Source organism: Pelobates fuscus, chromosome 6 (genome assembly GCF_036172605.1).
Source record: "Pelobates fuscus isolate aPelFus1 chromosome 6, aPelFus1.pri, whole genome shotgun sequence".
Classification (NCBI taxonomy): Eukaryota; Metazoa; Chordata; class Amphibia; order Anura; family Pelobatidae; genus Pelobates; species Pelobates fuscus.
The window spans coordinates 170,361,521-170,505,699 of NC_086322.1; the positions used below are offsets into that span (position 1 = coordinate 170,361,521).

The 144,179-nt window shown below is 42.7% G+C and overlaps 1 protein-coding gene across 2 annotated transcripts; it reads left to right on the plus strand.

Moving 5' to 3' along the window:
* The first annotated feature begins 51,756 nt into the window (after positions 1–51,756).
* On the plus strand, positions 51,757–109,593 carry SMAD1 (SMAD family member 1). Of its 2 annotated transcripts, none has more exons than XM_063458478.1 (7): positions 51,757–51,972; positions 78,547–79,078; positions 90,093–90,347; positions 95,899–96,012; positions 105,561–105,782; positions 106,960–107,216; positions 108,189–109,593. In XM_063458478.1, exons 2-7 carry the CDS (start codon positions 78,679–78,681, stop codon positions 108,330–108,332), a joined length of 1,392 nt encoding a protein of 463 aa, XP_063314548.1. In that variant the 5' UTR covers positions 51,757–51,972; positions 78,547–78,678; the 3' UTR covers positions 108,333–109,593. The 2 variants fall into 2 exon arrangements, with proteins under 2 accessions (XP_063314548.1, XP_063314547.1); XM_063458477.1 differs by having other exon boundaries at positions 51,759–51,972; positions 95,896–96,012.
* The last annotated feature ends 34,586 nt before the right edge of the window (positions 109,594–144,179 follow it).

Sequence of the window (144,179 nt, forward strand, 5' to 3'; positions counted from 1 at the left end):
TATATCTCGGATTAAGAGAGAGCGACAAGGAAAAACCTCCAAAACATACAGAAAACAACAATGTACATCCACATGTTGTATATCCTCTGGAAATTTTGATCAGTGCACCCATTCTGTGAAAATAGCGCTCGGGACCATTCTGAATTAACGGGAGCTCCAGGTCCTCGAGGCAGGGGAGCTCCATGATGGTTATAGGGAGTGAATGTCTGTCCTGAGGGGTAGTAACTTCCCTCAAAGAAGCGCGTTCCTAGGCAGTCGGGAAGTTGGAGAAAAAAAGGACGGGACAATAGTCCCAGAGCAAACCTGGGTAACTCCTGCTGATAGCGACTGGATATTCCAGCACTCTGACAGACACATGTAGACATTCAGTGACAATGACCAGATTTAGGCTAGATTGAAAATTCAGTCATTCCAATTGAATGAGAACTATTCGTGTTCAAGCCAGTTGGTGTCCAGTTTGAAATCTGTTATTCTGTGCAGGCAAATGTAAAATATAGGATTTGCATTTTTATCAAACACCATATACCAGAAATCAAACTGATTCTGACTGGAAACAGTCAAAATTTGTAACTACATTCATTGCCTTTTTTCTTTTAAGTAAATTATTGACATCCTGACTTATGCCCACTGACAGTGCTAGCAGCTAGCATGCAAATAGTTAAAGGGACATTTCACTGCCCAAATACAAAATAATACATTTTAAAAATAACATATATATATATATATATATACCCAATAATCAATTTAGTTATGCATTTTTTCATTAGGGACATGGCCGGTGTGTTCTATAGGCAACTAAGGAAGTCGCATAGGGCGCACTGATCCGGGGGGGTGCAAGTTTTGAGTGACCTGGAGGAGGAAAGCGCATAGCGCTCCCTCCTGCCAGTCACTCATTGTAGCGTGGCCGGGCGGTGCAGAGCTTCCTGTACCCAGCCGGACTGAAAGGAAGTGCTCTCTCAGTGAGCACTCCTGTCAGTCCGGACGGGTACAGGAAACAGAAGCTCCTGTACCACGGTATGCTACATGCTACACAGAGGTAGGAGGCACAACAGGGAATGGGTGGGGAATGGGTGGGAGATGGCACTAAGGGACACTGGGGGGGTGGGAGAGGAAGAGAGGCCACTAAAGGACACTGGAGGGGAGAGACGGGAGGAGAGACCACTAAAGGAAAGATGGGGGGGGGGAGAACACTAAGGGAAAGATGGGAGAGGGGGAGAGAGCACTATGGGAAGGGGGGGGCAGGGGAGAGCACTAAGGGACAAGGGACAGGTGAGAGCACTAAGGGACAGGAGGGGAGATCACTAAGGGACAGGGGGGCAGTGGAGAGCACTAAGGGACAGGGGGGCAGGGAAGAGTACTGGGGGGCAGAGGAGATCACTAAGGGACAGATGGGAGGGGAGATCACTAAAGGATGGGAGAGCACTAAGGGACTGGAGGGTATGGATGAGCACTAAAGGACAGGAGGGGAAGGGAGAGCACTAAGGGACAGGAGGGGATGGGAGATCACTAAGGGGATGGGAGTCCGCCAACAGGGATGCAGTGTCTGTACTGATTCTGGCGTGTGTATAGTGGATGTAGAATGTGTGTAGTGGATGCAGAGTTCGTGTGTTAAGTGGATGCGGTGTGTGTTTAACGGATGCAGTGTGTATAGTGGATACAGATTGTACATTTGTGTAATGTATGAGGTGTATATTAGATGCAGAGTGTGTGTTTGTGTAGTGGATGTAGTGTGTGTTTTTAGTGAATGCAGAGTATGTGTGTGTGTAGTGGATGTAGTGTTTGTGTGTATAGTGAATGCAGAGTGTGTGTGTGTGTGTAATGGATGTAGTGTGTGTAGTGAATGCAGAGTGTGTGTAGTGGATGTAGTGTCTATGTGTAGTCGATGTAGTGTGTATAGTGACTACAGTGTGTGTTTGTGTAAGTATTTAATGTGTGTATAGTGACTGCAGACTGTGTTTGTGTAGTGGATGTAGTGTGTGTAGTGACTGCAAAGTGTGTGTGTGTTTGTGTAAGTACTGCAGAGCGTGTGTTTGTGTTAGGAAGTAGTATGTGTAGTGACTGCAGAGTGTGTGTTTGTGTAAGGATGTAGTGTGTGTAGTGACTGCAGAGTGTGTGTTTGTGTAGTGGATGTAGTGTGTGTGTTTGTGTAGTGATTCCAGAGTGTGTCTTTCTGTAAGGATGTAGTGTGTGTACATTTTAGAGAATAGTGTGTGTATATGTTAGTGCATAGTGTGTGTAAATGTTAGTTTAGTTTGCGTGTAAATGTTAGTGTGTAGTGTGTGTAAATGTAAGTGAGTAGTGTGTGTAAATATTAGTGTGTACTGTGTGTAAATGTTAGTGTATAGTGTGTGTGTAAATGTTAGTGTATAGTGTGTGTAAATGTTATTGCATAGTGTGTGTGTAAATGTTATTGCATAGTGTGTGTAAATGTTATTGCATAGTGTGTGTAAATGTTATTGCATAGTGTGTGTAAATGTTAGTGTATCGTTTGTGTAAATGTTAGTGTATAGTGTGTGTAAATGTTAGTGAATAGTGTGTGTAAATGTTAGTGTATAGTGTGTGTAAATGTTAGTGTATAGTGTGTGTAAATGTTCGTGTATAGTATGTGTAAATGTTGTGTATAGTATGTGTAAATGTTAGTGTATAGTGTGTGTAAATGTTAGTGTATAGTGTGTGTAAATGTTAGTGTATAGTGTGTGTAAATGTTAGTGTATAGTGTGTGTAAATGTTGTGTATAGTATGTGTAAATGTTGTGTATAGTGTGTGTAAATGTTGTGTATAGTGTGTGTAAATGTTAGTGAATAGTGTGTGTGTAAATGTTAGTATATAGTATGTGTAAATGTTAGTGTATAGTGTGTGTAAATGTTAGTGAATAGTGTGTGTAAATGTTAGTGAATAGTGTGTGTAAATGTTAGTGTATAGTGTGTGTAAATGTTAGTGTATAGTGTGTCTAAATGGATGGGGCTGCAAAATGTGGGGGGAAAAGCCTACAGTTTTTCTTTTATTACATTAATAGTATTGTTTTATTCTCCCCTCCCTGTATCTCACCTGTGGCCATGGAGGGGGGAGATCAGAGCCCTGGAGCCAGAGTTCCTGAGGAATCGTGCAGCCCCGCTACCTGTATTCTGCTGGGGGCCCAGCACACTTGAAATATACTGCCCAGCTACTCTGCTCTGTAAAAGTCTTGCGAGCCGTGCGGAGCGTTGCCATGGCAACGCTCTGACGATCATGTCGCTCGTGAGACTTCAACAGAGCAGAGTAGCTGGGCAGTATATTTCAAGTGTGCTGGGCCCACAGCAGAATACAGGTAGCGGGGGGGGGGGGGGGCCGCAGTGCACACATATATAGCGTTAATATATGGGGCACTAAGGGACACTGGGAGGGGAAGGAGAGACCACTAAGTGACACTAGGGGGAGGAGAGACCACTAAGGGAAGTGGAAGAGATCATTAAGGGACGGGGGGTAGTGTAAGGCACACAGAAAGGGGTGAGGAAGGGGTGAAAGAGACGCAAAGAAGGGCTGGTAGGGGAGACAGAGACACACAGAGGGGCTCAGGAGAGAGACACACAGAGCTGCTTGTGAGGGAGATACACAGAGGAGCCTGAGGGGAAAAGAGACACACCAAGGAGCTTGGAAGTGTAAGACACAAAAGAGACATAAAAAGAGGGGGGATACGAGACACACAAGGGGCTTGTAAGAGATAGACTAAAGGGGAGTGTAAGGCACAAAACTTAAAGAAAAAATATACCAAATAAATTATATTACCAAAATAATTATAATAATAAACTAAAGAGCTGCTCCCCTCTCAGTCCGTATCCTACCCCACAAACCGTCTCTTTCACACTACACACATACACAATGCATCCTTACACATACACAGTATGCTTTCCCACTAACACACACACACTGAAACATACAATGCATCCTACACTCAACAGATACACACCATTCTTCCCTTACACACACAAAAACACACAATGCATCTATTACACACACACACACACAATACATCCCTTACACACACACACAATGCATACCTCACAAACACACACAATGCAGCCTTTGCACACATACACAGAAGCACACAATGCATCCCTTACACACACATACACACTGCTTCTCCTAAAGCATTTCTTACACACACTCAATGCACCCCTTACAGGCGCACACATTGTATTACATTACATACACAGAAACACACCTTGCATCCCTTACACATACAAATACAGATTAACACAATGCATTCCTTACACACACACACACATACACACACACATAATGCATTATTTACACACAAACACAAACCGCATCCCCTATACACTCCAACTACATCCCTTACACAAACTGGTATCCCTATACATTACATTCCATAAGAACACACACACATTACATCCTCTACAATAATACATAACACATCCCCTACACACATACACCCCACTCCCTGTGAGCAAACTCATAGGTGGGCCTTGTAGGCATCAGGCTTATGGGCAGGCCTTGTAGGCATACTCATGCTCAGGCCCTGGGGGCCCAAACCGTGATCTGTGTAAGGGGCCCCAAATATGGAGTTGCTTCCTGTTCTTTGTTTTTGTGAGCACTGCCTCCAGAGAGCCTGTTTTAACACCAGACCAGTGGAGCCAGACTGCAGCCTGAGCCCATTATCATCCTCTTGTCCTCATCTGGTGGTGAGTAGGCAATCCAATATATTATTAGTGACACTAATCCCTAATTTACCTCGCATTAAAGGGCCACTATAGTCACCAGAACCATCTACAGCTTGATGTAGTGGCTGTTAAATGTAAACACACTGCCTTTTAAGAGAAAAGACACTGTGTGCAGCACTGGAGTTTGCTCATATGGCAGATCATATGGGTGGGGCATTGTGATAAGAGGGGTGGGCTGTAAATTTTTGTTTGCCTACGGCAGCAAAAATCCTTGCACTGGCCCTTATTGCGGGTAAATCTAAAGCCAGCTTTTCAAATCTGCAGATGTATTGTCTAAAACCATTGCAATACCCCTTCTACCACAGCCAAGACCTTATGTGGCTGTCAAATCATAGACTTTCCAATGCAGCTCGATGAGGAACCATTGCAAAGCAGGTGTGTGAAGCAATTGCCTTCCTCTGAGTTTTTCTCCACTGAGCTCAACAACCAGGAAGTAACAGGACCGATGATTGGGGGTAACAATGTTAATTTCATAAAAGTGTCAATTTACACTGAAATCTGCACTTTTTGCATAATTAAAAAAAGAAAACACATTCTTCACACAAAAATCATTTCTGTAAAATGAAGTACTTTAGAGGTCTGGAGTATCCCTTTTAAAAGTAAGGTGGTCTTGTGTCACGACTACTAGTGTGGTCCAGCACGCAGAAACTATGTAAACATATACATAGGCAAGAAAAGGAAAATAAAAGGACAGAGCGTAAACTGGACCTTAGAATTGTGGTGGAATCTCGGTAAAAATAAATTTAGTAGGCCGAGATTACCACGTGGCATGTGTACGTGCATATGCTGACGTATCGATCAGTTGGTTGCACGAGGCAAGATACGATCAGTAGTGTACGGAGCATGTGCAAGAATACAGGATATAGTATTCCCCTCCTCCATTGTGCTGGACAGGCCATGCGGTCAAGCAGGAAGTTAATTCTTATTTGTATTGATTGGTCAAGAGAATGTGCGGGTGGAGCTTAATATGGGAGGAGTTATGTGCCTATATAAGGAGCCTGGACTATTGTCCGGGGCTCAGAACTTGCTGTATTTTGGTGACATTAGTCCCTCTGAGTCCCGATCGGTGATCCAATAAAGAATCTCTTCCTTCCTGAAGAAACCTGTGTCCATCTCTCTGTGCTTGGCTTCCGTCAGTTTCTCCGGTATCATTTGGTGCATTGGCCGGGAAGCTCATCGTTCAACGGTAGCTGAGAGGCAGAGGCGTGAGACGGTCTATCTTTGCCCACGTTCTCTACGGCTGCACCCCTGAACTTCTGCGTGGACCTCCCTTCGTCTCGGCGCCACTGGTCTGTTGTCCAGGAGATCATCGGCCTCTACGTAAGAAGTGCTGGGGTGTCCCCGTCGATGAGTGTGAACTCAGGTTCAGGAACGAGGAGGTAAGACAACTGCTGTTTTAGACGGCAGACCCACTACGGGTATACCGATTGTGCGGTAGGCCCAAAAGGGGTTTAAATCTGTGTATGGAATCTGCCCCCTCTGTCGGAGGGAAGGAGCGAAGGCGCACCGCTCAATCGAACGCTCTTTAGTAAGACCGTTTGATTTGGTTTGGAGTCAGGCGGGGTCCTGTGTAAATGGCCCTAGCCGGACACCGGTGTCTTGTCTAGACTAGCGTTCTAGGGTGTATATTTTGTTCGCTAGGTCGGAGGGACCGGGAGACTAAGCGGCGTCTGTGTAAATTCGGTTCGCTAGATCTCAACCTATCTTGGCTAAGTGGGAAGGCGTGTAAATTTGGAACCCACTAGATTTTTGATAGAGTAAATAGACTAAGAGGGTTCTGTTGTAAATTCCGCCCTCTAGTTCGCTATATGTGGTGCTTGGGCAGTGTGGCTAACCAAAACGGGTGTACATAGTTTTAGGTAGTCCATTCAAGGTACTGGCCAATAGTTTAGTTGGGATTGTAAATGTGTTAAAGATGGTTAGTAAAGTGTATATCTTGTTAGATAGCGCAAGCTCAGCTGTCTAGCGAGAGTGTTAATAGTGTGTTGCTGCATTATAGTGCACGGTACCATAACCCTGTATATTTACTGACACTGTATATAAGTACTAATCATTGTCGTCTATTGCATGTTTAACACCATAACCACAAATAATTGTATTGTGACCTTAAATTGTGCTTTGACCTATGCTAACCGTACTGTAACCGCTATTTGTAAAAGACGATGTTACTGGGGTGTGTTATAGACGGGTAATTCGTATATAGAGAATTATAGCGTGGGTGACTGTATAGTTTCGCCAAAGGGCATAATATTGATTATTTAGTGACTGGTGTAACAGCTGTGTGTGTACGGGAATTCCCTGAGTGTTTATTGTGTTGTTGTGTACGTTTCACTTGGTAACCGTACCACGTGGTGCTGTTGCCAGAGGAAACGGGTGTGACTGTTGAATAGAACGCGTGCATAGTATTCGTTGTCAACGACGTTCCATTGATAAGTATGGGTGCGTCGGAGTCAACGATTTTGGATCCCTTAGGTTGTATGGTAAAGCATTTTAAAAAGGGATTTAAAACATGTGATTTTGGGGTTAAAATGTCTCCTGTACGTTTGGTCACTTTGTGCACTAGGGAGTGGCCTATTTTGGTTGTGGCATGGCCGCCACGTGGTAGTTTGGATCCAACCCTGATACAGCGTGTACACGTGGCTGTGTCAGGTAGGCCTGAACTTTACGGACAGTTTCCATATATTGATTGTTGGAGACAGGCCGTAAACGACTCGCCAAAATGGATTCAGATATGCCACGAGGAGCAATGTCGCCTCATGGTGGCCAGGACTTGTTTGTCCACTAGGACTGTGGTTAGGCCCATTTTGGACACGCCCCCTGAGTCCAAGATCCCTTTGCCGCCCCCTTACTTCCCTACAGGAAGAGGTGACGCGAGTGCAGGAAGTTCTATACCCCTCCCCTCATTGCCCTCATCTACTTCCGCTTCCTCCTCCAGTACAGAATCCACCCCCCTTCGTATTAAACCTCCCCTTCCGGAACCAGAACCAACCTCCATTAGATCTGAATATCCTGATTTGGCGCCACTTCAAACTTCCGGTCAAGCTTCTTCTAGCTCGGCTGGGAGTATTCTATTTACTAGCTTTTCCCAAAATCAAGCTCCCACATCCTCATGCCTTATTTCCCCCCGACTGGAACCCATAACTGACGCCCCTCCACGTAGCCCTATACTAACCCGACAACTGACCGGTACCCAACAACTTAGACATTATCAGATGCCTCTTCATCTGAATCCTGGGTCAGCCTATCTCGATGCCGCAGGTCAAATGGCACATGCTGACCCAGTCTTCGTATATGTCCCGTTCACGACTACCGATCTCTTGAATTGGAAGACCCACAATTCCTCGTACACTGAGAAACCACAAGCTATGACCGATCTGTTCACCTCGATAGTTCAGACACATAATCCGACATGGGCTGATTGCCAGCAGTTATTAATGACATTGTTTAATAATGAGGAAAGGACAAGGATTAACCAAGCGGCCATTAAAGCGCTAGAGGATAGAGCCCGTGCTTTAAATCAAGCCAATCCGGCAGCATGGGCCGCAACACATTACCCTAATACCGATCCCGATTGGAATGTTAATGGCGCAGATATGGTTCAACTCAAAGCCTATAGAGGCGCTATAATTGCTGGCATGAAAGCCGGAGGGAAGAAAGCTATTAATATGTCGAAGACAGTTGAGGTGATTCAGAAAAGTGATGAAGCGCCCAGTGTCTTTTATGACCGATTATTGGAGGCATACCGCTTGTATACCCCCTTTAATCCGGAAGACGCAGATAATTCCCGAATGGTAAACTCCGCTTTTGTCAGCCAAGCTTACGGAGATATTAAGCGCAAGCTACAAAAGTTAGAAGGGTTTGCAGGAATGTCTATCACCCAACTAATGGAGGTAGCAAATAAAGTATATATGAACAGGGAAACAGAGACAAAGAAAGAGGAAGAGCGCAAGATGCGTAAAAAGGCTGATATGCTAGCGGTAGCGATCGCAGGCGTAGATAGACGGGGCCCAGATAGAGGCGATAGTAGATGGAATAGGGAGCCTTTGAGTAGGAATCAGTGCGCGTATTGCAAGGAAGAAGGGCATTGGAGAAACGAGTGTCCGCAAAGAGAGCAGTACGAGAGAGACCTACCCAGGGCAGGTTACGGAAACTTTAGAGGCAGAGCGAGAGGTAGAGGAGGCCCCGGAGGGAGCAATGGTAACAGAGGAAGTAATGGGAACAGAGGAAGTGTAAGGGAAGACAGGTACTATCCAGCAGCGCAAAGGTCCCGCGATAGAGAAGGTAGGGACTTTGTAGGATTGGCTGACACGGTCATGGAGGACTATTGATACCGACCGGGCTCCATCCCCCTTGGTCGAGCGGAGCCTATGGTCGATGTATCAATAGGGGGAAAAAGGAGTGCGTTCATGATCGACACTGGTGCTGAACATTCGGTGGTGACTGACCTAGTTGCTCCTCCATCTGGAAGAACTATTACTGTAATAGGAGCAACTGGAAGAAGTGCTGCAAAACCGGTTCTTAAAAGTCGACTCTGTACATTGGGAGGCCACGTAGTAAAACATCAATTCCTTTATATGCCTGAATGTCCAGTCCAATTGCTGAAACGTGATATGCTATCTAAGTTACAAGCGCAGATTACGTTCCTACCAAATGGAACAACATCCTTAAAGTTTAATGGACCTTCAGGTATTATGACATTATCCGTACCAAAGGAAGAAGAGTGGCGACTTTATACAGCGTTGACTAGCCAAAACCCTAGGAGTGATGAATCCTTATTCAACATACCAGGAGTTTGGGCAGAGAACAACCCACCAGGACTGGCCCGCAATATTCCACCTATTAAAATCGAACTAAAACTTGGGGTTTATCCAGTGAGCCAATTTATCCAGTTTATCCAGTGAGCCAAGACAATATCACATCCCGCAGAAGGCTAAGAAGAACATCCAATCTTATCTGGATAAGTTCATACGGTATGGTATCCTAAAATTCTGTACTTCCCCCTGGAACACCCCATTGCTGCCTGTTCAAAAGCCCGGTACAGATGAGTATCGACCTGTGCAGGACTTGAGAGCAGTCAATGATGCGGTTGTTAGTATACATCCAGTTGTACCCAATCCATATAACCTGCTTGCTTTAATTCCGGGCGGGGCTACTTACTTTACAGTCCTAGACCTCAAAGATGCCTTCTTTTGCCTCCGAATTGCCGCAGAAAGTCAATGTATCTTCGCTTTCCAATGGGAAAACGCTGTAACGGGCTCAAAACGCCAAATGACCTGGACAAGACTGCCCCAAGGGTTTAAAAATTCACCTACCCTATTTGGTTCAGCTCTAAGTCAAAATTTATTGGATTTCGAGTCCATCCGAGGAGAGTGTGTATTGTTACAATATGTAGATGACTTGTTGATAGCAGCAGTTACAAAGGAAATATGTCAGCAAGCAACGCACGATCTACTACACATTCTCTGGAAGGCAGGATACAAGGTGTCTAGAAAGAAGGCTCAGTTGTGTTTGCCAACTGTCAAATATCTGGGATTCCATATCTCTGAAGGTCAAAGAATTATGGGGCCAGAGAGAAAAGAAGCTGTGTGCCAAATACCGATACCCAAGAATAGAAGACAAGTGCGAGAATTCTTGGGGGCAGCAGGCTTCTGTAGGATATGGATTCCCAGCTACGCGATACTGGCAAAACCTCTGTATGCAGCTATCAAAGGTACAGAGCACGACCCCTTCTTATGGACTCAAGAACAGCAAACGGCATTTGAAGATGTGAAGAAGGCTTTGATGAGTGCCCCAGCATTAGGTCTACCTGATCACACACGACCATTCTACCTGTATGTACACGAGCAAAGAAGAATGGCTGTGGGAGTATTGACACAGTACTTGGGATCATGGCAAAGACCTGCTGCCTACATGTCTAAGCAACTGGATGCAGTGGCCAGCGGACTTCCACCTTGTCTAAGAGCCGTAGCTGCAGCCGCCCTGCTAGTAGCTGAAGCCGATAAACTCACTCTGGGTCAAGAACTTTATGTACGAGTCCCACATGCAGTACAGACGTTGTTGGATTACAAAGGAAATCATTGGTTTAGTAACAGCCGTATGACCAAGTATCAAGCAATGTTGTGTGAAAACCCAAGAGTGCATTTAGAGACTGTAAATACCTTAAATCCAGCTACCCTTTTGCCACAACCTACTGAAAGTCAACATGATTGTTTGGAAGTAATGGATGAAGTATTTTCAAGTAGACCAGATCTTCGTGATTTTCCCATCCAGAACCCCGATGTTCAATATTACACCGACGGCAGTAGTTATGTGAAAGAAGGGATCCGCTATGCAGGATATGCAGTAACAACAATAGACAAGGTGATAGAAGCTCGGCCACTGGCAAAAGGAACATCAGCACAAAAGGCAGAATTGATAGCACTGACACGAGCGTTACAATTGGCTGAAGGTTTAAGAGTGAACATCTACACGGACTCCAAGTATGCGTTTTTAACCACTCATGCCCACGGAGCTTTGTATAAAGAAAGAGGACTATTGAATTCAGAAGGCAAAGAAATCAAGTACGCAGCTGAAATCCTACAACTATTGGAAGCAGTGTGGGAGCCGAAAGAAGTCGGTATTATACATTGTCGAGCGCATCTGAGAGGAGATGGTGATGTAACCAAAGGAAATCGGATGGCAGATAGTGCAGCTAAGCGTGCCGCTGAATCGGGAAGACAAGAGTATGTGGGGCATATAGCTGCTCTTATACCAACTCCACTGTCTCAATGGACTCCAGTTTATACAGCTCAAGAAGAGGAGTGGTTAAAGACTGAACCTGGAAAGTATTTGGAGAACAAATGGTATCAGTTAGAAGATGGAAGAATAGTCATTCCAGCATCACTAGTGGTAGAAATTGTCCAAAACTATCACAACGGGACACATTCTGGGAGAGACAGCACAGAAGAATCTCTCAGAAAACATTTCTACATACCAAGATTGTCCAACTTGACTCAGGCCATTGTACGAAGATGTGTAACGTGTGCTAAAAATAATGCAAGGCAAGGACCAGTAAAGCCACCAGGAGTCCAGTTTATGGGGGGACTCCCCATGTCCGATTTACAAATTGACTATACAGTGATGCCTAAATCTGGTGGACATCGCTACCTGCTGGTAGTTGTGTGTACCTATTCAGGCTGGGTAGAAGCATGTCCTACTCGTACAGAGAAAGCAGGAGAAGTTGTGAGATTCCTGCTACGAGAAATAATACCCCGATATGGACTACCCTGCTCTATAGGATCGGACAATGGTCCAGCTTTTGTTCACCAGTGCCTACAACAACTGACTCATATGCTTCGTATAAAGTGGAGGCTTCATACGGCATATAGACCCCAGAGTTCTGGTAAGGTAGAGAGAATGAATAGAACTATTAAGAATCAGTTGGCTAAAATGTGTCAGGAAACCCAACTTAAGTGGAACGTTCTCTTGCCCATAGCTCTATTGCGAATCCGCAGTACACCTACCAGAAGGATGGGCCTCTCTCCTTTTGAAATCATGTATGGGCGACCACCTCCCGTACTTGGTAACTTAAGGGGGGATTTGAGTCAGTTGGGAGAAGGAATTACCCGGCAGCAGGTTGTAGAGTTGGGTAAGACTATGGAGGAGGTACAGAAATGGGTACAAGATAGATTACCTGTGAATATTTATCCCCCAGTTCATAGTTACCACCCAGGAGGCCAGCTCTGACGGCCGCGGGTCTCGCGAGATTTACACTGGGGAGCTGGACGAGCTGCTGGGAGGTGAGTAAACGCTTACTGCCCACCCCTCCTCCTCCCCCCCCCACAGCTAAGCCAATGCCACTGGACCCCCCTCCCTGGCAAGGCAACAAACAGGGAGGGGGGACAGCAAAAAATAAATATATAAAACATATAAAACAAATATTAATTTAATATAAAAATAAAAAAAAATTTATAAAAAATGCCCCCTCACACATACACTCTATTATTATACACATACACTACACAAACACACTGTGTATATAATGCAGTGTGTTTGAATAGTGTGTGTGTGTATATAATGCAGTGTGTGTATAATAATGCAGTGTGTGTGTGTGTATAATAATGCAGTGTGTGTGTGTGTATAATAATGCAGTGTGTGTGTGTATAATAATGCAGTGTGTGTGTGTATAGTGTGTGTATATAATGCAGTGTGTTTGTATAGTGTGTGTATATAATGTAGTGTGTGTGTATATAATGTAGTGTGTGTTTGTATAGTGTGTGTATATAATGCAGTGTGTTTGTATAGTGTGTGTGTATTTAATGCAGTGTGTTTGTATAGACACACACTATACAAACACACACACTGCATTATATACACACACACACTATACAAACACACACACTATACAAACACACTACATTATATACACACACTATACAAACACACTACATTATACAAACACACACTGCATTATATACACACACACTATACAGGGAGTGCAGAATTATTAGGCAAGTTGTATTTTTGAGGATTAATTTTATTATTGAACAACAACCATGTTCTCAATGAACCCAAAAAACTCATTAATATCAAAGCTGAATATTTTTGGAAGTAGTTTTTAGTTTGTTTTAGTTATAGCTATTTTAGGGGGATATCTGTGTGTGCAGGTGACTATTACTGTGCATAATTATTAGGCAACTTAACAAAAAACAAATATATACCCATTTCAATTATTTATTTTTTACCAGTGAAACCAATATAACATCTCAACATTCACAAATATAAATTTCTGACATTCAAAAACATAACAAAAACAAATCAGTGACCAATATAGCCACCTTTCTTTGCAAGGACACTCAAAAGCCTGCCATCCATGGATTCTGTCAGTGTTTTGATCTGTTCACCATCAACATTGCGTGCAGCAGCAACCACAGCCTCCCAGACACTGTTCAGAGAGGTGTACTGTTTTCCCTCCTTGTAAATCTCACATTTGATGATGGACCACAGGTTCTCAATGGGGTTCAGATCAGGTGAACAAGGAAGCCATGTCATTAGATTTTCTTCTTTTATACCCTTTCTTGCCAGCCACGCTGTGGAGTACTTGGACGCGTGTGATGGAGCATTGTCCTGCATGAAAATCATGTTTTTCTTGAAGGATGCAGACTTCTTCCTGTACCACTGCTTGAAGAAGGTGTCTTCCAGAAACTGGGAGTTGAGCTTGACTCCATCCTCAACCCGAAAAGGCCCCACAAGCTCATCTTTGATGATACCAGCCCAAACCAGTACTCCACCTCCACCTTGCTGGCATCTGAGTCAGACTGGAGCTCTCTGCCCTTTACCAATCCATCCATCTGGCCCATCAAGACTCACTCTCATTTCATCAGTCCATAAAAGCTTAGAAAAATCAGTCTTGAGATATTTCTTGGCCCAGTCTTGACGTTTCAGCTTGTGTGTCTTGTTCAGTGGTGGTCGTCTTTCAGCCTTTCTTACCTTGGCCATGTCTCTGAGTATTGCACACCTTGTGCTTTCGGGCACTCCAGTGATGTTGCAGCTCTGAAATATGGCCAGACTGGTGGCAAGTGGCATCTTGGCAGCTGCACGCTTGACTTTTCTCAGTTCATGGGCAGTTATTTTGCGCCTTGGTTTCTCCACACGCTTCTTGCGACCCTGTTGACTATTTTGAATGAAACGCTTGATTGTTCGATGATCACGCTTCAGAAGCTTTGCAATTTTAAGAGTGCTGCATCCCTCTGCAAGATATCTCACTATTTTTAACTTTTCTGAGCCTGTCAAGTCCTTCTTTTGACCCATTTTGCCAAAGGAAAGGAAGTTGCCTAATAATTATGCACACCTGATATAGGGTGTTGATGTCATTAGACCACACCCCTTCTCATTACAGAGATGCACATCACCTAATATGCTTAATTGGTAGTAGGCTTTCGAGCCTATACAGCTTGGAGTAAGACAACATGCATAAAGAGGATGATGTGGTCAAAATACTCATTTGCCTAATAATTCTGCACGCAGTGTACAAACACACACTGCATTATATATACACAAACACTATACAAACACACTGCATTATACACACACACTATACAAACACACACTGCATTATATATACACAAACACACTGCATTATACACACACTATACAAACACACTGCATTATATATATATATATATATATAAACACTACACAAACACACTGTATTATATAAACACTGCATTATATACACAGTGTGTTTGTGTAGTGTGTTTATATAATTCAGTGTGTGTTTGTGTAGTGTGTTTATATAATTCAGTGTGTGTTTGTGTAGTGTTTATATAATGCACACTACACGCACTCTGCATTATATACACACACTCTGTATTATATAAACACACTACATTCACTATACACACACTACACAAATACACACACTCTGCATTCCTTATATACACACACTACACAAACACACACACTTTGCATTTAGTATATACAGCATTCACTTTCCACACACACTGCATTCACTTTACACACACTACCCACACACTACAAACACTCTGCTTTCATTATATACACAATAGACAAATACACACTGCATCCACAACACAAACACACACTGCATCCACAACACTCACACTACACAAACACACACTGCATCCACTACACACACACTAAACAAACACTGCATCCCCTACACAAACATACACAGCTCCCCTGTCTGAACACACTGCATCCACTACACGTGGCATGTATATTTTGTGCATTTACCTTTAGAAATAGTTTTTATTTTCCAAAATGGTAAATGTACAGAATATCGGCAAATTATATCGGCTATCGGCCTGAAAGTTCACAGATATATATCGATCCCTAGCAGGAACCCAACAACGTTCCTCAGAGCCATACCCCTTCCAGTCAACAAGATAGGACAAGACAACTCCGGATAATTTGGAGTCCATTATAGAATGAACTTCTTACTCCTCCTGGTCACCCACTACCAAGGGCGGAGGAGGAGTGGACACTCTAGTGTATCGATTGCAAGTAAGAGGCTTGAGTAAAGATACATGAAACGAATTGGCAATCCTCATATGGGCAGGAAGTGCCAAGGAATAGGTCACTGGATTGATACGTCGGATGACTCGAAAAGGACCTATGTACCGAGGGGCAAATTTCATGGAAGGAACCTTAAGTTTGATGTGGCCTGTGGATAACCAGACCTTGTCACCCGGATGATAGACAGGATTGGCACCCCGTTTCTTGTCAGCTTGGACTTTCGCCCGTAACAAAGCCTCTTGCAGAGCTGAATGAACGGAATCCCAAGTATCATGAATAGATTCTAAACGGGTGTTTAAAGCAGGAATGTCCGTGTCTGAGAATTCAGAAGGGAAAACTGTGGGGTGATAACCCTGATTTACAAAAAATGGACTATGATTAGAAGATTCATGAGTCGCGTTGTTCCTGGCGAACTCAGCCATGGGTAAGAGCTCATACCAGTTAGACGGATTGGCATTGATAAAACAACGTAAACAGGATTCTAAAGACTTATTGGCCCTCTCTGCTGCTCCATTTGTTTGAGGATGATATGCTGACGAAAAGGAGAGTTCGATACCCAGTTGTTTACAAAAGGAACGCCAAAACCTAGAAATAAATTGGGTACCTCTATCAGACACTATGTTTTTGGGCACTCCGTGCAACCGAAAGATCTCTCTCAAGAATATCTGAACGAGATCTTGAGCAGATGGTAATTTTTTAAGCGGAATAAAATGTGCCATCTTTGAGAATCTATCGATGACCATAAGGATTGTATTAAACCCGTTTGAACTGGGTAGATCCACAATAAAATCCATGGCTAAATGGGTCCATGGAGCATTAGGTATGGGCAGTGGTTGTAACAGTCCAGGAGGTGATCTAGGAGGAACTCTAGAAACGGCACATATTTGACATGCCCCCACATAATCTTTGATATCGTTCCTAAGAGTAGACCACCAAAACCTCCTGGAGATAGCAGAGAGGGTTTTATGGACTCCAGGATGACCTGCTGTGAGATTATCATGGAATAAATCAAGTACCTTTTTTCTAAATGGAGGTGACACATACAGTTTATCCGGAGGTTTCCCCATGGGTGCCTGAGTTTGATCTGCTATTATGGCACAGAAGAGTGGAGAAGACACTTCGGAAACTGTGGTGGCAATGAGGCATTCTGGAGGTATGATAGGAAATACCTCCTGTTCAGGAACTTCATCTGTCTCAAACTGTCTAGAAAGTGCATCTGCCTTTGTGTTCTTGGTCCCAGGCCTATAAGTAATTACGAAGTTGAATCGGGAGAGGAACAATGACCATCTAGCCTGACGAGAGGACAATCTCTTAGCGTCCCCAAAATAAGCCAAATTCTTATGATCGGTAAAGATCAAAAGTTGCTTTTTGGAACCTTCCAAGAGTTCCCTATTCCCTATGTCAAAGTTCTTCTCTGCAGGTGTGAGTTTGCGAGAGAAAGATCCACAGGGATGTAAAGGCGTATCAGGACTTTCTCTCTGAGACAGAATGGCTCCAACTCCTGTTTCTGACGCATCCACTTCTAGAATAAATGGCTTGGTTGGATCAGGATGGGTCAGGACAGGTGCTGAGGAAAATAAAGATTTTAACTGTTCAAATGCCTCTCTTGCTTCTTTGGGCCATGATTTGCAATTTGCTCCTTTTTTGGTTAGGTTGGTTATAGGAGAAATTACAGAAGAAAACCCTTTAATAAATTTGCGGTAGTAATTCGCAAAACCTATAAAGCGTTGTGTAGCTTTAAGGCCCTTGGGCAACGGCCACTGTAAGACTGCCTCCAGCTTGCGGGGATCCATCTGGAAACCGGACGGAGATATAACATATCCAAGAAATTGTATCTCCGTTTGGTCAAACTGGCATTTCTCCAGCTTACAGTAGAGACCGTTCTTTAACAGGGTTTTGAGTACTATTCTCACATGTTCGTGATGTGTCTCTAGGTCTGGGGAATAGATGAGAAGGTCGTCTAGGTACACTAAAACGAACATGTGGAGGTACTCTCTTAGGACATCGTTAATAAAATCCTGGAATACCGCTGGAGCGTTGCATAATCCAAACGGCATAACCAGGTATTCGTAATGTCCCATTCTAGTATTAAATGCGGTCATCCACTCGTGACCGTCCTTAATCCTGACTAGGTTGTACGCACTTCTGAGATCGAGCTTAGTGAAGACTCGAGCTCCTTTCAACCTGTCGAATAACTCTGATATAAGGGGAATAGGATTTTTTTTTTTTTTTTATCGTAATCCTATTCAAACCCCTATAGTCTATACAGGGGCGTAGGTCTCCTTTTTTAGAGACAAAGAAGAACCCAGCCCCGGCGGGTGAGGAGGACCTACGGATATGACCCTTTCTGAGAGCATCCTTTATATACTCCACTAAACAAAGGTTTTCTTGGGGGGATAGAGCATACACTCCTCCATTTGGAGGCATAGTACCTGGTAATAAATTTATGGCACAGTCATAGGGTCTATGTGGTGGCAACCCCTCTGACTGGGCCTTGTTGAACACCTGCTTTAAGTCCAAATACTGCGGTGGTATCTGTGTGGTCAGGGGAGGTGCAATGGGAAGATTGATGGTACCAATTGGTTGTGGTATCTGCTTTAAGCAAACACCTCTGCATCTCTCACCCCAACTCACAATCTCTCCTTCAACCCAATCTAAACGTGGATTGCGTTTCTGGAGCCAAGGGAAACCGAGTATTATCGGACATGTAGGTGAAGATATGATTTGAAAAACCATCTCTTCAGAGTGAAGAATACCCACTGAGACAGTGATAGGCAGAGTTTTGTGTGTGATGAGAGGCTGGGTAAGAGGCCTTCCATCAATAGCCTCTACTGCTATAGGTCTCTCTTTCTGTCTTAAGGGCAGGAGATACTTTGCAGAGAATTCTTTGTCTAGGAAATTCTCTGATGCCCCAGAGTCAATCATAGCCTCACACTGTACAGCGGTTTTCTTAAAAGACAAGGTAACTCTGACAAGGAAACGGTTCTTAGTCAATTTAGGGGACATATACATCACACCTAAGGTCGGTCCCCGTACGTGCCTTAGGTGTGCAAGTTTTCCGGTCGAACTGGACATGAAAATGTTTGATGTCCCTTCTTGCCGCAATACATACATAACCCTTCATTACGTCTGTGTTGTCTCTCTGCCTCAGTGAGTTTAGCAATACCCAATTGCATGGGTTCAGGTTCTGGAGGTGCAGCCTGGCTAATCACCACTGGGTTAGAGAAACGAGGGGCTATGGACAAGTTAGGACGTCTATTACGTTGTTTGCTTTTCTCTCTTTCTCTGAGCCTGTTATCGATATCTATCATGTACGCAATAAACTCATTGAGATTAACCGGAAGGTCTCTAGCTGCGATCTCGTCCTGTATACTCTCAGCTAAACCTTCTGAGAAAGCAGCCACCAAACCACTATTGGTCCAGTCAACCTCGGACACCAGTGTTCTTAACTCTATGGCGTAATCGGCTACAGAGCGACTGCCTTGTTTTATCCTCATTAGGGCTTTGGCAGCGTTCTTTTCAAGCCTTTAGGTTCAAAAGTAGCCTTAAATGCTGTTAGGAAGACACTGTAATCACGGGCTACGGCGTTTCCACTCTCCCATAAGGGGTTAGCCCAGGTTAAAGCCTTTCCTGTTAATTGGTTCATCAGATAGCCAATTTTCGATCTATCTGTAGGGAATGAACCGGGGGAAGCTTCGAAGTGGTACTCAATTTGGTTAAAAAAAACCTCTTTAGATTCTTTAGAATCACCTCCATAACGAGGGGGAGGTGAAAGGGTTATGGACGGTGGTTTATGTGGCACGGGAGCCACTACAGGTGGCGGAACCACAGGTGGTACAGCAGGTGCCTCTAAATAGGCAGTTCTCTGGAGCAAGGTCTGAAATGCCTGAGCAAATTGATCTAACCTGTGATCCATATCCTCCACCCTATTCTCACAGGCAATCATATGTTTGCATAGTTCTGCAGGATCCATGACCCTGTCGTAATGTCACGACTACTAGTGTGGTCCAGCATGCAGAAACTATGTAAACATATACATAGGCAAGAAAAGGAAAATAAAAGGACAGAGCGTAAACCGGACCTTAGAATGGCCAGACTAATACGCTAGGGACAGAGAATGGTCAAAGGGAAAGTTGAGGTCAAGGAAGCCAGAAAATACACAATACCGTTTACACAAGCCAAGTCGGGGAAACCAGAATTCAGAATAACCAGGGAAAAGCCAAGATCAGGATACCAGGAAATCAGATTCACAAATATAAAGCACTCTCAGGAAACCAGGAACAGGAAACCACGACAGGGCAAGGTACTGAGGTGAGCTAAGGATTTAAATATCCCTCTCTAAGGTCTGATTGGTCAGAGGGTGACCTCTGACCCCAAAACGTGCGTGCGTGTTGACATCGTGACGTCACGCGCACGTCAGTATGAACTTCGGGGGCGGAGCTACGTCTAGGCGCAACCACGCGGTCAGCGCCATTTTGGACCGGGCGCGACGTCCGGAGGATGCAGGGAGGCGGTTGTCGGCTCGCCGACGAGCAGGTAAGCTCGTGCTGTTGGCGAGGCTGTGCCGGTCGGGCACAGCCCTGCCACGCGGCGGGCCGGCAACCGTGACATCTTGCTTGCTAGCTTATCGCCACTGTAATTTTTTTTATTTATTTTTTTAAACAACCCACTTTAACTAAAAGTAGGTTTATTTCTTCCTTTTTGTCTCCACCGCCATCCCACTGGTGGGGGCATAGCTATTAAACATATTGGTTTTATGAAAACATAGAATGTCAAACTAACTAAATAGAAGTATAGATCAGGGTGTTGCAGTGGATGTGTGTCACGGGTTCCAGGTTTTCTTAGTGTCCCGCTTCTCTAATCCTCCACTGCTCCTGGATTCAGCTACAGCATACAGTGATTCTAGCCCTCTGGAACTTTTTAAAATTCCCCAATATAGTGAACGCAACCAGTCGTATTGGGTAAAAGCAGCAATCTGATCTTAATTAGGCCACACTCTGCTTTTTATGCAGTGCCCCTCACATGGGGTTTCTAATACAAAATCACAGGGGTTTCCTTCCCACAAGCCATTGTGTTTGAGAGATAATTGAGCTCCAATTAAGCTAATCTAATTATCTCTCAAATAGGAAAACTTACATACAATTTTTATCTATCACAAAAACAGCATCGGAACCCAGCAAAAATGATATTCCCGAATAGCCCCGATCTGAGCTCACAACATATCCAAAAAGTGCTCAGATCGGTTCTGTAAAACGAAAGTTATGTTCGTGTATATATGAACAGACTGCCTGGTAGAGGTGGCATTGTCAATTTCAAAAGGGTTAATTTGATTGTATAGGAGGTCAGAGCTTACAACCTAAAGTCCTCTTTGAAGCTGGGACCCCAGCAGAGCTACTCTGTAAGGTGTGAGAAGTCACACATAAGTGGCCTGGAAGTCTGGTTTAAATATAAACTAACGCTCTAATTTGCCATATGTCTAGATTCCCTCTTAGATAGGGGGTCCTTTGATATTAATGGCCATTAGCCTTGTGTTATAGTATCATATCCAAAAGGATATGATACTAATACCCACTCACAGATTAATAATCAAGCCTCATTTCTATCACATTTAGAATGGGACAAGCACAATCTTCTAATCAAGCCTAAACATGATTTGCGAACAAAGAGGACCCCACAAACAACCCAAGTTTCTCCAAATAACGCTCAGATCCATGCAGTGTAGGGCAAATCCCACCGTTTTACAGTTCAGAAAAGCCGCACTGTGGTCCTATGCCCCAAATAGTAGCAGGGTGTTTGATGCTTTTGCTGGTCAACTTTCGGGAGCTCCTGTGGCCGCAATATGGGGTGTTACGCCTGGCTCTTAGGTAGCATTTGTTCCCCTTAGTCTCCCAGGGAAAGCTACTAATGGTGGCTGGGCAGGGAAACACCCAAACTGTGTCCCAGACCTGGACCAAAGTCGGTGGGCAGGAGGTCAGCTTCTACACTCCTCCAGCAGTCCGTGGCAAACGTACGTGGGAAGGAGCATTTGTCACAGTGATCTATTGGATTTTGCCAAGGTATTTGATAATGTTCCACACAATAGGTTAGTATTCAAACTAAAACAAATTGGTGCAGATTAAATTTCTTATTCTTGGGTAGAACATTGGCTTAAAGATAGAGTACAGAGAGTTGTCATTAATGGTAAATGACACTGTGGTAATGGTAAATGGACAAAAGTGGTTAAGTGATGCCCCTTGGGGCTCTGTTCTGGGACTGCTTCTATTTACCATGTAACGGATCACCTGGCACCCTGACTGGGTACCTCCGTTGAAGGATGCTCCTAGTGCTTCCTGAGGACTCCAAGCACTGCATCAGACACCACAACCACCGAACCGGAGAAGCATTCGAATGCTCTCAAGCAAATGAATGATGTAAACAGCTGAACAGGAAAAGCATACAATCAGCTTACACTCCTGGCAGTCAGCATACAATCCAATTTCCCCAATAACGAGACGACACTTCGTTTTGAGGTCAAGCAGAACTGACTGTACTGGCACATACAGCCTCTTTTATTCACAATCCACAAACATAACACTGCCCACAGGGTTTTGAAATACAACCAATCAATCCGTACAATACACACAGACACTCCCACACAAAATCCTCCCCTCTGCCTGTGATATGATTACTGAACACAGAACACCTCGGAACCGGGGGATCTGCGTGAACCACATATCCAAAATTTACCCAGATCCGTTCAGTAGTTTGGAAGATACAGTTTAATGCAGATTCCGCAGAACATATACAGGCTATATGAAAAATAATTACTGTATAATGTGTCCCCTGTTGTATAGTTTAAAACTACTGCACAATGTCTTTGTGCACCATGAAGAAAAGTCCAAACAGTGTCTGTACGTTAAAATGGCCGCCATCCATTGTTCTCACCATGTGCTTCATCCATTGTTCTCACCATGTGCCTCTGATACATGAAATGGTGGCCACCCAGTGAATCCACAGTATGTCCCCAGATGGTTCTTAAAGGGCCAGTAGCAGCATAATAAAATACAACATGCCCAAATCAGTTCCTAGAAGGGCAATACATCCCAGGGCCATAGTCGCAGGGCAAGGGGCTGGCAAGCAGTCCTCTCCAGGCACAAGTGGTGGGGCTGGTTCCACCACATACCATATTTATAAATTATATTAAATTGGCATTGAAAGTCATGTTTCAGTGTTTGTGTATTACACAAAACTCTGTAAAGTAATACAATGTGAGCAGGATATAATTTTGCTGCAGATGCATCTAGATAGATTGGGGGACTATAAAAACCAAAGAAATGAGTTACCTGCACACTATCCTAAATCCCTATTGGGGGACTAGGCACTCAGTTAGCAGATGAAATTATAAAAATGCAATGTTATGCACTTCGGGGTTAAGAATGCACAAGCAACTTACACCCTAAATGGTAGTGAATTAGGGATAACAAAGAAGAAGGATTTGAGAATTGTAATAGACCACAAATTAGGCAACAATGTGCAATGTCAATCAGCAGTTGCTAAGGCCAGTAAGGTATTGTTATGTATAGATAAGGCATTAATTCTCGTGATGAAAATATAATTTTGCCTCTTTATAAATCAATGGTAAGACCACACCTAGAATATGCTGTGCAATTTTGGGCACCTGTTCTAAAGAAGGATATTATGGAACTAGAAAAAGTGTAGAGTTGACTACAAAATTAATAAAAGGAACAGATAATTTAATCATCAAGAAAAGTTAACAAATTCAAAAGTGTTTAGTTAAGAAAAAACGAGCCTCAGAGGGGATATGTTAGCATTATACAAATATATTTGGGGTCAATACAAACCATTGTCTGGAAATCTGTTTATAAGCAGGATTATACATAGGATACAAGGTCACAAATTTAGACTGGAAAAAAGGAGATTTATTCTAAGGCAAAGGAAATGTTTTTTTACAGTAAGAACAATAAGGATGCGGAATTCTCTGCTGAAAAGTTGGTTTTATTAGAGTTTGGGTAAACAGCAACTGGATTAATACTGGCAAAAATAATATTCAGGGATATCATTTTTAATTTGTGGGGTAATAGCTTCTTAAACTAAAGAGGGGTCTGACTGCCATTTTGGGATCAAGAATGAATTTTTTTCCTAGTTTGTTGCAAAATTTTAAAGCGCTTCAAACTGTGTTTTTTGCCTTCTTTTGGATCAAAAGCAAAAACAGATGTGAGAAAGGCTGAACTTGATCTACCCATGTTTCTTGTTAGCTATGTAACTATGTTACTATGCACCTTTCACCTGCTCAAACATTCTGCCAGGGCCTCATGGGCGTGAAGCTAAATATTGTGATAGGCCCAATGACATGAGTATATTAACCCCTTAAGGACACATGACATGTGTGACATGTCATGATTCCCTTTTATTCCAGAAGTTTGGTCCTTAAGGGGTTAAAGGAGCATTTCAAGCACCATAACCATTACAGAACGCTATAGTGGTTATCGCCAGGAATGCCCTAGTGCCTCCCATTGTAAGTAATTAAATAGCCAGGCACTGCTCCCTGGTTCAACTACCTCAGCCAGAAGTTCTTGCTTAGGAGGAAGCTCCTGCTTAGGAGGAAGCTCCTGCTTAGGAGGAAGCTCCTGCTTAGGAGGAAGCTCCTGCTTAGGTGCTTTTATTAACTCTCCTGAGCTAAGCCCTGCATTCAGTTCAGCTACTCAGACCCTAAATTTGATATTCAATTTTGACCTCAAATTTGAAATAAAATTCAAATTAACCTTAAATTATCACTTTAGTGAATAACCCTGTAAATCTAGGGTGTTCTCAAGGGTGTTCTTGAGGCCCAAAATGTCCTCTGAAATAGGTATGGGAGGCCAAATGCCAAATTTATATAAACACACACGCAAAGAAGAAAAAAAAAACAGGCACAAAGAACAACTTCACATAATGTCATAAATGTAATTTATGATTTTTTTTCAACAATAAAAAAAGGTGTATTTCTGTGTAGTATTGGCAATTGAATACAGTTGTGTGCTTGTATGTACTGTTGCCATTTGAATGCAGTGGTGTATGTGTGTGCAGTTTTGGCGTTTGAATGTAGTTGTTTGCTTTTGCAGGGATGTGTATATGTGTAGTTGTTGTGTTTCAATGCACGGGTATGTTTGTGTGCATTGTTGGGGTTGGAATGCAGGGCTTTTTGTGTTTAGTGTTTGTGTATGAATGCAGGAGTGTATTTGAATGTTTGTTTTTTTGTAGTGCAGGATTGTGTTTTTGTGCATTGAATGCAGGGACATATCTGCATGCTATGTAGGAGTTTGAATACAGGGGCCTACAGTGAAGGGGGAAAGTATTTGATCCCCCGCTGATTTTGAACGTTTGCCCACCAACAAAGAAATTATCAGTCTATAATTTTAATGGTAGGTGTATTTTAACAGTAAGAGACAGAATAACAAACCAAAAAAAAATTAAAAATCCAGAAAAACATATATCAAAAAGTTATAAACTGGTTTGCATGTCAATGAGTAAAATAAGTATTTGACCCCTTCAACTTAGTACTTGGTGGCAAAACCCTTGATGGCAATCAGAGAGGTCAGATGTTTGTTGTAGTTGGCCATCAAGTTTGCAAAAATCTCAGGAGGGATTTTGTCCCACTCCTCTTTCCAAGTCATTAGGGTTTCGAGGCTGACGTTTGGCAACTCGAACCTTCAGCTCCCTCCACAGATTTTCTATGGGATCAAGGTCTGGAGACTGGCTAGTCCACTCCAGGACCTTAATGTGCTTCTTCTTGAGCCACTCCTTTGTTGCCTTGGCTGTGTGTTTTGGGTCATTGTCATGCTGGAATATCCATCCACGATCCATTTTTAATGCCTTGGCTGAGGGAACGAGGTTCTCACCCAAGATTTGATGGTACATGGCCCCATCCATCGTCCCTTTGATGCAGTGCAATTGTCCTGTCCCCTTAGCAGAAAAACACCCCCAAAGCATACTGTTTCCACCTCTATGTTTGACGAGGGGATGGTGTTCTTGTGGTCATAGGCAGCATTCCTCCTCCTTCAAACACGGCGAGTTGAGTTGATGCCAAAGAGCTCCATTTTGGTCTCATCTGACCATAACACTATCAACCAGTTCTCCTCTGAATCATTCAGATGTTCATTGGCAAACTGTAGACGGGCCTGTACATGTGCTTTTTTAAACAGTGGGACCTCGCGGGCGCTGCAGGATTTCAGTCCTTCACGGCGTATTATTATTTATTTATTTATTATTGCCATTTATATAGCGCCAACAGATTCCGTAGCGCTTTACAATATTATGAGAGGGGGATTTAACTATAAATAGGACAATTACAAATAAACTTACAGGAACAATAGGTTGAAGAGGACCCTGCTCAAACGAGCTTACATTCTATAGGAGGTGGGGTGTAAAACACATTAGGACAGGAATTTACAATCAAATAAGGTGGGCTGCCCTTTAGGAGAGGGAAAGAGACAGGTATGTGAGGTAAGGGTTAGTCTTGGAGGCCATAAGCTTTCCTAAAGAGATGGGTTTTAAGGCACTTCTTAAAAGATGCAAGACTAGGGGAGAGTCTGATGGCGGTAGGCAGGCTATTCCATAGGAAGGGAGCCGCCCGTGAGAAGTCCTGCAAGCGCGAGTTGGCCGTACGAGTGCGGACAACGGACAGGAGGTGGTCACGGGCAGAACGGAGAGACCGAGAAGGGACATACCTATGGATCTGTGAGGAGATATAAGAGGGGCTAGAGTTGTTCAGTGCTTTATAGGTGTGAGTTAGTACCTTGAATTGACTCCTATAGCATACAGGAAGCCAATGTAAGGACTGGCAGAGGGGTGAGGTGTGAGAGAAACGACTAGAGAGGAAAATCAATCTAGCAGCAGCATTCATTACGGACTGTAAGGGTGCAGTACGGCTATTGGGGAGACCAATCAGGAGAGGGTACAATAATCCATGCGGGAAATTACTAGAGCATGGACAAGCTCCTTGGTAGTATCTGGTGCAAGAAAGGGGCGGATGCGGGCTATGTTTTTAAGATGGAATCTACAGGATTTGGCAACATGCTGGATGTGAGGCTCAAAGGTGAGACCAGAGTCAAGTATGACGCCAAGACAGCGTGCTTGCAAGGATGGACTGATGTTGGTACCACAAACTTGGAGGGAGAGCGAAAGAGGAGGATCAGTATTAGGAGGAGGAAAGACAAGGAGCTCAGTTTTTGAGAGATTGAGTTTCAGAAAGCGGGAGGACATCCAGTCAGAGATGGAAGAAAGGCAAGCAGTGACACGTTGCAGGACGGCAGGGGAGAGGTCCGGGGAGGAGAGATATAGTTGGGTGTCATCAGCGTACAGGTGGTAGTGAAATCCAAAAGAGGTAATAAGTTTGCCAAGAGAGGCAGTATAAAGAGAAAATAGAAGGGGACCAAGGACGGAGCCTTGGGGAACTCCAACTGAGACAGGGCAAGGGGAGGAGGTATCATTAGAAAAGGAGACACTGAATGAGCGTTGGGAGAGATAAGAGGAAAACCATGAGAGGACAGAGTCACAGAGACCAAGCGATTGAAGAGTTTGAAGAAGGAGAGCATGATCAACGGTGTCAAAGGCCGCTGAGAGGTCAAGAAGAATTAGTATGGAGTAGTGGCCTTTGGATTTAGCTGCGATTAGGTCGTTAGTAACTTTGATAAGGGCAGTCTCTGTAGAGTGGAGAGGGCGGAAGCCAGATTGAAGAGGGTCAAGGAGAGAGTTGGAATTGAGGAAATGAGACACACGGGTAAAGACAAGTCTTTCCAGAAGCTTTGAGGAAAAAGGGAGCAGGGATATGGGACGGTAGTTAGAGGGGGTGGATGGGTCGAGGGATGGTTTTTTTAGTATAGGTACTACAGTGGCATGTTTAAGGTCAGCAGGGACGATGCCAGAGGAGAGCGAGCAGTTGAAGATGTGTGTTAAAGAAGGCACGAGACAAGTGGAGAGAGATCTAATAAGGTGAGATGGGACAGGATCGAGCGGGCAAGTGGTGGGGCGAGAGGAGCAAAGAAGAGCAGCCACCTCTTGGTCAGTAGCTGGGGAGAATGTCTGAAGGGTAGGAAAGGCATGATCTATGTGTGATTGAGAAACAGAAAGGCAAGGAGGGGAGAATTCTTTCCTTAGCTGTTCAATCTTGTCAGTGAAGTAACATGCGAAGTTATCAGCAGTAAGGTTTGTTTTGGGGGTGGCCACAGCAGGGTGAAGAAGAGAATTAAAGGTGTGAAAGAGACGCCTGGGGTTGCGGGAACATGAACTAATGAGAGTGGAAAAATAGGACTGTTTGGCAAGGGCAAGGGCTGCACTGTATGAGCACAATATGAATCTATAATGGAGAAAGTCTGATTGTGTACGAGACTTCCTCCAGGAGCGTTCAGCACAACGGGAGCATCTTTGCAGGTAGCGCGTTGATTTAGTATGCCATGGTTGGGGGCGGGTCCTCCTTGAGGTGCTTGTTTGGAGTGGCGCTGCAGTGTTCAAGGCAGATGTAAGAGTAGAGTTATATATGGAGATGGCCTGTGAAGGACAGGAGAGGGAAGGGATGGACAGCAGTTGTGAATCAATGTCAGATGACAACTGTTGGAGATCAAGAGAATTAAGGTCCCTCCTGAGTTGAGGGGGGTTAGGCTGAGGTTTTTGGGTGAGGGGGTATGTGAGAGCAAATGATAAGAGGTGGTGATCAGAGAGTGGATATGGAGTGTTGCAGATATTAGATACTGTACATGCATAAGTGAAGATTAGGTCAAGGGTATTGCCAGCTACATGGGTGGGAGAATCTGCCCACTGCGATAGCCCGAGGGAGGAAGTGATGGAAAGTAGTTTGGTGGCTGCAGAGGTCAAAGGTGGGTTTATAGGAATATTGAAGTCCCCGAGAATTAGGGATGGAATGTTAGAAGAGAGGAAATAGGGTAGCCAGGCAGCAAAGTGGTCAAGGAAGAGAAGAGGGGAACCAGGGGGGCGGTAAATAACAGCAATGTTAGCAGAGAAGGGTTTGAAAAGGCGAATTGAGTGTATTTCAAATGACGGGAAAGAGAGAGAAGGGGGGGTGGGAAGAGGTTTAAAAGAGCAGTGAGGGGAGAGGAGAAACCCAACACCACCACCTTTACATTCAGAGTTTCTTGGGTTGTGGGTAAGTTGGAGACCACCGAAGGACAAAGATGCAGGGGTGGCAGTGTCAGAGGGGGAGAGCCAGGTTTCTGTTATGGCTAGTAAATCTAGTGTGTAGTGTGTTACCAATTGTTTACTTGGTGACCATTTTCCCAGCTGCCTTGAGATCATTAACAAGATCCTCCTGTGTAGTTCTGGGCTGATTCCTCACCGGTCTCATGAGCATTTTTTTTTTTTGTCATTTCATTATTTATTATTTTTCGAAAATGTATCACAATAGACAATAAAAGACTTACATTTAAAAAATATAAACAAAAGACAATAGAACAATAAATACATTCCAACAGTTCTAGCACTCTAAGAAACCACATTTTTTATTTATTACCCTTAATTATCACCTTATTTATAAATTAGACGACATACCAAATTTAGTATCTTCACTTCGACTTGAAAGAACCTTAAATAGCTATTCACTATCAATGACAAACCATGTAAACATAAAAACAAACAAACATAAAGTCATACTGTGCTGAGATCTATAAATCCTGACAGATAGTGCCTTACTATTGGGCTTGATATTTTCCCCCTTTTCTTTTCCCTTTTCTGCTACTTTCACTCTTTTCTTCTCCCTTTTTAAAAAAAAAATTTACGCTATGAATAGCCAAAAGACGGCTTTATATAGAGATGCAAAATATAGAAACATTACAACCTTATGAACATAAACAGTGTTAGCTCTCTAAGATGTAAAGTTATTAAGACATTTTTCTAATCTAGCTCTATATTCATTAGTTATTTGTCATACTAAGTTTATCATCTTTGATTCTTCTCAGATTTTTTTTTAATTATTATTCACTACATTGTTTTTAACAGTAATGTCCAATGTACATACTGTGCTAAGTTCGAATAATAGATACTATTATTTTCCTTATGTAGGGCTTAATTTTTTTACCCATTCCTCCCATTGTTCTATTCTAGAATTAGTATAGTTATCTTGTCTCAGGATTCCAATCTCCATTTTGCAATGGTTCAGGACCTGATATTTTATCATATCCCAAGAGGCAGAATCAGATAATTTCCATTATCTCGCTAATGTTGCTTTAGTCTCCGTTAAGATGTGAATCACTATATCTTTTTTGCTTCTTGAAATTCTAGGCCAACCCAGATGTAGTACAAAAGACCTACAGGTAAAGTCAAGATCTACTTTTATCATCTCTTGACAAAATGTTGCTACATTATTCCATAGTTGACTTAGGTTTGGGCAAGACCACCAGATGTGGACATAGTCTGCTCTAGATGAGCCACATCTCCAACACTTATATTGAGAGGATGGGTACATTTTTGCCAATTTAGTGGGGACATAATGCTATCTATTAATGATCTTATAATTTAAACGATGAATAGCCTTAGTTACGGCATTATTTGCATTTATCCACTCATTTCTTGTAATAGTAACCTGTAGGTCTTTTTTCCCAAGATACAAGGGCTGGAAATAGTGGGCTTGATTTATATAATTTAGCACAATGTGATACTAAATTTGTATTACTTGTAGAATTAATTAGATTCATGAATAGATGTAATCCTTCAGATGATTCTATGACCCTATGTTTGTGTAAAAAATATGTAAAATTATCTCTATAGGGAAGAGAAAATAACTGCCTAATGTCCTCAAAAGACAATTTGATTCTGTTGCATTACGGTATTTGATCTATATTATTAATACCATTAGACGTCCAGGTTTTTATATTTAAATCTTCTATATTGACTGTCAAAATGTCAAATGGTATATCCGGAATAATTTTATCCAGTATATTAAGTCTCTTTTTGCAATTTTTCCACTGCAATAATAAATTATCCATAATTAGGTTTATGTTTATGTTATTTCTCTTTTGTAGGCTCCAAAATATAGCTAATAAGTCTGGAGATCCCAGTCTTGTAGCTTCTATTTTTGCCCAGGCTTCCTCTGCAGAGCTCTCCTTTAACCATATAATTAAATGAGCCAATGCGCATGTCTCATATGTCTCTAGAATATCTGGGACCCCCAACCCACCCTTTTTTGAATTCATATTTAGTATTTTTTTATTTACCCTCGGTTTTTTTTTTCCAGCCATATAAACTTCTCAAAAGCTGTCTGTATCATTATCAGCCATGGTTTTTGAATTTTAAGAGGTATCATGCGGAATATATAGCTCCATTTGGGCATTAAGTATGATTTTACAACATTTATTCTCCCAATCCATGATATCTCTACAGTTCTTAAGTCTTTAAGTTGTTTATTTATTCTGGGAGCCAGAAATCTTGCTGATTGATAGGGGATCAAATACTTATTTCAGTCATTGACATGCAAATCAATATATAACTTTTTTGACATGCGTTTTTCTGGATTTTTTATTCTGTATCTCACTGTTAAAATACACCTACCATTAAAATTATAGACTGATCAGTTCTTTGTCGGTGGGCAAACGTTCAAAATCAGCAGGGGATCAAATACTTTTTTCCCTCACTGTATATATGTTCAGTGTTGGTGTTTGAATGCTGGACTGCTGCTGGTCTTTGAATGTTGGAATGCATGCACTGCCATAGGCACATATACACACCCACTGAATCAGATGTGTACACACTCTCAGGTAAACACAAACACAGAGGTAGACACACTTACATGCATACAGATACACACAGATACACACAGATACAAATACACACTTTAACATATATAAATAAACACAGATAGATGCACACTGACACAGATGCACATACTCTCAGATAGTGGAAAATTTATTCATACTTACCTAATTTTCTTTTCCTGGCTATTATTCATGGCAGCATATACACATGGGTTAGCTCCTCCCCTACAGCCGATAGGACAGGAAAACCACCAAGGTTTTAAAAGGAGGCTCCATCCCTAAGGTCCTCAGTCAGTTTACAAGCTCTACAGTCAAGGCCGGTGCAAGGATTTTTGGCTACACAGTCGAAGATGAATTTCGCCGTAGTGTATTGTACCCCCCTTTAGTGTGTCTTACACCCCCTTGTATGTCTCTTACAACCCCCATGTGCATCTCCTTCCCCCCCCCCCAGTCCCTTTGTGTGTCTTTCTTTCCCACAGCCCTTTTCTGTGGGTCTCTCCCCTCAGCCTGTTTTTTGTGTGTCCCTCTTCCCCTCAGGCTCCTTTGTGTATCTTTTCCCTCCCAAGCCATATAGACATAGATATATAGCTATACACACACACATACAGGCACATAGTCACAGAAATATGCATGCACACAATCAAACAAACACAGGCACACAGTCATACAATCAACACATACAGGCACACAGTCATACAGACACACACACAGAGACATGCAGACACTGGCATATAGATAAATAAAGACACATTTATACAAACACAGACATACAGAGACATGAAGATGCAGGCATACAGAGACATACAGAACAAGGCATACAGATACATACAGGCATGCAGAGACATACTTACACAGGCATGCAGGGACATATATACACAGGCAGTCACACAAAGATATACAGAACAAGGCATACAGAGACATATGGATACAGGTATACAGAGCAGGGGCAGATCCAGAACCTAATCTTGGGGGGGGGGTTGGTGGTAGTGAGTTTTAGTGGGGTAGTAGGGGCTCTAATTGAGGAGTTAGGGGCTGTAGTAGAGGGACAGGGTCTGTAGTTGAGAGTTAGGGGCTGTAATTGGGGGCTTAGGAAATGTAGTGGGGAATTGGGGCTGTAGTAGGGGGTTAGGGACTGAAGTAGGTTGATGGCTGCAAGTGGGAACAGGGGCTGTAGTGTGGGGGATATGGGCAGCAATTGGGGGAGAGGGGCTGTAGTGGGGGTAAGGACTGTAGTAAGGGAATAGGGGCTGTACTGGAGTTATGGGGTGTAAAAGGGAGTGGAAGGGATGTGAAGTAAGGGAGTTAGAGGCTGTAGAAGGGAGTATAGGGGCTGTGGTGGGAGCAAAGGAGCAAAGGGGCAATGTGGTTGGAAACGGGCAGTATGGTGGGAAACAGGGGCAGTAGAGGGGGACACAGGGGCAGTATGGTGTGGGCACAGGCTGTTACGAGGGACACAGGCAATAAAGTGGTGTCACAGGGACAGTATGGTAGGGGGTAAATGGGAAGTAGAGGGGGGGGACAGGGGCTGTTGAGGCGGGTAGAGGAAGTAGAGGGGGAGACAGGGGCAGTAGAGGCGTGTGAAAGGGGGGCAGAGGCAGGGGCTGTAGAGGGAAATAGAGGAGGCACACGGGATAAAGAGGGGGGCACAAAAGCAATAGAGGGGAGCATGGGCAGTATAGTGGGGACAGGGGCTGTAGAGGGGGCATGGGCTGTATAGGGGGCGCATGGGCAGTATGGTGGGGCAGAGGCTTTAGAGGGAAAGAGGGGCTGTAGACAGGGCTGGGGCTGTAGAGGGAAATAGAGGAGCTGTAGAAGGGCAGTATGGTGGGAAATAGAGGTGCTGTAGAGTGGCACAGGGGGCAGTAGAGGAGGACAGGGTCAGTATGGTGGGGGCAGGGGCTATAGAGGTGCTGTAGAGGGGCACATGGGGCAGTATGGTGGGGCAGGGGCTATAGAGGGACGTAGAGGGGACATGGGCAGTATGGTGGGGCAGGGTCTATAGAGGGAAATAGAAGTGCTGGAGAGGGTCACATGGGGCAGTAGAGTGGGGACAGAGGCTATAGAGGGGCTGTTAAGGGGCAGGGGTAGTATGGTGGGGCAGTGGCTATAGATGGGCTGTTAAGGGGCAGGGGTAGTATGGTGGGTCAGAGGCTGTAGAGGGGCTGTAGAGGGGGCAGGGGTAGTATGGTGGGGCAGGGGCTATAGAGGGGGCAGGGGCAGTATAGTGGGGCAGGGGCATAGAGGGGCTGTAGAGGGGGCGGGGGCAGGGGCAGTATGGTGGGGCAGGGGCTATAGAGGGACATAGAGGGGTGGGGGCTATAGAGGGGCTGTCAAGGGGGCAGTATGGTGGGGCAGGGGCTAAAGAGGGAAATAGAAGTGCTGTAGAGGGGCACATGGGGCAGTAGAGGGGGCAGGGGCACTATGGTGGGGCAGGGGCTATTGAGGGTCTGTAAAGGGGGCAGGGGTAGTATGGTGGGGAAGTTTGGAGGGGCAGGGGCAGTATGGTGGGGGCAGGGGCTATAGAGGTGGCAGGGGTAGTATGGTGGGGGCAGGGGCTATTGAGGTGGCAAGGGGAGTATGGTGGGGGCAGGGACAGTATGGTGGGGGCAGGGACAGTATGGTGGGGGCAGGGGGAGTATGGTGGGGCAGGGGGAGTATGCTGGGGGCAGGGGGAGTATGGTGGGGGCAGGGGGAGTATGGTGGGGGCAGGGGGAGTATAGTGGGGGCAGGGGTAGTAAAGGGGGCAGTATGGTGGGGGCAGGGGCTATAGAGGGAAATAGAAGTGCTGTAGAGGGGCAAATGGGGCAGTAGAGGGGGCAGGGGCACTATGGTGGGGCAGGGGCTATAGAGGGGCTGTAAAGGGGGCAGGGGTAGTATGGTGGGGCAGTTTGGAGGGGGCAGGGGCCATAGAGGTGGCAGGGGCCGTATAGTGGGGGCAGGGGCAGTATAGTGGGGGCAGGGGGAGTATGGGGCAGGGGCAGTATGGTGGGGGCAGGATGGTGGGGGCAGGGGGAGTATAGTGGGGGCAGGGGGAGTATGGGGCAGGGGCAGTATGGTGGGGGCAGGGGGAGTATAGTGGGGGCAGGGGGAGTATAGTGGGGGCAGGGGGAGTATGGTGGGGGCAGAGGGAGTATGGTGGGGGCAGAGGGAGTATGGTGGGGGCAGAGGGAGTATGGTGGGGGCAGAGGGAGTATGGTGGGGGCAGGGACCATATGGTGGGGGCAGGGGCAGTGATAGTATAGTGGGGGCAGGGGCAGTATGGTGGGGGCAGGGGCCGTATGGTGGGGGCAGGGATAGTATAGTGGGGGCAGGGGCCGTATAGTGGGGGCAGGGGCCGTATAGTGGGGGCAGGGGCCGTATAGTGGGGGCAGGGGCCGTATAGTGGGGGCAGGGGCCGTATGGTGGGGGCAGGGGCCGTATGGTGGGGGCAGGGGCCGTATGGTGGGGGCAGGGGCCGTATGGTGGGGGCAGGGGCCGTATGGTGGGGGCAGGGGGAGTATGGTGGGGGCAGGGGGAGTATGGTGGGGGCAGGGATAGTATAGTGGGGCAGGGGGAGTATGGTGGGGGCAGGGGGAGTATAGTGGGGGCAGGGGGAGTATAGTGGGGGCAGGAGCTGTAGAAAGGGGCTGAAAAAAAACCGTTTTGATTTTAAAAAAATGCTTAAAGTTCTTCCCCCACCCCCTTCCCCTCCCAGGGGCTTACCTTGGACCGGGGAGGGGAGAGCCTTATCCCTGGTGGTCGGCTGGGACGGGCTGCACTGGAGGCTGGAGCTGCAGTCAGGACCGCTGGGGAGTCTGGGAGCAGTAGAAGTCCCGCCCCCTTCTGACATCATCAGAGGAAGACGGCTGACTTCACTGCCAGGCTCCTGCTGTGTGCTGGCTGCAGGGAGAGAGGTGAGATTACAAATCCGAGTCTCCAGCCAGAGGCAGGAGATTCGGATTTTTGCACCCCCCCCCCCCTCCTCTGGCGCCCTAAAGCGGCCGCCTGTGCCGCCTTATGGACGCGCCGGCCCTGTCTACAGTACATAAATAGAGACAGTATATGCTGCCATGAATAATAGCCAGGAAAAGAAAATTACGGTAAGTATGAATAAATTTTACACTTTCCTGGCTAATCATGGCAGCATATACACATGGGGAATACCCAAGCTTACAAAGGGAGGGACAGAATAGCCAATCAAATAATCAGAATAATTCAACATAGATAGAAGAATGAACTTGAGTACCAAATTGTGCATCATAGACTGTTTTAACGAACAGTATGAAATGCCAGACAAACGTGTCTAAAGAGGTTCAAATGCTAGCTTACAAAAAGTGTCAGCAGAAACCATTGCCATGGCAACCCATGGCAACAGCATGAGAGGAGAGTGCCCTGATACCCTCCAGCACAGGTAGAGAACGGACATGACGTCCAAATTGTGCCTCATTAATTGCTTCAATGTCAATATGTAATGCAGGACAAACTAGTTCAAAGAGGTCCAAATGCCAACTTTACAAAGTTTCAGCAGAGATCATTGCCATGGAAGCCCACGAGATGCTGTAACAGTACTAGTGGAGAATGCCCCAAATCCTTTGGTACAAGTAGAGAATGGCATTGAAAGGCTCTCACTTTAAGCAGGATCTCTGGTGCTACATGCAAGACAACCATATCCTGTTGAAATTCAGTGAATGGGGGTACACAGGATCAAGCCTGGAGTTCACCCATTTTCCTTGCTGGGGTACTAGCCACCAGCACTTTCTGTGCACCTTCTAGAGGTTCAATAATGGTTCAGTCAGGGCCCGTGAGACCAGTGGTACGTCACATATTGGCTTCACCACACTCAGTGGAGGCATGATTTCATTCAATGCCTATATGAAGCAAAGTGCAGCTAAGTGCACACATTCACCTTGCTGAGGTACCAGTCACCAGCAACAGCAACGTCTGGGCTAACATCATGGAAGCTCCTGCTAGAAGTTCAGTCAGAGTCTGTGAGACCAGTGGTACGTCACGTATTGGTTTCAACAACCTCAGCGGAGGCTTGAGTTCAATTGTTGCTTACATGAAGCAAAGCACCAGGGATATCAATGCTCAATCGGTACCCTTCAGAACAGGTAGAGAATGACCTAGATAAGCATTCACCATAGGCAGGATCTTCAGGTGCCAAATGCTAGACGACCATATCTGTTGAAAAGTAGTGAAAGGGGGTTCACAGGATCAAGCCTGGAGTTCACCCATTTTCCTTGCTGGGGTACCAGCCACCAGCACTTTCTGTGCTCCACCATGGAAGGTCCTTCTAGAGGTTCGAATAATGGTTCAGTCAGGGCCCGTGAGACCAGTGGTACGTCACATATTGGCTTCACCACACTCAGTGGAGGCATGATTTCAATCAATGCCTATATGAAGCAAAGTGCAGCTAAGTGCTCCTCTAGAGTGTTATAACACAGAACCTTTCAAGGCCTGAACGAGGAGTAATTCCAACAGACAAAAGCATGTCAAGCTTAGTAAAGCCTGTATAGGATTGTAAGAGGATCTCAATGACCGTCTCAGGGATGCCTATACTAATATGGACTCCCGCATCAACACCAGAACTTGAGGATTCTGGTGTGTCATGGGGCCTTGTAATAGGTCTGGACGTAAAGGAATTTCCCTTGGAGGTTCCAGAATCATCTTATTCATTATAGGAATTAGAGTCGACACGGACTTCCACTGTCACCTTTTGCATTGCCTTTTTAGGAAAGTCGAAAACAGGAAAATATGTACATCAGACTAAAATTCTAAATTTGAGTCAGTGTATCCTGAATCTGAGCATTCTGGTCCTAGCATGTAAAAAATACTTCTCGACCTGGTAGGTCCAAGAAATGGCCATCAGATCTATGTAGGGTATCAGACAATCTGCGTCAACCCTGAGGATACGTCAGGACATGGTTGCCAATCCACCTTGTCCACAGTTATTCGGCTCCACCAAACAGCCATTGTTTTCTGAGCCACTGGTTGTTCGTCTGTGCCCTGATCATTATGGGCTGGAATTCCATCAATACATATCTGTGAGACCCATCTTGGTAAATATAGGATACAGTTGCATTGATATTTGAGCAAATTTGGACCCACTCATTCTTCAGCAAGCCTCTGAAGTGAAGAAGAACCTTGAAAATGACTCTTAGTTCCATACAAATGAACGGAAATATTGTGCAACATGGTCTTAACACTGTGCAACCAATCTTATAAAAACTGGAATTCGAGCTAATAATAGACCAATGAGGTTCTGTTCACTGGAAACTCCGAGATCTAATCCCTCTTTCAGCTGCCAGGGTAAGGTGTAACTCCACTGATGGGGACATAGTAAGTGTCTGACTCCAATAATCTTTCTCTTGTTAGATCAAGATAGGAAGGATCTGTAAGGAATCCAGAGATGCCATTGGGCCCATCTGACAAGTCTGCTGGTGGAAGCCAGGATTCCTAGTAGTTGCATCTATTTTCTTGCTGTTACCAAGCAGAAATTAAGAAACTGGGAGAGAAAACCTTTACAGTCTGTGGAACTGTTCCCGAGATAGGGAAAAGCAGAGCATAGAATTTTCCACTCGGGAATGTCAACCACTGAGCTGGTCTGTAACTGCTTTTCTTGATATTCATCAAGCAGCCAAACTTTAGGAGTTATGAAAGAACTATATACCTCTGTGTGCCTGCCTTCTGAGGGTCTAAGGCTATCAGAAGTAGATCCTCCAGATAATGGAACCAGGTGGAGTTCTGGACTCTCAATAACACTATAAGCACATATAAAGATTCTTGGGGCCACATTGAGGCCAAATGGTAGGTTCTCTTCTGAGCTAATGCCGAAGATCTCTGCAGATTGGACTGAAAGTAAGCATCCTTGAGATATATAGAGGTAAGGAAATTATCCTTCCAGATTGCTTGAGATATGAATCTGATTGACTCCATCCCGAAGACTCTGACATTCAGCCTCTTGCTGGCCCCTCTTATGTCCAGTGTAGGCTTTCATGTGCTTTTCCTCTTAGCACCAGATGAGAGGCGAAACTTGTCCCTGGAACTGCTCTTGTTCTGGGACCTAAAAAAAAAAAAAAAAAAAAAAAACCACCTCTTCGTCCAGAAGGCTTCTTCCTTCAGTGCTTTACCTTTTGATTCATTGGTCTTAATACTCCAGTTGGTATGGAGACTCCTGTGCCCGTTAAGAAAAAACTCCAGTCTATATCAATCTGGACCATGGATACCACTCAAGCCTCCAGAGTATGACGAGCCCAGGTATATGTGATCAGAAAAATGAGGCTCCTAGTACTGGAGGAGATATGTTCATTGCTGAAGAGCAAAACGACTGCGTTATAGCTCCATTAGAACCTTGAAAGGCAGGTTTACCAACTGCCATGAGTCACCTTTGGAGTATTCCCTGCAGGGCCAGTAGCTCCATGTATCTCAGAAATACTGGTCACTGGAGGTTCTCCGATCAGACTATGAGGAGCTGGGATCCTTGGAACTTCCATCCTAAGGTACCAATATCTTGCAGCCCTCATTCGCCTTTTCAATGGAATTATCCAAAGTTTCCCCAAACAGCACCACCCCTTCAAATAGAATGGTGTAGAGGTCAGACTTGGAAATAGAATCATAATGCTTTCTTAGCTGCTATAGATAAAGCCATTTGATCCAGAGAATATCCTAGTTACATCTAGGGAAGTTTCTGTGAAGAAGTCAGTTGTAGACTGAAGACTTCAGACTGCCTCTTCAATCTTGGCTTTTAATATCTCTCTCCATAGTAGCCTTTAGATCTTTAATCACATATTTCATGTTTGTAGAAACAGCAGCGGAAGTCACAGCTGGCTGGCCTCCTGCAATGGTAGGCGTAAAATTTTGGACAGGTCTGCGTCCACCTATGATCCATAAGTGTGCAACTTAGGTGGTGTAGTTCTGGGGTTGGAAATAACTTACTCCACAGGGTAAAGCCTGGCCTCTATTCTTACCCCTAAGGCCTCTGGAACTTACTTTGTAAGCCCTGCCCGCATGTCATGTGGCTGCACAGTGATAGGTCATGCTGAAGCGACAACCTTCTGGAGGAAGTCAGTGCATAACCGATTCCTTCCCCTGTTTTCTCCTCATAACCCGATCCTGGTGAAGAATCAGGCACCTGACAAATAATAATAACTAAATATTACCTTTGGTAAAGTATTAAGAAAAAATGTGCACTGTTAAATTCTATAAGAAACCAGCGAAACAGCTTTAAAACAGGCTGAAGACAGCACTTATCCATGTCTGGAGACCCTGCAAATACTTACCAAATAAGTATGGTATGTTTACTGTAATTTTCCCTTTATTTTAGGCACTTTCTGGCAATTGCCCTTATCCAAGATGGCTGCCACAACTTGTATTCCCACAATGCAAGTCATCTGTATTAGGCCCAATAAGGCACAAACTGCACACATGTGGGCCTATTCCGAGTGTGTTTGCTGTTTAGAGACCAGGGAGAGGACTCTGTCTGAAGCCTACATGGCCCCTAAACACCCAGGCAACCGGGAATATATCACTGGGACCGAGGGGAAGAAAAATAGATAACAAAAGTGCCTGCAAGGGAGTTGAAAAGGCAACCACGTGCAAAAAGTCAAAGTTTAAAGGCACCACAGTCTAAAGGCCTCAAGATATAAAAGGTAACAAAGTTTTCAAAATGTATCACAGTTTTAAAATATCAGTCTTCAAATGCACTGCAGTTTTCCAAATGTACTGCAGTTTCATATGACTTGCGGTATTACATGCAACAGTATTAAATGCAAATTTAAATGAAACAGTTTTAAATGCCACACAGCTTAACCCCTTAAGGACACATGACATGTGGGACATGTCATGATTCCCTTTTATTCCAGAAGTTTGGTCCTTAAGGGGTTAAATGCTTCCTAGCAAAAGCACAACCGCATAATGTACCACAATCTTAAAAATAAGGTACAGCTGTATAATGCACTAGTTTAAAGATATCAAAGCTTAAATGCATCACAGCATAAAAGCACAACTGCATAATGTACTACAGTAAAACAGGCAAATAAAGTAATGAAGATAAAAAAACATACATGTCCGTAAGTAAAGGGAGCAAGGGCTGTAGGACAGGAAAAAGACTGAGGACCTTAGGGATGGAGCCTCCTTTTAAAACCTTGGTGGTTTTCCTGTCCTATCGGCTGTAGGGGAGGAGCTAACCCATGTGTATATGCTGCCATGATTAGCCAGGAAATAAACAATACTCTCAGATATAAACAGACACAGGTACACATACATGGAGATACACACAGACACCCATATTTAAATAACAATTAACAGTTTTTTAACCACCCTTCTTACCTTTTGGGTGCAGGAGGGTGGTTTCCCTGGGGTCCGGTGGGAGGTGGCTGGCCAAGGCTGATGGGAGTCCTCTTTGTTTCTGCCTGCTCCTGACTTTCCCACACAGCACCCCTCTCACACACATTACCCCTCATACACACACACACATACACATACAGCACCCCTCTCACACACACACACATACAGCACCCCTCTCACACACACACACACACACACAGCACCCCCCCCCCCACACACACACACAGCTCCCCTCATACACACACGCACCCCCACACACACACGCACCCCCCACACACACATGCACCCCCCCACACACACGCACCCCCCCACACACACGCAATTGCCGTGTTGGCACTGTAAGGAAAAAAAGTTGGTATGTATTGCGGTTTGGGCACTCGGGCTCAAAAAGGTTCGCCATCACTGGTATAAGGTGTATTCAAGATACTGCAAAGTGTAGTGAACTGAACTTTAAATGTCAGACTAAAAGGCAACGATAGCTTATTTGGAGAAATTATTCAACATAATAGTGAATGTGTTTGTGTCTCATACACATACATGTGTAATGTATATGATGGATATGGAGTTTTAAGGTATATGATATAAAAGTATAAAATGGGCATATTGTGTGAGGCATATCAGTGTACTTAATTCCCCTCTCCTCACCCCCCAACTTTAAAATGTAAAAAATACCCATAGTTTTTTAATGTTTTCAAGAAAATGTATTGCACACATTTGTAAACTGGATGTTAGAAAGAGCCCCCTCAAGGCCCCATTAGAGACTACAATTGAGTATAATGGGCCCTGGAGAGGGGTCTCTCTAACACTCTGGCCCCCATTCACAATATAGTAATTTAACATAGTTCTCTGATACCCAGCCCAAGTTGGCTCTTCTCATCTTAATTACCGTTGCTGGCTGGCTGCTGTTGGTCGCAGGCTGCTGCAGCTGGCAGGCTGGCTGCTTTCGCAGAGTGGCTGTTGTGGCTGATTGGCAGGCTGACTGGCTGCTGTGGCCGGCTGGCAGCTATGGCTGGCTGGCAGGCCTCTCTCTTCCCCAACAGGCGTCAGTTTCTCCCCAAACCCTTTGTGTGTCTCTTCTCCCCCTTCCCCTCTGTGTGTTTAATTTTCCCCTTCCCCTCTTTGTGTCTGTTTGTTCCCTGCTTGCCCTTCTGTGTGTCAGTCCCCTTAGCCCCTCTGTGTGCCTCTTTGTTCCCCCCAGCCCTTTTGTGCATCTGTTTCTTCCCCAACCCCCTTGTGTGTCTACAGCTCTGTAATATTACAATACACCCTGGGCATTACTGGGGACGCTATAATATCCCAGAATACACTGCACATTACTGGGGGCTCAACCAAACTGCCCCATAGATGTATATAGAACCATGTTACCAAAAGATAATTCATCCTTTGCTCATAAAGGGTTCCACGCAGACTGAAATGTAAATTTATGAAGGCAATTATACACTTTGAATTTCAGTTAGATCCCTCTGATTGGTTAATTGCATGGCATGTATAATCCTCATATCTCAGGAGATAGGGTTTTGGGATGTCGCTGAAATGCCTATAATGAAAGATAGAAAACGTAGTGCAATATTGTTTAAAACGAAATCAAGTTGTAAGGTGTGACAATACACTCACAAATTCCAAGCGTTTTTAGAGCATATCAAAGGTGCCTCTCCACAGTAAAGATGGGGGTTGGAATAGAAAGCCTCCTTAGATAATGACCGCAGGGTGCCCGGTTGCTAGGACAGAGCAAGTATCCAGCCTCACCAAACAGCTCCCAAAAACGGTTTTAATTGATGAATAAAATACAATGCAAAATAGCAAATTGATTCAATATGAGAATAAAAAAATAGAATAAAATAGAAAGTCCACAGGTCCTACGCGTTTCGTTCTTATGCAAGAACTTCCTCAGGGACCAGATAATAAAACAATGATTAAGATTCATGCATCAAAAAATCAATTCAACAAACAGTTTCAAACATACTGCTTTAAATAGGGCTAACCCTTAAAGTTCATTGGAGTAATCGATGGGCGTCTTCACCTTCTAGCTTCTTTCATTTGCTCTGGGAATTCCTTCCATCTGTGGCAAATTACCGGTGTAATGAAACTTCCGCCGGCTGTTTAGGATGACTTCCGCGTTCATACACGTGATGCGCTTGCGTTCCAGTGAAAATGGCCGAGCGTTCCAAGGGGTAAGGATGTGAGAAAACTCATCATCTCCCCCTCTGGTCGCCAGAAGAAAAACGCCAATACATCTAAATAAAAAACTTGTTACTAAGCAGTATAATGCACTAACGAATTACATCTCATAATTCATATAAAATAATGAAGTCTAACTCTTATTTATACAACACAGTGGAGCTCCCTATCATAGCATCCCACTTGTTTATATATATTTTTATAAAACATGATTAAATGTATATTTCATTATATTAATTTCGCCTGCAAAGTATAATTGAATGTGTGTTTCCTTGTATTAATTTCACCTCAATACGGTGATAAGGTACTAAGATATCAGAAATTATGTAATAAACATTATTTATTTTTTCATATTTATTTTTCTATGAGAGCTCGTTTATCAAGTTTACTTTACAAACAGTGTCGACAGTAACATTAGATTTATATAAGGAAAAAGATAATAATAATAAAAAAATTTGGTTTATCATAACAAACACACACAATCAGGTATCCAATTACCAATCCATGCTGTGCTGATATATTATCCTTAATTCAGTGCTATAAATGGCTATGCTCATCTCAAAATTAATAATAATTTCTTCCAAATAATGCAGAAGAAAGTTGGAATATATAAGAAACATAGAGGTTAACATCCCAGGAAGCACACTAGATCCATATCTAAATTAAGGCCTCTTGGCGATAATGTTCCTAATTCGTGGATCCAGTATGTCTCCCTCTGTGCCAATTTTCTTTCCCTATTTCCCCCCTCCAATGAGGCAACACTCGCTCTATACCCATACATCGCAGCTGTTTCAAAGAAAAAAGGGGGCAATTGTTACAATGGAGGGGAACAGAATGAGTATCCAATTTCTTTTTGATATTGTTAATATGTTCTAACAACCTTACTTTAAGACATCTTTTTGCACGACCCACGTATTGGCTGCCACATGGACACTGGAGTAAATACACCACGAAGTCCGAGCGGCAACCAATACCTGTCCGTATAGGATAAGGGCGATGATGACAAGAGCTGAGAAAAGTAGTGGCCTGACTCGTATTGACCTGATAACATGCTTTACATGATTGACACCCTTTAAAACCGTTGGTCTGGATCTGGGTATTAATACTGTTCTTTCTTTTTAAGGCATAGCTGGGGGCTAAAATGTTTTTAAGATTTTTTCTTCTTTTATACACTATATTTGGTTTAGTCGATAGGAGGCTCCCCAATAGGGGGTCTTCCAAAAGAATACTCCAGTATTTTTGTAAACTTTTTCTAATTTTCTGATGATCACTATAGAATTGGGTGAAAAAGGCTTGTTGAAAGTTACCTCTTTTATTATCCCATTTTTTTGGATTCTCAATTAATAGTTCATTTCTATTAATTTTAGATATGTCATGTATCTCTCTTTTAATTATTTTGTGACCATAACCTTTATGTATCAATTTGCCAGCTATATGTTGCGACTGAATATGGAAATCTTTAGTATGGGAACAGTTACGTCGAACTCTCATCAATTGTCCTCTGGCTATGCCTTTAAACCAGGGTTGATGATGGCAACTTTTTTGGTGGACGTAACTGTTCCGATCTGTGGGTTTAAAGAAACATTTTGTTTCAATTTCATTTCCTTCACCCAAAAGGGTCAAATCCAAGAAATTGATCTCTTTACGATTCCATATTGGTGACAATTTTAAATTGTAATTGTTCTGTTTCAGATGTTGAACAAAGGACATAAACTGAGACTCCGACCCTTTCCAGACTATGATTACATCGTCGATGTAGCGACGCCACAGGACCAGGTTCTCCACCCAGTCATGCCCCAACCACACACAGAGGTCTTCCCATCTGCGCATGTAAATGTTGGCATAACTGGGGGCGAACCTTGTCATCATCGCCCTTATCCTATACGGACAGGTATTGGTTGCCGCTCGGACTTCGTGGTGTATTTACTCCAGTGTCCATGTGGCAGCCAATACGTGGGTCGTACAAAAAGATGTCTTAAAGTAAGGTTGTTAGAACATATTAACAATATCAAAAAGAAATTGGATACTCATTCTGTTCCCCTCCATTGTAACAATTGCCCCCTTTTTTCTTTGAAACAGCTGCGATGTATGGGTATAGAGCGAGTGTTGCCTTATTGGAGGGGGGGAAATAGGGAAAGAAAATTGGCACAGAGGGAGACATACTGGATCCACGAATTAGGAACATTATCACCAAGAGGCCTTAATTTAGATATGGATCTAGTGTGCTTCCTGGGATGTTAACCTCTATGTTTCTTATATATTCCAACTTTCTTCTGCATTATTTGGAAGAAATTATTATTAATTTTGAGATGAGCATAGCCATTTATAGCACTGAATTAAGGATAATATATCAGCACAGCATGGATTGGTAATTGGATACCTGATTGTGTGTGTTTGTTATGATAAACCAAATTTTTTTATTATTATTATCTTTTTTCCTTATATAAATCTAATGTTACTGTCGACACTGTTTGTAAAGTAAACTTGATAAACAAGCTCTCATAGAAAAATAAATATGAAAAAATAAATAATGTTTATTACATAATTTCTGATATCTTAGTACCTTATCACCGTATTGAGGTGAAATTAATACAAGGAAACACACATTCAATTATACTTTACAGGCGAAATTAATATAATGAAATATACATTTAATAATGTTTTATAAAAATATATATAAACAAGTGAGATGCTATGATAGGGAGCTCCACTGTGTTGTATAAATAAGAGTTAGACTTCATTATTTTATATGAATTATGAGATGTAATTCGTTAGTGCATTATACTGCTTAGTAACAAGTTTTTTATTTAGATGTATTGGCGTTTTTCTTCTGGCGACCAGAGGGGGAGATGATGGGTTTTCTCACATCCTTACCCCTTGGAACGCACGGCCATTTTCACTGGAACGCAAGCGCATCACGTGTATGAACGCGGAAGTCATCCTAAACAGCCGGCGGAAGTTTCATTACACCGGTAATTTGCCACAGATGGAAGGAATTCCCCGAGCAAAGGAAAGAAGCTAGAAGGTGAAGACGCCCATCGATTACTCCAATGAACTTTAAGGGTTAGCCCTATTTAAAGCAGTATGTTTGAAACTGTTTGTTAGATTGATTTTTTTGATGCATGAATCTTAATCATTGTTTTATTATCTGGTCCCTGAGGAAGTTCTTGCATAAGAACGAAACGCGTAGGACCTGTGGACTTTCTATTTTATTCTATTTTTTTATTCTCATATTGAATCAATTTGCTATTTTGCATTGTATTTTATTCATCAATTAAAACCGTTTTTGGGAGCTGTTTGGTGAGGCTGGATACTTGCTCTGTCCTAGCAACCGGGCACCCTGCGGTCATTATCTAAGGAGGCTTTCTATTCCAACCCCCATCTTTACTGTGGAGAGGCACCTTTGATATGCTCTAAAAACGCTTGGAATTTGTGAGTGTATTGTCACACCTTACAACTTGATTTCGTTTTAAACAATATTGCACTACGTTTTCTATCTTTCATTATAGGCATTTCAGCGACATCCCAAAACCCTATCTCCTGACTCTGAGATATCTATATTATATGGTTACCAACTGGGAGGCAACTGTGGGATGCTGTTTTGTACCTATAAGTTAAGTTATTTTAATATATTTGTGTTTGCATTAACCTTTATTTTTGGTGGTTTGCAATTGTTCTTCTTATACTATCATGTATAATCCTGTATGTACATATTTATACTGTAGTCCCCATCCACCGCCCATGGGTTCCTCCTCATATGTAATTTAAAACTCCCATCTCACTATCCATGGGTAGAGGACAGTAGCATGCCTCTCCCATGTTTATTTATTTATAAGCCCCCATCCACTGCTAGGTTTTTAACCACAGCATTTCTAGGGGCTTTAACTGTTACCAGTCAATGCCTGCCGGCTGTTTAACAAAGATATTGCAAACTGTGGCATGGTTTGTGGGGACATAAGGAAGAAATAAACCTCCCTATAATTAGATTAAGGTCACGTGGATCTCAAATTTCCTTTTATTATTATTTTTTAAATTCTTTATTTATCATCAGCTCTCCAGCGTGCGTAAGCATAGAAACAGTCGCCACTATAATGAGGCTACTGGCGTACATACCGCAGTCGCAGGGGTCGCAGCTGCGACCGGGTCCGTCACTCCAGGGGGCCTGACCGCCCCCCGTGGCGGACCCCTGCGACTTGGTACCCGCCGCCATGTGTTGCGGCTCAATCCTGCATAGCAAACCGCCGGGGCCGCACATGAAGGGGCGCATCGGGTGGCCTATGCTGTTAGAGAGATGTATATGGATTTTCAGGGGGGCCAGGCAGCACTGCGGCACTTTAACAGCGCAACCGGGCCGCCTGTGATGACAGCAGACAGAGCTGGGAGGAAGTGACTGCCCCGGTCACTCCTCCCAGCTATCAGAGAGCCGTGCGGGAGGAAGGAGGAGGGAGTCAGAGTGGGAACTCTGACACCCATCAGGCTGAGCCCCCACTGGACCCCAGGGAAAGGTAGGAAATAGTAGGGTGACTTAAACATTTTGTATGTGTGTGTGTTTGTATGTATGTGTCTCTATGTGTGTGTGTATGTGTGTGTCTCTGTATGTATGTGTCTCAGATACATACATACATACATACAGAGACACCTACAGACACACACACATACAGAGACACACACACATACAGAGACACACACACATACAGAGACACACACACATACAGAGACGCACACATACACACACATATAGACACATACATACAGACAGTATGTATGTGTATGTGTCTCTGTATGTGTGTGTGTATGTCTGTCGGGGGTGTGTGTGTCTGTATGTGTGTTTGTCTGTATGCATGTGTGTCTGTATGTATGTGTGTGTCGGGGGTGTATGTGTCTGTCTGTATGTATCTGTGTGTATGTGTCTCTGTATGTATGTATGTGTCTGTGTGGAGGGCCAATGGATCGGGGGGGGGCATGGATCAGTTTCGCACCAGCCCCATGGATTGCATGTACGCCACTGATTCAGGTATTGGTACATTATAATGCATCTCAGGTTGGCTTGGCGGGGAGCTGAGTGTTTTATGTTTTTCTGTAACTAAGGGGCTGTGCGAGTTTGTCCCTTCTAAATCTGCCCATGGGAAATCTCGCTGTACTATCAAGATGGCAAATGTGTCATCGTTTGCGCTGTATCTGTTGTGGGTCTAAGGCACAATAGAGAGTTATGTGGGCCAGCAACTGCTAAAAGGGAAAGTGAATAGGTAACGGGACTAGGGTACATAGTTAATGTGGGATTCCAGCAAAAATATTACGTGGACTTCACGTTGTAAACGAGAAGCCTATTGTCCCATGGTGACGCAGCACGTGTTATCGATGCACTTCAGGGTAACTGGCCCTACATTAAGTATAAGTACACTTCTTGACTTTTCTCATGGTGTGTTATGCTTGGGCTGCGGTCTTGGAGGAGGTGGGGTGGGGTGGGGTGGGGAGGTGGGGGTCCGGGAGCCCTAAGAGCAGTTTGGATAATCTTATTTTTTAGTTTTGTTCCAGGTGAGAAAAAGTAAAATAAGGGTTCCTAACATAAGTAAAACTAACGTTGAACCACTTTCAACAATAGAGAGAAAGTAATAGTAAATGCGAATATTCCTTGTTTCAAGTAGTAGCAGCCGCATACATGTTAGTTCTTTGCCCCCCTGGGTACGAACGGTACGATCTTTGCTGGCTCCCATATGTTTGTCGCTGTGGTCAGTTCTGAAGAGCCCGCGACCTGCAAGGAGTCCTCTGGCAGGTTGGGTGTGCTCAGAAGAGCAGCTGCTCCTCGCAGATCTAAGACAGAGTGTACAGTGCCACCTTGTATGATTTGCAGAGCCCGAGGTAAGCACCAGCGGTACCGAACCTTGTGCTGCTGGAGCAGTGTCGTTAACAGCTGAAGGGATCTCCACCATTGTAGAGTGTCCCCTGACATGTCGGACTAGAAGGAGAGACTTGTGTTTTCAAAGTCATAGGTGGTAGTCCCCTTGAGAGCTGTCAGCACCAATGTCTGCAGAACCACGGAACCACACTACTAGGTCTCTGGGGGCCGACTCTGGCGCCCTCTGGGGCTTCAGGACCCTAAAGACTGCATCCAGGGTAATGGTCTTGGCTTGCTAAGGGCCAGCAGTGTTACTAATAACCTCCGCATGAGGTGTGGGAGTTCCATAGTGGGGATGTCCTTAGATACCCCTCTAACTTTTAAATGGTTGCGTCGCCGCTGGTCCTCAAGCAATGCAAAACGCTGTTCATACTTTGTTTGCTGCATCTTGAGTGCCAGCACTTCAGTTTGCAGTTACGCGATGGATTGTGAGTGTTTGTTGATAGAGGCCTCCACCGCCCCAATGTGGCCTGTCATGTCTGTGAGATCTGTGCCAAGTTGGGGTATATCCACTTGAAGTACTTTTTGCAATTCCCCCAGCATGGTCTTCAATGTGGCCGTGTTCACAGGCCCTGCATCACCAATCTAGGGGGCTGATTGCGGTAAGCTTGAGTGAAGCAATCCGCCTGTGTTGTCTGTCAGGCTGAAATCTTCAGAGGAGTCTGAGTAATCCTTGAGGTCGGCGGCCATCTTTGTCATATTAACGCTCTGTCTTGGTCTGTCTGGCTTCTATTTTTCTTCCCATGTTGGATAGGTGACTGAGGGTTGTTATTCTCAGCAACAGGGGTGAGGGAAACCGTAGTTAATATAAGCGAGGAACCCATTGATTGTGCGTCTGCTCAGGCCAGTCTACAAGCCCTGCTCCCCTTGCTTTTATTATTTTGTTCATTTTGTTTCTTTCTTGGTACTGCCAAGGATCATATTGCCATTGGGCAAATCGTTAAGATATTTAAAGTTTTGGCCTATCCAGGCTCAGAGTTCAGCTGTCCAGTGTCAGGATACTAGTTGATCCAGCACGCAGAATTGTGTCACACCAAGGACTAAAGGTAACGTCTTACTGGGCCTTAGAATGTCCGGACTTAACGTACCAGAGAATAGTCAGGATACTTGCCGAGGTCATGGATTCAGAGGGAGACACAACGATAAAGGAAAAGCCAAAAGTCAAAGATACCAGAAGTCAGGGAAGTCAAAACGAAGCCAAAGTCGAAAACTCAGGAACACTCTCTCTGATAACCTACTAAGGGAAACCATGACAGGGCAATGAGGAAAAGGAAAAAAGAGTTTAAATAAGCCTCCTTCAGATCCGATTGGCTGTATCCGGCCTTTGACCCCAGAACGTGCGTGCGCGTCTTTTGCGTGACATCACATGCACGCTGACTCCGTCAATACCTCGAGTGGACGGATCTGCAGCGGCCGGCGTCCTTCAACATGCCGCCGGAGTCAGATACACCGGTACAGGGCTGCTGAGTGGCACTTCCGTCAATGCCAGAAAGGCATTTGCCATTACAGACACTACGAGGTGAGGATGAACATGTTACATCCAGAAGGCTGCAAGTCATACCCAACTCTGGTTTGTTCAAAGGCAGAATTGAAAAACTGACATTGACACGGATACGTTTTGTGTTCAGTATCAGACTTTAGTGAATAACAGTCCTTTCTTAGGTGGACATCTTATCAGTGATGTTAGTTGCATCATGGACACACTCGCTGCTGGCCTAATCCACCCACCCCCTAATTTTAGAGCCAAACTTGATAAGTCTGTGTTGGGAAAAATCGACTACTGCATAGGCAAAGACAGACACATTTGAAAAGTTTTAAAAGTTGACCAGTGCAATAAAAAGTTGCAAAACCTATCAATTTTCAAAGTGCCAGGAAAAGACAAGACCTAACTCATAAAGTGTAGGTCATTACTTAAATGAACGGAAACAAGAGAATACAGGAAAGATAGATGTGACTGTGTTCTATCTTTATGATCGGAGGTTATCGGAGGCATCCAGACCACTTCATCTCATTGAAGTGATCTGGATTCAGTGTTCCTGTCCCCTTAAACAGGGGTGTTCAGAATACAAAACTGAATCCCTAACACTTTATCACCGTGTTGAATTTACAGATTTAAAAGTTAATGCAAGCTCAATCTCCAACATTGCATATACATTTTGAACCAAATCCAATTTATTTTTAAATTCACTAATATTAAGTGTCCTGGATAAACTACCTATGTATATTCATTAAGAAAATACATTTTGGTGAATTCAAATGTCTGATGTTTTGTCCTAAGCTTTGCTACTTGGTTTTCATTTTTGCCAAAATTTCCAGTCTAATGAATACCCCTTCACATTTCTAAAACCCTAAGGGTTACTTTCTGAAATGTTGGAAATTCATCAAGGAATTGCAAATTCTGGTCTAAAATTTGAAATTCACTTTTCAATTATGCCATAGATCTCTTGATTCCGTGATAATCCAGTATTTTGTCATGCCACCACAAGTTTAACATTTCTAACTGCTTGGGTTTTGCTGTGACTATATTAGAGTTGGAGAATTTTCTAGATCTGCTATTTAGCTTAAATGTTGCCGTTCATCGTTTAATTTTGCCGCAGCGCATTGCTTAGTGAATAACCCTCTGCCTTTCTAAGCAAATCTTCATGACACCAGGTTTGATGTCAGCCTAAACATTCTGACGTTTCAGAACACTCTAATAATAAACAAAATAAATAATTCCTCTCATAAATAAATTAGGTGAGAGACTGAAGGGCAGTAAATGAGGATTACACTGTTTGTCTTTGGCCAGTCTGAGTAAAAAAGTGTCTCCCCCTCCCCCTCTCTTTTAAGACAGCCCCTGTCCTATCCTGCCTGCGCTGTGTGCCGCGGAGTGCGCTTTGCAGACGGTCCCTGGCTGGGGTGTGTGTTGTGTATTGGCAGCGGGGCGGCTCCGACTCCCTGACGCCAGTGAGACCAGATCAATCCAGGCAGCCGGGGAGAGAGGAGGAGGAGGGAGCCTCACATCCCGGGCTGCTGAGAGGCATGCGAGCCTCTGGCTACATTGTTACCGAGAGACATTCTACAGCCCTGTAACAAGCGCTAACGTTCTACCCGCTGCCAGGTAAACCTCCTGGGAATGACCAGCTCTGTAAACGAGTCCTCTCCCTTAGCATGTTCCCCTCACCCCCCTTCTCCCGTCCCACAGGGTCACCGGCCTTTAGTCGCCCTATCTAACTGGCCCCTTAAAGTTTCTGTGCTCTTTGTAACTCTGGGGGATTTGGATGTTCCGTAGTGCTGTTTGGAATGTTTCGTTGTTTAGTTGGGTTGTTGGGATTCCCACTTTTTCTAAAGCCATGAGATTTCTCCCCCCCCCCCCCCCCCCCCCATGTCTGTCTCCCTCTCTTGGACTCACATGGGGCCCCTTCAGGGTACATGGGATCTGTGGCACAATGCGCCCTGTAATCTATTCCTGGGATTCAGTACCGGTTTAATGGCCGGGTAGTTGGTATTTGAGGAGCAGCCCCGGGATGGTGGGGGAATTCGCCTCCAGTGGATGGGTGGAAGGGAGGGGGGCAGCGATGGCGCCTGTACTGCAAAGTGCCTGTGTGAAAGTTTTCTGCCTGATCCCTAATTCTGGAACCAGGCGGGATCGCCTTCCTACACTCTTCAAATAGTTTCTCATGGTTCTACTTTTTCCCATATCCTGGATGCCTCTAATTTCTCGTACACAGTAACTTTAATTTTTATTTTTTTGAGCAGATTCATCACATTTTACCAAACGAGGAATATATATATATATATATATATATATATATTTTTTTTTCCCCCGTACCGTGGTGAATATTATTTTTCTTTTCATATGCTTAGCACTTCCATTTAACTTAAAAACACTCGCAATTTAAATAGTGTAGTTACGATTGTCCCGTCTTCTGTGTTTTTCTGGTATTTTTGTTATTTTATTTCTAGCTTACAAAGTTGGATTTCTTAATTGTGTTCCTCTTTGTCCATGTAGACTCAAAAGCGACAAAATAACAAGGTGGCTTCTTAAGCTTGCTTCCAGGAGGGAACAATACAAGAGTTTGAGTTTTCCATGTGTAAGCCAATTGCATCAGTCTGGAAGCTTTTTAAGGTGTTCCTTGGGGGATATGTTTCAAGACTCTTTGGCTGCTGGATCGCTGGTTACTGTGGAAATCATTTCAAGCCTTTAGTTTTGAAAGGTTGTAGCCCTATCCTTGTCTGGTAATTCTGAGCCTTTGACTATGTCTCCAGAGGATTGGTTAAAGGCAGGATCAAATTACCTCTGAGGGCACTGGGCTGTCCTTACTGAGATTTCTGACCTCTGATAGCTACACATGCAATTGTTTGTGTAATTCTGTGCATAAATGTATAATACAGTTAATCTTATTTGTTTCCTCTACATGCAAGGATTGTCTAACATTTCTGCGACCCTTACTTGGTTTCTTTCTGTGCAATAATAATTACACTGCCTCATTGTAGATGGCAGCTTTAATTTCATGTTGATCCTATGTATGTAGTTCTAAAAACTATGCTTTAATTTTTTTAGGAACATTATTGTTAAACCCAGCACCCAGGCTCTCCACGTTCATATTTATTGATTCAGCCTCCTCACCTTGTGTTAACGCATTTCATTTATAGTTGTGCAGTGACAAATCTGCGACTAAGAAGCTTTAAATTTGTGTATTTAATACTCATTCTCTTTAAAACAAATTAACTTTAAACATGGGTAATGCAGAGTTGATTGGTAGAAAACCACAATTGGTTAAATTTCGGAGTTGTTTATAGACCACAATTAACCCATTTTCTATCGATTTTTGATGAGCATTTGCAATGCAGTACTATTTGTCACGTGAATTCTGGTAGCAGAGAGGCTAGACTTTAAGTGATGTGTCTGGCTATCAGTTTGCAGTGTTTGTCCACTTTATAGAAGTTTTATTTTAACCAGGAAAAGCAGTTCTTATTTAGTTTTAAACGATAAAGTACATTTGCTTCCTGACTGTTAATTTTTGCATGTCTATATTTGTGCATTAAAAGAACAATACACTTTAACTTTTTTTTTTAATCCAGTGGTTCTAGAATAAAGATTGGATGCCCCTTCCCCCAACTGTTGTTGAGCGGCAACTTCTCTGTGTTAGTCTGTTATTCTTCTCAGATTAGGAATTCAATTAGTTCTTCCTGTTACAATCCTCATGGATTTATGATAAAGTCAGAGAGGACAAATAGTTTCTTAGGTTGAATCAGTGGTTTGTTACATTAGGCAAGAGATTCATACACTTTGAACAATAATAAGATATTGCTGACCTGTTCAAAAGCCAAATGCAGTTTATTAACAATATATGTAAACCTTTGTGTCTGTAGAAAATTAAATGTCTGTTACGCTTTTCTATGGTTGTGTTATACTACTGCCACCATATTCCTAGCATCTTCAAGACCAAACCAAACATGTTTTTTACTTTATTAATCTAGACTGTGTTACTAAGGCCTTTGGCTGTTGGAACTCATTTAGGATTTAGCCTGCTAACTGCAATGGAACCCTTAATGCAAATAACCCTAAAAGAAAACGCGTTTCATTGAGTCTAGCTGAGCATCATGCAATTTTTATTTTGAGAATTGTAACACTGCATGTTTTTGTATCAGTGAACCAAAGCATTTTTGTTTGTTCAATTAATCATACCCTACAAATCTACCAGGTTTCTCATCACCTTTTGTTTCTGTTTACTTTAATTTGTCATTAACTTTTTTTTTTTTTTTTATCTAATTGTTTTACAGCAAGTTGGTATGTGCTGGTGCATTTATAAATATGGTTTCATTTGTAGAAACAGACTTTTTGGCACATTTTTAAAATGCATATGGAAGCTCTCCTGTTAACCTGGTTATATACCCACTAATGAGTTACTTTAGGTATTGTTTAGTGTTTTTGGTTTGTTACTTGTGTAAATGGGGAAACAATTTTTATAGCTGCAATTAATCTGTATTTATCTATACACTATAAAATCCACTGATATTATGGTTTGGAGTGAGGCAAGGCTTTTGTGAGATTTCGACAATGTAATATATGATTATTTTTTTTAAGTCAGACTTGTAGTTGTGTGTGTGTGTGTGCGCTCTCACATGACTTCCACAGTTTTGAGACTAAAATGGAAAGCTATATTATATATGCTTAATAAATAACTGCACGAATGGTTATCAGAATATTTTAGTATTTTGATTATTTATAAGCCCATCTCTGTGGCTCCTGAAATTTAGCTACAAATGCTTTATTTATTCATTAGAAGTTTGATGGTTCAGTATCTATTTTTGATTAGGACATCCAAGTTACATTTATCTGTGGTTTGTTGTACAAATGCTTTGAAAGGTCATAAAGTGTTTCCAGGATTCAGGACCCTGTTCCAGGGAAGAGGGTTAGCTTTCAAAGAGAGCTTGGAATGGAGTTAAGTTCAATGGACAGGTGATCCTAGGAGTGAAAGTGATTTGTTGATGTATACATTTTTCAGTTCTCAATACTAGGTATGTGTCTGTCTAGTATTGGGTGACTTTAATAGTGCACTTATTTCACCCAAAGTTAAGTAGAATGTGAAGGTTATTTGCATCCTGTGAATGGAATTGAAAGGTGTAGTAGTTCTTTCAGTGTGAATTAACAAAAAAAAAATTGTTTGTTAAGTGAAACGTGTCCATATGACTGAACTTCTCCTTTGACACAAAACGTGAGGTCCCCTGCTTGATGACAAATTAGGTAAACGGTTGGTTGCCTCTTAATAAACAAAAATGAGAGGTGAATTTGAGAAAAGAAATTAGAGGGAGGGTGCAGTGAGACCCCTGTCTCAAAGTGTGTGTGTGTGTGTATATCATATTTGTTTATTGTTGCTATCTTTTTATCACAAATATAGGTAACTAAATGTACTTGAGCTGTACAATCGTAGGCTATGATTACGTTGCTATATCGGAGTTCCTATTAACCCCTTAAGGACCAAAACTCTGGAATAAAAGAAAATCATGACATGTCACACATGTCATGTGTCCTTAAGAGGTTAAAATCAATGCGAACTGATTGAAATCCTGCAACTATCTGCTGCATGTGATGTTTAGGCATGTATAAATTGGGCACGCAATCTTGAATAATTAGTATACATGTGCATCAAATGTCTTTCCAGTAAATAGTTCTATTGCATAAAAATAAAGGCTTCCTCCTATGCTGTGCATTGCTGTTTTGTGTACTGATCAAAACATTTCTTAACCCCATACATGGAAGTACCTTTTTACATAGTGTGCTAGTAACATGTTCATATCCTTTTGCTTTCTATATTCTAGAATGGTTACTGGTTTTCTTGTATAATATTTCCCTTCACAGCACCTTCTATAAAGGGCATGTGGTTATGTGTTTAACCTTTTTGATGCTTGAGCAGTGCATGAAAGGGTGTCCATCTGTGTAGCCTTATTAGCTAATGGAGGGCTCATCCAGCCCTTATAAATAATGTAAGCTATGTCTAATGGAGAGCCTCTTGGGAGAGGGAGAAAGCATCATTACCAGGCTTCTCAAGCTGCTTCAGATCTCAGATTGATTTACAGAACTGATCTGGTGCAAAATGATACATCAGGGCGACATAGGGTCATCCAGGCAAAGTGTATGATGTGAGCCTATTAGTTCAGTAATAATGATTAAACCATATTAAAAAGCCAGCTGAACAGTGAACTGTGGCGTAATGCATTACCCATTGACAGGTCTCTGATACAGGCAACGGCTATTAGGAATCCTTGCCTATTTGCAAATAGGATATATACATATATTTTTTATTTATTTATTTTTTTATAACTAGGTTACAGGTGAACAATAGTCGTGAATTTAAACATTTTAGCTCAGGGTAGCTGAACTTGATTCATAACTGACTTGGATACTTCTACAGTTTGGCTTTTTTGCGTGCATGTCTCTGGGTCAGGTATTTAGATATGCACCAAAATGTTGCACATGGCATTGGCTTGATTAAGTTTTGGGCTTCTTTAATAGGGTACACGTTTATATATTTTTTGTAATATAACATTAAAATTCTGCATTCACTCTGAAAAGGACAACTGTGTCATTCAAAGGCAAAGTCTGCAGACAGAAAAAGCACAAATTCATTTTTAACTGCTTTTTCTGTCAGTGGGTGGGACACTGACCCAGTCCGTAAGGTGGGATACTGATTCAGCCAATTGGTGTTCTACCCCTAGGTATCATGAAAAATAGAATTGCATGACATGATTGCACATGTGTAAAATGGAAGTTCTTGCTAAATAATCAGTAACACCGCAAGATTCATGACATGCGCATTGTGCGGGTTTAAAGCCTGCATTTTTAAAATTTTATTTTAATTTATTTTCCTCCAGTACTGGCATCAGTATAGATAACTGTTCCACTAGCCTGACTCTGAGTAGGTATATCTGATAGGTCGCATAGCAGAAAAGCATCGATGGGCCCTGGCTATATCTTTTTATTTATATATATATATATATATATATATATATATATATATATATATATATATATATATATATATATATATATATATTCAATGAAGAATCCAAGATGCACTCTCAGGACTTGTGAAAAGCAGTGTTTCGTTTTATTTTAAATCATATGCAAACAGATATGCATATATGCATATGATTTAAAATAAAACGAAACACTGCTTTTCACAAGTCCTGAGAGTGCATCTTGGATTCTTCATTGATTGTATATACTGAACGCTTCACCATTTGCACCCAGGCGGATTTACTGGATCACAAGTAAGGAGAGTGCCAAGCTATTTATCTTTTATTTATATATATATATATAATTATAGACTAACTTATGACTAACCGTATTTTAGCAGTGCTGCTGTTATTGGATCGGTAATAAAGAATTAAAATGGTTTTTAAATAACAGAATATACAGCTTGATAAAAGTAACCACATGCTTTACACATAGAAACTTAAGGTGTCACAGTAGTGTGATGCAGTTTCCTGAATAAAAGGACCCCTTTTCATTATAGACTTACCACTTCTGCTATATCGATTATTCCGTGCAGTCATCAAATAGTGCCCAGACTCAATCATACCCACAGCTTTTGTTTTATTTTTCTTCCCATTTGTTACTGTGCCAGCGATTACCCCTCTTTCCATGAAAACATTTTCCATGAAAAAAAACATTTTTTTTTTTCTCAAGATAAAGTAAATCTGATTTTTTTTTTTTTTTTTTTATTTATTTATTTTAAAGACAGATGTTCATAGAGAAACACAGGAGTGGTAGTCATTTGTAGGATCAATCTGACTTGGCCATGTTTGGTTCATAAAGATCCTTTCTATATAGAAAGTCTAAACACATATACTGACCCTCTCAACTCTGTCAAAATTCAGGCCCCCACACCTTCACCCAATCACACTCGCCCCACATGGCCACCCGGTCAGTCACTCTCTCACAATTAAACTCATTTGCCTCTCAATAAACGCAACACATCAAGACCACAAGCAGCACGCATACTTTGCAAAGACGTACCGATGCTCACAGACACAGGTGCAGTAGCAGATCAACAAGGATCCTTTCTGCCAGACACACTCTCAAGCACAGATACCGATACAAACTAAGTCGGCGTGTGTGATATATAATCTAAATCGTATCTCACATAACTCGTTCTTACTTGCTCTTTCTTTTCTGTATGCAGAGAATCTTTGTCTTTGTTTCCTTTAGTATCATGAGCATGCATATGGTTTCTTATGCAAAGTTAGTGCCGGTTCAGGTGAAACGGAGGTGGGGTCGATTAGTGAGTCAGTAAGAGGTGGAGGGGAGAAGGCTGCAGAAACTCCCCTATCAGACAACGTGTGCCAGAGAAACTAAACACAAATATATAGTAAGTTTAAAAACGCTTATTATATACGATCCCTGCTTTATTTTAGTTTGTAGATTTCTAGAAGTGTTTTGCTGGGTAATTTAAAAAAAAAAAACATTTTAATAAATGCCCCTTAAAGATTTAAGGCAGAGCTATTGAAGCAAACAGTTTATTGGAGACAGCTGACTGGGGGTTGATGAATATGTCTGTTGCAGGAATGCTTTGAAATGGTGATGGTTACAAAGTAGAACCTTTACATTTTTAAGCTTTCCCAAGCAGTGCTGTATTCATTGCCATACATTTGTTTGCCCTCACCCTTTAGTATGGTAATGTGGAATGTAGTTGGTAATTTGGGAGTGTCATTGTAACGTATACATTGGCAAGAAACCTTATGATCCATAAGTGTAAAAGTGGGTGAAGTTAATTGTTGATGTACTTGTAATAGCAAGAGAAGACCATTTATGTTACAAATATATTCTTGCCTATATGTATCTGAAAGAAAACTCTGTGGGATCCTGACCCCTTTTTACAGACAAACTTTGAATTTCTTAAAGCTGGTAGTATATTTAAATTTATAGGTCTCTGTAGTATCAGTATTTTTAGGAGCGAATTTTCCATGGTTTGTAGATTTTGTGCCACTTCTGTAACACTTTCGGGAAGGTGGGCACTAAAATGTCTTCAGAGTTGCATCAACTGTCATCACCATGTGGATTTTATTTTTTTCCAACAAAAGAATACTTGTAACAAATAATTGGGACTTTCGTGACGATTTACACTTCATTGGTAGCAAAAGACTACTAAACTAAGATGATCTTGCGTGGTGTGTGGCTAGCAATATACTTACGATCTGTTTGTTAGAGGACTGCTATTTAAAGAGAAACTGGCAATTCTCAGGATTTTTAATATGTTTACTTATCCCTGTATAGTACCACTTCAGCTTACTGATGTGCTTTATGTCTGAGTATCCAATTTTAAAGCTAGTTTATGAAAGTGACGATTTCTTTGAGAAGAATGCTTTCTTCATCCTTGTGTTCGCTCCACTGACCTAAACATTTTATAAATGTTGCAAAATTCAGAAAAGTAACCGTTCAACTTTCTATAAAAATAATCAAATCCAGCATAGACAGACAAACATGACAAAGACATAACCATTAGGGATATATGTTTGGAAGCAATAAAAGAAATGGCAGACCCAGATAATCAGATGACCTGACTACCTCTCCACCTTCAATATAACACTGGTTTTGTAATATTTTATGACCATAGATGCAAGATCGCCCACTGATTTACATATACATCAGAGCTCAAAAGTTCTTCTACTTTAGCCATCGAAGAGTGAAAATTCTGTGAAATTCACCCTTGGTGAGTGCAACAAGCTTACAGTGGGAAGTCCATTTTTGAGCCTAGTCAGTAGCACAGAACTAATAGTTTAAGGTCTGGTAAATCTATAGGGAAAGCATTCCCTCATATTGTTACAATTGTATGCCATAGCATATATGCACATATTGTATTGCACAAATTTCATAGTTTATTACTTTTTCATAATTTGATTTTGGTTGGGACTGATTGCTCTTTGTATATCTGATATGACTGTGAAATAGAACCCCGGAACGATTTGCTTGAGCTGCAAGAAAGCAACTCTCCTTTGATCTCTTATAGGGTTAATTCTGTTGAGTATTCTAGAGATAAAATCTATATTTGCAATGCGAGGGGGTGAAATAATGTCCAATAAAGGTTGAATATATACCACAATAGTTAATAATGCAAGGTTTTTCTTGTAGTTTCTACCAGGAAACCGATATTTCCAAACAGGTCTTGATGTCCCTTATGACTAGTGTGCCAGCAATATCCGTTTCCTTTAGCTGGATGGTTCCAGAATATTCTGTTGCAGCTTTTTAAGGGATGCTGCGCATTTGTCAGGAAACTTTCTAGTCTGTTTCATCTTCCTAGGTGGGACATTTTACCAGTGTATACAATTTTTTTTTTTTTTTTTTTTTGCCATTCCTGAGATGGTTACTAGAGGTGCTTCCGGGGGCAGCACTGCCATTCAGTGTCTCCCCGCTCTGAATGGAGACGCTGAATTTTCCTCATAGAAATGCACTGATATATTGCAACTCCGAGGTGCTGATTGGCCAAGCCGTTTGGCCCATCACGCATGCTTGCTGATTTCATTCAATCCAATTTCCCATGTGTGAAAGCATTGGATTGACTAAAAATCGTAAAGTCTAATGTCACCAAAGATGCATATCGAAGGCGTTGCCAGCATTGGCGGACCTGCAGGGCACTGAAAACAAGGTAAGTTTTAACCCTATCGAGGGGGAGGCAACCTAAATGGTGGTTTTAGCACTAAAGGGTCAGAAACACATGTTTGTTCCTGACCCTTTAGTGTTTCTTTAAATATTCTGTTTAGTGAAAAAATCATCTGAACCTCATTTAACCTCATTTGTGTTGGTCATTAAGCAGTTGGTAAACATATGCACTTAATTTTTTTTTTTATTTCTATAAATTTTGTGGGAAGTTGCCGTATCTCTTCACTTCACTTTCAATATTTTTTAATGAATTGTTTTAGTATGCAGGTTTAACCCCTTAAGGACACAACTTCAGAAATAAAAGGGAATCATGACGGAATATTTCTGTCATGTGTCCTTAAGGGGTTCAATGCTTTGGAGGGAGAGGGCATGCCTGTCAAGCAAGCAAGTGAGTGGTGTGTTTTTTTTTTTTTTTTGTACTGTCCTGGTGTCAGACGCAGTCTAAGTGTGTGCAATCAGATTGCACATTGTCTTTAGTAGTGTGCATATAAACACCTCACGTTGGTGGCACCTACCACCTCCTCTCCCAATTTTGCAGACTTGTCTTCACTGGGTGTCTATGCGAACCCTTCTCTGCATGTGTTTCGTTTTGATGCAGTCTTTAACCACTCCTTTGGATCCTTATGTCCTTCCAGGATTGATAATTCCTTAGTTGTGGGATATAAGGCACTGGATCCACCCACACTTTTAGCAGTTCATGATTACGAATCCAGTTTTTAAAGGAACTTGGACCATTCCATCTCCATGAAGTGGCCTTGTGTAGTGGCCTTTTAGGGAGACTGAACAGCCTTTAAAATCCTCAGAAGGGGACACCATATTGCACTAAGAAGAATAAAGTGTGTGTGTGTGTGTGTGTATATATATATATATATATGTGTGTGTGTGTGTGTGTGTATATATTAAATTAAGAAGAAAACAAACACACTATATATATATATATATATATATATATATATATATATATATATATATATATATATATATATATATATATATATATATATATATATATATATATTTGAGAGAGAGAGTGTGTTTTCTTCTTAATTTAATAGTGATGGTCTAGCAAAAGCTTTCTTTGCCCTCTAGAAGAAAGTTTCCTTCAACATTTAAAAGGACGTCACCCACGTGCTTAATGGAACACTATAGTGTTGGGAATACAAACCTGTATTTATAAACTCTATTATGTCCCTCTGCTGCTTTATGCCCCATGTAAAGGATTACATAACTAATCCTCTAACCCCTTAAGGACACATGACATGTCTGACATGTCATGATTTCCTTTTATTCCAGAAGTTTGGTCCTTAAGGGGTAAAACCAGTGTTCCCCAACCCAGTCTACATGGACCACCAACAGTCCATGTTTTGTCGGTATCTCCTTTTGGAATAAAACAAAGAAATGCATTAATCCTGGACTGTTGGTGTTCCACGAGGACTTAACTGATTCTAGAACTGATGCTAGGTTGAGCTTCTCTTCCGACATCCGTCAATAGGGTGAACCTAATACGCATGCGCCGCTCATGCATTAGGTCTTTCCCATAGGAATACATTAACTCTATGTTCTTCTATAGGTTTTTTTTAACACGTGAGGATGTCCAGCATTGTTTCACAGAGTCAAATTTTGTGAAACTGCAGGAAGCGCCTCTATTGGCTCTCTGATAAATCGCCCCTATGTGCAGTATTAATACTGCAATGTGAACATGAGTTTCGCTAAAACAGCCAAGTTTTACATTGCAAGCTTAAAGTACCACTATATTGCCAGGAAAACCTACTTGTTTTCCTGGCACTATAGTGCCCTGAGGGTGCCCCCACCCTCAGGGTCCCCCTCCCGCCGGCCTCTAGGGGATGGAAGGGGTTAAACTTACCTCTTTCTCCAGCGCTGGGCGAGGGACTCTCCTCCTCGGCTGAATTCACAATGTTTTCCTATGGATGCTGGCGTCTTCTCACTGTGAAAATCACAGTGAGAAGCGCGGAAGTTCTCTAGTGGCTGTCAATGAGCCAGCCACTAGAGGCTGGATTAACCCTATTATAAACATAGCAGTTTCTCTGCAACTGCTATGTTTATAGAAAAAAGGGTTAACCCCTTAAGGACCAAACTTCTGGAATAAAAGGGAATCATGACATGTCACACATGTCATGTGTCCTTAAGGGGTTAAACCTAGCTGGACCTGGCACCCCCAGACCACTTCATTAAGCTCAAGTGGTCTGGGTGCCTATAGTGGTCCTTTAAGGGAGCAGGAACATTGCACCCAGAACACTGGTCTAAGTGCCCATAGTATCACTTTTAAAATGCATCTAGCATGGCTATTATTAGTGCTTGTCTGCTTGTGCACTGTGCGAGAGCAGCATACACAAAAGAATAGTGAAGCCTAGATCTTTAGCTCCTTCCTTGAAAAGAAATTGTGTGTGTGTGTATATATAATTTCTTAGCTCTCCTCTATATAGCGATAACTTATTCTGCAGCGCTTTGCAATATTATTGTAAACAGAATTTTTAGCAATAAATAAGACTGTTACAAAATTTTACAGAAACAATTGGTTGAAGAGGAGGACCCTGCTCTTACGATCTTACAATCTGTAGGATTTATGAACAATTAAGCACACCCGCTACAATATTATCTGACATAGGGTTTATGAATTGAGGTGTGTCAGGAAACCAGTGCTTGACAAACCCCATGGAGGCATGGCACATGCAAATATAATTGTGGCGTTTTATTTAGAGCATATATGCATGTATCTTCCCTAGAGTTTTAAAGAGACATTGAATGCTGACATTTAAGTTAACACAGATATTGAGCTGCATGTGCAACCAAGCCGCATCTAAATGATACAGCAGCCATCGTCGCAGAGGAAGGAGTGAACTTCTTCTAGAAAGTAAATCTTTCTATCTACTCACAGCATAATTTATAGATGAACTGTACCTGATAGTTATTTTAATATCCATAGTTTATGGATGACGTAGTCCACTTGAAGTGTCATGTTTTTGTTAGCAGCAGCATTTAATTGAACAGTTTGACTCTGTCCTAGAGGCAGAAGCACCTCTAGTGCCTTTTTTCCTGATGGCCACTAAAGGTCTATTTAACCACATTTGACTTCAATGTTTTACACTGAAGGGTTAAAACAGGACTGCTGCATCCAGACAACTCATTGAGGTAATGTTGTACGGTATGTGTGCCTTTAGTGGTCCTTTAATTAACTTACCACAGTTAAAAGTTCTCATCAGATCTGCTTCGTCTTACACCTGAGCCCTTGCCGCTAGATACCTGCCAGTTACAAAAATCTGATATGAGGATCCCCATCTCTCACTGCATTTACGGTCCTTCCCAGAACTGTCCCATTTGTCTCCTCAGAATTTTCACTCAATTTTTTTTTTTTTTTAAAGAATATCTTAAGAGGTTTGCATATTATTTCTATGAAATAATAACCCATTCTTTTCTCAAACTATATTTGTCTTTCACAAACTTATCTGTACCTGTTATTTTACAGAATAGCTTGTAAGCTTGATGGCCAAGAACTCAAAATCTTCAGTTTCTACATTTGGTTGACCGTTTCTTCACCATTTCTTTAATCTGTAAAACTCTGCAGAAGGCTTTTGTGCTGTGTACGTGCTAAAATAAACTAGTAGCATAAAAGTATCCACTTCTTTTTGCAATATGAAAGAGCAGATTAAAAAAATTTGCTAGGCTGCACTTCACACTTTTTTCAAAGAAGGTGGAGTTGGGAAGAGTGGGGGTGGATGGCTAAATGCTTACAGAGTCTGTGTATGCTGGACATCCTGCAATAAATCACTAGCCCTTTTTCTTTTTAACACTAAATAGACCAATGTAGGCCATTGGTAGCAGTGTATGCAGTTCTCTACCCTCAGGCATGCAGCAATAAAAGATACTACTTTTATATAAAACAAATGCTGCCCTTGTGGCTTTTTTTTTTTTTCTTTTTTCGAAGATAATGTAGATGTTCACCAGGATATATATATATTTATTTTTTTTCTACTTTTCAGAAATTCGCTTTGTCTTAATGCTTGGTTAATGCACTGGAACTCAAATAATTTTTTTTTATACAATTGGTACATAAATCCCGGTGGCTTTTGCTAGAAATATGGTTGGCATTCCCCTTCTATGGGGAGTTACAATCAGTTTGAAGACCTGTTAACTCTTAAATACTTTAAAGGGGCACTATAGGCACAAAAATAATTTTAACTTAATATAGCAGTTTAGGTGTTATATACCATGACTGCAGTCTCACTGCTCAATTATCTGCCATATGAAGTTAAATCACTTTATTTTTTTTCCCCTTTGGAGCCCTAGCCACACCTTTTCTGGCAGTGACTCAAACTGCCACCATGGAATGGTTTCCAATCTACTTACCATTACTTTTAGATGGGTTTTATCTACTGCTCTGTTAATTGAACGTAAATCGCACATAGGAGGCTTCTGTAGAAGACCATGAACAGAGCAGAAGGGGAGACATTTTAAATACAATATTTGATAAAGTTAAAAAGTTATCTCTCTTTACAGGAAGTGTATGTGGAGGCAGCGTAAGTCACAGCCAGTGGAGGCGTGGCTATGGCGACATAAACCATACTTAATTCCTAAATGCCAGGGAATCAAGCACTTAGACTGCAGGGGCATAATCTTAACAACAAACTGCTTCACTAAGCTAAATTTGTTTTGGTGTTTTTTTAGTTAATATGATTTGCGTGAGTAAAAATGTAGAAACAGCGAGTAGAAGATCACTCCTGCAGAGTGTTCAATGGACTCTCCAAGCTTGCAAAGGAGAGTAAACTTTAAGGCCTGGCTAGTAATATGACCTCAAACTGTATTATCTAACCCTGCAATTGGAAGCAGTTTACCGTATATACTCGAGTATAAGCAGAGTTGTTTTTTCAGCACATTTTTTTGTGCTGAAAAACCCCAACTCGGCTTATACTCGAGTCAGTGTCTGTATTATGGCAATTTACATTGCCATAATACAGACTGGGGGCTGGCAGCGAGCGCTTACCTCTCCTGCAGCTCCTGTCAGCTCCCTTCTCCTCCGCGCCGGTCCTTTCAGCACCTCTGTCAGCTCCCAGTGTAAGTCTCGCGAGAGCCGCGGGGTCATAGTGCAGCTCTCGCGAGACTTACACTGTGAGCTGACAGAGGAGCTGCATGGACCGGCGTGGAGGAGAAGGGAGCTGACAGGAGCTGCAGGAGAGGGAAGCGCTTCCTGCCAGCCCCCCTCCCCCCCACTGAACTGCCAATTCCACTATACCACCAGGGAGTGAGAGCCCCCCTCCCTGCCATGTGGAGGGGAGGACGAAAAAAATATTAATAATAATAATAATAATTAAAAAAAAATATAACAAAAAAAACTATTAAAATAAAAATGCCCACCCCCACCAAGGCTCTGCATCACACACTCAAACACTGCATTCATACACACTGCATTCATACACACTGCATTCATACACACTGCATTCATACACACTGCATTCATACACACTGCATTCATACACACTGCATTCATACACACTGCATTCATACACACTGCATTCATACACACTGCATTCATACACACTGCATTCATACACACTGCATTCATACACACTGCATTCATACACACTGCATTCATACACACTGCATTCATACACACTGCATTCATACACACTGCATTCATACACACTGCATTCATACACACTGCATTCATACACACTGCATTCATACACACTGCATTCATACACACACACACTGCATTCATACACACTGCATTCATACACACACACACTGCATTCATACACACACACACTGCATTCATACACACACACACTGCATTCATACACACACACACACACACTGCATTCATACACACACACACACACTGCACACACACACTGCACACACACACTGCACACACACACTGCACACACACACACTGCACACACACACACTGCACACACACACACTGCACACACACACACTGCACACACACACACACACTGCACACACACACACTGCACACACACACACTGCACACACACACACTGCACACACACACACACACTGCACACACACACACTGCACACACACACACACTGCACACACACACACTGCACACACACACACACTGCACACACACACACTGCACACACACACACTGCACACACACACACACTGCACACACACACACTGCACACACACACACTGCACACACACACACTGCACACACACACACTGCACACACACACATGCACACACACACTGCACACACACACACTGCACACACACACACTGCACACACACACATGCACACACACACTGCACACACACACTGCACACACACACTGCACACACACACTGCACACACACACTGCATTCATACACACACACACTGCATTCATACACACACACACACACTGCACACACACACTGCACTCATACACACACACACTGCACTCATACACACACACTGCACACTGCACACATACACACACACTGCACTCATACACACATACACACACACTGCACTCATACACACATACACACACACTGCACTCATACACACACACACTGCACTCATACACACACACACACACACACTGCACTCATACACACACACACACACACTGCACTCATACACACACACACACACACTGCACTCATACACACACACACACTGCACTCTCACACACACACTGCACACACACACACTGCACACACACACTGCACACATACACATACACATACACACTGCATTCATACACACTGCATTCATACACACACACACTGCATTCATACACACTGCATTCATACACACTGCATTCATACACACACACTGCATTCATACACACACACACTGCATTCATACACACACACACTGCATTCATACACACACACACACACTGCATTCATACACACACACACTGCACACACACACTGCACACACACACTGCACACACACACTGCACACACACACTGCACACACACACTGCACACACACACTGCACACACACACACTGCACACACACACACTGCACACACACACACTGCACACACACACTGCACACACACACACTGCACACACACACTGCACACACACACTGCACACACACACACTGCACACACACACACTGCACACACACACACTGCACACACACACACACTGCACACACACACACACTGCACACACACACACTGCACACACACACACTGCACACACACACACTGCACACACACACACTGCACACACACACTGCACACACACACATGCACACACACACTGCACACACACACTGCACACACACACTGCACACACACTGCACACACACACTGCACACACACACTGCACACACACACTGCACACACACACTGCACACACACACTGCACACACACACTGCACACACACACTGCACACACACACTGCACACACACACTGCACACACACACTGCACACACACACTGCACACACACACTGCACACACACACTGCACACACACACTGCACACACACACTGCACACACACACTGCACACACACACTGCACACACACACTCATACACACATACACTCATACACACACACACTGCATTCATACACACACACTGCATTCACACACACACACACTGCACTCATACACACACACTGCACACTGCACACATACACACACACTGCACTCATACACACATACACACACACTGCACTCATACACACATACACACACACTGCACTCATACACACATACACACACACTGCACTCATACACTCATACACACACACACACTGCACTCATACACACACACACACTGCACTCATACACACACACACACTGCACTCTCACACACACACTGCACACACACACTGCACACTGCACACATACACACACACACTGCACACATACACACACACACACACTGCACACATACACATACACACTGCACTCATACACATACACACACACACACACACTGCACTCATACACATACACACACACTGCACTCATACACATACACACACACTGCACTCATACACATACACACACACACTGCACTCATACACATACACACACACACTGCACTCATACACATACACACACACACTGCACTCATACACATACACACACACACTGCACTCATACACATACACACACACACTGCACTCATACACATACACACACACACTGCACTCATACACATACACACACACACTGCACTCATACACATACACACACACACTGCACTCATACACATACACACACACACTGCACTCATACACATACACACACACACTGCACTCATACACATACACACACACACTGCACTCATACACATACACACACACACACACACTGCACTCATACACATATACACATACACACACACTGCACTCATACACATATACACATACACACACACTGCACTCATACACATACACACACACACACACACTGCACTCATACACACACACACTGCATCACACACACTGCATCACACACACTGCAAATAAATATTCAATTAATATAATTTTTTTAGGATCTAATTTTAGTTAGAGATTTACAAGTAGCTGCTGCATTTCTCACCCTAGTCTTCTACTAGAGTCTACTCGAGTCAATAAGTTTTCCCAGTTTATTGGCCTCGGCTTATATTCGGGTCGGCTTATACTCTAGCATATACGGTATTTAACGGCACACATCTGTTTCACTTTAACACTCCCCAGGTAAATCGGCACAGATCGATTTTTGTTTAAGCTTAGATTAACATTAATATTTAAGCTAATGTTTTACTAATGGTGCACGTTACCAGTCTTTCAGTTGGTGATGGTGGTTTGCAACAGAGACTTATATAAAACACCCTCTCCACTGTGGCACTCCTTGCATCATTTTCCAACGATTCCCTACACATGCTCGTGCACACACTAAAAGCCCAGATACAGGAAATCAAATGGCCAGTTTGAAAAGAGATGGCATAACTTTATCATGCAAGTTCAGTTCTGAGAATTGTTTCACCTATCCAATCTGTGAGCTGCTTCAGCATGCAATGTATTGGAAGAAGTAGTAGTCCAATAGTGACCTTTTCAATCTTGGGCACTGATGCAAACCCAGATAGTGGTCGCACTAATCTTCAGGCGAAATGGAGAATTTCCCTTAACAAAAATCCATACATGTAATCTGAAATTTAATCTGCAAGATTACTTCTCTTATATCTCTATCCAGAGTGATTTGCACTATCATCATAGCAGTCTTCCAGATTAACACTAGAGGCGCTTTCGCTGCATTGATAGAGTAAAACTGTCACATAACACAGAAGCTCATAGCAAAGCACTGAATTCAATGCTTTCCTATTTGAAGCATTGAAAGAGCGCACACATCACTCTCACTGTGAATACCAGTCAGGTCCCTGATGCTCCTCTTTAAAGAACATATGATTGGACCATACTTCCTCAATGATGTCTTGGGAGGCAGAGAGGTGAGCTGCGCCGAGAGCATTTTAGCGCTGGAAAAAGGCAATGTTTAAAAAAAAAAATATATATATATATATATATATATATATATATATATATATATATATATATATTATACTATACTATACTGCTGGACGAGGGAGGTGGATATTACAAGGGACAGGGGCCATACAAATAGTGGTGTGTTGTTTTTTTGTGTGTGTGTGTGTGTGTGTGTGTGTGTGTGTGTGTGTGTGTGTGTATGTATATATGATCGATCCATAAATATGGGAGTGTGGTGTGAGTGTTTTTTTTTTTGTTTTGTTTTTTTATTATCCTATATGTATTGTCCCATAAGTTTGCTCTTGTCTAGATGATTCCGTGATGCTGTAATAAATCTAAGTTAGGGTAACAATTTTAGTTTCTCAAGTGGCAGTTTCCTCATGAAAAGGAAGACTGAGAGGATGTTAGTGTATCTATTGATCGAGTTATGTCCTATTTAACCCATTCATGCCGTTGTAAGTGGAAAGCGTCTGCAGTGGGAAACTTGTTTTCATACTACTATACCATACATAGACCAGAAATCTACATTGTTTAACTGTCCTATCTCTACACATCTGCATCAGATTGTTTACATAAGAATTCCATTTGTGTATTATCATTTTTATACTTGGCTTGTACGCTTCCAAAGCTTGCATGGAGCTAGAATTGTCCTGTACTAAACAGACCCTTCCATAAATTAAAGTTTCTCCTCCACCCTTTCTTTCCTGCACATTATGTACACACATCCCTCCCAGCTCCCCCTGACTTTTTGAACCATCCCTGGAAAACAGGTGGTGTTTTTACCAAAAGGCACATCTGTGTGGGTGTGTGGAGCAGCACAAAAGCAGGATAGCCACTATATATAGATCTGTCTACTCAGCTCTAATTGCATAATTTAATCACAGTCCTCTGCAACGGAAAGGCATCCATACTCCTTGCAGGCATCAAAGGAAACATCTTTCCAAGTCGTATCCTTTTGCAGACTTGCACACAACTCTACACCACACACCCAATTGTTGAATCCCTCCACTGGGAAAGATAAGGAATTTCATTCTTTTGTGTCGCTTAAACAAGCACTTCCTCCTGTATTTAGCTTGGGTGTTGTGGTGGTTCTTCACAGGTGATCTGGACAGTGGCCAGCTTCATCCTGCAGATTTGAAGTATTTTTATTTACCGTATATACTCGAGTATAAGCCGAGGCCCCTAATTTTACCCCAAAAAACTGGGAAAACTTATTGACTCGAGTATAAGACTAGGGTGGAAAATGCAGCAGCTACTGGTAAATTTCTAAATAAAATTAGATCCTAAAAAAATTATATTAATTTAATATTTATTTACAGTGTGTGTATATAATGAATGCAGTGTGTGTGTGGGTGTGTATGAATGCAGTGTGTATATGAATGCTGTGTGTGTATGTAGTGTGTATATAATGAATGGAGTGCAGTGTGTGTATATGAGTGCAGTGTGTGTATATGAGTGCAGTGTGTGTATATGAGTGCAGTGTGTGTATATGAGTGCAGTGTGTGTATATGAGTGCAGTGTGTGTATATGAGTGCAGTGTGTGTATATGAGTGCAGTGTGTGTATATGAGTGCAGTGTGTATGTATGAGTGCAGTGTGTGTATGAATGCAGTGTGTATATAATGAATAGAGTGCAGTGTGTGTATATGAGTGCAGTGTGTGTATATGAGTGCAGTGTGTGTATATGAGTGCAGTGTGTGTATAATGAATGCAGTGCGTGTATGAGTGCAGTGTGTATGCAGTGTGTATATAATGAATGGAGTGCAGTGTGTGTATATGAGTGCAGTGTGTATATGAGTGCAGTGTGTATATAATGAATGCAGTGTGTATGTATGAGTGCAGTGTGTGTATATAATGAATAGAGTGCAGTGTGTGTATATGAGTGCAGTGTGTGTATATGAGTGCAGTGTGTGTATATGAGTGCAGTGTATATAATGCAGTGCAGTGTGTGTATATGAGTGCAGTGTGTATATAATGAATGCAGTGCAGTGTGTGTATGAGTGCAGTGTGAATGCAGTGTGTGTATGTGTGTATGTATGAATGCAGTGTTTATGCAGTGTGTGTATGAATGCAGTGTGTATGCAGTGTGTGTATATAATGAATGCAGTGCAGTGTGTATGCGTGCAGTGTGAATGCAGTGTGTGTATGTGTGTATGTATGAATGCAGTGTGTGTATGTGTGTATGTATGAATGCAGTGTGTATGCAGTGTGTATGCAGTGTGTGTATATAATGAATGCAGTGCAGTGTGTGTATGAATGCAGTGTGTATGCAGTGTGTGTATGAATGCAGTGTGTATGCAGTGTGTATGCAGTGTGTATGCAGTGTGTGTATGAATGCAGTGTGTGTATGAATGCAGTGTGTGTATATAATGAATGCAGTGCAGTGTGTGTATGAATGCAGTGTGTGTGTGTGTGAGTGCAGAGCATTGGTGGGGGTGGGCATTTTATTAATTATTATTATTTAATTATTATTGTGATATATATATTTTTTAATGTTATTATTTTTTTATTATTATTATTATTTTTTTATTATTATTTTTTTTATCGTCCCCCCTCCCTGCTTGTTAGCTGGCCAGGGAGGGGGGCTCTCACTCCCTGGTGGTCCAGTGGATGGGCTGTAGGAGGGGGGCTGTCAGGAAGCTGTAACTTACCTTCACCGCAGCTCCTGTCAGCTCCCTTCTCTCTCCTCCGTCCGTGCAGCTCCCAGGTCAGCTCCCTCTGCAACTCTCGCGGCCGCGCGGAGCGTTGCCACGATAACCAGTGGCAACGCTCTGACCCCGCGGCTCTCGCGAGAGTTGCAGAGGAAGCCGACCTGGGAGCTGCACGGACGGAGGAGAGAGAAGGGAGCTGACAGGAGCTGCTGTGAAGGTAAGTTACAGCTTCCTGACAGCCCCCGGTCCTTGTCTGTATTATGGCAATGAAAATTGCCATAATACAGACAACTGACTCGAGTATAAGACGAGTGAGTGTTTTTCAGCACAAAAAATGTGCTGAAAAACTCGTCTTATACTCGAGTATATACGGTAATTTTTTTTCTTCCTCTGTCAGTTTATAGACCTATATGAATAATTTTTATTTTTTTTACTCTGTCAGCAGTGTAAACTTGTAGTTGGAGTTGTTTGTGTTTCTTTTGTTGGCTTGAAGATTATAACTTTTTTTTTTTTTCTTCCATTCTAAACTTAAGGGTGTACAAATGTTTATCTTGGTATGGGCCTAGGTAGCATTAGCTTGAAGTGAAAGGGTTAGTTTTTCACTTCGCTTCATGACTTGAAGTGCTCATGGTGAGAGGAACATGTTTATGCTCGAAACCTGCATATACTGAGATTTGTCTCCCATGCTCCTTCTTGAATCCCTCCTTTGCATATTTTTTGTGCTTTTTATTTATTTTTTTACTAATAAAATCCTCTCATTCCTTGCTTGCCCAGAGCTCATGAGTGCATTCTGAGCCAATGGTATGTTCCAATCACAGGCTTATTAATGAGAAGCCTGTGATTGGACCGCGTAGCCTCCGAGAGGGCATGGAAGATCGAAAGTTTTTTTGTTTTTTTTTATAATTTATTATCTTGAGCTTTGAAATATTCATTGGGGAAGCCTTAAAGGGACCCTCAAATACACAAACAAAAAAAGCAAATCAGCTTAGGTGAAATATTTCAATGGAAACATGCATGCATTTAAGGAATACTACAGCTAACCAGACCACTTCATCACAATGAAGTGTTGAGCACTGTCCCTGTTTTTAGTTTTGTTTTAGTTATTTTTGAACTGCAATATTTTTATTTTCATAGCAGAGTAAAGGAAACAACTTTAGCTTGCTGGAAAGCTTTATTTGTGAAGTGTGTATTTATATATATATATATATATATATATATTTTTTTTTTTTTTCATTTTGCAAAAAGTGCAGATTTCAATATAAATGTTCACTTTTTTTTTATTTTTTATAAATTAACCTGGTTACATCCCTTTTGGCTTTCAAGCTAACAGATCGTGTTACTTCCTCGTTTTATTCGCTCAGTGGAGCTAAACTTAAGAGGCAGCAATTGACCAAAGCACCTGCCTTGCAAAAGACTTCTCATTGATCTACATTGAGTCTGTGCTCGGACAGCTGCAGGAAGTCTGGGTTGGGTTTGGAGAGGGCTTGCAAAAGCAGGCATTTTTTTGCAAGCTGTTTTTAGCTATACCCCCAATGAAAAAATACAGAATTAAATGCGTGGATGTTTTAAGTTGGGGTATATCTAGTAAATAGTGATCTAGCATGATGTGGAAGCCCCCATAGGAAAGCATTATGTCCCTTTTGAGGAGCATTGGATTGCACCATGGTGAAGGTGGCCATGCCTCCTTAGTGGTAGGAAAGCTAAACAATGCCGAGGTAGCCTCTGCTCTGGAACAAGGTTTGTAAAAGTTTTTAACCCTTTAAATGACTGGTGGGGTGGGACATACCTGATACCACAAGGGACAGGAACACTAACATTTGGTATACAGACTGTATTCCTAACTCTATAGAGCTCCTTAGGGTAGGCATCACGGTAGCCAAAGTTAAACGGCATTTGAAGATTGCTTTTGGCTATTTTATCATAAAACTCCATAAGATCTTACAGTGGCTCAGTTGACTGTGGTAAATGCTGATTCCTTCTTTCAAAAAGCTGTACTGAGGATGATTTAGCATGTTGTTTAATAAGGACCAATGGCTTTCTAAATAGTCTGTACAATCCGGGTCTTGCAGGCCCTCCGTGCCTACAGAGCTGTGGAGTCTAAAGCAAGTTGTGTTTTGCTAAAATTAGGTAATGGAGAGTCAAACTTTTATTACCTGTGCATTATTGATAAACGTAGTTTTTTTTATTACAGTATATATTTCCCCTGTAGTCATAAACATCTGTGGAAGTGTAGTTGTTAGTGCTGTTACTTTCTTGATGACTGTATCTCTGCCTTTATGTATCCAATCCTCAATAACACCTTCAACAGCTGTGAATGCCCCTCTTCTCCTTTTTAACTTGATTGTACAAAAGCACTGACTGTCAGCTGAATACCAGCTGTTTTGCTTGTTCACTTTTGAGAAAGACTTCATTGTTGAACAATTTCTTATTTGGCCTCGGTGAAGTTTATGCACCTGGATGATTCACGGAATGTGCTGGTATCTTAATCTGAAAAGGAAACCTGTTTGAGTGGCATCTTTCTATAACACACTTTTGATGCATGCATGGCTTTAGTAGACACCTCAGCCGTTGTACAACTCAAACTCCCATCAATCTTTCTGAGCTTCCATGGGGTTTTGTCTGCTAGAATTCTAGGCATGTTGGTGTGACTGCTTAGCTTGCCATTCATTTAGGACATGACAAGCTGTAACTCCCTAAACTGACATTTAGTAGCATCATGCTGGTATGATGATGGCAAACATGAAGATGTACAACAAAATTAGAGGAAGCGGAAAAGAGGAAGCAATTATTGGGTTACTTTAGTGCGACTAAAAGTACCATGTAAATAGCACCAAAAATTAGAGATATAATACTTGGGTCTTATAGCTGGGCAGGTAAAATGTGTCTTCCCATAAACTCAAGCAGAAATGTTTGTTATATTTAAGTTTTTTTTGTTTTTTTATTTTTGTATTTTTTTTTTCTGTAGTACTTTCGATTTGTGGTGTGGATTCTGCGTGCTGTTTCTCCATATTTTAAAGTGGTAAAGTGCAACCCGTATTAGGCACTACATTCTATTCAAATTTTGTTCCAAGAGTGCTTATGGTAAAAAAATAAAAAAAATAAAAAAATTAAGGTGAGAAGTACCATTTTATTTTGTCTGCACCACTGACTTACTATGAAAACTGGAGTCTTTCTTGTGTTTAGTCTCTGTTTTCATGCCTACATTCTTAGATTGCTTGATATACATTGTCTTACCTTGGACACATACGCCTGTACAATTAGAGACAATCTATTTTAGGCCTCACCGAGTGTGAGTGTTGATCTCACAGTTCATGTGCCAGTTTTTTATTTAAGGGACACTCCAGGCACCCAGACCACTTCTGCCCATTGGAGTGGTCTGGGTGCCAACTCCCACTAGTTTTTATAAACTGCAATAATTACTTTGCAGGGTTAAGTCCTGGGGGCACTGCAGTGTCCTGCTGTGACAGGAAAACAGATGTTTTCCTGGCACTGGAGAGTCCATTTAACCCCTTAAGGACACATGACGTGTGACATGTCATGATTCCCTTTTATTCCTGAAGTTTGGTCCTTAAGGGTTTTTTAATTGGCCAAGCAACAACATTTGTTGGACAATCTATTGCTTTTGTTAAGTTGGTTATTCTGCTGCTTTTTTCAAATGCCTTTGAAAAATTAAACCTTTACATTTACTCAAAAATTCTTCATCCTTGGTACAATTGTAGAGATCTATCGTGTGCTGGCAGCCATCTTGGTTTGGGTGATTATTTTGCACAAAAATATTCTTCTCCAGAACCACTTTTGCGACAGATGTACAAAATGCTGTGGAAGGTCCTGTTGTGACTTAGTTTTGGATTTATTCAAGAGAAGTTGATTGAGCACGTGATTTGGTGGCTGTATTGATTACCCAAACATTTTCTCAACATATTGTCAAAACAATGCGGAATTTGTCACCTATATTTAAAGTAGAGTTTGTTTTGTGCACTTTTATCCCCCCTGTCTTTTACTTTGTCCAATGCGGTTTAGATTTCAGTTTGTGCGTTTAAAAAAAAAAAAGTAATGCTCCGTTGCATTTTTTTTATTGTAACACTGGTTTAGGCCTATATGTGCCGGATAAGTTGACCCACTAAATAAAGTGCAATTTTCGTGCCCAGCCTAGATCTGTGGGTGGAATGTTTTTAATATAAAATTAATGATTTACTTACTGTAACCTGTTATAATATAAGATTATTTTAAAAACAAAAACGTATAGTTTGTTTTTCTTTCCCCTAATAGGTCCCTAGCCAGTCAGCTGTATTTACATATGAATTAAACCAAACCGCAAACTGTACAGGTATACGCAGTTCTTCCAAAATTTGTGCAAAAAGTGTAAATAATGACTCTAAAGCGTTCTAAATACAGTGAGTGGTGATGGCAAGCAGTCTAAAAAATCGATACCTTTTTAGAAAAGAAGTTGGAAGTTATAGAGGTATGAAAAGAGGTTAAAGTATTGCATGCATCAGGCAAAGACTTTATTTTTGTCTCTGCCACATATCCACAGCTTAATATTCTGCATATTAGTCAACTCCTAGTTTTTGTAAGATATATTTTTAACTTCTTGTACACTGGCATATATGGCAAATTGCAATATAATGCTGCCATGAACGGAGTAGTTGGAGTCAAAAGGTTTTATGTACAGACTCCACTGCCCTATTTTAGCCGAAACAGACGAAAAATTGTTGCGTTGCAATGGGTTTAAGATCTTGTTTGTGTTTAAGATCTTCAGAGAATAAGACCAGAATAAGTGCATCTGAACCACAACATTAAGATGTAATGGTTTTGGCTCTTAGTATCTCTTTAAGACACTTGAAGGTCACTTCCTAAAAGGGCAGTTTGCAACATATGAGGAAACTGAATTTGATTATCTATTTGCAATTGTCATTCAGGTGCATATGCAGTGATTTGCTTCTAAAATTCCAAAATATATTTTTAGTTCTTGGTGTGGCTTACTGGTACACATATGACTTATTTGATAATGGATCCTTTGAAAGGCACTTAAGGCAGCCTATAAATTTGATTAATCTCTTCTTTTTGCATGCATTGTGTCGTAATCCACTTGATGGATCCATGTGATTATTTCGAGTATAAAATGCTACATAAATCTAGTGTCATTGTGCATTGACATGCATGTTGCCTATTGATATAGTAACTGAAACTAAGAATAACACAGAGAGGGGAACAAGCTGACCTTCTCAAAACAGAGGTCAGCACATTCACAGGGGGGTGGTGCTCAATGTGTAAATGTATGTATGTGTGCTTACAGCCAATATGCAAAAAATTTCTGTTTGCTGCCAGATGATCAAATTGAACATCTGGAATTTCCTCCCACCCTTTCCCTTTCTCTCTAAAACTAACATATTTTTGTTCTTTTTTAGAATCTGTTGGAGCTGCAGGCTGACTCTTGCACCAGATAGCTGTCATTTTGTATCTCGACAGCAAAAGAACATTAAATACAAAAACATTGTTCTGGACTCTTGAGAGAAGTGCGCAATTAAGGACTTGTCACAATGAATGTGACCAGCTTATTCTCCTTTACTAGCCCGGCAGTGAAGAGATTGCTTGGGTGGAAACAGGGAGATGAGGAGGAGAAATGGGCTGAGAAAGCGGTGGATGCCCTGGTGAAGAAGCTTAAGAAGAAAAAAGGAGCAATGGAAGAGCTAGAAAAAGCTCTGAGTTGTCCCGGGCAGCCCAGTAACTGTGTCACAATTCCTCGCTCTTTGGATGGCCGGCTACAGGTCTCTCATCGCAAGGGCCTCCCTCATGTGATTTATTGTCGTGTCTGGCGCTGGCCAGACCTACAAAGCCACCATGAACTGAAACCTTTGGAGTGCTGCGAATATCCATTTGGCTCCAAGCAGAAGGAGGTCTGCATCAATCCTTACCATTATAAGCGAGTGGAAAGTCCTGGTATGTATCTTGATTGTAAAAATACTGTAAAGGTAAAAAATAGAAGGGCTTTTTATTTTTTTATTTTCTTCTCCTCATTTTGTAGAGCAGTATAATTCATAGAGTTTGAAGCAAAGTTTGGTCATAAAATATTGGCCCATCCTCTTTTGTGGTGGGGTTTGTCTTTCCTCTTTAAAGGAGGTTTATAATAAGGTTTTCTATATCTAGCTTCCATTTTATGTTGATCAATCACCATCTAAAATCCATAGTGCACTTTATTGCCATAACAGAAGCACTTTTTTGTAAAAGCAACTATTTTAACCCTGAGACTGCCCGTGTTAAAATACGGCAGGCCCAAGCCAACCTGCTATGCTAGAAATATTTCATAGTTTTGAATCCAAACTGAACCTATAATTTTTGTTCTTACAAATATTTTTATTTTTTTTTCATACAATATACTGTTTTCTTAAAAGGACAGAAATGGCTTTCTTCTAATATCCCATATGTATACTTAACACAACATTAAGTATGAAATGTAAAGGGGAAAAACTACTCTCTTACACGCATCTTAATTCTACACAGACCCTAAAATATTATTAAATCTTGGCAGATAAGATAACAAAGGTACAAGAAACCTCAATATCTTGCTCTTCAGTTAGTCCCTGCTCAGGTCTCAAAAAATGTTTGCTCACTTCTGCCATTACAGAGAGAACCTAGACCATTTCCATATCAGACTAATCCCGTCCACAAGGTCAGATCCGAAATGCCAGAAAGTGGGTGGGATCAGTCTCCTGTTAAAATGGTATAGATTCTCTGTGATGACAAAAGTGAGCAAAAATATATATTTTTGAGACCTGAGCAGGGACTAACTGAAAGGCAAGCTATTGAGATTATTCAGAGCTTTTGCCAGTTCTGAGAGTTCTCAAATTATCTGGTTTTGTTGCAAAGTATTGACCTTTACTCTACACTAACTCCAATTCAGAGGGATTCTTTCTGCTGATATTAGCAGAGGGATTTCCCAGTTCACACAGTACAGTGTACTCTGAGTACCCCTACTGTGTGATTGCAGCATGAGAGGGAAATCTTTCTCATGCTTAAACTCTAGCATGCTATCCCTGCTGATCGCACGGTGATCAGTGCTTCGCAGCTGCAAAAGCCCCACGCTGATTGATCAGTCGGCAGTGGCATTCAGGGAGACCCCTCAGACTGGTGCAAAGCCATAGGGATTTAAATGCATTTAAAGAGCTTTATGCTGAGTTTACTTTGAGCTCCGTTAGTCTGGAGCTACTAAATATGATTCCAGCTGACAAGGGGCGGGTGCCAAGGTATCTGATACCTCAAGGTGAAGAGATCTTCCAACTGCACATGAGTAAATCTGTCGGGCATGCCCAATGCACTTTCCCAGCGTTAAGTGCACTGGTTAGATCAATGTCCCCTCACTCCCCCTCGTAATGGGTGTGAAAAGGATAAGAAATGAGGCAAATATTTAAAGGAACACTATAGGCCCAGGAACACAAACATTTATTCCTTACCCTATAGTGTTAAAATCACCATCTAGCACTCTTTGTCCCCCTAAATATAGTAAACTATTATTCCAGTCTGCTGCTGGCTATACCCCTTATCTGCCTGCTTGGCTGACATCAGAAGTATTACTTAAAGCTAATCACAATGCTTTCCAAAAGGAAAGCATTGGATTGACTGAGCTTATCAAGGGCAGAGCCAAAACAAGCCTGGTCAATCAGCTTCTAATCATAGAGATGCATGTAATCAATGAATCTGAGTGAACTTCCGTGTCTGCATGCAGAGGGTGGAAACACTGAATGTCAATGCTGCAAATGGTGAAGCACTGCCCCAGGAAGCACCTCTAGCAGCCATCTGAGTAGTGGCCAGTGGAGGTGTCCCTAGGGAGCAATGTAAACACCAGGCTTTTTGCAGAGAAAATGCAAAGGGAATGTTTATACTCACTAGAAGAATACAATAACCTGTAGTTGTTCTGGTGACTATAGTGTCCCTTTAAAAAAAAAAAGAGAGAAAATATTTTGCCTGCTTTTTTTTTTCAGCCTGTAGAGTGATGCAACTGTCTCATTCAAAACGAAAGCTTTTGAATGCGACGGTTGTATCAAATTAATGTACCGTATATACTCGAGTATAAGCCGACCCGAATATAAGCCGAGGCCCCTAATTTTATCCCAAAAAACTGGGAAAACTTATTGACTCTAGTATAAGACTAGGGTGGGAAATGCAGCAGCTACTGGTAAATTTCTAAATAAAATTAGATCCTAAAAAAAATATATTAATTGAATATTTATTTACAGTGTGTGTATAATGAATGCAGTGTGTGCGTATGTGTGTGTGTATGAGTGCAGCGTGTGTGTATGAGTGCAGTGTATGTGTGCATGAGTGCAGTGTGTGTGTGCATGAATGCAGTGTGTGTGTGCATGAATGCAGTGTGTGAATGCAGTGTGTGCAGGGCCGGTGCAAGGATATTTGCCGCCGTAGGCAAAACATTTTTTGCCGCCCCCTCCCCCCCCATATGTCCTGACTTCCCCTCCTCCTCCCTCAGTGGTCCTTACCTCCCCACCCCCGTGTTCCTTCACTCCCCCCCCCAGTGGTCCTGACTCACCCCTCCCCTAGTGGTCCTTACCCTCCCCTCCCCTAGTGGTCCTTACTTCCCCCTCCCCTCCCATAGTGGTCCTTACTTCCCCCTCCCCTCCCATAGTGGTCCTTATCCCACCCCCTCCCTCTCATAGTGGTCCTTATCCCCCTTCTCCCTCCCATAGTGTTCCTTATCCCCCCCATCCCTCCCATAGTGTTCCATATACCCCCCCTCCCTCCCATAATGGTCCTTATACCCCCCTCCCTCCCATAATGGTCCTTATACCCCCCCTCCCTCCCATAGTGGTCCTTATCCCACCCCCTCCCATAGTGGTCCTTATACCCCCCCTCCCTCCCATAGTGGTCCTTATACCCCCCTCCCTCCAATAGTGGTCCTTATCCCCCTCCCTCCCATAGTGGTCCTTATCCCCCCCTCCCTCCCATAGTGGTCCTTATACCCCCCTCCCTCCCATAGTGGTCCTTATACCCCCCTCCCTCCCATAGTGGTCCTTATACCCCCCCTCCCTCCCATAGTGGTCCTTATCCCCCCCCCCCTCCCATAGTGGTCCTTACCCCCCCCCCCTCCCTCCCATAGTGGTCCTTACCCCCCTCCCCCTCCCTCCCATAGTGGTCCTTACCCCCCTCCCCCTCCCTCCCATAGTGGTCCTTATACCCCCCCTCCCTCCCATAGTGGTCCTTATACCCACCCCCCCTCCCTCCCATAGTGGTCCTTATACCCCCCCTCCCTCCCATAGTGGTCCTTATACCCCCCCTCCCTCCCATAGTGGTCCTTATACCCCCCTCCCTCCCATAGTGGTCCTTATACCCCCCCCCTCCCTCCCATAGTGGTCCTTATACCCCCCCCCCCCTCCCATAGTGGTCCTTATACCCCTTTTTTTTATTATTATTAATTTTTTTTATTATTTTATTTCTTATTTTATTTATATATTTGTTTTCGTCCCCCCTCCCTGCTTGATATATGGCAGGGAGGGGGGCTCTCCTTCCCTGGTGGTCCAGTGGCATTGGTAGTTCAGTGGGGGGGAGAGGGGGGCTGGCAGAGCTGTACTTACCTTTCCTGCAGCTCCTGTCAGCTCTCTCCTCCTCCGCGCGGTCTGTGCAGCTCCTTCTATCAGCTCACACTGTAAGTCTCGCGAGAGCCGCGGCTCTCGCGAGACTTACACTGGGAGCTGACCGAGGTGCTGAACGGACGGCGCGGAGGAGGAGAGAGCTGACAGGAGCTGCAGGAAAGGTAAGTACAGCTCTGCCAGCCCCCACAGCCCCCAGTCTGTATTATGGCAATGCAAATTGCCATAATACAGACTCTGACTCGAGTATAAGCCGAGTTGGGGTTTTTCAGCCCAAAAAATGGGCTGAAAAACTCGGCTTATACTCGAGTATATACGGTATGTCACTTGAAATGTACGGTGTCTAACCCGGTGACCTTATAGCTTCATATGGCCAAAAAATAAAACCTCTACAAAAGATCATGCATAAACGAATATTTTTAAGTCCATTGATGGACCCCTCTTCTGTTTAAAAACAAAAACTCTATGGGCACTCAGATCATTTCCTCTTAATGAAGTGTAACCTGGGTGCAGTGCCTCTGTTTTGGTCCTGTAGTTCAAAACATTGCTGTTTTTTGAGATACAGCAATGTTTGCATCATTGTGCTAAACATGCCTCTAGTGGCTGTCTCCCTGATGGTGTTTCTGCTTCTAGAGTCTCTCCTTTTTATTTTTTTGATGTTCAACAGCAGTGGGTTTTTTTTGTTTTTTTTTCACATTGTTGCTTCTCTATGAGAAGTCAGCAGACGATATGAGACAGGAGGCTATTAGGACTGAGTCTCGGATCTTGAAACAAGGTAAGTAAAATATATTTTATATTTCTCTCCCCTATGACGCAGGTGCAGAAGGATAAAAAGGATTTAAAGGGACACTAGTAACCAGAACAATTGTAGCTTAATGTAGGTTTTCTGGTGAGTATAGTCAGTCCCTGCAGGCTTTTGTGCTTTGAACACTGCCTTTTCAGAGAAAATACAGTGTTTACAGTAAAGCCTAGGAACACCTCTAGTGGCCACTACACAGACTGCCACTAGAGGTGATTTCTGGGTCAGTGCTGCACAGTGTACCACACTGATGTTCAGTGTCTCTAGACACTGCATGGAGACACCACTGAACTCTCCCCATAGAGATGCATTGATTCAATGCATCTCTATGAGAGGATACTGATTGGCCAGGGTGGCGTTTCTTCGCCCCACACCCACCTACTTGGCTGACCTGACCAGGATTGACTATCTCAGCCAGTCCAATGATTCAATTGTAATGATGGCCAAGGAGGCGGGTCGGGGGTGGGGCCAGCTCTGGCAGACACATGCAGCGCTGAAAGTAAAGTGAGTTTTCTAGTTATTTATGGGGGCCTAGCATGTTTAACACTATAGGGTCAGGAATACACGTTTGTGTTCCTGACCGTATAGTGTTTCTTGAATTAAATGTTTTTAACCCCTTAAGGACACATGACATGTGTGACATGTCATGATTCCCTTTTATTCCAGAAGTTTGGTCCTTAAGGGGTTAATGGCTTTCATTTTAATTGCCCTGTAATGTATGTTACCAGGAGTTCCCACAGTAAGTAGTTAAAATGTTTTTGAGCTATTTGACACTTACTTGTGTTCCCTGGGCACCTGCACAGCTTTGGTTCCGGAGTGTGGCTAAAGGGGACATTCTCTTTCTATTTAAGAAATGTAAATTTCGTGCAACATCACAAATTCTCAATCTAATTTAGTCCTGTTACATTTGTACATTAGCAGAAGTTGTCCTTCCGCTTTAGTGTCAATTTTGTGCAGTTTTTCCATGTAATCTTTTGGGTGAAAGCATCTGTGACTATTGACCTAGCAAAATGAGAACAACTTGTTAAGACAGGAAGAAGCATGGGCTCTTGAAACATTCACAAACTGGCTACTTATTGTGGAACACGACCAAGGGACTCCTGCCTCTAAAAGAATGATAGTACGATGGTTATGGTGTTTAGAGTGGTGCTTTAAATGTAGAAGTCAACTCTGTTCAATTCTGGAAATGAGTACCTTCATCTTGGCTTCCTGTCGTTCATTTGAGTTTTCCCCTTTGCACCTGACCGTTAACATAGGGACAGAGACGGAGAAATAGAATTACTGTATTTATTGGCGTATAACACGCACTTTTTCTCCCTGAAAATAGGGGGCAAATGATGTGTGCGTGTTATACGCCGATATACATATTTTTCGCTCCATAAGATGCACTTTTTCCCCCCTCAAAAGTGAGGGGAAATGTCTGTGCGTCTTATGGAGCGAATGTTAAGGTAAATAAACCTTAACATTCGCTCCATAAGACGCACAGACATTTCCCCTCACTTTTGAAGCGTGGGCCGGTGTTCAGCGCGCACCGCGGTACTGGAACTTCAATTTCAGGTTCCGGTTTCTGGCGGGACTGAAAGGAAGTGCGCACTCAGTGTGCACACTTCCTTTCAGTCCCGCCGGAAACCGGAACCTGAAATTTACGTTCCTGTAACGCGGTGCGCGCTGTGAAGCCAGCCCACGCTTCAACAGGTAAGTTATTATGGGATGGGGGGGAGAGGAACACTATGGGATGGGGGGGAGAGGAACACTATGGGATGGGGGGGAGGAACACAGGTAACAAAAAAAATCTGTAGGAGATAATCCTGGAAATAAAATGTCACTTTAATCCACTGACTAATGTAACTTTTTTAGCTGAGAAGTTTTTAAACTTAATATATTGGAACAATGTAATTTTAATAATATAAACAAGTATTCCTAGCTCTATAGTGTCCTGCCTACTGTGTGGTGTCTGCCCCCACCCCTTCCGTAAACTTCAATAAAGTTAATTTACCTTCTTTCATTTTCAAGTATCTTTTAAGCCACCTAGATAGTGTTTTTAACACTATAGGATCAGGAATAAATATGTTTCTAATCCTATATTGCTCCTTTAAACTTGACAAAGCTTTAACAATGTCTGTTTGCCAAAATAATGATTTTAATGTTAAATCTACTTAATGATTGTCTTATATTCAATATTTCTAAAATGTTTATTAATCCAGATATGGATTGTATGATCTGTTAAATGAAAGTCAAATTGTCATGGACACTTACCGTATTTTTCGCTCCATAAGACGCACCTCACCATAAGACGCACCTAGTTTTTAGAGGAAGAAACCCAGAAAAAAATATTCTGAACAAACTGTCCCATAGTGTTTCTTACTATGGGACAGTTTGTACAGAATATTTGTTTTCTCCCCTGTCCCATAGTGTCCCCCCCTCCCATAGTCTTCTCCTCTCTCCCATAGTCTTCTCCTCTCTCCCATAGTCTTCACCCACCCCCTCCCCATAGACTTCACCCACCCCCTCCCCATAGTCTTCATCCACCCCCTCCCCATAGTCTTCATCCACCCTCTCCCCATAGTCTTCATCCACCCTCTCCCCATAGTCTTCATCCACCCTCTCCCCATAGTCTTCATCCACCCCCTCCCCATAGACTTCATCCACCCCCTCCCCATAGACTTCATCCACCCCCTCCCCATAGACTTCATCCACCCCCTCCCCATAGACTTCATCCACCCCCTCCCCATAGACTTCATCCACCCCCTCCCCATAGACTTCACCCCCCCCCTCCCCATAGACTTCACCCCCCCTCCCCATAGACTTCACCCCCCCTCCCCATAGACTTCACCCCCCCTCCCCATAGACTTCACCCCCCCCTCCCCATAGACTTCATCCCCCCACCTCCCCATAGACTTCAACCCCCCCTCCCCATAGACTTCATCCCCCCCCCCTCCCCATAGACTTCATCCCCCCCCTCCCCATAGACTTCATCCCCCCCCTCCCCATAGACTTCATCCCCCCCTCCCCATAGACTTCATCCCCCCCCTCCCCATAGACTTCATCCCCCCCCCTCCCCATAGACTTCATCCCCCCCCTCCCCATAGACTTCATTCCCCCCCTCCCCATAGACTTCATTCCCCCCCCCTCCCCATAGACTTCATTCCCCCCCCCTCCCCATAGACTTCATTCCCCCCCCCTCCCCATAGACTTCATTCCCCCCCCTCCCCATAGACTTCATTCCCCCCCCCTCCCCATAGACTTCATTCCCCCCCCCTCCCCATAGACTTCATTCCCCCCCCCTCCCCATAGACTTCATTCCCCCCCCCTCCCCATAGACTTCATTCCCCCCCCCTCCCCATATTCTTCTCTCCCCCCCCCTCCCCATATTCTTCTCTCCCCCCCCCCTCCCCATATTCTTCTCTCCCATACTGTCCTCCCCTTGTCCCATAATTACTTACCTGTTTTGCAGCGTTGGCCGGCAGCACAGGGCGCACCGCGGTAGTGGAACTTGAATTTCATGTTCCGGTTTCCGGCGGGACTGAAAGGAAGTGCGCACTCAGCTTGTGCACACTTCCTTTCAGTCCCGCCGGAAACCGGAATATGAAATTCAAGTTCCACTACCGCGGTGCGCCCTGTGCTGCCGGCCAACGCTGCAAGACAGGTAAGTAAAGCTTCATATTCGCTCCATAAGACGCACAGACATTTCCCCTCACTTTTGAGGGGAAAAAAAATGCGTCTTATGGAGCGAAAAATACGGTAATTCATTAGGCTATTTTATGTTGTCTTGCATTAATTTTCATAGTATTGGTATATTGGGAATAACTGCTCTCAGCCCCGTTTCAACGTCTTTAGGAAAAATACATCTAAATGCTGCATTTATCCCAGCTATAGCAGTATAGACATGTTTGAGACTTTTAAATACAACTTATGGTCATGTCTCTTTTAAAAAGAAGAAAACAAAATCTGTGCAATACGATATATAGGTGTGGTATATGCATAGCTGGAAACTGTTGGACTTTCTGCTCATTCTGGGACTTTCTCCAATTTATGCAACTAGACATAATATAAACATTTGAGGGAAGCCCAACACACAATAAAATCTGCCTACAACAATGTGATTGCTGAGAGGCCCATAATAAGGCAGCAAAGAAACTGTTGCGTTTATTATACCCTGCCTGAATCCTTCCCCTTGGTACTTATTCACTCATGTTATTGGCTTGAAGAAAAAACGCTATTCATTCTGGCTATCACAATGAGCCAGGCCAGCACTGGAGCAATGTTTGTATACCTACTGTCAGGGTATCTCCATTTTCAGGGATGCATACCCATCAAGTTTAAATGTTGACTGACTTTTCAGTAAAGTGTATTGAATTGGGAATTCAAAGTGAATTTTATGGCTAATAAAACCAAACTGAAAGCATGGCTGACTTGGAGCACTTGTCCCATTTTGGAGTTAATTTTTCAATCCACCTTCAATTCCTGACAATTCTCACTTTAATGAATGACCCTGATTATACTTAAAGGTTAATTACTGAAAGCTCTGGAGCAGCCATGGCCAGTTTCATGTTTTTTCCATAGAGGGTTTGTATGACACTGCATATGAAGGGCATATACTCTGTTTTTGATATATATTTTTGTTATAATAACCTTTTATGACATTTCGGTGCAAAAGCTACAAGGCATGAATATATAAAAAATAAAATAAAAAGTTATTAGGGGCTATACCTGCATAATGTTAAAGTATAGCAAAACCGACACAAGAAATGTTATGCTGAAGTACTTGGGCATTGCTTGATTTTGTGAATTACACTTACAAAGAGATGGTTTACTTTTAACTCTCAACCATATCACTTGCAGTTATTAATTCTAAGTTCCTAAATAGGATTTCATTCTTTGAGTCCAGTACAACTGCTCCAGAATGGAAGCGGCTTCTTAATGAGTTCTGCCAATAACCATTGGTTTTGGGTTATTTTTTTTATTATTTTTTTCTCCTCTTTTTTTCTTTTGGGTGGTCTCAACTGGGTGAGTGAACTTGGCACAATCTCTAAACTAAACTTTTTTTTCTTTTTTTTCTTTTCCTCTCCTTTAGTGGTTTTAACCAATTTAGATGGCATTATAGAACACTTGTATGCAAGTACTTAGTGTTTTTATTTATTTTTATTTCCTTACATCTGCCAGTCTGCAGAATGACTTTGTTCTTGGTAGGCAAGTGAAACTTTAAGGCATCCACATAGTTGTTTGTATCTGTGTACTGTCCAGACAGGATATGCTTGTGCCAATGTAAACAGTAAGCATGAAAAAAGTGTGTATTTACAGACTAAAGTAGTTGTTGCTGAAGCTATAAATGGCTGACCCAACCACCTCAGGCAGTTTTGTGGAATTTTCTTATACTTTTTTCGGATAGTGAGATACTTGCAGTTCTGTGACATATACATGGTCACTCAGATCAGGGTTAGCCAGGGTAGTCAGGGCTGCATAAACAGAAACAAAAGTGATTTACTCCTAAATGGCAGAGAATTTAGCAGTGAGACTTCAGACATGATCTGTACAGAACTGCTTGCTTCTCTTGTGGCTGCTGCTGCCCCTGTTTGAGAGAACCAATGTTGATGATCTCAACCATCCAATGCTTCACCATATAAAAGCATTGGGAGGATGTTGTGCATGCACAGCCAACATACCAATCAAATGCTCTAAATGATTAAAGTACAGAGCTACGAAATTTGTTGTTGCTATGTAAAAATAACCTGAACTATAACAGAGGTTTTTAAGTAATCTATAGGTGCAGAAGCACCTCCAGTGTCTGTCTTCCTGACAGCAAGTAGGTGCTTGTTTGCCATTTTGCAGGAACAGTAATGTTTGCAGGTTTTTTTCCAAGTTGCAGTGTTAAAATAGGGACATGGCACCTAGACCACTTCATTGAGATGAAGTGGAATGGATGCCAATGAATTCATTTTAATGATGTTGCTTTAGTGTATCGATCACGTCTCAGCAGTCACAATGCTCAATTCTCTGCAGTTTAGGAGATAAATTGCTTCACTAGATGTGACTTGCAAAGCTTCGACATGCATTCTGTAAAGAGAGATCTAATTTTCAAACTTCCTTTTATGTAGTGCATTTAAAATATCTTATCTCCTGCTGTTTTAACCTTGTGCAGGAGCTACTTCTGTGTAACTTTTAAAGTCGCAATGTTGGGGTGGAGAAAGGTAGGTTTTACTTACCTTATTTTGTCCCTCATGGGGGCCACTGTCTTCTGTCTGGTCCACATCAGCTCCTGGTGCTTCAGATGCTAGGAGCCAACGTCACAGCTGTATTCTTTCCCATGCGTGAGAGCACAACATTGAAATCTATAGAGGATCCCACAAGATCACGGGATCCTCCAGAGACAGAGAAAAATACTGAGACAAAGTAGAATCTGAAATACTCTCATTAATTTTGAAGTGCAATTAAATGCGGTTTAATTTTGTGTTTATTATTACGCAAGAATTTAAGGTGCTGCCTGTCCCTTTTCACCTTCTCAGGAGTTCGTAAACACTTGTTAAATTGTTTTTCATAGAATATTATTTTCTTTCAGTTCTTCCACCGGTCCTGGTTCCAAGGCACAGTGAATACAACCCACAGCACAGTCTCCTGGCCCAGTTCCGCACCATGGAGCCTAGTGAGCCTCACATGCCACACAACGCCACTTTTCCAGACTCTTTCCAGCAGCAAAACAACCACCAGTTTCCTCATTCTCCGAATAGCAGCTACCCAAATTCACCTGGCAGTAGCAGTACTTATCCTCACTCACCAGCCAGCTCTGATCCAGGAAGTCCTTTCCAGATCCCAGGTAAAAACATAGAATTGTTGCTATACGAATTACCTTCTACATCAGTTTATACATGTCACATTGCAGGGCTTAGCTAAGGAGAGCTAATAGTTCCTGGTAAGGATCTCCTAGCTCTCTCCAGATATGGTTGTGGAGATGGCGAGCAGCATCTGGAACCCCAGATTTGCATCCTTGCAGTGTGTTCCTTTAACTGTTAGACCATGAATCAGAAATGCTTAGTGTAGTTTGTAAATGTATTCCATGTCACGTGTAGCAACCAATTGTGCATATTATGCCATGATCACATCAATTCTATCTATGGGCAGACCAGATCTGAACAGAATAAAATAATTAAGTCTTTCTGTATACCTTCTCGTGTATAAGAACTCTCAGGTGTTTGAGGAAGGATTGTTCAGAATTGAGACTATAAGGAAGGGTTGAGTCCATATGGCTGGAAGGACCTTGGTATAATGCTTAAGATGTGCTATGGTTGAATAGAAACCTGGCACTGCATCATATCTAATGTTAAGAGGGTATGTGGTAAGAATCTGTAACTTGGCAGAATGATTGCTTTACTAAGATATATAGATGCACGTTCACGCCATTAAAAACCCTTTTCACAGATTATCTAAAGGTACATTGAATAGTAAGGGCATTAACTGGCAGACCTGATTTACCCATGAATTCTGGCGAAGGTCAAATGCTGAAATGGGATGTTATCAATGTAAACACTTATGAGCGAGATCAAGGTACCTACTATATGACCTTTTCGAAGTGTGTAATTTAGGTAAAGTGTTTCTGGTCTGGGAACTTGAACATATCTTTCAGTGGTAGCATGATCCAGATTGACTTCATCCTTCAGAGCAGGTGTATGTCTGTCTGAAGCATAATATATTTGAAAGGTAGTACAAATTTGAATACTACTGGAGAAAGACGTCATGGCTAATGGCTGTCAGTGGTCCTGAAACCATTGTTTAATGTTAGGCTAGTTACAGAGCATTTGTTACTGGTCTTTGTTGGCCTGAGTATTTTACTGGATTTATTGCCCCATCTATGATACCCATCCTTGGTGCTGGGTTGAAGCTCTGCCCCCTTCTCCGTCCTTTGAAGAGCGGAGTCTAATGCAAATGCTGCGAGCGCGCATTATACCTCCTCATAGGAAAGCATTGGGTCAGAGCGTGAGGACGTCCAGCGTCCGATAACGGACCAAAAATCCGTTACGATTCCGGAAGTGCCCCCAATGGCTGTCTGGTAGACAGCCACATAGGGCAGACTTAGAGCTGCAATGTAAACATTGCAGTTCTCTGGAAGTGCAATGTTTAACATTGCAGCACTAGGTGCAAAAGGGACACAGCACCCAGACCACTTCAATGAGCTGAAGTGGTCTGGGTGCCTACAGTGTCCCTTTAAGAGCTGTGCAAAGCTGATCAAGTATACTCCACTGGTCTCGTTTTAGGCCATTTGAATCATGGTTTGATCAGACAGCATTGCGTTACAGGCCACCTTTGTTCAGTTAGGTACTGTTCCAACAGTGTTGTTGTTTTTTTTTATATATATATATATATATATCTACCTACCTGTATTCTTTAATGCAGCCGTAATCACCAGCTGCAAGGTGAGCCCAATGCTGCGGATATTGGTCCACCTGTGCTGCTTCTCTAGTAAGCTTGCAGCAGCCACACCTGGCACCATCATCCTGCACAATGGCAATGATTTTCTCAGGCCGCATTTCAAACTTTGCAGCTACCTCCTCCGCAGTGTTGTTGCTGTATGTCTGTCTGCGTGACATGGTAGTAAGGCAGACATGCATCCTCTTCAGACCGTCTCATCAATGAGATTTGTTAACAATTTTCGTGTTTAGATGTTGCACCTCTATAGGAGTCCTTCAACGGATTAAACTAGCCCCTCCTTACATTTGAAAATGGTATAAATAATAAATAGGATGGCTATTCCTTGGGACTTGGCATAATAGAAGGCAGGAACATAACACCACCTCCCAAATCTAGTGTCCACAGGAGTAGGAAGCCAGTGCCAGGGTTATAGACACAATCAAGTAACTGGTAACATGACAAAGGGGGTGAGTCAACCCTGCTAATCAATCAGGTCAGCCTATTGTGTGCAGACCCTGAAGGGAGCACTGTTTTCAGTGTCCTGAACATAGCGCAAGCATGCCTAATGATGCGCTAACACTGCTTCCCTGGTATCCACAAAATCAGGAGTCTGGAAGGGGGGGGGGGGGGGGAGAGAGAATTAACCCCATCATGGCATACAATTTGTACCTACACTAGATATGTAGGTCTGAAAACTTTTGAATGTCAATTTACAGATTTGATTGATCCTCTGAAGCAAACGTGCATACATACATACATACATACATCCGGCTGGACGTGCCCACTATAGTGACTGAGACTCTGTACAGAACCGATTTGAGTTGTTAATGAGGAAACCCCCATAAAACCTGTACATCAGGGGTACTGTTGTACTTTTAAGACATTGTTGAACACAAGTGAGTGTATGTAGAGCAGTAAAATGTATAGTGACAATGTCATCCTGGAAAGTGTTTTGTTTTGTGGCTACTAAAAAAGCTTGGGCATATACCCCATTTAGAATTCCTTGTGTTGTCTAATTTTAGAAATGGTATTCCATGCATAACCTAATCCTGTTTGCAGGCTATATTAACATTTAAAATCGTAGCTCCAAAGTTGTACTACTTAAGCATGTTAAAAATAAAAAATTGTGCCAGCTACAGCCTGTTGATAACTCAATGTAGTTTATACAAATAGTATAAAATCGTTTAGACATAACTGCCCAGTTTTCTATGTTGTAGACAACCCAATGTAGTCAATGCATAACTGTTTAGACAAAGCTGACTTTACTACACTGTCGATAACCCATTGCAGTTACTGTAAATAGTTTATAATTGATTAGACACGTGTGCCTAGCTTACTGTTACTGTTTCTTTTAAAACAAAAATGTGCAAACCCTTCATGCCACTGTTTAGCCTATGTCTAAATATAAGAGCACGCTGTTGTGGCGTCTGTCTATGCTTTGTAATCACCCGCACGTCAAAAATAAAGAATAAGATGGGGGCGGAGCCTGGCAGCCAAGCAGCCCAGACGTGTTCAGCACGAGCTCCCACGTCTGGGGACGAAAATTGGGGTGCTTCACCCAGAAATAGACATAATCAGACCGCAGCTTCTACTAATCGAAAACCGGGAGAGGCTGCTGCACCAGACGGTACCCCTCCCGAACTTCTCCGATAGTGGATCGGCCAAACGAAGTCTGCGGCCTACAAAGGGCTGAGTCCAGGAGAGGCGGCCGCTCTCCGGGACCTCAAGCAGCAAGTGGGCACCCTGAGAACCCTTTCCCCCCCCCCCTGGACCGGCGGGGGTCATCCTGGTCCGCATTGAGCACAGGCACTTACCTGGTGGAAAGCGGATAACGGAGACAGCGAGAAACTGACACAAAGCAACCCTCCTCAAAATGGCGAGCATACCCTCTACACGCGACACAAGGCAGGCCACGCCAGACGGGTGCGCCGTGCTTGATCGCATGCTACTACACATCGATGAGATCTTCGCCCGATTCTGGGTGCAATTAGACACACGCGCAGCAGAAGTGGCTGAGGGACGGAGAAGCGAACGAAGGCGAGCGGGAGAAGAGGTGCATGAAGCCACGTCGGGCACAACAGCCCACCCAGCATCCAAACCGCACGCACGCAGCCCAACTGGGCAGAAAGCCAACAGACAACTCAGCCCAAAGCCACAAAAGCCGCAACGAAAGGCTCCAAAACAGCTGACAAAACGCCTCGCTCCCGGGCGGCTTACAAATTCGCAACAGCAGCCTGTGACAATGAAGAAGGCCCCAACATGGCGGCACGCAAAGCGACATGCTTCACACCAGCTGCGGACGCCAAACGAGCGGCCACCGTCGACGAGTAAGCCAGCTACCACAACTGAGGTAACGGAGGCGACACTGACCCCGGTGAATGGTCTTGCCCTACAACCCACACTGAAGCCTGGTAGCGCAAGTCACTCTCCCTGGCTAGCGGGACATTACCTGTCGGGTATCGGCTGAAATGACTCTGCAGCCCGTCAGCCACATGGACTAGGGCTCTATATGCTCTCCTGTTCCTTATCACCAGTGGTATCCTCTTTTATGTTTGTTTTCCTTACTTATGTTTTCCTTTAAAATCCATAATGTCTAACTCATACTCTGTTGTACCGACTACGCCTGACGTGATATACTTGGGAGCTGTTTTACCAAGTAATAATAACGCTTTAGCAATGCATGTAATACTGCTGTAATAATACTAACAAACTACAGCCCCAGACTACAGTAGCCTCTAAGAGTATGTATAGCCTGCTTAGACTAAGCCTGAAGGATGTCAAGCATAGATTAATCTATATTCATGTTTTTGCTTATTTAAGTGATATAACCTACAAACCTTGAAAAACCTTCAAAGCTTTGAAAATGTGTATGTGCCTACATTGAATCTCTGTTTAAAGCTGTTAAACCTTATAAGCTCCTGACTCTAACTACAATGTCTACTCTACCTTTTACGTAATTATAAGCCTGATTGAAACTAATGTTGGGAACATTTCTATTTAGCCTGATTCCTTTTAAAATTGTGCTGTCAATGTTCGTACTTTACTAACCAAGCTTGTATTCACGTAACTATTTTACCACGATTTAAAAAAAAAAAAATATGGCAATCTTTCTTTGGAGTGCACTACATGTCTTACTGTTGCAATTACCTTATGTTACCCCACAATGCCTCCTCTTTCTCTTCTGTACCCCATAACGCATGTGCCATAATAAAAGAAAGATTTACAAAAAAAATAAAGAATAAAAAAAAAAAAGAAATGGTATTCCATGATGGGGACGATGGTTAACTTATGGAAAAACACTGAGCTATCTAAATTATATAGAAACAAGTGCTTATCCAATTTTATATGAGCAAATGTTCCAGAGATCCTACTCTAGCATTAGCCCAATAACTCAAGTTTTGGTTTAAATGGAAAAAAACATTTTTTGGTTAAATGTTTATTATGTGTAATTCTTTTATCACCCTGTGAACCTTCACCTATATACACTGCTATTCATGTTTTCCCAGTTTTCTTACCCCCATTTTATCAACAGATTACAGTTTACACTTCCCAAATACAGTGGGAAACTATTTCTACAATTTTGTTTTTAAATTTATGTTTATAATTGGATATAGAGATTAAAATCTCTATCAACAATCCTGTATTATTTTTTATTTATTTAATGTAATTCGCTTATTTTAATGTATCATTAGGGCCTGTGAGAAAAGGGGTGTGCATATTTACCATGTGTTTAAGCTCACTCGTATGACAGAAGAACAAGAGGGCAGGACCTGGCTTAAAATGCCTGATCCATGAAAAGTGATTATTGTAAACACTAGATTTTTTTTTTTAGGACTGATTTTGTCATAATAGTGACCAATTCATTATTAGAATGGCAGTGCTTTTGTTGGGTTCTATGCTTTGTTCTTACTGTGAATTTGGTAAGACATTTTCTAACCATATCCATTCTTATTGTGTAGCAGACACCCCTCCACCAGCTTACATGCCGCCTGAAGATCAGATGACCCAGGATAACTCCCAGCCAATGGACACTAATATGTTGGTGAATGCCATCCCTCAAGAAATAAATAGAGCAGGTAAGTGTTTTTGTTTTTTTGTTTATTTTTCTCCCATCTCTTCCTTGCAATTACTTTTTGGTCTGTTATTTTGGAAATGTGTAATATGGCTGAAATGCTGAACACCTTCTCTTGCTACAATCCATTAGTGTTGTGACGGGTCCCCTGTGCCGCAACTGAGCACACCCGTCAGAACAGCTTCTTCCCACCACCAAACCACAGATGTCAGCCCGTTCACAAAGATTGTCAGTTTACACCTCTTCTTTCTTCTCTCCTTCCCCCTCCCCCCCCAATCACATGAAGCATATTGATAACCAATAGGACACACAATCCCAGCATACCTACCTTGCATACACAGCAAAAAACTATACCTTGGGCTAAAGGATTAACACACCGTCAACAATAACTGACTCCACTCCCTGAGTCACAAAGGGGAAAGTCCGAGCCCCCACCCACGAGAGCCCACTCAAACAGGGACGACCTTAGGGGTGTGCGAGTTCAGGGGAGCTAAAACAGGTACCCGGGTGGAGGATTTCATTATTCTCCACCCAGGTCAATAAAAATATAAATAAATACAATTTTAAATTGTGGGGGTGGGGCTTATGAGGCAGAGGCGGGGCTAATACCTTCCCGAGGCCCCTGGTAACTGCTGCACTGGAAGAGGTAAGCAGGAAGGAGTCCCTGCTTCCCCAACAACCAACTGCATCCACTGGAAAGAGGTGTGTCTGTGTGACTGTTTGCCAGCCTGTCTGTCACTCCAATTGTGTGTGTCGCTGTAGCTGTGCCGTTGTGTGTGCCTGTATGTGTAACTATCTTCCTTTAACTGTGTGTGTGCCTATAAGCGTGCATGAGTGTCTGCATGTCTGTAACTGTGTGTATGACAGTCTGCTTGTGGCGGTCTGTGACTGAGCGTGTGTGACGGTATACAGGAGCGCCGTGAAGACTTTTCGCACAGGGCACCGAAGGCCGGCCCTGCCCTCGGTACCCAAGTTACAGCGCACCAGCAGTCTGTCAAGTGTCTTTTAACAAAATTCAGTAAAGACTCATGACATTGCTGACCAATTTTTCTCCTAAACCCAAGAGGATCCTCTGAAATGCAGGTTCTTGCCTTAAATAACTAAAGGAAATGGTTTGCATTTTTTGCTTGAAGTTTTGTGCTTTAATAATTTTCTGCTGACAAATTTTGTTTGGAAGTGACTGAGGATTAACTCTGTTATGCAAGATAGGCTTTTCTGCAGCCAAATGCAAGTTGTTTTGTATCAGTCAATTGCCATTTTGGTTGAAATTGTTTCCTTTTCCTTCCTTGGGGACTTTTTATTAGTTGCTTTAAGCTCTCCACTACCACGTGTTTTTGATTAAAACAACATTAGTTTTACATTTGTTTGATGCAAGCTAGAATATAAACCAATCACAACAGCGCAATTATGTATTTATTTGATTAATTTTTAAATATAAATGTTTGTTAGCTGAATATGTTAAGCAAAATATCTAAAAAATAAAATAAAAAAATTGAACTGCTGTGGTTTACGTTCTCACTTGTGTCCGCCCTCCCCCCACTGGTGAAATTTCCTTCTCTGATGCTAAACTGGCTTATGCCATTCACTCATCAGCTTAGATAGTCTGCTTTGAATGACCTCTGTGGAAAGACTATGCATAGAATTGACAATGGCCAGCCTGGAATTCTTGTTACAGGCTGGCTAACTATGTACTAATGACGATGCAGGAGATGGAGTTAAAATCTCTTGGTATGTCCAGAGTTTCATATTGAAAAGCTGCTTCTACAGACTCAAATTCATGAAAAAATAAACTTTTTTAAAAACCCAGGGTCTGAAATTTTCATAAAGCAAAAAAATTAAATAAATATATATGTATGTGTATATGTATGTATGTATGTATGTGTGTATATATATATATATATCCATCTATATATCTTACAGTAGAGGTGTAATTTATATTGCCCTGTGCACGGTGTTCTGGGCAAGCCGCAAGGCTGCCTTGGAGGGATTGGTGCTGGAGAAGTGAAGTCTGCTCCTCTGCTGTGTGCAGACCTCATTAATCACCTTCTCACAGTCTGACACACTCTACTGAGTGAGCGCCAAGATTACCACAGCGTGCATTCTGACCCACTGAATGCCGGGACTGCGTCAGCAACAAGTTAGGGATGGGTTTTAATTGTGGGATGTGCATGATGCAGACCGCTAAGCTCACATATACAGCCCATAAGTCTTGAGCACAGAGGAAAGTCATGAGATCAAAGTTCACACAATTTCCACTGCTGTGTACATCCTGGTATACTGCCAGTACATTACCAGGTTTTGCTTAGCTGCCCCCACACTGCATGCAGCCTGCGCACACTCTGACAAAGGGAGAGGCTATGGGAGGGCAGAGGGTAAGAAGATCAGAGTATATCACAAAACTGAGAATTTACCCAAAATAAATCTAAATTGCAAAACGGAGGCAAAAATAGTGACATTGTGTGACCAGATCTGCTTTTATTTTTTTACCTCCATTCTTCCAATAAGAGTTAATTTGTAAAAGTTCAGTTTAGCCAAAGCCTTATAATGTCCAGGGCTCTCGGCACGGGGCCCAATATTTGTAAATATTTTGTGTCAGGACAAGCAGGTTGTCACAATGGACAAGTCTACTGCCTTCGTAAATTTACATTTTCCACACCCCTGATGTGACAAAATAGATGCATAATAAACATGGTAAAATACCTTGCTTACAGGCATTTCCAAAGACCCTGAAGGCATTACTGGCAGTACAGCTTGCTAAAATAGCAACTGAATGTATAAATGACTGTATTAGAGCGTAATACCCACATATAGTAACTATAAATCCTATATTTTTAAAATAAACGTGCTTAAAAATTGATATAGCAATCTGTATCAATATGAAATGCTAATGTAATGCTGAAGTGTGACATGGTAGTCCTTTCACTCATCCCTCCTTCCAGACCGAAATGAAATGACCCGTTGAAACATCCTGTGCTGTTTGAAAGCAGGGATGAGCGGACTTTGCTTTGCAAATTTACAGGCATTATATCAGGCACTAGTAACTTCTGACAGAAATATGTTCAACAGGCTAGTAACTATAAATGAGGGTGAGTGATTAATGGACTAGATTTCGTACTGCAAAAAATGCATTTAACCGAAATGGAGTATCAATTTTTATTTTAAACTATATGGAAACCTCTTCAAATTCAGGTTTTGATTTTCTGTTTTCAGAACATATCTGTCTGCTCTTCCCGTGGGAACACTTTCTATTCGTATAAAAGTATTTTCCTACTTCCTTTTCTTAGTGGCTGCAAGAAATTGTACACCGCATTTCTTAACTGATCATGTGTTTAGTATCATGTGATAATTGCACAGTAGAGTACTGTAGTCACACCAACAAGTTTAACTGCCAAATAGTCTGTCATTAAATGTTTGCTCTCCCCTCCTTCATTGTTATGTTTTGCAACCAAAATGGTAAATAATGTTTTCTATTCTTTTGTTTTTGTTTTGCGGGTGTATCTGTCTGTTCACCAGGGGGTAAATTCCTTCTCGCCAAGGCCAGATTTTCATTTGTTGGTAGGAAAAAAAATACCTGACTCGGGCAAAAAAATGTGTTTAGTTATTTGATCGTAAATGCCTGCCACAACGCCAACGTCTCTAATGCAAATTTATAAATACAAAATCCCTTTTTGAAATACCCCCAGTGCCAATATGCACATAAGTATATCTAAAAAGAACTTGCAAAAGCTTTGCAAGCCCTCCCTCTTTTCCCTCTTTGAGAAGCCGCTGATTTTCAGGCATGTGCGTGTACAACGTCTATGCTGGGAAGAGACCTGAGGAGGAAGCAGTGTTTGCCACTTCCATCAGCTTTGAGGTGTTTATAGAAGATGGGAGAAAACCTTTTGATTTACAGAAGTGCAGATTTTGTCATAGAAAACAGAGAAATGTGCACTTTTATGAGACAAAATAATTTTAAAAACAGTGGCAAGGTTTCAATGTTTTGGAGATATTGATTTGTAAGTACGGTCTCTGAGTATTCGCATAAGAATATTTTGTCTTTGATTTGCAAAAATGTAATTTGATTTCTGACAAGCATGTTATCTCTAGTGTGTAGAATGGGCATATAGCAATTGCTTTATGATACATAAAGATAGTCCAAAGAAAATCCTGTTATCTGTCCTTTGCACCTCGCAGTCCACATAAGGAAAGCCTACAGAGAAAAGAAGAAATTAAACATTGATGATTAAATGGTGTTTCTGTTAATGACATTTTAGTAGTACTTTAAAAAAACAAAACATATATATATATATATTTTTCTTATAGAGATGGAACTTTATGTACTTTAACATCTGAACCATGTATTTGACATCCCGGTCCTTCCACTATTTAAAATCTTAGATAACAGAAATGTCGGGCTACATTGGGTAGGGGCATTACTGATTGGTTAGACAGTCAGCTGACTGCTGTGTATGTGCTTGTATGACTCTTTGAGGTATATGTGTTATGAAAACTAATGTTTGATCCGTTGCAGAAAGTCATACATTCAAAAATTATAGTAAGTGCATAACGGTATTAACATTCACCCTCAATCACACTTGCCCAACCCACACGCATCGCATGCAGCAACCACCACACAATAACATTTTAGCCAATCCATACACACAATCGCTCTCGTCCATCAACACTTGCAGCACATTCAGACGTGTGTGTGTGTGTGTGTATGTGTGTATATATATATATATATATATTATACACACACACCCTACTCGCCTCACATTCTGCCAAGCCCACCCATTCCGCCAGACGTACACATGCCACACTCAATCACAGAGATCTGTGACACATTCATACATGCACATTGTACATTACGGAGTCTTGATATGGAGCTCTGTGATTTACTTCAACACTGTACATTACTGTATCGCTGAAGAACTCTGTGATATTCCTACACACCACATATTACTGTTTTTTTTTTGGTTTTTTTTAATAGCTGTAGATTGATGTGATCTATTCATACACACTACATACTGCTGTTTTTATTAAAATGTTTTGATTTTTATACATACATACACACACACACACACAGGAAACTTGCATATCTAGCACTCTCCTTTTTGTTTGTGTATTCATCATTCTTCTAGAGGCCATAGTCTTTCCAGGAGATTGCAGTTCTAGGATCAGCACAGAACTCTCAGAAATCTCAATGTCCCACCTGCAATCTGCTGAAGCCACACTTCCATCTTGAGGATTATATCCCAGAATGCTCCTCTTACAACTGGGGGGTGCAGGGGGGTCCGGCCGCACCGGGCGCAATATCTGGGGGGGCAAGGACAGGCCCACCGGGACACCAGGAAATTTCCCGGTGGGCCGGCACACTAGGGGGCCGGTGCGCGGCCCCCTAGTGTGCACCAGCCCCGGCAGCAATTACAGGGTGACCGGCAGGAGGGGAAGCGCTCCCCTCCTGCCGGTCACAGAATGTAGCGTGGCCGAGCAGGCAGACCGGGTAGGGGAGCTTCTGATCCCCTACCCGGTGTAACAGGAAGCAGTAAGCGAGCCGAGAATGCTCCTCCCGCGAGCAGGCTGGTTGGAGCGTTGCCGTGCGTTACCATGGCAATGCTCCGACCTGCCTGCTGTTCTCGCGGGAGGAGCTGCAGGCTGAACAGCACGCGCCACCACTGGACCACCAGGGATTGAATTGAAGCTGTTCCCCCTCTCCCCTGGGCCCTGACCAAAGGTAAGGGGGGAGGGGAGTAATAGAAAAGTTTTTTTTTTGTTTTTTTTTTTTAAATAATATATCAGTGTTTTAACCCAACCCCTCCCCCTCACCAACAGAATCCCCCTCCACACACAGAATCCCCCCCCCCACACACACAGAATCCCCCCCCCCCACACACACAGAATCCCCCCCCCCCACACACAGAATCCCCCCCCCACACACAGAATCCCCCCACGCACACAGAACCCCTTCACGCACACAGAACCCCTTCACGCACACAGAACCCCTTCACGCACACAGAACCCCTTCACGCACACAGCACCCCTTCACGCACACAGCACCCCTTCACGCACACAGCACCCCTTCACGCACACAGCACCCCTTCACGCACACAGCACCCCTTCACGCACACAGCACCCCTCCACGCACACATAAACAGCACCCCTCCACAGCACCCCTCCACACAGAAACAGCACCCCCCCACGCACACGGCACCCCCCCCCCCCCCCCCGCACACACTGCACCCCCCCCACGCACAAACTGCACTCTCTCCACGCACTATGCTAAAATCCACGGGTTAGGGGGCGCAAATTACTTGCCTTGCCCCGGTTGCTGACAACCCACGCTACGCCACTGCTTTCAGCCACCTTCTCATGTTCCTTGTTCCTGTTATGGCAACTAGGTATGGCCACAGATGTTGGGTTGGTTGGCCAGTACTTGCTTGTCCTCTGGATCTGGAAGTCCCACAGAATCTTAGCCATGCTATTTTTAACTACCCTGTGTGGTATCTCCCATCAGACCTAATTTCATAATGTGAGCCACATCCACTATCTGCTGGTGGCACATCTCATGCATCTTCCCCCTGTCCTACATTTTTTCGTTGTCGAAGGCTTTTCAGTTCATCTTTGGGTGCCATTTTTCTGATGTACTTGTGGATTATCTGTAGTTCATCCAGGACTGTGGCATTGACACTCAACAGGCAGTAGATGATAAAATAGAGCCATCACTGTTGAAGGAAATGAAACACCACCACAAACAGATGAATGCTACTAGAGAAGAGAGAGACTAAGTACATGGAGAGCGTCAATATGAATGAAGGAAGCTGGCATGGATGAGAACAGGCATGACCTGGATGAGAAATGGAAGGTGTATGGGGAAAAGAAAAGTTTGTTTTTTGCAGTTTTGATCTTACAGTTGTTTAGTAGATGGCTCACTAATCCATTGTCCCTGTATGGTAATACTAAATAAGGAAACTAAATTAGGGAGGACACCTATTAAAATGGTGATAAAAAATTAAACACCCATTTTCTGTTTTCCTGTGTTTTTTTTTCTCTCTTTGCTTTAAAGATTTATTTGGAACTCTATCCATGAAGACATGGTATCTGTCCCTCATGTGGAAAAATTTTGCTGACCCCTTACTTTAAAGGGTTTTCTTTTGTTGCCACAACACAGCTTTCTCTGTACTGTTTGACCAATCACAATTTATGCAATCCTATAATTGTGCTAATGCATTGCTTACATTTTGAGAAATGTCCCTGTGCATCAGAATTATCCTAAATATCGTTCCAAGGTTTCAACAGCCTATTCTGTAGGAGATTTGTTAGTCCTGAGAGATTTAATTTAACAAGCTGCATCCTGTCGGTAAAGTTGGGTGATTTCCATTGTTAGCCTTTGCTGGGAACATAGATAAATAGCACCTGCTCTGCATGACTTATAGCAAACGTAAGGAAGTTGTGTGAAAAAATCTGTGAGAGAGGGATGATTCACTCCATAAGAATTGCCAGCTGGCAGGGTTTCTTTCGAAGTTTGAGAGGCTTAGCCTTGATAGTTAGTGGTATCTTGATGTGTGAAAGTTAAGTAACCCTTTCTTATAGAAGAAAGCACATTTTAATTATGCTGGGCAAGGAGTTCTCCAGAACTAGAAATGAATAATTTGTCTGCCTTTGAAGCGGCTGTAATGTTCCCAGCTGTCTGTGATGATCTTTTATGTTGCCCATTCTCCATAATTTAAGATGTTCTGGAGAATTCAAACTTGCTGATTTTCTTAGAGGGAACCTATATTTCCAAAAAATAACCATTATTTTTAGACTTTAGGCTCCTTTTTATAGCGAAGGGATCATTGTCCACCCTTATTGCTCACAGAATTAAAGATGACCCACCTACTGTCCCGTGCTGCGACTTCTCCGCTCCAGCTTGGCCTCCCATAATGTCTGCATTCAAGCTGATATCACTTGTAATTGCTTAGAACTAGCCATGCGCAGGCAAATACCACCCTCATTCGTGCAGATTCTGCTATCGGTGGCATTTGATTCCTCCTCCAGAACAAACTGAAAATATGCCCTGGAAATTCCTTTAGTTGCTGTCAGGAAGGTAGCCACTAGAGGTGTATTTAACCTTGCTGTTTTAACATTGCAGTTTATACAAAACTTCAAGGTTTTGCATTTGAGGGTTACAATGACTGGACCACTGCGCTAAGACCACTTCAGTGAGATTAAGTGGTCTGGGTGCTTTTAGTGGCTCTTTAACAGACATAGGCACCAGAACCACTACAGCTTAATGTTGTGGTTCTGATTCATAGAGAAAGTCCCTGCAGCCTTAGTAGTGCAATGTTTACACTGCTGCCTAAAGCCACTTCTATTGTCTCTGACACACTATACCAGGGGTTCCCAACCCAGTCTTCAAGTACCCCCTACCAGTCCAGGATTTAGGAATTACCCTGTTGTGTTTAAAGTGGATTATTATTTTTTTTTCTTCTAAAAATACCTTACATACACAACTGGGTGATCCCTAAATCCTGGACTGTTAGGAGGTATATGAGCACTGGGTTTTGAACCACTGCACTGAGGGACTTCCTGGTTTTGGTCTTGCACAAATTGCAAGACTGATGTTCAGAATCTACAAGTTTTACGCTTCCGTATAGGGAAGCATTAGCTTGGCTGGGGGGGGGGGGGTGTATTTAAATAGGTACTAGAACACTATAAAGCATTGGGAATATATGCACCACCACCACTAAAGGGTGCTTGATTGCTTATGTTGCCAGCTTTTCCCTGGCACTATATCTTTAATAGGCATTTATCTATCCATTTTTTTAACATAATACAGGAACACCCACGGCTCAACGTTTTGCTTCCCTTATTGCTAATGAGGATTTTACACTTATAAATTGGCATATCACTTTTTGTCCATATTTCAATGATATTCTTTCACAGTGTGTTTGCTGATGTGCCAGAATATCTATTTATATTTCATATTTTGTGGTACATAGTCTTCTATCCAGTTTAATTCAGCAATATTGTACTTATTTATTTTTCCTTGTATGTTTCTGACTTATGTAGTCAACAATCAAATTATACACCACATTGAGATCAAATGTCATAGCTATGGAAACCAAAAACAAGTATATGTACAACAAAATACAGCATTGTAGAATGTATTAAGCAAATTGTTATTGTTACTTATGTTTGAATTTAGATCTAAAAATCTAGAGTACGTATTTTGTACAATATGATTGGGGAAAATAACATGCAGCAGCCATGTTTAAAATATTACGGTCAGGGAATATTATTATTATATTTTTTTTTATCCACTCCAACAACGTCTTCAGTGTGATGTTATATATACAGCATTGAATCTCTTTAATGCCCTGCAGAAAATCTCCTAATATATGTACAGGTGTTTGGAAGTGTGGGTTGTTGCTTTCTTTTGAAATGGACAGCAGATGTGATGACTCCTGTGGTTAAGAATTCCACTGCTTATGTGTTTGCGTTTTTGCTGCTGTATCAGAATGTGTGCACAGATAGCAAGTGTGGTGATTAATTCTCATACCATATGATAAAAAAAAAATATCTATCTTGCAGATGTTCAAGCTGTTGCATATGAAGAGCCAAAACACTGGTGCTCTATTGTCTACTATGAGCTCAACAACCGCGTAGGAGAAGCGTTCCATGCCTCCTCCACAAGTGTGCTGGTGGATGGCTTTACAGATCCTTCAAATAACCGGAACAGATTTTGCCTTGGGCTGCTGTCCAACGTCAACCGCAACTCCACTATTGAAAACACCCGGCGGCATATTGGGAAAGGTAATCACTGCTCTAAGTGCTAACCAGAATAAATATATATATATATCTCCACTCGCCCCTGCCAACCCAATATCTACTTTTTTTGTTATTTCCAATGTGTTCCTAAATACGTTGCATTTTTTTTCCATTTTGCCCTACTGGCTGGCTATCCTTGTGAACACATGGCCAGCACGGCAGTAAGGCAAATTAGGCTTTCACTAGCTGTACTCAAAGAGTGTGCTATATAACTGCATGGGCCAGGTATCACAAGATCTACCCCTAAAAGTGTAGCAGGGAAGCGTTTGGTCTTACACTTGAAATTGGTGCAGCTTGCTTACAGTGCTCCATTGTGATACAAAGCTTACCCTCGTCAATACTGCCTAAAACCGAAAAGTCAGACTATGCACATTTTAATGATTTATAGTCTCTTACTGACCCTTAATAGCGAGTTGCTGTTAAAGGGACACTATAGTCACCTGAACAACTTTAGCTTAATGAAGCAGTTTTGGTGTATAGAACATGCCCCTGCAGCCTCACTGCTCAATCCTCTGCCATTTAGGAGTTAAATCCCTTTGTTTATGAACCCTAGTCACACCTCCCTGCATGTGACCTGCACGGCCTTCCATAAAAACTTCCTGTAAAGAGAGCCCTATTTAGGCTTTCTATATTGCAAGTTCTGTTTAATTAAGATTTTCTGATCCCCTGCTATGTTAATAGCTTGCTAGACCCTGCAAGAGCCTCCTGTATGTGATTAAAGTTCAATTTAGAGATTGAGATACAATTATTTAAGGTAAATTACATCTGTTTGAAAGTGAAACCAATTTTTTTTTTTTTTCTTTCATGCAGGCTCTGTCAATCATAGCCAGGGGAGGTGTGGCTAGGGCTGCATAAACTGAAACAAAGGGATTTAACTCCTAAATGACAGTAATTTGAGCAGTGAAATTGCAGGGGAATGATCTATACACTAAAACTGCTTTATTTAGCTAAAGTAATTTAGGTGACTATAGTGTTCCTTTAAGTGGAATTTATAAGTAGCTTTTTTTTGGTTGTCCATGTTTTTTCAGATCAATTCACTGGATTATGTCTGTAAAAAATTAATGGCTTCATGTGATTCATCCTAATTCGAGTAGTGATAAAATGTAAATTTTTATTTTTGTTCAAATTCTTGTCAACTAAAGCAAAGCACTTCTACCCCCAGGTGTCCACTTATACTATGTTGGAGGGGAAGTATATGCTGAGTGTCTAAGCGATAGCAGCATTTTTGTTCAAAGCCGGAATTGTAACTATCACCATGGATTCCACCCGACAACTGTCTGTAAAATACCTAGTGGTTGCAGCTTGAAGATTTTCAACAACCAGGAGTTTGCTCAGCTGTTAGCCCAGTCTGTAAACCATGGTTTTGAGACAGTCTATGAACTGACAAAGATGTGCACTATTCGGATGAGCTTTGTTAAGGTAAGGAATATGGCTTCATGGCTGAAGCAGCATGTGCTATAATAAAACCGTCCGCTGCTACCCAACAGCAAATTTCACTGATTTGTAAAGAATCGAAATCCAAATGGCAAAACTTAGGTCAAAATAGTGAAGCTACTAAAGAACACAAATGTCCAGCACTCTTATAATATCGGATAATAGCAGCAATGTTTTCAAAGAAATTGTATTTCTCAAGCTAATTATAAGTGTAAACCATATGTGTATATATACCCTATTATTTGGGTAGATGGCAAATGCCCTTTTTATGTATTCCTTTAAATATTGCACTGTCACTTTAAAAAAAAAAAAATTTTGCGTTGTTTACTAATTATGTAGACGATAATTATAGGGCCTAAAACTCCCTACGGGATCCTATGTTCATTTAATTGATTGCTTGGCCAATTGATAGGGCGTGTCTGTGTCTGTGTCTGTGTGTGTGTCTGTATAATATATACATTATATGTATGTTTGTATATATTTTATTTCAGTTTTAGAATTATTTGAAAGACCGTTTCTGCTTAAATATTGATGCTATTTTTGATTGTCCGTAGAGGAATCGTATTTTACAACAAAGATTTAAAATCTTTAAAAATGTAAGTGTCAGGTGGCGTAGCCACATCCTCTGCACCCGTTATGTTATACCGTGTTATGTAGTTATGTATATTAGGTGGGTGCTTTCCTTACACGGCTGTTCAAAATAGCTATGCTGTGAATAGAACCAAGTTAAAGATTTCTATTCTATTTTGGCCTAAATTTCACAATTTGGATTTTTTTTTTTTTGCATTTATTTAGTGTTAAATAAACCCAATTTGATTTTTATGCAAGAGTTATAGCTGTTGATGTTTTTGCCTTTCACATCAAACCTAACAAATGCTCACAATGAGTTAAACATGATCAAGGTGTAACTTAATTTTTCTTATTTTGTTCTCTTCCCTCCCCTCCAACTTTTCTCAGGGCTGGGGTGCAGAGTACCATCGCCAGGATGTTACAAGTACTCCTTGCTGGATTGAAATTCACCTTCATGGCCCACTCCAGTGGTTGGATAAAGTACTTACTCAGATGGGCTCACCCCACAACCCTATCTCCTCGGTTTCCTAATGGAGTAGAACATTTCTATCTTTTAATGCAACGGAGCCGTGCATGTACTTGAAGGATGTAGGCGTCAGACACGTACTGGCAAAAGGGGACTTTAACTTTATTTTTATTTTTTTATATTTTCTTCAGTGGAGAGCCTCTTATACTTGATGTTTGTGACCAACTCTTAACACGAGAGGGAACGAATTGTTAAACCATCTAAGTCCATTGCACAGTTGCTGCCCTAATTAAATGTGACCCTCTTGTCAGCAGCAAATGTGAGGTTTAGAATCTGTAGTTCACAATATAGCACTGTGATCTAGAACAGTGCTCTGTAACGTAAGTGACGCTGGATTCCAGCAGCTTTTGTCAGTCAGTGAAATGCAGTAAAGACGAAGAGGCTTTCAATAAAGACCAGCAGCAGCTTTATTGCAAACAAGTATATTTTGAGGGGACAGTATTGGAGGTTAAATTGAGAAATATCCTTGTGAAAATGTGGGGGTGTTTCAGCTAAAGTCAAAAAAGTAATTTTAATAGTTGTACATGGAAGACTAACTTGTCACTTATTTTTGTGTATTGGTCATGCCTCCACCAGGATGTTAGGTTATGCTCCTTGCTAGATGTTTTGTACATATTTCTCCATCCTGTATTCCCCTTTTTTATGAAGCATAAACAATAATTAGAATGGATCTTGGAGGTTGTAGGCCAGGAGGTATGATCAAACTGTCAACTGGATCAGGTTTGCTTTGTGTCTGCTGTATAATACATTCATGCCCCATGTATTTTCCATCCAGTTGGCTAGGAGGTAAATGAAAATCCTCTTTGCAGTACAATTCTTGCATATTTTCATACGAGAACTGTATTGTATGCTCCTCTGTTGATCTCTTCCCTGCTTTTGGAGGGCTTGCAATATTGAGTGGATTTTCCAAAATATATCCAGTACTTTTATTGCCAGAGATAATGCAATGCTTCAGGCCTTTAAACACCAACTTTAAAGGACATACAGGTACAGGATACCAAATTGCTCCTCCAGTAGTACAAGCAAACATGATTTAATCTGCCAGGCTTATAAAATTGGATTGATATTTCAAATTCCCAATTCTACTCACCTGAAACCTTATTTTATTTAGTTTTTTTTTTTTATATTGTTACTTTTTGTACTATTTGTTTTCTCTTAGTCTTTTATATTCACAATTAAGCTGTAGTACTTGTCTAAAGTACTTTTTATTCCAAATCTAGTGGATCATATCTACTAGAAATTTAAATAAACTGTCATTATTGCTTACCTATCTGAGATTGTGTATTATTAACGCTCTAATAAGATGTGGTTGTTTGTTTCTGTGTAATATTTCTTAAATGAACACTACCAGACCATTTACCTCAGTAGTTTTATTTGATGTGAATGCACGGAAATAACTTTGCCAATGAGGAATCATTTGTGTGATTATGATGTTTGCTTGGCCCAGCACTGAACCCAGTCATCAATGTATCTGTGACTTTTTTTTTAATTTGTCAAACTGGATATGGTGTCGGTGTCCGTGTCATCCAGAGAAGAATGGGCAGATGCTTTGGTATTTCACTTTTCATGAACACTTTCACATTCAAAGAGGAGTGTAATCGGTTTGTGCCAACCTCATGGGCAATGCAGTGTAAACATAGAACCAGTATACCAATTATTTCAGGATTTGGGGAGGGGGCATCAGTTGCCTGCACCGCCTCAAACTCCACCTGTGTTTTGTTGTTCTGTGTTTTTTTTTTTTTTTTTTGTTTTTTTTTTAAATATATTTACTTTATGGATTTCTCCCTCTCAATTACACAATTCTGAGGGATTTAAAACTTTTCTGCAGTTACCATAGCAACACTTTGACTTGCTAAGACAAGCCAGATTGGAGGGAAGTAGTGGTACAAGCAGTCCACTTAAAATATAGACCAAATGATTCATCCAGAAGACTACCGGGGATCAGCTTGGATTCATGCCCCTCTCCATGGTCAAAGGTAAGATGATAGGTCATATAAAGTAATATTTTCTATTAAATGTGTTTTAAACAAAATTAACATACACCCACTATAGAGCACATGTAACACCCCTGCAAACTACAAAATGTATTAGCCTCACACTTCCCATACCTTGCATATATGTACAAAAACATAAGCAACCACTGCAATAAAAAAAAAATTTATAGAGCTAGATAATACTAATTTGTACTACTTTTGCGCAGCTTTTCCAAAATGTTACAACTGCCCTATTTTGTATCAAGGTCTTAATTAATTTGTAGGCTCTTGATTAAGGGAATTACACATTTCTAAGAATGAAAGGGATCCTCAAAACACCCTTACTTTCAAGTAAAATGTGTGTACAGATTACCCTTGGCTTTGCTGTCATGTCATGAACAACTTCTGTTATTAGAATATGTATATAGTGCCAGCCAATTCCGAAGCGCTTTGTTCATGCTTTTCACATTTTGTGTTCAGGTCAGATGCACAAATAAACAGTATGAATTAACCCTGGCCACAGAAGCTGTATTGTTTTCACAATTACAATTATAGAGCACATACCCACTAAGATACATGCTCCTTGCCTTCCCAACGTCTTACCAATGTGAGAGGGAAAATTTTTCATACCTTCAAGCAATGGCAGGTAAGATTTGGAAGGGTTGGGTGTCTTATAAAATTATAAAATGTGCAAGTACAGTTAATTAAAAAATACCTATGGAGTTGAAATGAAGCCTAAAGCAGCACATCTGACTGAAAAATAGTCCTTACATGATATGTTAGAGAAACTTAATTAAGGGTTACCAAATTAACAAGTTATATGGTAAAATAAAACTCACCACAAAAATAATGGCACTGTGTATGCACAAGCAATAACTACACAAAATACCACAATAAGATGGTCACTCTGTGTATGTGCTCAATATAAAGCAAAATGACCACCAATTGTGGCAGAAGAGATCACCAGGTGTTTGTTTTTGCATTCTTTTGGTTTTATTTGATACTACTCAAATCTTTACGTTAAGACAAAATACCCTGCCATATGTGGTGATATTGCCTTGTGAAATGGACTTTTCAATTGTCTCTTAAATAAAGAATTTAAAAATAAAATTTAATTTTAAGAGTCTTTCACAGCCTCCGAGCAAATGGAGACGAAACGCAGGCTAGAGACTGCACACACTTGTATTAAATGAATATTCTCCTATGGTGCTTCAGATTACAGTGGCATTAATCTCATCCAACAGGTGTATATGAAGCACATTCCAGGCACACAGAAATCGTCCAAAGCATACTTGATTGTATCAGAGTTTGCAGGAATCTATGATCTGCAAACTTTCTTTGTCTTAGGGATGAGCATAGCCACCTAGCAAAGCTAGTGGGTATGCGGCAGCCTCCCGGAGTCAAATGCCAGAGCTGAAAAGGCTCGCGCTGTGCATCTGCACAGCAACAGCCTTTCAGCCAATCAGGTAATCAGGAGAGCCGTGCTGAGCGCGGGATTCCTGATTACCTCAGATTTTTAAAATTGGGAAACTGCGGATGGTTAGCACATCCCACGAAGTACTAAGGATAAATATTTCCGACAGTGTACGGGAATATATTTAAACGTCTAAACACAAATAAAACAGTTCAAGATGCCAATAGTACAGGGGAACAAGAAAATATTTAATAAATCATGAAGACATACAAGATAGACTTGAAACTTTGTATAAAACAGCTGAACTGAAAAACAAGGCAACAATGTATGCCAAAGGAGAGTAACAAATGAATAGTGGAAACATTCAACAAATTGCAACGAAATAAGTTCAATAAAAGAGAAGAGAAATGTTGAAACAAGTCTCAGCAAACATATTCTTTATGCAGGGAGTCCATGCGAATATTGAACCGACGAGACTACTTGCATCCACTTCTCCTATTTAGGTGGATCTTTGGTTTGTTGGTCCGGTCTTGGAGTACGGCTATGGTCTGTAAAAAACAAAACAGAGAACGGTTATCAAATGTTGAATAAGCACCAGATAACCTTATGTTTTAGAAAGCAAACTACCACCAGCAGGCAAAACTCTTAACTTGGAGGAGGGTGGGACGGGCGCTATTGCTAGGTGGTTATGCTCATCCCTAAGACAAAGAAAGTTTGCAGATCCTAGATTCCTGCAAACTCTGATTTGTCCTCCGGGAGGCATAACCACCTAGCAAAGCTAGTGGGTAGAATAGCACACACCTGGTGGTGGTCCTAAGAAACTGAAGGCGTTCAACTTCTGATGGCCTCCAGTAAAATCTAACAAAGGTTTTACTGGACAACCATCTTGCAGCTTTTAAGATAGTAGGGAGAGGAAGGCCCTTTCCTGCTGCTTTAGTAGCCGAGGCTCCCCAAATTGAATGGCTTTTGAACACTGAAACATCAATTCCAGCCGTAGACATGGCGGAAAGTATCCAGCCTCTAATTGTATTAACCTTGGCTGGACGAAAGGGATTCCTTGATGTAATGAATAATTGACTGATATCATTTCTAAATCCAGCAGAAAGTTGAAGGTACGATTGTAACAAACTGACTAAACATAAGCCTGGATCGGAAGAATCTTGGACCAAGTCCAGTTCTACCGGACCAGGAGAAAAATGGGATGTTTTTTGTCTGCCTTTTAGTATAATATGGAAACCTCCCGGGGTCCTGGACAACCAAGGTTCTGAAATATGGATTTGAGTTAACTCTGCTCCTCTAGCTGCCAGGGCCAAGGACAGCAGAGAAGCCAACTTAATAGCAGTCCATCTTAAATCAATTTTAGCATTATCCAAAGACTTAAGGAAATTTAATAAGACATCTACATCCCAAGTAGATGTGTAGCGTGGGGTATATGGGCGGCAGACGGCTAACCCTTTTAGTAATCTCAAATACAGGGCATCCTGAGTAAGGTTGGGGATCAGGAAGTTTAACCCCTTAAGGACACATGACATGTGTGACATGTCATGATTCCCTTTTATTCCAGAAGTTTGGTCCTTAAGGGGTTAAGGCAGATCCGTAGGTCTTGATTGAACTGACAGATAAACCAGAATGGAACTTAAGGGTAAGAAATTCTAACGCCAAAGGAATGGTATCAGATCCTTGTGTGTTAGACAGAAAAGAAACCTCCCATTCTTTGAATTCCTCGATCATCTTTCTATATCTTACCCTAGTTCTACGTCTTAAAGATGAGTTAATAATATCCAAGACCTGATCCGATAAAAGGGGATGTGTTAACAGCCTACCAGGGCTGCGATCCACATTAGCTGCGGGAGCTTGAGCAGAAGATCGCTGGTTCCCTGAAAGCAGTCCACTGTCATGCCTAATGGGATCTTGGTTCCCTTGACTAACTGATGGATCAAGGGATACCAGGGTCTGGAGGTCCATACTGGATAAACGAGAACTAAGCTCTGCACCCTGTCCCTGCGGATCTTCTCCAGCACTTTCATCAGTAAAGATGGAGGGGGGAAAGCATAAGGGGCTGGAACATCCGTCCATTGGAAAGACATTGCGTCCATTTTCCAAGCTCCCTTTGTCCAGGTTCGGGAGACGAACCTGGGGGTTTGAGCAGATGTTTGGGATGCAAACAGATCTACCTGTCTCTGGCCAAAATTGCTTTCTATCCGTTGGAAAAGAGCAATCTTTAATTGAATCGTTGCCAGGGACAGACTTTGGCGAGAGAGAGAGTCTGCAAGCTCGTTCGCCTCTCCCGGAACATATTCTGCGAAGACCTGAATGTTGTTTGCTAAAGCCCAGGACCAAAGATCTAGAGCCTCTAAGCAAAAACCCCTTGATCTTGTACCCCCTCTGTGGTTTATATAAGCCACCGCTGTCCTGTTGTCCGAATGGACTTTTACCAACATCGGTGACTGGTTTAGAGGAACTAGGCCCTTGAGAGCTAATTTTATAGCTCGTAACTCCAAAATGTTTATATGGAGGTGACTCTCTTGGTCTGACCAGATTCCCCTTATGGCGTTCTGGGATGTAAACGCACCCCAACCGTGACTTGAGGCATCTGACGTCAGAGTGACTGTCGCAGGCTGCTCTAACAGTGGACGAGGAAGTGGAATTTCTAACTCCAGAATGGACTTCAGTTCTTCTCTGACCTTCTTGGGAAGAACAAATTTTGATTCCCAATGGCCACCCTGTCTTAGTCAGTTCCCTAAAAACAGCTGACTTCTGCAAAGTACGGGGGAATTGTTGTATGCTGGTGTTAAAGCTATTAATTTCCCGATAATCTTTGCTAGGTCTCTCAAGGACCAACTCTGGTGCCTGAGAGATGAGTTGAGATGTACCAGTAGTTTGTCCCATTTGTCTTGAGGGATTCCAAGAGACATAGTCCTGGTGTTCAGTATGAAACCCAGAAAGAGGATGCTTTGAGTGGGAATTAGGACTGATTTCTGTAGGTTTACTACAAATCCTAGGTCTTGTAAAAGGGAAGCAAGGTAATCCCTTTGAGAAGCAAGGGCTTCCCCATCTGGATGCATGAGCAGGATGTCGTCTAGATAGTATAGACACATGAAACCTTTTAGTCTGACATGAGCTATCACTGATTTCATAATTCTGGAGAATGTGTATGGTGCGTTGGATAGGCCAAACACCAAAACGGTCCACTGCCACACTTTCCCTTTCCACTGAAACCTGAGAAAACGCCTGTGTTTCTTGGCTATGGGGACTGAATGGAAGGCATCTTTTAGGTCTAACTTTATGCAGAAAAGGGCTTTCTGTACTAAGCCTGGAAGATCTGATAAACCCTCCATCCTGAACCTTTTCCTTTTGATGAAAGCGTTCAGAGGCCTCAAGTTTAGGACCGGTCTCCAGGAACCGTCTGACTTTGGTATTGGGAACAATGGGCTGACCCATCCTGTAATAGACGTGTCTGCCAACTCTATTTTCCCTTGACTTAAAGCTAAGGAAAGGGAGGCATCTAGCACTGGGTTCACCTCTCTGAGGGGTGCAAACTTCTGGACTGGGAACCTTAAAAGGGGGAGTTGTAAACCCCTTTGAAAAATCTTTAGGACCCATTTGTCTGAGGAAATATCCTTCCAATTTAGTGGCATATGAGGAGGCACACTTACTTGAATGCATGGGTTTTCTTTTGGAAGCTGAACCGCCTCTGGAATGCGCTCCTCTGCCACCGCCTGGGAGCTTATGTCTTCCACTGTAGTGGCGGTACTGGGCCTGGTGAGAGGCTTCTCGGGACGCTCCTGCAGCCCTATAGGGGCGACCCTCTGTCCGAAAGGGCTTTTTGTAGCCAGGGACAGTCTTCTTGAGCTCTGAAAAGGATCTCCTTGCCTTGTAACGGCCTTTAACCTCCTGAATGAACGAGGGACCGAATAGGTGAGAATCCTCCAAATTTGGGAACTCATGCGATTTGGGGGCTAGGTCGGACAGACCAGCTGCATGGAGCCAGCGTGATCTGCGGATGTTCGATATATAATTAAAGGCTTGGCCGATAATTAGCACTGCCCTGCCAGATGCTTTTAAAAGGGCCATCTTAGATGCTAACAGAGATGAAGTGGAAGGTTTCTGGACATTGCCTTCCTTTTCTGCCTTATCCAGCATCAGTAATAGCGGGCCCACAGCATCAGCAATTTTAAACTGTATATTGCGAAAAGTCTGGTCTGTGGGATCAGAGGATACGCTGCTCCCTGTGATGGATAACAGCGCAGGGTCTACCTCTGGGGCCATTAAAGCCTGAATGTCCGGGATACCGATGTGGTTCCTGAGGAGAAGATCATCTTCCTTAACCAAGGGAGATCTGAAGGCTAGTTTAGCAAAATCTCTAACCTCAGAGTCGTGCTCCATAGCCCATCTGGAGTGAAATAATTTTGATGGGAGAGTCTTTCCTAGGAGACTTACTCTGGCCATCTGAACGTTGCTTAGCTTCCCTCTCTCAGTGGAAGCCGCTGAACGAACCACTTCCTCGGATTCCCAGTCTATTTCTGGAGAGCCGTATCTGGAACTGGGACGGCTTTGGGAGGAAGAGTGAGCGAACGCTCTAGAAGAGGAAGGAGAGGGACTATCTAACCTCCAACGAGATTTGCCCTTTTCCTCTGGAAGGTGTTTCTGGTGCTCAAACGAGGGAAACACACTATTCCTTTTTTGGGGTCCTGTCCCTTTAAATTTTCTTTTACTCAAACGAGTATGAGGGGAAGGAGAAGCGGAGAAGTTTTCCTCAGACGAGGAACTGTCGGAAGAGACCAGCTGTCTTCCTTTATGTTTTTTATTTAAAACTGGGACCAAATCCTCCTCAGATGATGAAGAGGAAAGTTCCCTGGCAAGGAAAGCTCTTTTATGGAGCTTTCTAACATTGATGGGGCTGCCTTTAAGAGAGGCATCCGCTAAATCTGTGGCAGACACAGAAATGGAGTCCTCCATCAATGATGCCATTTTAAAATCCTGAGGTAATCAGGAATCCCGCGCTCAGCACGGCTCTCCTGATTACCTGATTGGCTGAAAGGCTGTTGCTGTGCAGATGCACAGCGCGAGCCTTTTCAGCTCTGGCATTTGACTCCGGGAGGCTGCCGCATACCCACTAGCTTTGCTAGGTTGTTATGCCTCCCGGAGGACAAATACTGAGCAAGCAGTGTTTTGTCTTTACAATAGAGAATTTCCCAAGCTATAACTTTACCTACAACACATCATATATTTCTAGTGTGTAAACAATTATTGCAATTACTCACAGTAGTAGTGTTGCTCCAGGTACACCTTCGCAAACCACAGAAATTTCAAAAAAAGTGTTAATCACGTCTATCCTATTTGACTTATCGGACATTTGGAAAACACTTCCCTATCTCCAGGGTTGAAAGTAATACAAGCTGTTGAATGAGAATGCATAACTACAGTAATTTTAACCTAATGACCATATCAAGTGATGCAAGTATTACTGAAGGTACAAAAGATCTCACATTAAATGTAATCGCTCAGAGGATTCATCCTCCACATCATCCTCCATGTTTGAAGATTCATAGGATGAGTTTCAAATTCTCTAGGAAGATCTGCCACAACATTAAATGAACACTGTAATGTCAGAAATATGTTTGTGTTCCTAACCCTATAGTGTTAAAGCCACCATCTAGCCCCCTCCCTAAATATAGTAAAATCCTACTTGTATTCGTCAGTAGCCGCTACCTCTGCCCTTGTCTGCCTCAGACCTGCCCCTGTCTGCTGACTTCATCAGAAGTGGTAGTCTGAGCCAATCACAATGCTTCCCCCATAAGATTGGCTGAGACTGACAAAGAGGCAGATCAGGGGCAGAGCCAGTACAAGTCAAACACAGCCCTGGCCAATCGGCATCTCCTCATAGAAATTAATTGAATCAATGCATCTCTATAAGAAAAGTTCAGCGTGGAGACGCTGAATGGCAGTGCTGCTTACTCTGCAGCCCTGCCCCAGGAAGCACCTCTAGCAGCCATCTGAGGAATGGCCAGTGGAGCTATCACTAGGCTGTAATGTAAACACTGCATTTTCTCTGAAAAGACAGTGTTTACAGCAAAAAGACTGAGGAAATGATTCTACTCACCAGAATAAATGCAATAAAAAAAAGCTGTAGTTGTTCAGGTTACTATAGTGTCCCTTTAAAACCACCTGCCTAATATCATGTATGTCCCCCTCATCAGGGCCGTCTTTAACACAGGGCAGCTGCACCGGGCCCAGTTACTCCTGGGGGGTCCAAAGCTGCCTTCGACCATTTCTTTCCCCCCTCCGTAGGCTCGCCAGTGCTGCTCGGGACACGCATGCTAAGGAGGTCAACGGGGAGGCCCATGCAGTAAGTGCCAAACGGTGCGCTTGTGTTAGCAGGGCCCGGTCGTGCGCTGTGGCGCATTAACAGCACGACCAGGCCCTCTTGCTTTTCGGCAACATGGGAGGAAGTGACGGCCACAAGTCACTTGCTCCCACAAAGAGATGAGCCACGCAGGAAAGACAGAGGAGGCAGAGAGGAGGTGGTCAAGCCGGGAGAGCCAGACCCAAACTCCCAACAGCTTCAGCCACCAGTCAACTCAACAAGGTAGGAAACTGGAGGGTGGGCTTAAAAGTGTACATTTTGTGTGTGTGTTTGTGTCAGTATGTCTGTTTGTGTATGTCTGTGTGTGTCAGTGAATGTATGTCAATGTCTCAGTATGTGTGTGTTTGTGAATGTGTCAATATGCTTGTCAGTATGTGACTGTGTGTGCGTGTGCATGTCTGTATCAGTATGTCTGTGAATGTCAGCATGTCTTTCAGTATGTCTGTGTTTTAGTATGTGTCTGTATAAGTATGGCTGTCGGCGTATGTGTTTGTCAGCATGTCTGTCACTGTGTGTCAGTGTGTATCTGTATGTAGTCTGTGTGTATTTGCAAGTTTGTCAGTGTGTGTGTGTGTGTCAGGATGTGTATCTGTCTGTATGTTGTATTTCCGTGTAGCTGTATGTGTATGTCACTTTTGTATATGTCTGTGTATCTGCATGTGTCGGGTTGTGTATCTGTCAGTGTGTTTGTCTGTATAACTGTGTGTATGTGCATACATTTCAGCAGTCACATGCCAACACCCAAACACACCCCTGCATTCAAACTTAAACTTTACATACATACAAACACACTCCTACATTGAAACGTCAAAATTATATAAATATACACCCCTGCATTCCAAATCCAACATACTACACATAAATGCATGCTTGCATTCAAACGCAAACACCACATACAAGCACACCCTTACATTTACACAAACATACTACACATAAATACATGCTTGCATTCAAACGCAAACACCACATACAAGCACACCCTTACATTTACAGAAACATACTACACATTAATACATGCTTGCATTCAAACGCAAACACCACATACAAGCACATCCCTACATTTACACAAACATACTCCATACAAAAACATTCTTGCATTCAAAGCACCAACACTGCTCAGTGCTAAATACAAACTCACAAACATGGGTAAATAGTAGATCCCCAACTGTCAATGCATTATTGGAGTTGCACGACAGATGGTTATCTACCTTTTTGTCACCCTTGCAATAGGGGGCCCCAAAAAATTCTTGCACCTCTTTACTTTAGTTCCACCACTGCATTGGGGAGGAGGGCATTACTTGTGAAAGCGCTCCATAAACATGTTGACAATTATATTTGAAATAATACAGTGCAAAAACAAATTTACTGACCAACCCTAGCAAAAACACTACATGGCGTGGTGCCCTTGAAGAGGGGTTGTGCCAAGAGTCGGTTCCAACCAACCCAACAGCCTTTTGTTCTTTCTGGACCACTCCTACTTCTATAGTCCTTTACTTACCAGCATGGATTGGAACATGGTCAAGGAGGCAGAAGTCATGAATGTACCAATACCAAGCTAATGACAAGTAAATCCTCCTCTAAAAAAAGAAATAGCTTTCTTTCAAAACTGTTGGGTTGCGTGCGAGGGTAAATGATACGGCATTCATCTCCTATGAAATTAACTTAGAAAGGGAGATTGACTTAAAAAATGTCTACCTTTTTCTTCCCTTATATCCAGACAGTCACAAGTTTCTGCATTTCATATGGAGAAATCAGATTTCGCAATTCACCTGCCTGCTGTTCGACCTGATGTTTTACCAAAATATTCAAACCCATCTCTGATCTCTCTGCAATCAATGCATCATCTATCTAAACAATATTTACTTTTTATTAAAGATGCTCAGCTATGGGTCCAGACTCAATACACAATGGCCTTTCTGGAATCTCTGGCATTTGTAGTTTGTCACAACAAATCCTCTCTAGACCCATCTCACACAACTCTGTTTTTGGGTTTTGGGATTGTCACAACTTCTTGTCTTTCAACTTCTTCTATCTAATATCAGAATGATCTAGAAAGCGATTGTGTGTTGTCACACAATATTGTTAAGATTATTGGCTTATATTGTGTATATAAGTTTGTCATCAATTTGGGTGATTTTTAAAGAATCCTTTCGTTATCAGGCCATGCAGATTGCAAACCAAACATAAGACTTTCCCCATCTTCTGACTAGGCAATCCTCCTCTTCGAGGTCAAGACAGATGCATTGTTGGTTCATGCGCATGGAAGACTGAAATGAGCAAGCCATCAGAAATGTTATCTGGTACTAAGATCTTAGACTGTTTCAGGTGTTTAAATGCTACACATTGAATTTCAATATGTCTATGCTGTTAAACTTTGATATATGTATATAGTTCAAAAATTAAAATCTAGACTGAGCCTTTAATCACAGGGTTTAGACATACCTCTGCCAATATGTTACAATCATAGGTGTGCCGGGTGTGCCTGGGCACCCCCTATTCCCCAAGGCACACCTATGGATTGAGATCGGCAGGGGAGAGCTGAGGATCTCCCCTGTCGGCTCATGCAGAGCAGGCGCTATAAGAGCACCGGCTCTGCTTTAAGCCTCCATGGGTCGGTGAGGAGATTAAAGAGGACCCGGGGAGCTCTTGCCAGCAGCTCAGATCTTGCGAGAGTGAACTCTAGCCCCGCAGGCTAGAGTTCACTCTCCACTGGACCACCAGGGATGTCAGCAGCACTGTTCCCCCTCCCTACATAAAGTAAAAAGGGAGGGGGGATATTTACTAAACGGCCCCCAAACAATACACACAATCACCCAAACATACAGCACACACACTGCACCCACACACAAACAGCAATTTGACAATTTTTATTGGGACATGCGATCACAACATGAATGCAAGTGTATCGTCAAAGTGTCCTTCTTAACTTAACAAGGAAGCCGTAGTCTGGATACATTTACCTTGGACATCACATTATAAACGATTGCATTAGGTACCAAAACAATGCAAAGAGCATGCCCCAAAAATGTTGTGGGGAGTCGTGAAGTCGAGAGGGGGGTACAGAAAAGAGGGAAGGGAGGATGGGGGGGATAAACCGGGGGATGTGGTGAACCAGGGATATTTAGCCGATGTGGCAAATTGCCTTGCCTATGGGGGGGAGATTGTCTAGTGAGCAAATTCCATCTTCAATGTGTTGTCCATTCTCTTGGTGGGACCAGTTCCAGTCAGCACCGCACCACGGACGACATTCTTTACTACCATCAGCCGTTATTTGTAGGGTTAGACGTGTGTATGATGTATGTGTCCCAGATGTGTTTTGCCAATGCTATTGTAGGTCTTAGACCAAACTGGTGTTGGTGCATAGCTTCATATGTCCAGTTGAGTGCAATTTGGTTTATCAGATGTGTGTGCCCTAGATTTGTCCCTAGATTTCCACTGTCTAGCTAGTAGGATATGTACAGAAGTGAGCGTATGGTATATCAATGCACGGTGAGTCTTGGACATTTTCTCAGGAAACACATATAGAAGGCATAGTGCCGGGTTTTTGTCAACTTGGTGGCCGAGCAGATCCGATATAAGTTTGAGGGCTTGTGTCCAGAGAGGAGCCAACATGGGACATGTCCTCCATATGTGGATCATTGTGCCCACCTCTCTTTCACACCTCCAACACAAGTTCGTGGAGGCGGGCCACATTTTGTGTATTTTTTCGGCACTAAGTACCAGCGGTAAAGTATTTTCCTTTGTATTTCTAAGTGTTGGGTGCATGATGTGATTCCCTTATGTGCAACGTAAGCCCTTTTCTACTGCTCCGGTCTTAACTCGATTCCTAAATCTGTGTGCCAAGCTGTTTTGTAGTGTTCGAGAGGTGTTGACTGGCTGTGAAGGAGTAAGTGGTAACACGTAGAGAGAGGTTTTATGATGGGTTTGAGTGATAGGCACATATTTTCAAACCTTGAGGTTGGCGCGCCTAAGAATTCGTCGGGATTGGTGGGTGGATTGTTTGTTAGTCGAGATTTGACTTGGAGGTAAGGGAATAGGAATCTTGTGGGTAGATCAAATTGTTCCTGTAGGCATGGGAACGTTTTGAGGTGCCCCCCTTGATAAAGGTGGAGAACGTGAGTGATGCCTTTTTCGGTCCATACCTTATAGGGAAATGTAGGGATCATTAAATTTATAGATTGTAAGGGTGCTGCCATTGGTATTTTTGGATATTTTTCCTCGCCCCGTCCCAGGTGGTTAAAAGCAACTGGTTGGGAGGCCCGGGAATGGTTTTAGTCTCCGGGTATTGTCGATCCAAAAAATCGGGCCTATGTGGTTCATGTTAAGCCAGAAGGCTTCTATCCCTATCCACTGAGGGACATAGTGGGAGTTGTGTGCCGCTAGTACAGTGCTCAACAACGCCGCTTTATGGTACATATATATGTTGGGGATGCTTAGGCCACCCTCCGCTACTGGCTTGTGTAAGATTTTGGCCGCTATACGGGTTTTTTGTGCTGCCATGTGAATTTCATAAACAAGGAGGTGACCGACTTAAGGTAAGTGATTGGTATGGATATTTGTAGTGTTCTAAAGAGGTACAACAATTTTGGTAGTAGTGACATTTTGATTGCTGCTTTGCGCCCAACCATGAGAGGAATTTTCCTTCCCATGATCTCAGGGTGGTGTCGAAGTACTTTAGGAGTCCTACATAATTTGCATGGAAGAGTCCTGCAGGTCTTTTTGTTAGTTTGATTCCCAGGTATGTTAAGTGGTCTGACCTCCAATCCAGTGGAAATGCCTCTTTTAGCCTATTTCTAGCTGCCTTTGTCATTCCTATCATCAGTGCCTGTGTTTTGGAAACTTTCAGTTTATAATAAGAGTGGTGGCCAAACAGGTCGATTTGTCGCATTAAATTGGGCATCGTTACGAACAGTTGTGTCAAAGTGAGGAGGACGTCATCTGTGAATATGTTTAGCTTGAATTCATTAGCGCCCAGGGGAATACCATGGATGTTTGGGTCTGATCTAATTTTGAGACAATTTTCTTCCTCATTGTTTTTTTTTTTTTTTTTTTTTTTTTTGTGTGGTAGCATGTGTGAGCATGATGTGAGTGAGGTGTACTAAGGAGGGTGTAGGATCAGATACTTATACCAGATAGACATGGTCACAATCAGGAAGAGTATTGTTTCTCAGTCCTGAATCTGTAATACCCACGTCTGGGTGCGTGGTGGTGAAGGGTGAGTTATCTTTTCGCCTTCTTCCATTCTTGTTCGAGTCGTTGTGGCGAGGTTTGAGGCTCAGGTTGTTTGCGGACAGGAAATCCCCATTGCTTCAGGGCTTTCAATCCTTCTTCTGGTGTCGTCGCGGGGGTGAAGGTGCCATTGCGCTGGATGATCAGGCGCACTGGGTGCCCCCATCTATAGGGGATCTTGTGTTGGCCAGCATTATGTTTTAAAGCAATTTGAGCTTCAGTAGCTCTTCTGTGTGATCGAACTAGACAGGCTATTCATTGTTCCCCACGTGCATCAATGAGCCTTGGGCACCCAAGAAACTGACACTGGTTCACTGGATGTCCTTCTTTGCACCACTTTTGATAGGTACTAACCACTGCAAACACAAGGATTTGACGTTTTGTAGATGCTCTGACCCAAACTGTCTAGCCATCACTATTTTGTGCTTGTCAAAGTCACTCAGATCTTTTTACCTGCTGATTTTTCCTGCTTCCAACACATGAAATTCAATAACTGACTGGCTGACTTGCTGGCTAATATATCCCATCCCTTGACATGGGCCACTGTAACAATATAATCAATGTTATTCACTTAATCTGTCAGTGGTTTTAATGTTGTGGCAGATCAGTGTAAATCATGTCCGAATGTGTTTTTTTTGGGATAGATTTATTGAATACCGTTTACACTTTGAAAATGTTACCGACCCAACTTTCTTCTTTTCTATAGAAAGCCCACCAGTATAGGGAGATACATTGAAGGGTTATGTGAAATGTGTGAAGCTTCAGTAAAAGCAGAGCCATGTCTGATTTGCTATCCTGCCAGAAGGAATTCAGATTTCTTCAATATACAGTAAACTGGCTCCTACTAAATTTGTAAACTAACTTGCAAATAAAAGGAGATTGACCAAGATGCACTTTTTGAGTTTAGAAAACAATTACCAATATTAAAGTATTTTATAGTGGGATACCTTCTCACACAGGTTATGTGTTTTAGATCAGTGGAAAGAAAATATTTTAAACAAAAAAAAATAATCTGTTTTATGGTTATGTTTATATTTAATTTAAGCGGCAGTTTTATTGCTGCAAACAGCTAAATATTTCAAGCGTCTGTAAATATTCACCACCACAGCCATGTGTTTCTCCTGCTGTTGTGTAAACTTTGCATTTTCACCAGGGAAAATATATACTGGAAGTTGAGCTCAGAAGTCGGCTTTCAAGCTATGGTAGTAACAGATTTTTAGTGTAACTCGTTATATGAAATATGCTGGGTTTTTTCTCACCAGTTCTTAAACCGATCTCTTTGTGTATTGTGATAAACACCTCTGAATACCAGAAAATTTGACATATTTAATTTTTATCGTACGTCCGATTTAGGAGATTCAAATACACAGGCTCCAGGTGTTGCTTTAGAAGCTGTGATCGGAGAACTTCCTGCATATTTGCTTAGTGCTGACTAAGGCAATAGACAACATGTACGGATCCTGCAGGGACAGATGTTCTATGAACACTTGGTTCTAGAAACACAATACATTTCATTGTTTCTGTGATGTATGTCATAAAACAGCTGTCTTCCCCCTTGAGAAAACACAATGTCAACCCAAGCATGAAAAAGCATCTGGTCAATATTCAGAAATAAAAAAAATAAAAAAAAGTGCTTTATCCCAACTCTTACAACACTCAATAATTTTACATGTTCACCATACACATAACAAACCATTGTAAAATCATATATCAACACACAATATATCAAGGGTAGGCAGCCTTCAGCACTCCAAATGTTGTGAACTACATCACCTATAATGCTGGCAAAGAATCAGGGGGAATGTAATCCACAACATTTGGAGTCCTGAAGGTTGCCTACCCCTGCTCTATATTTTTTGTACCTTTTATACCAATACTTTGATTTCCCCAAATGTTAATATACTTGCAGTAGGAGCTATGTTCAGGATGTTATGTAACAAAAGCTCTGAAAGCTGCCGTGAGAGTCTAAGGGGAAAATTCTGCGCTGTATAATGAGATTAAAGTGTGCTTTCCTGTTCTGCAACTCCACTGGTGCACATAAAAATAAATCTATTTTTGTTAATGCAATAATTGAAAATGAATTGTTCTATGATTGTTTTTCTTGTGTATATATATTACACTCTCAAAAAAAGGACTAGAGAATTGGAAAGACTGCACTGTCACGCAAATACAGGTTGATAAAGACAGTGTCTTAAAGTCAGTACCTGTTCTATTTTTGCAATATGTTATAGTAACATCAAACTTCTAGTCTTACACTTGAAGCTAGCTGGAAAACAGCTACATAATATTTTATTATGTGTATATATAATATTTTCTATTTTGTAATAATAACTGCATATATAACCTCATCAGCAATGTATTACAAAACTAAGATGATCTAAATGTTTACCAGGGAAGGCCCAGCAATCGTTTTTTCCTCTTCCATTGTCCTGTGTAAGAAGGAGGGAGTAGAGGGGGGGTGGATGGCTCTTAATGACATAGGGACCTGGAGAAAAGTCACTACATCTTCCTTCAGCCCCTTGGAAGTGGGGTGAAGGCTAAAGTTAAAATAATATAATCACCTGGTCCTCTTACTCTACTTCCTGGTTGGTTAGGTAAAAGGTTGTAAAATAATAGTGGGATGGTCTTGGTATGCTATCATTATTGCTTAAAAGGTATATGAAACTGGACATTTCCGTTATGTATATCCAGAGCAACCATTACTTTAGTGCTTAAGAAAAGATTTTCTGACAACAGAACTGGGGATGTATCTTAGATAATTAGCAGTGAAGGCACGCAAACTCAGTATTCTCTTGGCATAAATATCTCATTGTCCTTTGCAAACTAACCAGGTGAGTCTAAATAATAACACACTTTATAAAATGTATAAATTATGATTTATTGAGTAAATTATCTTTTCTTTTTTCCCCAAAAGCCCTTGGGTCATGGGAAGCCAGAAAATGTTGTGTTTCTTCAAAGATGTTATGTCTTTAAACTCTTGCTGCCAGATGTGAGGATTGCTTAAAAACAAGATCTCCCCCTCCCCTCCTGTTTTCGGTCTGTAGTCACACACAACTGCGCACGCATACTTTCAATCTCCTTCCTGAGAAGCTCTGTGTACAGTTGGGACTTTTTCAGACAGGAAAAGTGAAAAACAAAGGAAGCTTGTCTTCTCATCTGGACACTTAAGAAATTGGTTTCAGATTAGCTTCAACCCGCACTCTCGAAATAGAACCAGCTAACATTTTGGTAGATTTATACATGGTTGTATTCAAATCTATAGCATATATCTGATGCAGGCAATGATTTTAGATGAAGTCGCTCAGTGAAGAATAGACCGCAAATGTCTGGTTTACCAGCTAATAGCTTTTGTTTTCTAAATACCTAATACCTTGCTGGGGTTTAGATAGTCAATGGACAAATATTGACAAGGTCAATGCATATACCTTGACAGTGGTAATAAAATCCTACTGTCATAAGACTGTCATACACTTGAAATACACTTACCAGATATACATGTTCTACAATCATGAGACTCATACAAACAAGCACAAAGATTTCTTGGTGCTATATCAATGCCAATAATAAATAAATTAAGACACTTTTGCATGTGACTGCTCCTTGTTCATACCCAATAAGCTTCATATAGGAAAGGCTTTGTGAGCTGCTGCACCCTCTACTGATACAGTAAATTAGATCACGGATTAGGTTGTGCAAAGAGGTCAGTCTGGGTAACAGGAACACAGGCTCGAAGAAGGTAAGATGTGAATTGTTCTGTTTCTTCTTTCTCTTTGCTGAGAACCAGATACAGAGACTGATTTTTTTTTCTTACATTGACTGACAGAGAGCCAAGGCACATGTGCTCAGGTCCAGATAGTTATACACAGTTATGCCCAGCACGCCCTTCACTGACCTCTAAACCTCTCTAGTGTACCCAGTGTTTGCCTATCCTCAATGAGTACAGGAGGTAGTACCTTTAGGTTGTTTTCTTTTTTTCTGCACGGTCTTCCTGGTAAGAGGCCTCCGTGAGAGATACAGTTTGCATCTTGGGCAATTGCAAACCCCATCACTTGTGTGGCACATGGCTCCTTCTGGGGCTGCAGCTATCTTCAGGGAATTACTTGTCCCTCTCCATGTTGACTGCAACAGTGGTGTGGTTGGGTTCCAGAATTGGAATTAATTTCACCTCACTTCTAGAGGGTTGGAATGAAAAGACACAAACACTGAGTTCCACCAATGAATCCTCTCTTCACACCCATTCATTCTATTCCACATATTTTGATTTCTGGCTTCAAGAAGGACCTCAGTCCAAGTTACATGAAAGTACAGATCTTAGTATCTAATATTGCTGACAAAAATTTGAAAATTTGTCAGAGTCATCTCAAATACGAAATCCAGAATACGATAATTCCTTCTTCTACGGGACATTAACTTTGTCTTATCAGGTTCACGTTAGCCTCTTGAAGACTTTCCATTTCAATTGTTGACTATAAAGGCTGTTGTACTAGCAGCTATTTCTCTGCAAGGAGGTTCCTAGTTAATCAAGAACTAGTACTTCCATAATTTTTCAAGAAATCCTCTTGAAAATTAATACAATTGCTAGGATGTGTCCAGATGCCTAAAAAATGTATGTTCAATCATCAGACCATTAATTTTTCTGTTTCAAAATCCATTTTTGTCTGTTTCAAAAGTTGTCTGGTCCAAATAAAGGGAAGAAGGCTAACAGGTCTTTAATTGCCATGTGACCTAAAAAGTGCAATTAGAAGAGCATACATTTCTTAAGGTGTTCCTCCACCTAAACTCTTCAAAGTGCATTGTGCAAGGGTTGTTTCCACATCCTAGGCAAGCTTGGCCACTATAGAACTGCTGCTACATTAAATACCTTTTCGAAACATTACAAACTGGATGTTCTTGACTATGAAGATGCAAGCTATGGGTGTAAGGTCCTTCAGGCAGCATTTATTTGATTCTCCATCCATATGATGTTTCAGCTTGTCACATCCGATCAGTCACACTGCCGTGAGAATGTATGGAAAAAAAACTTTATTTTACTCACCATAAATTCTCTTCTCCATAGTCCAAATGGCAGTGTCTGCTCTTTCGCTTCTTTTATTCATATTCTTTTGAAATATTTATGCATCCAAATGTTTTATTACTGGGGACATTAGAGGGGTTTAGAGGTTGAATAAGGGGAGTCCTGGGCTCTATTTAATTTTGTTATTACAGGTCTACCTGTCCTAGAGGAGGGGCAATTAGCCATCAGTCACACAGCAGCTCGGACTATTGAAAAGAGAATTTACAGTGAGTAAAACTAATTTTTTATTAGAAGTTGCTATTTTAATCCATTTCCTGTGGTTTCTGTGGTTTCACCTGCAATAAATAAGTTATTTTGCAGTCAGATGCTTTAGAGATTCCTTTGTGAGAATGACTGATGTTTACGCGTAGAACCAAATTGTACCAAATGACATATGTTCATTCAGTTGAAATAACTGAATTTAAAATGGATTTTTTTTTTTTAGCAAATATGAAATTTTTTTTATATCTGGTTGAAATTTGATTATTTTAACAGAATTGTGTCCATCAAGAACAAATTCCGATTTTCATGAATAACCCTGACAAATTTATTCACCAAAACATAAATTGCCCCCCACCCCCAAAAAAACTATAACACATAGTTTAGTCGATATACCCCCGATTATAACATGCATGCATATAATTATGCGTTTTTTTTTAATGGGGTATATGTAAAAACAGCTTGCAAAAGCTTCATACCTCTTCTCTACAGCCTTTGCAGGCCCTCCCCTTCTAATTCAACCTTGACTATCACTGGGAATTATGTGACTGTCCAATCACAGAATTCTCAGTGCAGCTCAATGGGAAGCCTTTGCAAGGCAGATGCTCTGAGCAATTGCCTGTCTGTTTGAGTTTAGCTCAACTGAACTAACCAAACCAGGAAGTAACAGGACCAGCTGTCTGACAGCTAGGGTTGTGTAACAAGGTCAATTTATAAAAGTTCCAATTTCTACTGAAATATTCAATGTTTGTAAATAAAAAAAAATTTGAGGAAACACTCTGAAAACATAAAGCAAGCTGGAGTGTCCCTTTAATTTTATAACATGACAGGAGGCTTCCTATTTTGCATTAACTCTCTTTACTAAACTCCACAGCAGTAAAGAAAAATGTAAAGAGTAACATTAAATCACTGAGCAGCATAGTATATATAAGGGTCATGCTGCCTGTACACTCCCTCTTTCTTTACTGCTCCATCGCAGACAGGTCAGACTATTTGGCTCCTCCAGAGCCTTATTCATTTTTTATTATTATTACTCTGTTTAGTTTAATTTCTCCATTATATATATTTGTATTCTTGTAATTTTTCCTTGTTTTTTTGTTTATCATTCTACCTTATTACTCTGGGCAGTGGGATTGGGTTAGCCCTTTAGGGTTCTCTCCTCTCCTTCTTTGCCCCTCTACCGGCCCTGGGACTCCCTGGGCTCCCCCTTTGGGCTTCCCCCAGGTCCCCCCCCTCGGTCCTACTACCTTGGAGTGCCCTCCTGGGCTCCCTCCTCGCGGCCGGAATCGATCGCGGCCTTTTCGTGCGGGCCTGCTTCCGCCCGCGGCGACCTCAAATTTAGTCCCCGGCTTGCGGCCTACATTCGCGGCCGCCATTTTGGATCGCGGATACCGCGAGATTCACGCGGCCATCTTGTCTTACCGCGTGGATCTCATTGGAGACTCAGTGGTTGCAGTCTTAGCTGTCTACCACCTGCATTCTTCTGGATTTAACCCCTAGTGTGATTTTCATCCCTGTGAGTGCCAAGGATTATCTACTCAGCCTTTCACAAGACCTCCTACTGTACTCTACACTGCATTCCTGTACCTCTGTCTACTCCAACCAAGCTACAGACTCCTATACTCTGTGGCTGGGTCAGTCAGGTCAGTGCTGCTGCCTGTTTAATATTGTGACCTGCACTTAAGGGTACCAACCCTGTGCAACCGGGGTGAGCCCCCACTATAAGTACTTTAGTACCACGCTGCTTATTTTGAGACTAGCTGTTGCAGTTCTCTCTAACTGGGTGAGCCCCACTTTTATAAGGTCACCAACTATACCCTGCTGGGGTTTATAACTGGGTGGTGTTGTTACCCACCACAACTACCACTTCAACTGACCCTACGCCTATACTTAAGACCTGGGTGCCCCCCATTTAATACTGTGCCTATTAGTGACGTGTATCACAGCCTACCCTTGTCATGGAAGACTCCCAGAACGTCCCTGTGGACTTCCATTGCTGCCTCTGTGGAGAAGGCACTTTCCAATGTACGGGCTACAGCTTCAGATGTACCCAAGCCTACCCGCAGGCGACCATGCCACGAGTCGGATTCTGATATGTCCGACTATCAGACCAGGGATGACTCCCGCCCTAAGAAACGCCACGAGAAAGGCGAAGACTATGCACCCAAGCCACTCAAGGGTAAGGCATCTGCCAAACGCAAATCTGCCAAAGCGAGTACCCTGGCCCCGCGTCAAGATTACGCTTCGGACGAAGAGCAAGGTCCTTCCCATTCCATGTCAGTGCTAGACGAATGGCAAGCTGACGTTTCTGACTCAGACTACGACGCTTGGGGTTCGGATGAGAAATCTGTCTCCGCTTTCATGCGGGAGACCCTCCTGGGTGCGGCCCAGGCAGGGGGTACTGATGACACTGCGGACGCAGAGCCTCCTCTTGACTCGGACACCATTTTAGACCCTTCGGGTCAGGCGATGTTCGATCCCCGCAACATATGGCACCCCAGATCGGGAGACTGGTCACCCCCAGAACACCTCTCCAGGTTCATGCACCTCTGGCTCCGCAAGCCCCTAGAGGAAGAGGTCCGCAGCCGTCTTAGATCAGAATGCCCACACCCTTCCCTGCCGGATAAAGTGGCCCAGACTCCTGAGTTTGACAAGGTTATGACAACCTTCATGATGCGCGGTGGAAGAGACCCTCGACCCTCGACGAGAAAGGCCTATTTGGCGCTCAGGATAACCTGCTGGATTCCGTTGGCCCCCTGGCCCGCGTCATGTACCTGGCAGATGACGCCTATGCCAAAGCTGATTCCTTCTCTGCCGAAGACATCAGGGAATGGGCACACAATGTTCGCGAGTGGGCACAACTGTGTTTTTGTTTCATTGGAACACGGAGAGACGGAAAGCAGCGTTATACCGTATTAACGGTAAATTGGCAGAGCTTGGCACAAAGGAGATTGGGCCCCAGGCACAAGGGAAACTGTTTGGTGAACCGTTCCTCAAGGAACTTAACAAACACGTGAACGTGTTCACTTAATAAAAAGCAGTCCTCAATGCGCAGAGTCTTTCTAAGCAACCCCACCAGAGGGGTTTTTGGAAGGGCTGGCCAGCAACGGGGCCGTGCCGCCAGCCGATTCTGGCCTTCAGGCCCCCGCACCCAACCGACACCGTTTTACCCAACTAGAGATTACAGGCAGCAGCCTTTCTCCAGAGGCTCGGACAGAGGCCGAGGACCCGGCGGACGTGGACGTTCCCACTTTGCTACAGGTAAGCACCCGTATTCCACATGTCGTCTTCCGACCACTACCTCGTCAACGCGGAACTACACGAGCTTCGGGACAAAGGGGCTATCCAGCCAGCCCACGACTGGGGAGGTTACTTCAGCAATATCTTCCTGGTTCGGAAAAAGACTGGAGAATACCGTCCCGTCATCAATCTACGCGACCTCAACGCGTTTGTGGTGTACCGCCACTTCAAGATGGAGGGCATCCACCTTCTGCGAGACCTCCTGCGAAGCAACGACTGGTTCACCAGGCTCGATCTAAAAGATGCATACCTGTCGGTCCCAGTGCATCCGGACTGTCAAACCCTCCTCCGTTTCCTCTGGCACGACCGTCCTTGGCAATTCACCTGCCTCCCTTTCGGGCTCAGCTTTAGCATTATAAATGGCTTAATAAACTTTAGCATTATAAATGGCTTAATAAACAAGACAAAACCTAATAATAAACCTAGATAGAGTCCCTCTGAGGTGATGTGTCTCAATTAACAGCCAGCTCATAAAATACAGTCAGCCAATACCGTAACTGGGGAACCTTTTTCAGTGTGTGCACAGTCCACTGAAGACGTGTAGTGGTACTGAGGTGAGGTATTTCTGTGCCCCAGGTCTCTTCCAGAGCCTGCACCACATAGCCACAAACTCGGGGTCTCCTTGGTACCAAGTTCTTCCCTCTTGGGAAAGTGTGGAAGGCTCTACAAGGCTTTCATAAAAGTTGGCATCTTCACTTGTGTGGCCGGTGAATTGAGTCTGACTCCTGGGCGGCTCTATGCCCAGGTAGGCCCAAAAGCGGTTGAATACCTCCTCCAACTGGTTTGCAGTCACTCAGCACCCTGTATGCCTCAGGGGCAGCTCACCACAAACCGGGGAATCCTGATGCACAGCCTAGCGAGAAAACACTGAATAACCCCCACCGGCCCAGAGGGGGTAAAAGTGGGACCCAAGCAGTCATCGGGTCACAAATTAGACAGGAGATTGACTGCGTCTCCTACCCAGAATCAAAGTGCAGGCCGCAGGAGGCCCTCGTCTTTGAGGATATACTCAAACACTGGGTGCTTCATTCGGAGGGTTACTCAGGCACCCTGAGGTTGAGGTATGCCAGTGTTAGCACAATTAATTGAGATACTCTCTTTTTTAGGCTTAGAAAGTCAGCTAGGTTAAAGGGACACTGTAGACACCCAGACCACTTCAGCTCATTGAAGTAGTCTGGGTGCTGTGTCCCTTTTGCACTTAGTGCTGCAATGTTAAACATTGCAGTTCCAGAGAACTGCAATGTTTACATTGCAGCACTAAGTCTGCCCTCAGTGGCTGTTTACCAGACAGCCACTGGGGGCGCTTCCAGAATTTTAACAGACTTTTGGTCCGTTATCTGATGCTGGACATCCTCACGCTCTTCATGAGGACCTCCAGCATCAGCTTTTCCCCATAGGAAAGCATTGATTCAATGCTTTCCTATGGGAAGGTCTAATGCGCTCACGGCATTTGCTGCGCAAGCGCATTAGACCCTGCTTGTTGGGTACATCGGCGCTGGGATAAGGTAAGTAAATTAAGGGGGTTTTAACCCTTTATTTACAGGGGAGACAGAGGGATCAGTAGTGCCAGGAATACAGCTTTATATTCCTGGCACTACAGTATCCCTTTAAGCAGCACACTCTAACTGCGCCCTGTTCGTTTACCGGCCAGATCCCACCCCCATAAAGGTTATATTTTATGACTGTTTTGGGTTGGGTACTTGCGAGTGTCTCCTTAATTTTTCTAGAAGAGAAAATTCAGTGCTTTCATTCGGTATCCTTAGATAGGATTACATTATTTTCTTTTCCAGACAAACACCGGCTAGTGCACAAAGCTTTCAGAGACAATTGAAGATTATGCTAGCTTTAGTGTACTAATAATCTTAATTTTAATAAGGACAGGAGGCGAGTATTTTGCATTAACTCTCTTTACTAAACTCCACAGCAGTAAATAAAAACGTAAAGAGTAACATTAAATCACTGAGCAGCATAGTATATATAAGGGTCATGCTGCCTGTACACTTCCTCTTTCTTGAAGCGACATCCAAGTCCAGACTGAGCTCGAAACGACCAGAAAAGCCAACAAAACTGCAGACAACGGTCTCTGGTGAGCAGAACTTGAGGAGACTCCTGGCAAACGAGATTGGGGGGAAGACGAAACGAAGTCTTTATCCCATCAAGCGGAATCAAGAGGGTAACCGAACCAACATCCAGTGGAGGTCCTGAAGAGGATTACACTGAAAGGAGAGTATGAAATAGGTTAGGTACTGAACCGTAACTGGTCACGCAGGTGAGCCTTATCAGAGTGTGCTAACATAAATGATTAGATACATAATTAGCGTGCTTAATGTAAAAGTTAAATACATGTTTATATGCAAGCATGTGATACAACGTAAACCTGGTTGCATAAGACAGTGTTTCTGGAATGAGAGTCAGGATAGAAACAGCATACACCCCAAAGAAAAGGAGAAACCACTAACTAGTCAAAACGAAACATCCGTCACTTTCAGATCCACTCCCCCGAGGAGTCAGGGCAGGGAACAGAAGGGAGGGAAAATACTCGCCTCCTGTCCTTATTAAAATTAAGATTATTAGTACACTAAAGCTAGCATAATCTTAAATTTTATAACATGATAGGAGGCTTCCTATTTTGCAATTTTAACGCTGAAGTAGAGATGTCCCAGCAGAAGGGGGAGTGCGAAAATAAAAGGTACTGAAAGTAGATTCCCTAGACCAATCCGCCGCTCGGATAATGTCTGACAGGGAGGCCCCCGCTAGGAAGGCGGAGGAAGCCGCCGCTCCGCGAACGGAGTGGGTGCTGAAAGCCGGGTCTATACCGGCGAGAGAGAGGATCCAGCGAATCCATCGGGCCAGCGTGGTGGCCGAGACCGGAGCATTGGGGCGAACATAGGAGACTACATTACATTACGATATATTTTTTATCTGGAAGGGAGACGATTTGAGTTTAGCTAATTTTTTTACTTTTTTAAATTGCAATGACTGGGGGATTAACCTCACCTCAACCCAAAGCAAAAAGGAAATTAATTTTTTTGGATCTCACTGTTTTTATAGAAGAAGGGAACATTTTTACAAAAAAATTATTTTAAAGAAGTAGACTGTAATGGATACATTGATTTAACTAGTTGGCATCATGCTCCGTGGCTTACAAATGCACCTAAGAGCCAGTTTATGAGGTTGAAAAGAAATTGCATGAAAGACCATGATTTTTTAGGACAAACTCAGATAATTAAGAAACAATTTTTAGAAAAGGGATACAAAGAGGAAGATGTAAAAAAACTAGAACGAAAAGATTTATTAACTTATAAAAAGAAAAAAAACAAGGATAGAAGATAAAAAATTTAATATTCCTTTTATTTGCAATTTCTCTGCCAATAATAAGAAAGTAAGGTATGCCATCAACAAGAATTGGCACTTACTGCAAGATGACCCAATTCTTAAAGAAATATTACCAGAGAGACCTAAAATTGTACATAGGGGGGATGCAGGAACATTAAGAATTTTTAGTAAATAGTAATTTAAAACATCAGCAGAATGGAAATGACAATTTCCTGATGAAAAGTAAAGGCTTTTATGGGTGCGGAACGTGCCTTGCTTGTAGGGAAACATCAAATAAAAAAAGACATATAAAGAATACAAATGAAATCTCTAATAAAGAGTTTATAATAAGAGACCAATTGACATGTTTCTCTAAGAATATTATTTATTTATTAATTTGTCCATGTAGTAAAATGTACATAGGGAGGACAATTAGATGTCTCCATGTTAGAATTTCTGAACACATGAGAAACATTAAGAAAGGAATTGAAACACACAGCGTTTCTCAGCATTTTAACCCCTTCCCGACCGCGGACGTATCAGGTACGTCTGGCAGAAAACAGTCCATAATGACCTTGGACGTACCTGGTACGTCTGCACCTATTTTGAGCTCTGGAAGCTCTGATAGTATAGCAGTGATGTACTGCATGTGATGAGTGCCTTGAGGGGTCCTGGCACTCCGTGCATATAAAATAATATATATAAAAAAATAAATATAAAATAAAGAAAATGATCAATATTAACTCCCCCCCCCCCCCCCCCCTTTTTTTTCGAAAGGCAGTGAATCATGGGGCTTCTGGGGGCGTCCCTAGCATGCCGCATCATAAGGGGCAGGCTGGAGTCATACAATCACAGCTTGCCCCATTAGCAATTTCATCCCAAGTGTGTTCCCCATTTCTCTGATTAGTGTGGATCTGCCTCCCTCTCTTCACTTGTGTTTTAGTGTGAGAGAGAGAGAGAGAGATCTGTGGTTTAGCTAGAGAGATTTAGGTATTTATAGGTAGGGATTTGTAAAATCTTGAGACCCAAAGGCTCTTTTCAGAGCCATTAACCCCTGTCTTGCCAGTGATCACTATAATCACTGGCTCTTGCACAGCAGATCTTTTCTGCTGTTTGTGCCTTTTTTTTAGGGGTTCATTTTTTTGTGATCTTTTTTGAGACCCAAAAGCTCTTTTCAGAACGATTAACCCCTGCCCTGCCAGTGATCACTATACAGATCACAGGCTCTTGCACAGCATCACTTATTTTGCTGTCTGTTCATTTTTTCAGGGGTTATTTTTTTTTTTTTTTTGTGACAGGTCACTAAGTAAAGCAATTGTGATCATGGCACACGGGTCACGGAAGACAACCCGCGCTGAGCAGTCATATGCCACCCTTGCGCTAGAGTCTGACGCGTCTATGTCAGACTCTGACCCTGATTTTGACCCTGCCAGGTGCTCAGATACATCATCACTCGATACAGTGTCTACTGCTAGTGATGTATCTGGTGATGTTGTATCTGTGCCTGCTAGTCCCCCTGCCAGAAGGAGACGTGCTGCTCCAGCTGGCAGAACTGCTGAGGAGTGGGTAGTGCCTCATAACCAGAGGCCAGACATCCCATCCTTTACTGCAAATCCTGGCATTAATTTGGATGTCACAGGATTTAGCCCTCAGCAGTTTATGGAGGTGTTTCTGGGCGATGATGTATTGGGGAACATTGTCGCCCAAACTAATTTATATGCCCATCAATTCCGAGCTAAAAAACCGGACTCTTTTTTGGCAAAGCAGCAATGGGCCCCCATCGATGTGCCAGAATTTAAAAGATTCTGGGCATTGACTATGCTGATGGGCATCATAAAGAAGCCCTCCATCCGCTCCTACTGGAGCAGTAGCCCCATCTGCTCTACCCCCATTTACTCCCAATGTATGTCGAGGAAGAGGTATGAAATGATTCTGCATTTCATGCACTTCAGCGACAACAGCCTGTGTCCCCCTAGGGAGCATCCCCAGTTTGACAGGCTGTATAAAATCCGCCCCCTGATTACCCACTTTGCTGCCAGGTTTGCAGAGGCTTATACACCTGGAAGGAATATATGCGTGGATGAATCCCTGATGAAGTATAAGGGAAGGCTGGGATTCAAGCAGTATGTTCCTTCCAAGCGCTCTAGGTATGGTGTAAAGATGTATAAGCTCTGTGATAGCGAGACTGGGTATACTCAGGCCTTCCGGGTGTACGAGGGAAAGGATAGCCACCTTGACCCTCCAGGTTGCCCAGAACATATGGGAACCAGTGGCAAGATTGTCTGGGACCTGATATTCCCCCTGATGAACAAAGGGTACCACTTGTATACTGACAATTTTTATACAAGTGTCCCTTTGTTCAAGCTACTGTACTGTTTTGATACAGTAGCTTGCGGCACAATTAAAAAGAACAGCACAGGTTTCCCAGGACAACTTGCACGCACCCGGCTACGGAGGGGGGAGACCTCAGCTCTGCGCCAAGAGGAGCTGTTGGCAGTTAAGTACAGAGACAAGAAGGATGTGTACCTTCTTACCACCATCCACACTGAGGGGACTGTGGAGGTCCCTGTACGTGGCAGAGCTGAGAGAACGAGGAAGCCAGTGTGCATCAAGGCCTATAACCGTCATATGGGTGGGGTTGATCTGGCAGATCAGCTGCTGCAGCCCTACCTAGTTATACGAAAGACAAGGGCCTGGTACAAAAAGGTTGCAATCTACCTAATGCAGATTGCAACCCACAACGCTTTCTTGTTGTTCAAAAAAGCAAACCCCGGGACGCAACTGAGATTTTTACAGTTTCAGCTCCAGATCATTTCGGGGATTTTGTACCGTGATGCACCTGCTCCCCGGGCGGTGATGGGAGAGAGCAGAGTTGGGGCTACACATTTTATTTTTAAAATCCCCCCTACTGCGGCAAAACAGAGTCCCCAAAAAAGATGCAGGGTCTGTTCTAAGAGGGGGCAGAGAAAAGACAGTGTATATTACTGTCCTGATTGCCCTGGGCAGCCTGGACTCTGCATTGGAGACTGTTTCAAACGATACCACACGCTGGCCCATTTTTAATTTATTTTTTGCCGTTCAGTTATTTTTTTTTTGGTGTCTTTTTCTTTGGGGGGGGTTGTTACATTTACCCCGTGCATGGGGGGCATGGGTGTCCTTAGGAGGCCTCGCAGAAAACAACCCTGTAAGGGGTCCGCGGGCGGCTAGTAGGGGAGGCTGCTCGCAACTCGCAGCACTCACCCTCAGTCCATCGCCGCCCGCGGTCTCCCCTCCTCCTACCTGTCGGCGAGCGGCGTCTCCTCTCCGCCGCTCGCATCCGTCACGCCTCCCAGCGGCAGCATGTATAACGCTGCACGCTGAAAGGTCGTTGATTTATGCAAACGCCGGGGTCACGTGAGTGACCCGGCGTTAAAGCAACAGTACCACAATCACAGTGGGAGGCTTAGATATCTCCCACATGTGATTGTTAATTCTGATTGGAAGTTATCCAATCAGAATTTAACCTAGGGTATTTATACTCACCTTTCCTGTTCCTCCCTGCCCTGTTGTGGTCTTTGCTGTATAGTATTGATTCTGAACTTGTGATTTGTGGTTACGTACTCTCTGGCTTGTTAAGCTGACTTTGTGACTTTCTCCTACCCTTTGACCTCGGCTTGTTTCTCGTTATTCTGTTTTCTGGTTCCCCTGACTATTCTGTGTGTGCTTAGCCCGGCCACTCTAAGGTCCGGTACGGCACCTTTTCTGTGTGTGTGTGTGTGTCTGTTAGCGTGTTAGGTTCCCGGAATCGTGATAAACCCGGGGTGTGTTCCACAGTCAAAAAGCGGTGTGCGTGTCTACGTTTCAAGTATGTACCCTTTTGTGGCGATATATAAAACTGGGGTATGTGTTGAGCCCCAAGCTAAAGATAGGCCTATCAGAAGACATACTCTCAATTTCAACTCAAATGGCAAGTCATTCAATTGTTACCGTACCTTCCCCAAATCCTGGCAGACCTATGCATGGGGGGGGCATGGGTGTCCTTAGGAGGCCTCGCAGAAAACAACCCGGGGTGTGTTCTTGCAATAAACAACAGCGGGCTCTCCTAAATCACAGTCACATAGCGGTGTGCGTGTGTAAAATTGAGGATTGAACAGTTACCTCCACACACGTTCTTCAACTTGTTTTATCTTTTTTCTGGCTAAAAAAAAGTTGCATCAAAGCACTCCACATACATGCAATACCTCGGGGTGTCTACGTTTCAAGTATGTACCCTTTTGTGGCGATATATAAAACTGGGGTATGTGTTAAGCCCCAAGCTAAAGATAGGCCTATCAGAAGACATACTCTCAATTTCAACTCAAATGGCAAGTCATTCAGTTGTTACCGTACCTTCCCCAAATCCTGGCAGACCTATGCATGGGGGGGGGCATGGGTGTCCTTAGGAGGCCTCGCAGAAAACAACCCGGGGTGTGTTCTTGCAATAACCAACAGCGGGCTCTCCTAAATCACAGTCAAATAGCGGTGTGCGTGTGTAAAATTGAGGATTGAACAGTTACCTCCACACACGTTCTTCAACTTGTTTTATCTTTTTTCTGGCTAAAAAAAAGTTGCATCAAAGCACTCCACATACATGCAATACCTCGGGGTGTCTACGTTTCAAGTATGTACCCTTTTGTGGCGATATATAAAACTGGGGTATGTGTAAAGCCCCAAGCTAAAGATAGGCCTATCAGAAGACATACTCTCAATTTCAACTCAAATGGCAAGTCATTCAATTGTTACCGTACCTTCCCCAAATCCTGGCAGACCTATGCATGGGGGGGGCATGGGTGTCCTTAGGAGGCCTCGCAGAAAACAACCCGGGGTGTGTTCTTGCAATAACCAACAGCGGGCTCTCCTAAATCACAGTCAAATAGCGGTGTGCGTGTGTAAAATTGAGGATTGAACAGTTACCTCCACACACGTTCTTCAACTTGTTTTATCTTTTTTCTGGCTAAAAAAAAGTTGCATCAAAGCACTCCACATACATGCAATACCTCGGGGTGTCTACGTTTCAAGTATGTACCCTTTTGTGGCGATATATAAAACTGGGGTATGTGTAAAGCCCCAAGCTAAAGATAGGCCTATCAGAAGACATACTCTCAATTTCAACTCAAATGGCAAGTCATTCAGTTGTTACCGTACCTTCCCCAAATCCTGGCAGACCTATGCATGGGGGGGGGCATGGGTGTCCTTAGGAGGCCTCGCAGAAAACAACCCGGGGTGTGTTCTTGCAATAACCAACAGTGGGCTCTCCTAAATCACAGTCAAATAGCGGTGTGCGTGTGTAAAATTGAGGATTGAACAGTTACCTCCACACACGTTCTTCAACTTGTTTTATCTTTTTTCTGGCTAAAAAAAAGTTGCATCAAAGCACTCCACATACATGCAATACCTCGGGGTGTCTACGTTTCAAGTATGTACCCTTTTGTGGCGATATATAAAACTGGGGTATGTGTTAAGCCCCAAGCTAAAGATAGGCCTATCAGAAGACATACTCTCAATTTCAACTCAAATGGCAAGTCATTCAATTGTTACCGTACCTTCCCCAAATCCTGGCAGACCTATGCATGGGGGGGGGCATGGGTGTCCTTAGGAGGCCTCGCAGAAAACAACCCGGGGTGTGTTCTTGCAATAACCAACAGCGGGCTCTCCTAAATCACAGTCAAATAGCGGTGTGCGTGTGTAAAATTGAGGATTGAACAGTTACCTCCACACACGTTCTTCAACTTGTTTTATCTTTTTTCTGGCTAAAAAAAAGTTGCATCAAAGCACTCCACATACATGCAATACCTCGGGGTGTCTACGTTTCAAGTATGTACCCTTTTGTGGCGATATATAAAACTGGGGTATGTGTTAAGCCCCAAGCTAAAGATAGGCCTATCAGAAGACATACTCTCAATTTCAACTCAAATGGCAAGTCATTCAGTTGTTACCGTACCTTCCCCAAATCCTGGCAGACCTATGCATGGGGGGGGGGCGTGGGTGTCCTTAGGAGGCCTCGCAGAAAACAACCCGGGGTGTGTTCTTGCAATAACCAACAGCGGGCTCTCCTAAATCACAGTCAAATAGCGGTGTGCGTGTGTAAAATTGAGGATTGAACAGTTACCTCCACACACGTTCTTCAACTACTGTGGGGTGTAAACTTTTCAAATATATGCACGCTCATGGCAAGAAAATACATTGGGATATCTGATAAGGCCCTCAAAACAAGATAGGCAAACAAGATATATAAAATTTGAAAAACGCATATCAGACATTTTGCTTTGCACCCCCCCAGTGAACCCGACAAACGTATGCATGAGTGTTATCGCTGTACTCGGGAGATGATGCCAAGTACATATTGTGGTGTCCTTTGGCAGTAACACCTAACAGGAGCTTAGAATCTATGCACAAAGTAGAATGTGTGAGTGAAAAATAACACCACAAAAACGTTTGACAGAGACTGGTGGTAGAATTAGTGCATGTAAAGTGTTCAAATGCCACCATGTGAAATGCCCTAGGGTGTGTACTTTTCAAAAACATACAGTTTGACTGAGGTGAATTACATTGGTCGGCTTCAGACATGTTCCAACTGGGACATGGGTGCATGATGGCCAGCTGTGTTTTTTTTTGTTTGTTTTTTTATCATATTTTACTTTTTTTATTCTAGTACATTATATGATATGATGAAAATGATGGTATCTTTAGAATGAACATTTAATAGCGAGAAAAATGGTATATAATATGTATGGGTACAGTAAATGTGTAAGAGGCAAATTACATCTAAACACAACCACTGCAGAAATGTAAAAAGAGCCCTGGTCCTTAACGGTAATACAATTGAAAAATGGCCTGGTCACTAAGGGGTTAAGCACTACCACCATCAAAATCCACAGGGTCTTATGTTTTGTGCACTTAAATTGGTTAAAAATAATTATTATAAAATAAAGGGTGGAGATTTTATAAAGAAAATTGGTATAGAAGAAATTACTTTTATTTTCAATTTTAATACTATGGTCCTCAATGGATTGAATTTAGATTTTGAACTGTGTCATTTCTTGTCATAAACATCCCCCATTTTATTAAAGTCTTTTTTCCCTGTTTTTACTATAATTATGGTTTTTATTTTCCATGGATTTTTATTATATTGCAATATTTTCTCCCTACCCTTCTGGATTTTTATCAATTTTTATCTTAATCCTTTTGTATGATTGTAGGACCTTATTATTATCACTTATATTCAATACGTACTATCATATTGGAAATAATAAGTTTATTCATAAGTATTTTATGTTCCCTCTTTGTTTTATATCATTTTCACACTTTTTGGTCCATTGAGACCTAATGGACAATTTATTGGAGGACTCTTTGCCGAATAATACATAATCCGGTAGTGGAACGCATGTATTGCGTTCCACGAAGAGAGAGGAAGTGGAATAAGCCAACCCTCACGATTGACGGCAGTGAAACGCATGTGTTGCGTTCCACGAAGAACAAGGGAGGCAAACAGCCGGGGCACATGATTTACGCACGCAAAATGATTTGTGCGTGCGTGCGTTCCAACAAGCTGCACATGCGTTCCACACAGTGAATTTCCGGTCCGGCAGATGCCGGCAATTTCATGATTAGAGAAGATATAAAAGAACAAGAGGATACAGCAAACATTTCACCAACTGAGGAAGCCAGTTACTGGCGAAACGCGTTTTGGATTGATTTTACACAATTGATTTTTAATCTTTGATTTTATATTGATTATTTTACAATTTTAATACATTTTGTTCATACCTTCTCTGGAGTTTTTCCCTTTCCATATCTACCAAATTGGTTTAAGGAGGAGGAGATCAGGAGGAAACAAAAGAGGGTGTTGGATCTCCCTTAGAAGATCCTGAGGCGCTTACCATTAGAGCCAAGTGTGTTATTGGCTCTACGTTTGTGAGTTACCCATTTATTATTTATTTTTACTCATTTAGTTTTTGTTTTTTTTATCCCTTTCCTAAGTCCCTGTCCCCCTCCTCGGTCCCTGTCACCCTATTTAAGGCCCTGTCCCCCCTCCTCAGTTCCTGCCCCCCCTCCTCAGTCCCTGTCTTCCTCTTTAGTCCCTTTCCCCAGTCCCTGTCTCCTTCCTCAGTCCCTGTCTCCCTCCTTAGTCCCTTTCCCCAGTTCCTGTCTCCCTCCTTAGTCCCATTCCCCAGTCCCTGTCCCCCTTCTCAGTCCCTGTCTCCCTCCTCAGTCCCTGTCTCCCTCCTCAGTCCCCCTCCTCAGTCCCTGTCCCCCTATTTAAGGCCCTGTCCCCCCTCCTCAGTTCCTGCCCCCCACCTCAGTCCCTGTCTCCCTCCTTAGTCCCCCTCCTCAGTCCCTGTCCCCCTCCTCAGTCCCTGTCCCCCTCCTCAGTCCCTGTCTCCCTCCTCAGTCCCTGTCTCCCTCCTCAGTCCCTGTCTCCCTCCTTAGTCCCCCTCCTCAGTCCCTGTCCCCCTATTTAAGGCCCTGTCCCCCTCCTCAGTTCCTGCCCCCCACCTCAGTCCCTGTCTCCCTCTTTAGTCCCCCTCCTCAGTCCCTGTCCCCCTCCTCAGTCCCTGTCTCCCTCCTCAGTCCCTGTCTCCCTCCTTAGTCCCCCTCCTCAGTCCCTGTCCCCCTCCTCAGTCCCTGTCTCCCTCCTCAGTCCCTGTCTCCCTCCTCAGTCCCTGTCTCCCTCCTTAGTCCCTGTCCCCCTATTTAAGGCCCTGTCCCCCCTCCTCAGTTCCTGCCCCCCACCTCAGTCCCTGTCTCCCTCCTTAGTCCCTTTCCCCAGTCCCTGTCCCCCTCCTCAGTCCCTGTCTCCCTCCTTAGTCCCTTTCCCCAGTCCCTGTCCCCCTCCTCAAGCCCTATCCCCTTACTCATTCCCTGTCCCCGCCCCCCTCCTCAGGCCCTGTCCCTTTCCTGAGTCCCTGTCCCCCTATTTAAGGCCCTGTCCCCCTTCCTCAGTTCCTGCCCCCTTCCTCAGTT

Bases quoted from the DNA above. Each gene is read 5' to 3' on its own strand.
- SMAD1 (XM_063458477.1), top strand. From the start codon at position 78,679: ATGAATGTGACCAGCTTATTCTCCTTTACTAGCCCGGCAGTGAAGAGA. The intron at 79,079-90,092 runs GTATGTATCTTG...ATTTTCTTTCAG, and splicing joins TAAGCGAGTGGAAAGTCCTG to TTCTTCCACCGGTCCTGGTT. The intron at 107,217-108,188 runs GTAAGGAATATG...AACTTTTCTCAG, and splicing joins TTCGGATGAGCTTTGTTAAG to GGCTGGGGTGCAGAGTACCA.